Source organism: Schistocerca piceifrons, chromosome 1, assembly GCF_021461385.2.
Source record: "Schistocerca piceifrons isolate TAMUIC-IGC-003096 chromosome 1, iqSchPice1.1, whole genome shotgun sequence".
Taxonomy (NCBI): domain Eukaryota; kingdom Metazoa; phylum Arthropoda; class Insecta; order Orthoptera; family Acrididae; genus Schistocerca; species Schistocerca piceifrons.
In genome coordinates this window covers 841,580,434-841,724,612 of record NC_060138.1, presented here as the reverse complement: position 1 = coordinate 841,724,612, position 144,179 = coordinate 841,580,434, and the positions used below count along the sequence as shown (strand labels likewise).

At 40.1% G+C, this 144,179-nt stretch overlaps 1 protein-coding gene across 1 annotated transcript; it reads left to right on the top strand.

The window, feature by feature from the left end:
• The first annotated feature begins 45,314 nt into the window (after window positions 1–45,314).
• LOC124775606 (thymic stromal cotransporter protein-like) lies at window positions 45,315–137,886 on the top strand. The gene is made up of 8 exons (XM_047250438.1): window positions 45,315–45,526; window positions 51,239–51,425; window positions 73,526–73,670; window positions 73,753–73,854; window positions 94,098–94,235; window positions 106,100–106,183; window positions 127,337–127,493; window positions 137,559–137,886. The coding sequence occupies exons 1-8, from the start codon at window positions 45,315–45,317 to the stop codon at window positions 137,644–137,646; spliced, it is 1,113 nt and encodes a 370-aa protein (XP_047106394.1). The 3' UTR covers window positions 137,647–137,886.
• Window positions 137,887–144,179: the final 6,293 nt, after the last annotated feature.

Here is a 144,179-nt window from a genome sequence, read left to right as displayed (position 1 = left end):
AGGTAACAAAACAAGGAAAAAAATAATAGTACAATAGATGGAAATAGGAGGATATGCATTTCCGGCGTTACATGCTGGCCGCTGTCTTCTTTTACCCTCTTTTGTGGTGTAATAACAGAAGTCGCTAGTCCGTCTGAGAACTGCGGTGCTGTAGAGCAATCTTGATGTATATTTTCTACAGCGCATTCTGTTATGACTGATTTTCCTGGGTAAGAGTGGACGCAGACATCTCTTGGCATTGCTCAACCGTGAACGACTGAAAAGGTAATATACGAATTCGCGCGATATCTCCTAAGCGTTTTGTGTCCTGTTGTCCTTCAGAGACTGCAAGAGTTAGAAGATTTTCACAGAGATTTGGTGACTAGTTTACTACACGTCTCTTCTGGGGACGGGTACCTCCCTTATTGAACTACAGAATGACTGAGAGCAACTCCCTTGCTGCGCTTCTTGACAGTGATCTGTCCATGGGTGCTTTTGAAGACGGAGTGACAAATCTCTCACACCTTGTGGCTATTTCACTCGAATTCTCTCTTAAGTAATTCAGTTATTGTCACAGGTTATATTCCAAGCTCGATTTACTAGTCTATTCATAACTGTGAAACTACATGTTGGATGGAAGCAGCAGACTGAAAGCAGGAGACGAAATGTTATGTTCATTATTGAGCTACCTGTCAGACAAGAAGAAACGGTCAGTAGTTTGCAGAAGATTCAATGAAGATTTCTGAAAAGGTTTTTATAGGAGAAATGAGACCGAGTCATTATTTTGTAGTTTGATTTCATTAGTTGGTTGTCCCACTCTCACGCAAGGTAGTAGGACCGTGACTGAGAACATCTTTACAGACAGGGATCAAACATTTAAAGTGTACCGAGACAGAAATGGACTATCAGATCATGGTGCGCAACTGACGAAACTAAAGGATGCAGTAACTTACAAATCTGAAGCATGTTCATACAAAGTAGTGTGGCTTATTAATGGTACAAGGATACCATGTTTTAAGAATAGGGTAAATGAGATGTTATAGGACGAAATATATTTAGAAAGAAATGTAAAAAGTTAATTTGTGTCAGCAGATGAAATATTTTCAAAAACGTTATCCAGAAATGCCATTATTAAACCTGTAAGCCTTGGATGAGTGAGAGTATTACAATAACATGTAAGAGGAAAAGAAAAACTTTGTATTGACGAGAAAAAGTCAAGATCGGACGTTATTTGCATTCTGCAAAAAGTACCGTAACATTTTAAGACAAGTTTTGAAAATGTCCAGAAATATGCACATCATTACAGAAATTAATAATGGAGATTAGATTAAAACTATATGGGATATTGTGAAACGTGAGTCAGAACAGTTAGTCAGTGCATGAAATACTATCACAATTAAGGTGAATGACAATTTTGTTACGAGTATTTGTAAAGTTCCCTACTAAATGTAGTAACAAAAATATGATTCAATTATTCTGTTGAAGAAACAAGAGGATATATTAACAATGTCAGTACACAAAACCTTAAGCAGCCAGAAGCAGCACCTACATCTTTCACTGAAATTAACAGAATTTAAAAAGTTGTAAAATACAAAAGCTCATATGGTTTTGTTAGAATTTCAGACATAATTTTGAAAACTTGTCCTAACTTAATAAGTAATGTCATCAGTAATATATGTAATACATTAATAGCACAAAGAATCTTTCTAGACAGATTATAATATGCCACTGTGAAACCTCTTCATAAGAAAGGTGACAAGAATAGTTAGATAATTATCGTTCAGTTTCCTTACTGATGCCTTTTTCAAAACTATTCGAAAAGGTAATGTACATGAGAGCAGTCACATGGTCAAATGGAAACAATTTACGTAGCACATCACAGTTTTGAACAGAAGATTTATTCGACTGTTAATGCTGTTTATATATTCACCAAACAGTACAAGCCTTAAATAATTAACCATAACTAGTTGGTATTTTTGTCATCTTTCCAAAACATTTGATTGCATAGTTCATGCTATTCTCTTAGATCAGTTTTCTGGGATTGAGGGTTTCACAAAGAAAGGTGTGAATTACTCTCATCAAACAGAACGCAAAAGTTGTTTTGAATATTCCAAATAATGTTGGTATCAGAGTAAACTTTATTGGCTGAGAAGAAATGAAAAGGTTTAATTTTGAGTCCACTCTTATTCCTTGTACGTGTGAATGACCTTGATTTGGCTTAATACTCACCAAGTAGATTTGGTACTTTTTTCGGATGATATTATTGCTATGATAAATCTCACTAGAGACAAATCAACAAAAGAAATTACTAATGATGTTTTTCTGAAAGAATTATTGATTCATTCTCTGCAAATGGAGTGTCCTTTAATTATGAGAAAACATAGTATACTCAGTTCTCTACGACAAACATAGTCATACCAACAACTGATGTAGTACATGAACAGGAATCATTTAACAACGTAGAATTCTCCATACTTTTGGTGCACATTCTGATGAAAATTTGAACTGGAGGAAGCATATTACAGCATTGGTGAAACAAGGAAGTTCAGCTACTTCTACTTTTCGTATGATTGCTAGTCTTGGAAACAAACGAATTAACCAAGTAACATATTTTGCATACTTCCACTTGAAAGTGACTCAGAGAGTTAAATAAACTTACAACCTCGCATATGATTGTTACACAATGAAATGTTACACAACACAGGTACGTGGTCTGGAATATTTTAAGACTGGAATATTTTATTACCTGTTTCATCTCTGTAATTATTTTCTTGTTGCTCCAACCACCAATTACAGTTTGATCCAGAAATTGTTTATTAATTAGAAGCTAGATGAGGAAACATGCATACAATGGGGCCCACAATTCTTTGGTAGAGATCCAGATCCGCTGTCTTACGAAAACAGTGAACCACTCAGAAGACATAGTCGAATGTCAACGTATCTTCATACACGCGCACACTGTGGGCAGGTATGTAAATGATTAGAGTTGCAATTCTCCTTGATAGATAGAAAGGCCGCTAGAGTTCATTAGTGTAGTTCTGGTGCAATGTTGTTACCAGGCCTAGTAGGGTATATAAGGGGCGTGAACAGCGGCAGATGTTGAGTAATCACTGCAGAGGACTCTAGATGCGGTGTACTCGTGCAAGACAGTGTTATAAGCACCTGACTGTATTTGAAAGAGGGCTCATTGTGGGTCCCCGTTTGGCCGACTTGTCGACTCATATAACATCCAGATTTGAGGGGTATTTGGATGTGACAGTGGCCCGATGTTGGACTACATGGGAACCTCAGGGCATCCATTCTCCTCGCCAGGGTACGATTCGACTACGTCTGATCACCGTAAGAGAGGATCGCCGTATCGTCCACTAAGTACATCGTAACCCCTTCAAATCTGCGCCTGCTCTCTGAGAGCAAGTAATGGACTTCCTGCAGCAATCTGATCATACCGCACTATTGATGGGAGACTAGCAGCAGCCAGATAAGGAATTACATTCCCAGGTGCAGCCTGCCAGTAACACCACAATACAGACATTTGGAGTGGTACCGTGATCGGCAAAGATGTACCTCTTGTGCGACAGTATCGTTCTGCTATTTTCCAACAGGAAAATGTTCGTCCCATCATGACACATGCTCTACATCCTGCAGTACAGAGGTACGCCTGTGGACAAAAAGGTCTCCAGATCCGTCCTCAATAGAACATGTGTGGGGCCAGCTAGGACGTAAACTCTGTCGCAGGATATCGACGACGAGTTACAACACTTATGGGCCAGCTGACCTCAGGAGAGGATACAACGTCCCAAACGAATCACTTCATGCATCCATGCCAGAGGGGTACAGCGTCCTACGAATATGTGTTCTCATACTGCCAAGGTCTTTGTGGTCTAAATTTGACACTGGTTTGTGATCACTGAAATAACATCACATACTCTTTCAACACGTGAAGTTTAATTTCGTCTAATAACGTGGGCAATACTGTTCACAACTGGCTTGATCACACGAGAGATATAAATTGCCATTAGTACTTCTGCCATGTGGTCTACTTGCAGAATAATGCACATAGCTGCGTAGTTCCGGCTTTCGATTACTAGCACGCAGTCAAACAAAAATCACTGTTCACGTAGTTTTGATACTCGGCACAAATTTCCCATTAACGTTGATTTATTCTGATGATTCTACTAATGATTTTTACGACTGTGCGCGTAATCATTTCGCGGCACACTGGATGTTGAACTTTCGAAACGAACTGGGAGCAAAAGTGCTGCCACTCGTAACGATTAGCTACACATAAGTCTCCCTTAATTAGAATGATCGCTGTATTATGATCAAGCTCACGTTTGTTAGTTCCATAGAAGACATGAGTCGACCCCGACGACATGACAGACGCGGAAATTACACCTTTCATAATACTTCATTGATACTAACACTGTTGAAACTTTTTTAAGGGCTACACCAACATTTGACTGTTTATTTCCTGTGTACAATCTACATTTCAGCTTTCACGTCATTAAGAAGTACAATACTAAACACATTAATATGCAAATTGCAAAACAGTAAATAACTGATAAATTTTAAAAATTAAAAAAAAGTATTTGGTGTGAACTGATATTAAATTACGAGGTATGCACTTACATTTGAGACATTAACGTATTTTACTGTGTATTGTGCAGGAGACACATTATTTCACCCCATTATCGAGCACAAAGCTAAAAGCAAAACATGCAAATAATAGGCCATAAAGTAAAAAAAAAATTGATTTAAGGTGATATACAATTACGAGAGATGCACTTACTTGTGAGCCCATTAACATTTTTTCACTGTGTACTGTGCAGGACGACATATACACAGTACAACACATTTGCTTAGGGTGGCATAAATGGTACAGAATTAACACCTTGTTGGAATACAACACATTATCGTACAAGCACATCGTATCATGAAAAATCAGCCCGAACCATGTAAACACAAGACTAGCACATGCCTTAATACGTAACAATGAAAGTGATGTCAAAGAATGTATAGAAGACGTTAGACATTAAAACGTAGAAGTATCACAGATATAAGCTTACCAGTGTTAGGTGTTATCGCACCGTATGTGATTACCTTTGGAGGCGACATTGTGTATCATCATCTTTGCATTTACATGTGAACATCAGGTCGTTAATAATATGAAGTGAAATACGTTATGTAGCATGAAGAAACTAAAGTCTCTAAGGAACAGACGAAAGAAAATTCAAAAGCCAATGAATCACACATAACGATAGATTAAGCGCCAACAATAACATAAAAATATAACAATATATAATTGTTATAAAATTGTTATATATAACAATAAGAGTAAAAAAACAGGAGGGTAGCAGGGGCGTTAGGAGGAGGAGAAGCAGCAAAACATACATGGATGGATATTTGATTGAGTGTTGAAAATGGGCAGATTAGAACGGGTTGAGGAGGTGGGAGAAGGCTTGGGGATGGGAGCTAGAAACTACGACAGTCGGAGGGTTAAAGAAGGAAAAGGCTTGGGAGTGAGGGCACAAGAAACTACAACAGACGCAATGATAAACAATGAGATGAAGAAAGAGAGGAAGGAGAGTAATCCATTGTATTTGTTTAGTATAGTAATGATGGCAGTTGGAGGGAGATGATAGAAATGTGGGAAAGGGCATATGACAAACTGGCAGGCATGTATAGTGAAGTGTAAGGAGACATGGCAGACGTATATAATAAAATGTAAGGAGAGGCAGGAAAAAAGAAGACAGAGAAATGAAGTGGGTTAAGAAAAAGAGGAGTGGGACACATGTGTGGGATAGGTAGGAGGGGTAAACAAAGGGGAGGTGGAGGAAGAAATTGGGACTGCAGTCATAATGCAGCATCCATATGAAATATGATACAAGAATAGGAAAATACGTATTATCCACAATACACTTGTAGAAATGTAATAAAGAATTACAAATTATGTAACATGGGGTAATTGCACATTAGTAGGTAAAAGCACCAAAAGAAAAAAAACTTTGTTTCAACAAAGCCTAACCATCAATGTACATGTGTACTGTATGTTATTAACAACAGATACTACAAGGAAACTTACTAGGAGCAGATAATATTAAAAAATCTCAATCAGGTACAATGAAACGTAAATTATCATGGAGGCTACTTGTGTAAAAATTGCTACATGCTTCAGTTGTGAACAGTGCCGGAATTATTCATATCCAAGAAGATAATAAATTAAATGTAAAAATAGTGCCAAAATGAAGTCAGCAATAATTTAATACAGAAGTAGTAATAGCCCAGTTTGGATTGTCAGCTGGTAACCAAAATACATTGCTCAAACAGACTCATTTACAGAAACTTTTAAAGAAGTACGTTAATTCAGAAAACACATCTAATTGAGTTAGAAAATTTCTGAGCAACGCAGGATAAGTACCTCGAGATGTTTGTCACTGTGGCATGATAACATACGAGTTTACATATTACAGTAGTAAATAGGTATGCAACATTAAAAGCACAGAATATTATACATTTGTTGTGAGTTGAAGAAAACATATTGTACATAGTGTCTATGAGAGGGAGAATTTAAAAATATGTAAAATGCACTTTACAAATGTTCACAACTGAAGCATGTAAATATTTTTCCACAAGTAACCTAAGGCTCATTGTACTTGTTTGGATTTTGTTAGTTCCCAGCTCCTAATACACATCCTTATAGTATTTAGGATCTACACTGAAGAGGCAAAGAAACTGCTTTAGGCATACATATTCAAATACAGAGAGATGCAAACAGGCAGAATACGGTGCTGCGGTCGGCAACGCCTATGTAAGACAAGCGTCTGGCGCAGTTGTTAGAGCGGTTACTGCTGCTACAGTGGCAGGTTATCAAGATTTAAGTGAGTTTGACCGTGGTGCTATAGTGGGCGCACGAGCGATGGGACACAGCATCTCTGAGGCAGCGATGAAGTGGGGATTTTCCCGTAGCACCATTTCACGAATGTACCGTGAAAATCAGGAATCCGGTAAAACATCGCTGCGGCCGGAAAAAGATCCTGCAAGAACGGGACCAACGACGACTAAGAGAATCGTTCAACGTGACAGATGTGCAACCCTTCTGCAAACTGTTGCAGATTTCAATGCTGGGCCATCAAAAGTGTCAGCGGGCGAACGAGACATCATCGATATGGGCTTTCAGAGGCGAAGGCCCACTCGTGTCTCTTGATGATTGCACAACACAAAGCTTTATTGCTCGCCTGGGCCCGTCAACACCGACATCGCATTGTTGATGATTGGAGACATGTTGCCTGATCGGACGAGCCTGGTTTGAAATTGTATTGAGCGGATGGACGTGTACGGGTACAGGGAAAACCTCGTGAATCCATGGGCCTTGCATGTCAGCAGGGGACTGTTCAAGCTGGTGGAGGATCTGTAATGGTATGGGGAGTGTGCAAATAGAGTGATGTGGGACCCTTCATACGTCTAGATACGACTCTGACAGGTGATAGGTACGTAAACATTCTGTCTGGTCAACCTGCATCGATTCATGTCCATTGTGAATTCAGACTGGCTTGGGTAATTCCCGCTGGACAGTGAGACACTCCATACATCCAGAAATGCTACAGGGTGGCTCCTGGAACACCCTTCTGAGTTTAAACACTTCCGCTGGCCACCAAACTCCCCAGAAATGAACATTACTAAAGACATCTAGGATGCCTTGCAACGTGCTGTTCAAGACATCTTCACTCCGCCGTACTCTTAAGGAATTATGAACAGCCCTGCAGGATTTAAAGGGTCAGTTTCCTTCAGTACTACTTCAGACATTAGTCGAGTCCATGTCACGTCGTGTTGCAGCAGTTCTGCGTGCTCGCGGAGGCGCTACACGATAATAGGGTGTACCAGTTTCTTTGGCTCTTCAGTGTACATCTATTGTTAATAAGATATGGTGTACGTGTACACTGAAGTAATCATGCATTGTTGGAATAAAGTTATTTTCTTTAGGTCTTTTACATACTAAGGAGCAATCTCCGCATTGTAGATTTCAATAAGTATACGATGATTACTATATATTTTCCTATTCTTGTATCATATTTCATATACACACTTGAACACTAAAATGTGGCTCCACTCCCTTGATCTTCCTCTCCTCTTTCTTATTCCCCCCCCCCCCCACTCCATCCCGACCTCTGTCCCATTCCCATTTTTCTTTACCTACCCCATTTCTCTTTTCATTTTCTCCTTGCCCTCCTGAAACGTTACTATATATGTCTGCCATGTCTCTTTATACTTCATCGTACGTGCCTGCCAATTTGCCTTCATATCTACCTCCCCCCTGCCACCATTGCTATAAGAATTAAATCCAATGACTTACTCTCCTTCCTCCCTTTCTTCATCTCCTTGTTTATCATTGTGCCTGTTGTAGTTTGTCTCCTCACTCCCAAGTCTTTTGATTGTTTAATGCTCCGTCTGTCGTAGTTTCTTGCCCGCACCCCTAAGCCTTCTCCCACCTCCTCAACCCCTTCTAATCTGCCCACTTTCAACACTCAATCAAATATCCACCCATGTTTGTTTTGCTGCTTCTCCTTCTCCTAACACTCCTTCCACCCCACTCTCCTCCAACCGCACCTCGTATATACCTGCTTCCAACACTACAATTCCTTCTTATCCATTTAATTAACTGTCATCTACAGTTGGGGCCCCCTCCTTTTCCAGCCTCCCCCTCCTCTCTCATCCTTCCAGTCACACTTTTCACCTTTTTTTCTTAATCTTGTACGACCTTTGCATAATAATGTCTTCTCCCATTCTTCTCCCTCCCTCCTCCTGTTTTTTCTCTCTTATTGTTATATTTAGTGTTTTTATATCGTAATCGGCGCTTACTATTTCGTTTTGTGTCATTCATTGGTTTTTGTATTTTCTTTCGTCTGTTCCTTAGAGACTCTGGTATCTTCATGTATGTTCGTTTGCTTGATATTATTAACGATATTATTTACGACCTGTTGTTTACATGTAAATGCAAAGATGATGATTCACAATGTCGCGTCCAAAGGTAATCAGATACCATGCTCGAAAAAAAAAAAAAAAAAAAAAAAGAAAGGAGTTGTCATAAGGTAGCAAACGTGGAAGACAACGTCCGACATCTTAAGTAGCCCAAAACATTAGTTTCGCCGCATTCATTGTTCTTTATCTATATTAACGACATAGGAGTAGCCCTCTTCGATTGTTTGCAGATGATGCTGTCATTCACGGGATTGTAAAGTCATGAGATGTCCAAAACTAATTGCAAAATGATTTAGATGAGATATCTGTTAGATGCGAAAAGTGGCAATTGACCTTGAATAAAGAAAAATGTGAAATTATTCATATGAGTACTACAAGAAATCCGCTAAATTTCGATTACGCGATAAGTTGCGCAAATCTGAAGGCTGTAAATTCAACTAAATACTTAGGGATTACAATTACAAATAACTTAAATTGGAACGATCACATAGATAATATTGTGGGTAGAGCAAACCAAAGACTGCGATTCATGGCAGAACATTTAGATCTACTAAAGAGACTGCTTACACCATGCTTGTCGGCCCTATCATGGAGTATTGCTGTGGGGTGTTGGCTCCGCGTCAGGTGGAACTGATGGATGATATCGAAAAAGTTCAAAGAAGGACGGTCGCGAAAACATTCTGTTGGCACCCACCTACATAGGGAGAAATGATTATCACGATAAAATAAGAGAAATCAGGGATCGCACAGAAAAATTTAAGTCTCGTTTTTCCAGCGAGCGGTGAGAGTGGAACAGTAAAGAGACAGCTTGAAGGTGGTTCAGTGAACCTTCTGCTAGGCACTTTATTGTGAATGGCAGAGCAATCACGTCGATGTAGATGTAGATTCCTACCTCTATGGTTCACCTCAGATACTTCCCTGTGACGTCACTCCGATGTGCCCGTGCCCAGTTTCGTGTAGTTGTTTCATCAAAAATGCCAGCTTGAGTCCTTTATGGGTATACTAAACGACCCAATGGTAATCTAAAGGTTTTAGGAATCACATTTGATTCGTAAGTGGAGCCGCTCAAGCGATATTTTCTTACCTGAATTATTTTTGCACTGTTTACTTTCATTGTAGTGGTTCTGTTTCTGTCATTTGAATTTAGGTTTGCTTTACTTTACTCAGTGTCCGTTCTTTTTCTTCTTTCGCGTGTTTTTCATTGCCTTCCAAATCGCAAGCGCACCGACGTCAGAGCCACACTCTATCACCGGTCTCGTACCCTCACAACACACGGCTAAGTAACCGCGCTGATAGATGGAGCAGCATGTCATGCTCTAAATTCCTCCCGCCGATGGTTATTCATTGTTTACATTATTTACTCCCCTTTTAAAAAAGGTGCTGGCTAGAACACCCGGAGACAGCACTCATGTGTGTGTGTGTGTGTGTGTGTGTGTGTGTGTGTGTGTGTGATTGCCTGAATATGTGTGTATGCTTCGCTTCCTTTCTGAAGAAGGTTTCGGCTGAAAACTTATCTGAACACTCTTTTCGTCGTGCCTGCCTGCTGTTCGGTGTGTGAGTACCAATCTGTCCGTTTGTTCAAATGTGTTCAAATTTGTGTGAAATCTTATGGGACTTAACTGCTAAGGTCATCAGTCCCTAAGCTTACACACTACTTAACCTAAATTATCCTAAGGACAAACACAGACACCCATGCCCGAGGGAGGACTCGAACCTCCGCCGGGACCAGCCGCACAGCCCATGACCGCAGCGCCTTAGACCGCTCGGAATCTGTCGGTTTCACACTAAAGTTTCTTGTGAGTAATCCATTGCAGTACTAAGGGAATAATTATGTACGTAATTACAAAACCAGAAGAACCACGTCGCATTATGGTTTTCTGAAGCACAAACGGGGGTTCACAATCTTGCAACCATAAGTTTAGATCACTTACCCATTGAGATAAAATTCCTGAGAGCAGACAAAATAAAATTTGAAACTAAATTGAAAACGTTTCTCTTTGACAATTTCTCCTATTCCGCAAAAGACTGTCTATTAAAGTGTGAATCGTGATGGTTAGGTATTACTGACTAGCATCTGTATTTAATTAAAAAACATAAAAATTAATAAATGATCAGCAGGGAGGCATAGCTACAAAAAAAAATTATGTCAGTGTATAATAACCAGCTGGTTGCTGTCTTCTTCTTTGTAAGAATTAACCTACATTAATAGTACACAGCCACGATCTTACCATGTCGGTTTTAGACAAAATAGCATAATGACTCGTTCTACATCATTAGGATTTATCGGACAAAGGATACATGGAAAATGAAACTAAGTAATTAAGTAAGTAACTAATTATTGGTACATAACGAAGCATGGTATACACTTATACATTTTCAAAACATCAAAACGTAATTCAAAAGGAAAAACCAAGCAGATGATCGAAGTAGGCGAATATTCCAGTTGTGCTATGTTTGATTATTCCTGAAAAACTGACGGAGTTCTCGGCGAGAAATATTCGGGGAAAAGGAGCAAATAGGTTAGTGTTGGAAAGGTGGGGCTACAGGTCATGCTTTCATTTGTAAAAAAAATTACGTACATACATGTTAAAACAAAATATCCGGTTTCACGGTCTTAAGCGTTTGACACCATTCCCTTAATCACATTTATAGCATCCCACAATGCTGGAAGATGTTTAAAAATTATATCGTTTTCCTTTACCCTGTAAATTGCTATTATTGGCGACACACTGAATGACGCATCACAGGCAAGATTTTAAAGTGAGAAGATGTATAAACTACATTAAGCCTAATGCACTGACAGTCTAATAAAATAACAACTCTATTCTGCATGGAAGTATACCTCTACGCAGTTCTATTTCTTTGACATTTCAATAACCGTCCACTTCACTGGTATGCCTTGCTTCTTTGCTCATTGCACACGTTTATGGGCGAAAAAAGAAAACTTAGGTAAGTTTTTTTTTCCAAACGTGAGCATTAAAAATGTTGTGCATACGAGCTGAAAGCTGAAAATGCGACAAACAAGAAGCAGTACCAATAAGCAAACAAGAATTGGTTTCGGAGTTCCAGCTTCATTTGCTATAGATACAAATACGGTAAAAGCGGAATTTCATGGATTACGAAAGCGTCTTTTCACGTCATAACCTTCTCTTCTTCTTCGTTATTCGAAACATATAAAGAAAAACAATTACATTAAGGAGGCGAAATGAGTCGTATTAATAGAGCAAATACGCATTCAAGAAGAGAAAAAGTTCGAAATTGCCTTCCTGACGCTTTGTAATTCATGAAAGCACCTTTTTTTGCCTCCAAGTCAAATGCGGTCCTATGACCCCTAACGCTGATAATCTTATATCTGTGATACTTCTACATTTTAATGTGAATGGCATGGAAGGAAAAAAGGAAGGGAGATGGCACTATAGACTAGTGCTGTACATTGTTTTGAAGCCAGAGTGGACTGGGCCTGCCACCATCTTAAACAGCCCAAACACTGGCATTGCTTCTTGTTCATCATTTGTCGTGCTCGTGCAACAGCTGTTTTAAATACTAAAAATTACAGTGCTCACAAGAATATCATAGTGTTAGGAGGGTAATTTCGAACGTTTTTCTGTTCTTGAATGCGTAATTGCTCTAGTAACACGACACATTCGGCTTCCTTAATGTAACTTGTTTTTCTTTATGAATTTCGAATAAACAAGAAGAGAAGGTAATGATGTGAACACGAAGCTTTCGTAATCCATGAAATTCCACTTTTACCGTATTTTTATCGATAGCAAATGAAGTTGGAACTCTGAAATCAATGCTTGTTTGCTTACTGGTACTGCTTCTTGTTCGTTACATTTTCAGTTTTCAACTCGTATGCACAACATTTTTAATGTTCGCGTTCGCAATAATGTACCTACGAGTTTTTTGTTAACCCATAAACGTGTGCAATGAGGAAAGAAGCAAGTCATCTACCGTATCTTGTGCATGTCAGCAAAGTGAACGATTATTGAAATGTATTTTTTTATGAAACAAAACGTTTCCACACATTCAAAGCACCAGATGTTGTTTTGGATACGACCACGAAAATCTATAGTCGCTCCCAACGGTCGAAAGTGGGCACGGGCAAGTCAGAGTGACGTTACGGGGAAGTATCAGCGCGGTGAACCATGGAGGTACAAATGCGGTGAACCCCACACACACATACACACACACACACACACACACACACACACACACACACACTCACACACACATACACACACACGAACTTAAATAGTGGTAACTATTTATTCACAACCGATACAAAAGAGTTACATGTTTGCACCTATTACTGTCCTTCAAAGTAGTCACCAGCATTGTGTAGAACCCGTTACAAGCGATGTGGAAGACGTAGTATACCGTTAGCAGAGCCTGTTCTGTTGATGGTGCGAATGGAACGGTCTATTGCCTGTCGAATCTCTGGAACAGTTCTGAAGCGAATCTTCCATGTAAACTGATTGCACTTCCCCAGTATTCTACCAATAAATCGAAGTCTACCATCTGCTCATTCCATTTCATATTCCTACGGAATGCTACACCCAGGTATTTGTATGAGTTGGCCGACTCCAATAGTGACTCTTTGATGTTATAGTCATAGGTTATCACGTTTTTTTTCTTTTTTTTAAGTACATAATTCTACATTTCTGAATATTTAAAGCAAGTTGCCACCAACTTGAAATCTTATCAAGATCTAACTGAATATTTATGCAGTTTCAAATGGTTCAAATGACTCTGAGCACTATGGGACTTAACTTCTGAGGTCATCAGTCCCGTAGAACTTAGAACTACTTAAACCTAACTAACCTAAGGACATCACACACATCCATGCCCTAGGCAGGATTCGAACCTGCGACCGTAACGGTCACGCGGTTCCAGACTGTAGCGCCTAGAACCGCTCGGCCACTCCGGTCGGCTTTATGCAGTTTCTTGTAGATGGTAATTCATTATAGATAACTGCATCATCTGCAAAACTCCTGATGTTACGATTAATATTGTCTGAATGGTCAGTAACATCCAACAAGAACAGCAAAGGTCTCAACACACTTCCGAGGAGCATGCCTGAAGTAACTTCTACGTACGACGAAGACTCTCCATCCAAGATAACATGCTGCGTCCCCGTACCAAAAATTCCTCAATCCAGTCACAGATTTGACAATAAGCGTAGGTGTGGTACTGATTAAAATGCTTTTCAGAAATCGGGTAATATTGTATCTACCTGATTGCCTTTATCCAAAGCTTGGAGTATGTTACCTGAAGCGCAAATTGGGTTTCACATAATCAGTTTTTTCGGAATCCATGCTGGTTGTCATTAAAGAGGTCATTCTGTTCAAGATACTTCATTATGTTTGAGCTCACAATATGTTCTAAGATTCTACAACGAATCGATATCAAGGGCGGTAGTTTTGTGGGTCACTTCTACACCCTTCTTCTAGGCGGGTGTGACCTGTGTTTTTTTCCCAAGAACTGGGCACGGTTTTTCGTTCAAGGGATCTACGGTAGATTATAGCTAAAAGAGGGGCTAACTCAGCCGCAAATTCACTATAGAATCTGACACGGTTTCCATCAGACCCTGGAACTTCGTTCAGTTTTAACGATGCCAGCTGTTTCTCAACACCACTGACCCTAATACTTATTTCATTCAACCTTTCAATGTTACGTGGATTAAATTTGGGCAATACTCCTGGGTTTTCCTTTGTAAGGGAACATTAGAAAACAGAGTTAAGCATTTCAGATTTTGCTTTGTTACCCTCAATTTCTGTTACTGTCTCATTCGCCTAGGGACTGGATGATAACCTTGGTTCTACTAACAGCCTTTACAAACCCCGAGACTTTCTTTGGGTTTTGTGAAAGATTGTTTGACGCTATTTTGCTATAGTAGTCATTGAAGGCCGCACGCATCACTCTCGTGACACCCAAACGTATTTCACTCAAAATCTCTCTACCTACAGCCCTACGCTTTGTTTTATACCTATTATGCAATAATCTCTTTTCCTTTAGAAGTTTCTTTGCAGTGACTGTATGCCATTGAGGTTCCTTCCCATTATGAACTGTTCTACTAGATACATATCTATCCAGTGTGTGGTCAATCCGGCAGGCCGGGGTGGCCGAGCGGTGCTAGGCGCTACAGTCTGGAACCGCGCGACCGCTACGGTCGCAGGTTCGAATCCTGCCTCGGGCATGGATGTGTGTGATGTCCTTAGGTTAGTTAGGTTTGAGTAGTTCTACGTTCTAGGGGACTGATGACCTTAGGAGTTAAGTCCCATAGTGCTCAGAGCCATTTTGTGGTGAACCATCCTTTTAAATTTAAGCCATAGTTCCTCTACAGACTCCTTCTCTGTGTTGAAAGTTTAAAGTTCCTCATAGAGATTTGACACTACTAATTTTTTATGTAGTTTACTGAACATATATATCTTTCTGCTTGTTTTAGTTGTCTTTTGTACTTAAGTAATCATTATTGTCACAATTGCGTCATGGTCACTGATACAAATGTCGATGTGGACATCCTCAAAGAGGTAAAATCTATTTGTTGCCATTAGATCCAATATATTTCCATCATGAGTGGGGTTCATAAGTACCTGCTCTATGTAGTTTTCAGATAAGACTTTTAGTAATGTTTTACAGGATGTTTTAACCACGCCCACTACTAACAAGACTAATTTTCCCAATTTATTGTTGGATGATCAACGTCTCCACCAATGATTACAGTAAGATTAGGGATTTAACGTAGAAGTGAATTAAGGTTACATCAGGAGATGAGTCCGGTGGGCGATAGAAGGACCCAGTTACCATTTAATACTGACCCCTGATTCTGGGTCGTGCCCGAGCAGTATCAGATGCAGCTGCAATTTCTGTTTCGGTGGATTTGAGTTCCTTGTCTATTACGACAAATACACCACCTCCATTTCCCATATGCCTAACCTTTTGATGTACACTTAAATTTTATCCAAAAATCTTACTGATGTCCATTTCAGGTCTCAAACAGCTTTCTGTACTTAGTATTATGTGAGCTTCACCGCTTTTCAGGAGCGCTTCAAACTCTGCCACTTTGTTACGAATGCTTCGGCAGTTAACCTTTAGGATTTTGATACTCTCACCTTTGGGAGACATTTCTTTCGATCTTTCACTGATGCTTCTAGGTTTCCTACAGCTATCCTTTTTTGGTTTGGGTGGAGGGTCGCCTAATCTAAAAAACACTTGTGTGCACCGCACTCACTGTCAGCTACCTGAGTACCGGCCTCTGATGTGTAGTGCACACCTTACTCATTTAGTGACGTCCTACATCTCTCAACAGTGCGACCCAAGTCCATGAATTCGCAGCCTATCTTTTCACAGAATCTTCTAAGTCTCTACATCTACATCTACCTTTATATTCCGCAAGCCATCCAACGGTGTGTGGCGGAGGGCACTTTACGTGCCACTGTCATTACCTCCCTTTCTTGGTCCAGTCGCAGATGGTTCGCGGGAAGAACGACTGCCGGAAAGCCTCCGTCCGCGCTCGAATCTCTCTAATTTTACATTCGTGATCTCCTCGGGAGGTATAAGTAGGGGGAAGCAATATATTCGATACCTCATCCAGAAAAGCACCCTCTCGAAACCTGGACAGCAAGCTACACCGCGATGCAGAGCGCCTCTCTTGCAGAGTCTGCCACTTGAGTTTGCTAAACATCTCCGTAACGCTATCACGCTTACCAAATAACCCTGTGACGAAACGCGCCGCTCTTCTTTGGATCTTCTCTGTCTCCTCCACCAACCCGATCTGGTACGGATCCCACACTGATGAGTAATACTCAACTATAGGTCGAACGAGTGTTTTGTAAGCCTCCTCCTTTGTTGATGGACTACATTTTCTAAGGACTCTCCCAATGAATCTCAACCTGGTACCCGCCTTAACAACAATTAATTTTATATGATCATTCCACTTCAAATCGTTCCGCGCGCATACTCCCAGATATTTTACAGAAGTAACTGCTACCAGTGTTTGTTCCGCTATCATATAATCATAACAATAAAGGATCCTTCTTTCTACGTATTCACAATACATTACATTTGTCTTTGTTAAGGGTCAGTTGCCACTCCCTGCACCAAGTGCCTATCCGCTGCAGATCTTCCTGCATTTCGCTGCAGTTTTCTAATGCTGCAACTTCTCTGTATACTACAGCATCATCTGCGAAAAGCCGCATGGAACTTCCGACACTATTTACTAGGTCATTTATCCCAATAGACTCAGACCCAAGGGATATCGATCAGTTCTGGGGACAATGCTGCAAATTGTGAGCTTTGTTGAAACTCCATGCACAAGGCTGGTCTTCTCAACCATCTCTGCCAGTCGCTGGAAAGACACATATATTACCTCGGAGCCCAGAAAACAGGCATCATTTTTTACGTGCGCCACAATCTGCAGTTGGTTGCACCCTATGCCTTCGATGGTTGCTGGAATAACCTCTACAACATACTGACTGAGGCACCCAGGCATACGCATTGAGGGCACCTGGTGTTATTTCCTGTACCTTGCTGCCATTTCCATACGGGATATCAACATTCGCCGAACGTTTGAACTGCCGACGATTAATAGACCCCTACCCTTCTGCGGCTGCCTCCTCCTAACACCGGGCAAAACAGGTTTCCCCAAAACAGGTGAAGTGAGTCCCACTGGTTCAGTTTCAGAGAAAGACAGCATCCCAAGGTCTCGGTTTGGGGATCGGTACAACACCCTGAGCCCTCCCTGGTACCCGTCCACCATGTACAGGATGTCTAGATCTACCATTGACACGCCATTCGCAGTCAAGAGGACGGGTAATGGCAGATCCTGTACTTTCTGCAGCGGGGACAGGATAGTACTTCAGGTACCTCTGGTACATGTATCACAGGTACACGACTCTCCGGAGCTCCTCCAACACACCGATTCGAAGCAGCTACCAATCCTTTGACAGTAGTCAGGGCGATTTCCAGCTACTTACGAATGCCAACCAACTCATCCCGTGTTCGAGAACAGCATCACAGTGGAGCTGCATTTTGGCTTGTGTTATGTGCTATAAGGCAGTGAACAAATAACTTTAAATGATGCCTACTGATTACCTCTCAGTCTATTGAGCTAAAAAATTCCTAATTCCCTATAAGAATTGAAGCAAATACACAAAACGATATTTCCATTAAGGCAACACAAAAACCTGTAGTAAAAAATACTTGTTTCCTAAAACGTTTTGGGGTTAATTATAGTTGTTAGCAAACTCAAAAACAGAGTTAATTCAGGCTAAAAACAGGTAATATATAGGGCTTCTCGTTTTAAGAAAAAACTAGATCTAACACAACATGTTAGTTAGAAAATCTGTTACAGTAACTAAATCACAAAAGCCGATTTACTACAAATTGCTCACAGATTGTACAAAGGACAATGGTAGCTTCCGAAAATTCTCAGAATCGCACCTATATTTGCGTAGATATACAATGAAATTCAAGAGTATGTATTCTTTGACAGAACTATGAACTGAAATCGCTGATTTGCTACGAAATAAATTACGTATCCAAAACACTTTTACCGGCAACTTACGAAAGTATAGTTTTATAAGCGTCTCAAAATTCCCAAATAACCTATTTCTCACGTAATTGTACAACGAAATCAGGGAACGATTGTTTTGAATGAGGATAGGACTACTGGACTACTGGATTACTGGGTCGGCAATGTTTAACTGTTGTCAGGTATCGTGAAGCGATCTTGGGACCTCATGTGCGGTTGTTGTGAGGTGTTGTGGGCCCAGACTTCGTATTGGTGGACGACAATGCAGGAGGAACGGGCGTTATTGCGTCAACATGAGATTGATGTCATCATTCACAGCATGCCCCGTCATTGTCACGCCTGTATTGCTGCCAGAGGTGGTCGCACCACATACTAAGCACATTAATCAGTTGTCAGAATGTGTGTGCAAGTCCGTTAAGTTGGAAACAAGAAGAACATTTTTGTCTATCGTTATGCATGTTGCAGTTGTTTACATTTCTCTATTCTTTACATTGCTTCTATTTTGCTATCACCTCTGTTTTGCGGCAAAATAAGTGCAACAAAGCAAAATTTCCGTTTGTTGCTTTAATTTTGGACACCAGTGTATTTCAAAAGTAACCTCATACATTTTGCCATGAAGGCCCTGACCATCTTGTCTCACAGTGGAGAAAATGTATTAACAGCCATGGCGATTACTTCTGAAGTAGAAAACAGTTTACTTACTTTATTCCACAAGTACTGTTTACATACGACTACCCCTTATCCACCACATCCACTGCCTTTCCATGACATTTTGCCACTCAGTGTATAGCCTATTACCCAGGAATTTACTGATGAAGGTGTCCTGTAATAGACACTGTAACGAACCTATCATCCTCTTTCCTATTCGGAAAATACGACCTTCTACGATCGTCGTATGTTACGAGTTTTTGATGGTGTCTGCAAAGCACCTTCAGCTTGACAAGACCATGGCTATCTTTTGTAACTTATAACTTTCGACTTGCAATTAAACCAACAATATAAACACTTTGACCACTACTTTTCCGTAATCTGGAGACTCTTGTTAGAGGGCGAACGTTAATAAAATACGCAAACTACAGGAACGGATTCCTGACTGGAAATGGAGAAAAATGGTCCTATGAACATGTGACTGGAATGCATCGTTGCCACAATGGATGGCGCTGACGAATGAAAGTTACTCTGACTATGTGCCATGTGTTCCTTGTGTGTTGCAGGCTATGACTGACGCAGCACATTGTAAGCAACAGAATGATCCGGTATTCACGTAGGGAGCAAAACAACATCGTGTGCGTGTACGGTCAAGAGATGGATACGGTCGAGTGGCACGGTTATACCAGAACAGATACTCTCTTATACACCAACCATATCACACACCATTTCAAGCTCATTTTGGGCGTTTGTGTGATCATAGGTTCTTTCAGACATACGAACGTGCATTCACCAGATTTGGAGGATTGGGTTCTACAGGATGTTGAGTTGAATCATAGTACAAGTGCCAGGAAAGTGACACGCCAACATGGTGTAAGCCAAAGTATGGTTATGTGTATCCCGCATGGCACCGCATTCCATGGAGGCCACTTTGAAATCTACAGGGCATCCCACTCAAACCTCCCTGATTTCAAAGACACAGGAAAAAAAAAAAAACAGTAGATATGACAGTGAAAAGTGCACCACAAATCTCAAAGAATTTATTTATCATCAATACACCTGTACGTGTGAACCATTTGCATCACGAAGAATATCGAGTCTATATTCAATTTGTTGCCGAGTTATCTGTAACATTTCCTCTGTTATTGTTGCAATCGCATTAGTGATACGATATCGCAACATAGGAATATCGTCCACTTTGGTCGCATACACGTGGTCCTTCACGAATCCTCACATGAAGAAATAAAGCGGCGTAATGTCGGGTGAACGTGGTGGCCAGGCAAGGGTCCTCCGCATCCGATCCAACGATTGGGAAATTTCCTATCCAGGAACTTGCGAACAGCCATTGACCAATGCGGCGGAGCTCCATCTTGTTGAAAAATGATGTTGGGTTGCAAGTCTTGCATCTGAGGGTACACAAACTGCTTCAATATGTCCAGGTACACTGGCCCATTCACTGTTTGTTCTGCAATGAAGAACTGTCCAACAATCCGGTCCTGCATTATCCCGCACCAGACGTTTAATTTAGTGCTATCACGAACATGTTCAATGACAATGTGCGGATTTTGCGAACCCCAAATCCGAACATTATGCCTGTTAAACCTTCCTAATAGATGAAAGGTTGCCTCATCTGAGAATAAACATCTTTCCAGGGAGCTGGCATCCATATCAATGCGCTGCAGCATACCCGCAATGCCGGCCGGTGTGGCCGAGCGGTTCGAGGCACTTCAGTCTGGAACCGCGCGACCGCTACAGTCGCAGGTTCGAATCCTGCCTCAGGCATGGATGTGTGTGATGTCCTTAGGTTAGTTAGATTTAAGTAGTTCTAAGTTCTAGGATACCGATGACCTCAGATGTTAAGTCCCATAGTGCTCAGAGCCATTTTGAACCATACCCGCAACAAATTGTTGTCAACGTGGTTTGTTGTTAGGCGGCAGATGTTGCAGAATTTACACTTTGTACACACACATACGAAGACGCTGGTGAACTACCCGATGCAGTGCTGATCGAGGTACATCAGGTTGCCTAGATGCTTGACGAATTGACTTATGTGGGCTTCTGAGAAACGTTTGTCTGATGTCCTCCACTGTCTCTTCTGAAATGTGCACCACCACAATGTTTCAGAACACTTCCTGTTGCCAGAAACGTCCTATACTATTCCTTGATTGCTTTCACATCAGGTGGACCACATTCATATACACGACGATAATTTCTTTGCACAGTAATCGGCGATTTTGTTTCTGCAAATCACACTACTGCTTTAGCACACTGCTGTGGAGTCGCCATTTTCACTTCATGTGACCATGCTGCACTCTGGCGACGATACTTGGCACTTCTGACGCGGGAATACAAATTCTTTGAGATGCTCTACAATGTGGTGCATTTTTCATTGTCTGTCTCATCTGTGGTTTTTCTCTCTTGGGTTCTTGAAATCAGGGATGTTTGAGTGGGACACCCTGTATTGTGACGTGGATGCGATACAGCTCTGTACTGTGTTCTGGGACTGTTTGTTGTCGTTACACACACACTGCCCGTTTCTGGACACATCTTCATAAGACCTTTTTTCCCCCATTTTCAGTCAGGAACTCGCCGCTACAGTTTGTTTTATAGATGTTCACCCTGTATAGTCAACTGCGTTTTTACCTGTTTGAAAAATTAACGAGGCAATCTTATTTCATCCGAAGCTTTTAGTGAACAAACTAGAGGGTCGTTATGAAACAAAGTAACCTATTTAACTTCTCACATTTGTATGTCATTGTGATAAAGAGCAGTGACAGCGCACAATGTTAGGCCAGGATCAGTGTTCTCTCACCTTCTGAACAATCCTCTTGAAAAACAATTTAGTAGTTGTTATGAACAGTCGCTACATTTTGAAGGGAGGAATTATGGAAAAAAACAGATTGTTCGTTCAGCTTCGAGCAGTAACTGAACTTGTTGTTTCATGAATGAGATTAATGTTTGTTGTACCAGAATGAAAGCGACGGACAGATTACTTTGTATTCGAGTAATACTTTAAAATACTTGTGAACAAAACTGGAGTTAGCACTGGTCTTCATTTAATCTAGGAATGAATTTAAGCCGATGGAAGCCAAGTACAGACCGAAAAACCCGAACCATCAAAGCCGTGAAACTCCCTTTTTTCTTTTCTTTTCTTTTTTTTTTTTTTACACACATCACACTATTGCTTTCAGTGGTGCAACGTTCCAACCAGAAATCATTAACTTTAAGATAGGATTTAAGGAAAGTTAAATAGGTAGGTAAAATGTTAAAGTACCACTCGTTATATATCGCTGTCAACGTATTAGCCCAAAATCAATTTTTAGACAGTTTCAACTAGCCTGAGTCTAGCTCTCCTACACAGTACTAGAGAATAAAGTGCCCGTAGTTCGCCTTGAGGATGTGCTGTTAAGATACTCCTGCATATTCTTCACATCTCTAATAAATTGCTTAGACCGAAGTACCATAATGTCTACCCTTGAGCAGCATACTTGATAATGCATGGAAAGATGTTGCATCCAGAGCTACAATATAATTATTATTGGTTGTTGCAATCAGTTGTACGAAAGTTAGCATAAATACTCAGTGTCTATCAGAGTGCAAGGCTACGCTCTATATTCCAGTCTATCTGCCATGTACCTAATACTAGAAAAAAGGCGTTCCCCAAACGGAAAACAGCAAGGCACACCTACAATCCTATCTCGATGATGTCCTCCGGGTCAACCTACTGCGGATTCTTCATGTAGAAATTGTGATTCCAGAGCGGAACGACAAGCGGAAAAATTTGGCCGTCCACAGACCTAACGTCTGCCGATGAGCTCAGACCATTTAAATTTCGTGTTCATTTACGAGGGCGTGCTGAAAGCTAACGCCTCAGAATTTCTGATGTGAAAACTCCGTAGCTTTTTAAATAAAACAAACTTTATTAGCATTCTACATCTTTATTCTTCATGTCTTCATATTTATTGCTCAACATAGTCACCATGGTGATGAACACATTTCTCACAGCGAGAGACCAGTTTCTTGTTACGGTCACTGTAGAATGTTTCACTTCATTAACGGAGCCACAACCTTGCCTCTGTTTGCACCGCTTCATCACTATCAAAGTGAAGTCCTCGAAGGTGTTCTTTAAGTTTTGGAAACAAATGAACTGTATGGAGGATGATACATGACACTGAAACCCAGGTGTCAGATTGTTGCAGATGTAGCAGAGCTCGTGTGTGGCCTGTGATTGTCATGCTGAAGGAGAAGGTGCACCATGTGCGGACAAACTCTTCGAATTCGAAACCCGATTACAGCACGCTCTTTCTGACGCATCGGCATAGTTACGTTACACACCTCAATGCTACACTCCATAATTCGGAGCCCTCTAGCGGCAGAGGGCTGCAGATATACTGTAAGACAAAGAGCAACAGCTTCTCAGTATCAGCAAGTTAATAAGGCATTGGTCCACCTCTGGCCCTTACGTAAGCAATTTTTCGGTTTGGCAATGGGGTCCTCCTGAGGGATATAGTGCCAAATTCTGTTTGATTGTCAAAATCGCGAGCCTGTTGAAATGCCTTGTTCATAATGCTCCAAATGTTCTCAACTGAAGAGAGATCCGCTGACTCTGCTGGCCAAGGTATGGTTTTGCAAGCACGAGCACAAGGAGTAGAAAGTCTCACCAATTGTGGATGGGCATTATCTCGCTGAAATATGAGTCCAGGATGGTTTGCCACGAAGGGCAAGAAAACAGGGCGTAGAATATCTTCGATGTACCGCTGTGCTGTAAGGTGCCACGGACGATACTCAAGGGAGTCCTGCTATGAAATGAAATGGCACCCCAAACCATCCTTCCTGGCTGTCAGCCCGTAAGCGGGGCTATATAGTCTGTTTGTAAACTCAAGAGCGAGCAGCGCTTTTGGTGGGGGAAGTGGTCTTTCCCGGAAGAACCCTGCCACCGGCCTACAGGGCAACCCAAAATCAGTTTCCCGTTACCTATCTTGCGGTGTAGTTCCACGTGCAGTGATATACGTCGTTTCTGTTCGTGGGATCTTAGTTGCCAATCTCAGTCAGTTGACTTTGTGTACTCACTGATATACTTCAGTATCCGGAAGTGATGGGTAATCGCCCTGCATTGCAAGAAACTGTGCAGAATACGAAGAAGATATATGCGCAGAACGAGCCTTCGATCGTCTCTAACGTTATTACATCTTGTGTTAAAGAGGCTACACAAAAAGAACTGTTGGCTAATATTACCAGTCCCAATCAAAGGGCTGCAGTTTATGTAAACGTCAGCCTCGCCAAAATAGGACGCATAAGGAAGGAACGCGAAAACAAGGCGCATGGTTTACTGGAATCGCCGCGAAGGAAAACTAATAATTTAGGGAGGAAACCCATCGTTATTGACAGTTTCACAAAATCGGTCATTCGACAAATGATGGAGGACTTTTACATAAACCAAAAAAATAATGCCCACATTACGGAAATTACTCACTGGCGTGAAACAAAAAATACATTTTCGTTGCAGAAAAATATTTTACACAAGACATTGAGTGAAATGGGATTTACCTGGAAATATTTTCAGACATGTTTACGAAGACAATGACAAAAAAAGCAGTGCGAATTGAACTAATACAGCACACGTAATTATAATTATCTGGTTACTTTTTGAACACTCTTCGTGTTGCAAGAATTGTTAAGTTTTAATGCAGCCTTTCAAAGAAAACTTCTACCTTTTAGTAGAAATACAAAGTAAGAGCAAGCCTTACATTCTTCAGACTGATTGCACTAAATCTGGTTCGTCTTACGAATAGAGGAACATACATTCATATGAATAGGCATTCGGTTCTATGTTTGTAGTAGAATCCTGATTTCCGTTCTTATGTTAATATTATTTACTCTATAATGTTTTGTTTCGAAGAAGCTATCCTCTTTTGTTTTCCTTATACTCTTAACGCATTTGTCTAAAAATAAACGCGGACGGGACGTATCTGAACACAGCGTCGCCACAGATTTAAAACGCGCGCCGCGGCAGGGCCGGTACTACGTTGTGGAACAGCCTGTAGAAGCGCCCTGTGACGTAGCAAGGTAGGCAGAGTGGGGACTCGCTCGCTCGCTCTTCAGTTTACCGACAGACTATAGTGATGTTGGTATCTCACCGCTGTCTTGGGCATTTCCAGACACGTCTTCGGGTTGAAACCTCATTGACTGGAGTAGAAATGTCTTCAGTGATCCGTCTCGCTTCGAACTCAGCCTGCCGGCCGGTGTGGCCGTACAGTTAAAGGCGCTTCAGTCTGGAACCGCGTGACCGCTACGGTCGCAGGTTCGAATCCTGCCTCGGGCATGGATGTGTGTGATGTCCTTAGGTTAGTTAGGTTTAATTAGTTCTAAGTTCTAGGCGACTGATGACCTCAGAAGTTGAGTCGCATAGTGCTCAGAGTCACTTTTGAACTGAGCCTCTATGACCAATGGAGCCGTGACTGGAGGCGCCCTGGCAGCACTGGGACACCAATCTGAATGTGGCCCACAGTACGACCCAACAGCCAGGAGCGACGGTACGTCGTGGCACTTCATTTCATAGCAGAACTCGTTTGGTTGTCATACCGGTACATTGGCGATATTCTACACCCCATTTTGTTACCCTTCATGGCATGACATCCTGGGTTTACATATCAGCAACATAAAGTTCGCCAGCACACGGTGAGGGTTTCTATACTGTTTGTCTCGTACTTTCCAAACCGTTCCTTGGCCAGCAAGGTCTTCGTATCTCTCCACAGTTGCGAACTTTCGATGCACTATGGGCGACGCCCTCCAACACACTCGGGATTTTGATGATCTGACAGAACTTGGTACGATATCTCTCAGGAGGAGAGACAACTCTATCAATCAATCAGTGCCAAGCAGAATAACTGCTTGCATAAGGGCCAGAAGTGGCCCAACGCGTTCAATTTGTGAAGCACTTTCTTTCGAATAAATCATCTAATTTCTCTGAAATTGTAATCTATGTATGCGGTGTTTGTTATTGCGGACATGTCCGAAGGAACAGACGCCGTTTTCCGATCAAACAGCCATTGTGAATTGAGAGACAAAGGAATTCCAGCTGCGAGTGGGCATTGATTGATTCAAATTTCCCCGTCGACTTTAGTCAGTGCCCCCAAGCAATCAGTGTCTGTAATCCCTCTGTGTCGAAATTGTAATCTTTTTTTCTGTACATCATATCCGCCGATTTTCGGCACATTCGGATTATTTCTTCGTCGTGCGCCGATTATTTTGTCTTAGAATGTATGCAGACATGATAAAAATGTAGAATGTTAATAACGTTTGTTTCATGTAAAATTTTTTAAGAGTTTTTGTATAAAGAATTCGGACACATTTCTTTTCAGCACGCCCTCGTATATATTTAAGACTAGAACAGTACTTAAATACACGATATTAAATCATCTCACAGTTTCACATGCCTCTCTATATGAGCATCGATAAATATTCATAAATCAATGAAATCATATTTTTATAACTCACTACTTGCAATGTGAAGTAACGCTCCCCTCAATAACACGAGATAACGAATCGCTTTGGAGAGCAACCGGAAAAACAGTATTTTACTCGTATTCATATGCACTGCTTCGCACTTATTTCGATTTAACAAAAACTGTTTTTGAATAGAACAAGCGGATATGTAGTCTTATGTTCCCTTAAGGGGGGTAGGACGTCAAACGAGCTGACTTGAAGCAGGAGAGGCACCAGAGGACATTTTAATTTCCACAGTCTATAATTTTACAAGTAAATTCATAAAACTTTGTCAGCATGACCAGGAAGGATTCAGGATTCGCACTCGTAGCAGCATAAGTTCAAAAACGTAACAAAATAATTTTTTTTACATGTGAAATTTCATCATTTTTTCACTTACTATTGGCTGCATTTGTTGCTATAGGAACAATTTTCTTCATAAGTAAGAAAGACTGTTCCATGAATTTTGCACAGCATACGAACCATATTTACAGGTGTCTGAAACTCAAGAATCTATTTAATTTATGAAAAAATGAATGAGCTGTTACGTTTTAAACTTTATGTTTAGAAAAAAATGAATTTTTGTAGTTAGATTTGGAAAATTCCAGAGTTTCATACACCTGTAAGTATGGTTTGTATGCTGTGGAAAGTTCATCAAAGAATCTCTCTTACTTCTGAAGAAGAATGTACCTATAGCAACAAATGCAGCCAACAGTAAGTGAAAAAATGATGAAATTTCATATCTAAAAAAAAAATTATTTTGTTATGTTTTTGCACTTCCACTGCTATGAGTGTGAATCCTGAATCCTTCCTGGTCATGCTGACAAAGTTTTATGAATTTATTTGTAAAAGTATAGACAATAGAAAATAAAATGTCCTGTGGTGCCTCTCCTGCTCCAAGTCGGCCCATTTGACGTCCTACCCCCTTAAAGTAGACAGAAATTTGATTTGTGCACTTTCCCAGCACATATTTCCATTCTAACGCAGATTTCGAGTGGCTTTTCTTTCCCTTGGTTTCAGCGATATGCTGGGGGTACCGACCGACGGTGGAGCCGATGGTGCTGGTGTTCATGTTCTCGTTCGTGCTGGCATACTCGGTGCTAGGCGGGCTGTTCCTGGAGCGCGTGTGCCGAACCAGCGACATTGCCAGCTGCACCTCGGAGGAGCGCGCCTACTCCAGCCGGCTCGTCATGTACAAGACCATCATAGAGGCTATCGTGCCCGCCATCGTCTCGCTCTTCCTGGGGCCCTGGAGCGACAAGTACGGCCGCAAGCCCATCTTCATCTGGTGTTTCTCAGGTAGGAGCCTTTCATCATAGTACAAACTACAAAGGTCACGTCGTACGGTGCTGACCGCTCGGAGTACCCGAGATGTTGTTCGGCTACCCAAAAAAATTTCTTCTTCACTCACAGTGGTACTTCTAGAAGCCGAGCGGAGCGCTCGCGCGGTTAGAGGCGCAATGTCACGGATTGCGCGGTCCCTCCCGCCGGAGGTTCGTGTCCTCCCTCGGACATGGGTGTGTGCATAAGTTAGTTTAAGTAGTGTGTAAGTTTAGGGACCGATTGTTCAAATGGTTCAAATGGCTCTGAGCACTATGGGACTTAACATCTTAGGTCAGCAGTCCCCTAGAACTACTTAAACCTAACTAACCTAAGGACATCACACACATCCATGCCCAAGGCAGTAATCGAACCTGCGACCGTAGCAGTCCCGCGGTTCCGGACTGTAGCGCCTAGAACCGTGCGGCCACCGCGGCCGGATAGGGACCGATGACTTCAGCAGTTTGGTCCCTTGGGAATTCACACACATTTGAACATTTTTTGAACTTCTAGAACTGTGAGTGCTGTGCCTTTGTATCTGTTTAGTGTACGGGGGACATTCAATAACTGAAGAGACAACCCGATGTAGAAATGAAACAGTTTGTAAGAGTTTTGTACTTTCATGAGTTTGGGTTGGTATCACTGGCTTGAGGTGTGAACAGTTGACGATAAAAACTGTTTTGTTTATAGTCTCACAAGGGGAGGCCGCCAATTGTGAAATTCAGATTCGATTCATACTGCGCATAATAAAAGCTCATGGCCAGAGGTGTAATGTGGCAAAGCACCAAGATGCACTTCTCAGCCGTTGTCGAGAAAATCGAGTTAAAAGAAAGCGTTGCGGGGAAATACTCTCTACGATTAATATTCTTATATAGTGTCGTGGCGCAGCGGTAAGCGCTCAGGCTTGTAATCCGAAGGTCGCCGGATCGAATCGCCCTATGCAACCTATTTTTTTTTTTAGTATTTGTTTTTCATAATTCAAATATATATATACATATATATATAATTCCCGGCAATCAGTTGCAACAATTATGCATATAATAAGTTGTTGAAAGTCGTTTGTCGTGGAAAAACTGGCGACTTCGAACATCATTATGTTTTCCGCAAACAAAGTTGTATTTCACAAATGTTATTAATTGTCTTCATAATGTTAACCACGTATAGTTAACGGAAGACGTAGAAACGATATTCCGAAACGAATACGTATAGCGTAAGTCAAACGTTCGAATTAGAATAGAGACCCCACGAACACAAATTTGCTGTGGCAGGTATGAAATATCAACTCCGTTACTTGCTCGTTACACTTGAATGACAGATGTTGAATGGGCCGAAACGAGCCGCCGCATAACAGCGTAGTTGTCTGCTAACTTCGAAAGAAGGTAGATGCGGTCCCTAGCTCATAACATTGTCGAAAATCAGTGCGGACGGGAGAGCATTGGTACACCCTGTTAAAAAAGACGGAAAAATGGAGGCGGTACAATTGGAGACCGATCCGCCTTCACCAACATGCATAAGCAGTTCATTAATACTTTATATATATATATATATATATATATATATATATATATATATATATATATATATATATATATGAATTACAAAAAACTAATAATAAAAAAAATTGCATGGCACGAGATTCGATCCAGCGACCTTCGGATTACGAACCCGAGCGCTTACCGCTGCGCCACGACGCTATTGAAAGTTATTAATCGTCGAGAGTATTTCACCGCAACGCTTTCTTTTAACTCGATTTTCTCGACAACGGCTGAGAAGTGCATCTTGGTGCTTTGCCACATTACACCTCTGGCCATGAGCTTTTATTATGCGCAGTATGAATCGAATCTGAATTTCACAATTGGCGGCCTCCCCTTGTCAGTATTGTATTTAACAATGGCGGGTCCGCTTGAAGTTTCCGCATTAGATGAACAAAGTTCAGTGATCCGTGTTTTTCTTTCCGAAGTTGAAAAACCAGCAAAAATCTTTTTTTGAGTGACTTTACACTATATTGAAAATCGCACGAACCACGAATGTTTTTATAAGTGGGTAGAGCAGGTCAAAACTGGTCGATACTCAGTGACTTACGAGCAAGGTCCTGGCCGACGGGTTGGAGTGTCAGTTCCTTCGCTTGAAAACCGTGTAGACAAAGTTTATTCACAGAGACCGACGTGTGACAGTTGCAGTAAGTGTTGGCGCAATTCATAATGTTATCAGTAACAAGCTCAAGTACAGCAAGCCAAGTGCAATATGGGTCCCGAAAAGTTAACGCAACAATACAAGGAAACAAGACTCAAAATGTATACAGACTTGAAAGAACGTTATGAAATGGGAAGTGACTCTTTGCGGAACAAGATTTTAACGCTTATGAAACTTGGATTCATCACTTTCAACCAGAGTCCAAATGACACATCATGGAATGGAAGCATACGAGATCACCTTGCCGAAAGAAATTCAGAACGCAAGCAACAGCGAGAAAAGTCATACTGACCGTCTTTTGGGGCGCCAAAAGTTTCGTCTACTGTGATTGTTTGGAAGACCAGCCTATAATAAATAGTGAATATTGCTCAGACAAGTTCATGAACAAATGAAACCTAGCAATGAGAGGAAAACGTCGCGGACCTCAAAGGAAAGGCGTGATATTGTTACATGGCAATGCTCATCCTCACACCGCCCAGCTGATCCAATAAATCATTAAAAAATGGGTTAGGAGATACTACCTCGTCCACTTTACAGTCCAGATTTGGCTTCCTCGGATATTCATTTGTTTGGTCCACTCGAGGAGGTATTACGTGTACTTTTCTTTTCTTTCTTTCGGGTCGTGTCCCCACGGCCACCTCAATATTAGAATGTCAACTATGACGATGCGAACGTAAAGACAACACAACAAGACAGAGGGTAGTTAAACCTTCTGACCGAACACGCTGAGCTACCGTGCCGGCTCCTCGGTGACCGTGCAGCTACCGAGGCAGACTGGAGGTAAGGTCGGCAACAACGATGACGTCGAAGACTTTGTGGGGGAAAATGACCCAAACAACAAGACAAAGACTTATTCCCAGTGCTGGCACGGAGCCTACTCTCCACAAAAAGTATAAAGGGGGCATCCGAGCATTGAAAATTTCTTCCGCCAGTAGGATTCGAAGCGAGTCGAATGCACCACACAACTGTGCTTCAACGATTTCATCTATCACAAGATCTCAGGCTACATTTGTGCTTTGTTTTGAGCTCTGTTGATGTTACCTGTGACTCTAAGAAGGAATATACAGGTACTTTCGCTAAAGCGAAATGTCAGCGGTTGGCGAAAGGGGAAAGGTTGTAGGGGAGAGAGGGCGTTCAATAATGTTTAGGGGATGTAACACACACTATGCTATCTCTCACCTTTTTTTGTTGGACATTTGTGATTTACATAGCATCACCTCTGGAGTCCAACTTCATAGATAGAGAACGACGGTTAAAATCCACTTCCGGCCATCCTGATTTAGGCTTACCATGAGTTACTTAAATCGATTTTGCCAAATACGTGACTGGTTCCATTATAAAGGGCATGGCCAATTTCCTTCCCCAAACTTTTGTAGTCCGAGCTTGTGCTCCGTCTCTGATGGCCTCGTGGTCGACGGTCGGTTAAACCCTAGTCCTTCTTCCTCTTTTTCTTCGTAGATGGAGAGTTTGCAGAATTTTACAATGCTACCATAATACCACGTCGCTTTGAAGGCAATGTACGCATAATTCCGAGCATGCTTATTTCAAACTGTAGATATAATTGACTTTACATGCTGGGGGATGATGGCCGTCCAATACAAATTTTAGACACTGCTCTGTTCAAGATTACTTTAATTTAGAGTAGTTTACTTATCTAAACCGTTCTGCGAATCGTTTTCGTTGTATCTCGTTACAATATGGGGGATATTCATTGTTTGACAAATCTAATGCATTGTCGCACTAAATTACGGCTGTTTGCTGAATATTTACGTTATTGGCTGCCTTATTAATCTCTACATTTAAATTTAGCAATTGGATCGGTTTAACAAATCATCTACAAGCTAGAAGTTGTCCAGAAACTATTATTTGAATTAATTTTTAATATTATTTTTATTGTCCTTCACAAAGGATAAAAAATCAAATAAAAACAGTATCGATCGCGTTTTCAGATTTTTTTTGTTTGTTAACAACCGGTTTCAGCCCTTTCCTCAGACCATCTTCAGTATTTTCCCCGCTTTAGGAGTGCTGGTGACGGCAGATGAAGAGAGATCCGTTGAAGCAAGGTTGTCACTGCGCAGCCACCAGTAGCCTTAATGGCGTGGAAAAGCCTGAAGATGGTCTGAGGAAAGGACCGAAACCGACTGCTCGCAAATAAAAAAAATTTATGCTGCTTGCACCGTCTGTAGGGATAATTATTTGTGCTCTATCAATATGAAAGTGGAGGTCATTCATATTGTAAGAGTAGACCCAGACACAATATTGAACACTGTGGAACACTAAATGCGATTTGTTCCTAACCAGAAGATGCTTTATCGCGGTAACTAACTGCGCAACTCATCAGATATCTGTACGGTGGCTGAAAGCAAGGGGAAACTACAGCCATAATTGTTCCCGAGGGCATGCAGCTTTACTGTATGGTTAAATGATAATGGCGTCCTTTTGGGTAAAATATTCCGGAGGTAAAATAGTCCCCCATTCGGATCTCCGGGCGGGGCTACTAAGGAGGACGTCGTTATCAGGAGAAAGAAAACTGGCGTTCTACGGATCGGAGCGTGGAATGTCAGATCCCTTAATTGGGCAGGAAGGTTAGAAAATTTAAAAAGGGAAATGGATAGGTTAAAGTTAGATATAGTGGGAATTAGTGAAGTTCGGTGGCAGGAGGAACAAGACTTTTGGTCAGGAGAATACAGGGTTATAAATACAAAATCAAATAGGGGTAATGCAGGAGTAGGTTTAATAATGAATAAAAATATAGGAGTGCGTGTAAGCTACTACAAACAGCATAATGAACGCATTATTGTAGCCAAGATAGACACGAAGCCCACGCCTACTACAGTAGTACAAGTTTATATGCCAACTAGCTCTGCAGATGATGAAGAAATTGTTGAAATGTATGATGAGATAAAAGAAATCATTCAGGTAGTGAAGGGAGACGAAACTTTAATAGTCATGGGTGACTGGAATTCAAAAGTAGGAAAAGGCAGAGAAGGAAACGTAGTAGGTGAATATGGATTAGGGCTAAGAAATGAAAGAGGAAGCTGCCTGATTGAATTTTGCACAGAGCATAAGTTAATCATAGCTAACACTTGGTTCAAGAATCATGAAAGAAGGTTGTATATATGGAAGAACCCTGGAGTTACTAGAAGGTATCAGACAGATTATATAATGGTAAGACAGAGGTTTAGAAAGTAGTTTTTAAATTGTAAGACATTTCCAGGGGCAGATGTGGGCTCTGACCACAATCTGTTGGTTATGAACTGTAGATTAAAACAAAAGAAACTGCAAAAAGTTGCGAATTTAAGGAGATGGGACCTGGATAAACTGAAAGAACCAGAGGTTGTACAGAGTTTCAGGGAGAGCATAAGGGAACACTTGGCAGGAATGGGGGAAAGAAATACAGTAGAAGAAGAATGGGTAGTTTTGAGGGATGAAATAGTGAAGGCAGCAGACGATAAAGTAGGTAAAAAGACGAGAGCTAGTAGAAATCCTTGGGTAACAGAAGAGACACTGCATTTAATGGATGAAAGGAGAAAATACAAAAATGCAGTAAATGAAGCTGGCAAAAAGGAATACAAATGTCTCAAAAATGAGATCGACAGGAAGTGCAAAATGGCTAAGCAGGGATGGCTAGAGGATAAATGTAAGGATGTAGAGGCTTATCTCACAAGGGGTAAGATAGATACTGCCTACAGGAAAATTAAAGAGACCTTTGGAGAAAAGAGAAACACTTGCATGAATATCAAGAGCTCAGATGGAAACCCAGTGCTAAGCAAAGAAGGGAAAGCAGAATGGTGGAAGGAGTATATAGAGGGTCTACACAAGGGCGATGTACTTGAGGACAATATTATGGAAATGGAAGAGGATGTAGATGAAGATGAAATGGGAGATATGATACTGCGTGAAGAGTTTGACAGAGCACTGAAAGACCTAAGTCGAAACAAGGCCCCGGGAGTAGACAACAATCCATTAGAACTACTGACAACCTTGGGAAAACCAGTCCAGACAAAACTCTATCATCTGGTGAGCAGTATGTCTGAGACAGGCGAAATTCCCTCAGACTTCAAGAAGATTATAATAATTCCAATCCCAAAGAAGGCAGGTGTTGACAGATGTGAAAATTACCGAACTATCAGTTTAATAAGTCACAGCTGCAAAATACTAACGCGAATTCTTTCCAAACGAATGGAAAAACTGGTAGAAGCCACCTCGGGGAAGATCTGTTTGGATTCCGTAGAAATGTTGGAACACGTGAGGCAATACTGACCCTACGACTTATCTTAGAAGAAAGATTAAGGAAAGGTAAACCTACGTTTCTAGCATTTGTAGACTTAGAGAAAGCTTTTGACAATGTTGACTGGAATACTCTCTTTAAAGTTCTAAAGGTGGCAGGGGTAAAATACAGGGTGCGAAAGGCTATTTACAATTTGTACAGAAACCAGATGGCATTTGTAAGAGTCGAGGGACATGAAAGGGAAGCAGTGGTTGGGAAAGGAGTGAGACAGGGTTGTAGCTTCTCCCCGATGCTGTTCAATCTGTATATTGAGCAAGCAGTAAAGGAAACGAAAGAAAAGTTCGGAGTAGGTATTAAAATCCATGGAGAAGAAGTAAAAACTTTGAGGGTCGCCGATGACATTGTAATTCTGTCACGACAGCAAAGGGCTTGGAAGAGCAGTTGAACAGAATGGACAGTGTCGTGAATGGAGGATATAAGAAGAACATCAACAAAAGCAAAACGAGGATAATGGGATGTAGCCTAATTAAGTCGGGTGATGCTGAGGGAATTAGATTAGGAAATGAGACACTTAAAGTAGTAAAGGAGTTTTGCTATTTGGGGAGCAAAATAACTGATGATGGTCGAAGTAGAGAGGATGTAAAATGTAGACTGGCAATGGCAAGGAAATCGTTTCTGAAGAAGAGAAATTTGTTAACATCGAGTATAGATTTAAGTTTAGGAAGTCGTTTCTGAAAGTATTTGTATGGAGTGTAGCCATGTATGGAAGTGAAACATGGACGATAAATAGTTTAGACAAGGAGAGAATAGAAGCTTTCGAAATGTGGTGCTACAGAAGAATGCTGAAGTTTAGATGGGTAGATCACATAACTAATTGAACAGAATTGGGGAGCAGAGGAGTTTGTGGCACAAGTTGACTAGAAGAAGGGATCGGTTGGTAGGATATGTTCTGAGGCATCAAGGGGTCACCAATTTAGTAATGGAGGGCAGCGTGGAGGGTAAAAATCGTAGAGGGAGACGAAGAGATGAATACGCTAAGCAAATTCTGAGCGATGTAGACTGCAGTAGATACTGGGAGATAAAGAAGCTTGCACAGGAGAGAGTAGCATGGAGAGCTGCATCAAACCAGTCTCAGGACTGAAGACAAAAACAACAACATCTGTATGATTCATCAATCACAATAATTGTTTTAGTTCTTGCGGTTTTTGGCTTTACAGACGGACACGACTTACCCTCGCTAGTATACTGGTTGAACTGTTTTCAGTGAGACAGAAATGTTCTTTCAGCAGCAGACTCGATTCCTAGTGAAAATAATTATTTGTCTGACTTCGCGGCAACTAGTTTTGAATGAAGGGGAGAAACAACTTCTGCTAATGAATTACCCGACTAAAAATATTTTTGTTAGTTTCTGGTTCAGTGTGTACACCCCTGAGGGACAGTCAGCTCCTGTTCTGCGAAGCTACTGACTTGCTGCAGTTACTGTCTTATGGTGGGCACTAATGATGCTTTATATACAGGACGACTTTCTTCTGTATACGGAAACGTCGCCTGCAGATGGTGTGGACTATTTGGTAGGCGAAAATCCCTCATCTTCTTATTTTATTTGTCCATTGGTTTTGTCAATAATTAAGTTCATAGCTCCATGCTCGCAAGGACGAACTTTGGAAACCAGCTGTACCCAGAACAGCTGTACGGATGTCCGAAGAGACACGCGAAAATCTCGCAAAAATGAAAAGTATCGCCAAGCCTAGAGCAAGAACGGGCTTCGAAATTTACTTCCACGACGAGACGTTTCGCACATTTTGCAGCTGATGTCATGCGTTTATAAAAAGTAACTCTATGATATCTTGATAAAGCGTTCATTTTACATATGGCTTAGTTAGTTTTATGTCCGACTTGTCATTTGTGATCTATAATAAAATTAGTGATGGCTTCGTAAGTAGGATAGCATTGCAGGTTAGAGCAACGAGGATAGGCAACCTTCACGTCTGGTGATATAATAACGCTATAACTGATAAGCAGTGGGTTATCAGTGGTCACTGATAACGTACGGGGGGGGGGGGGGGGGAGGGAGACTTCAGCTTACACTTCTATTGTCAGGCTAGAGATATGTGCAATATACAGGGTGATTCTTCCACCATGTACAGACTCTATGGGTTGATGAATGAGAGGATATAGAACAAAAAAGCCTAATGAACTTATGTCCGGAAATGCATGGTTTCCATGCTAGAGACCGTTTATTCAATCATACTTTGTTGCAGAGACTGCGGTCTAATTCGCGCAGTATCATGTAGCCACAGTAACAGCATGCATGTTTTCCTCCTATAGGGTGGGACTGTTCCTCCTATGTCATGTTCTAGTGCCCTCTCCTGCCATAGTAACTGATAATGTTGTGTCCGATTCACCTCTCTTGCTGACTCACGTTGTAAATGGAAATGTCGTGTGGCTAGGGCCTCTTGTTGGGTAGACTGTTTGCCTTGTGCAAGTCTTTTGAGTAGACGCCACTTCTGTGACTTGCGTGTCGATGGCGATGAGATGATGATGATTAGGACAACACAACACCCAGTCCCTGAGCGGAGAAAATCTGCGACCCAGCCTGGAATCGAACCCGGGCCCCTTGGCATGACATTCCGTCACGCTGACTTCTCAGCTACTGGGGCGGACAACTCACCTTGTAGTAGATGTGCTACAGCGTTGTACGCAATGGCTCCGTATTCGAATCGAGAGCTTGCCGACACTGTGTTTATTTACGGAAAGGCAAATGGCAACGGGTGGCGAGCAACAAGACTGTATCAGGAGACCTATCCCCGCCGTCAACAACCACAGCATTCAGTGTTTGCAATAGTGTTTCGCCGTTTGTCTGAGACAGGGTCATTTCAGGAAGGAGAAAATCGTAGAGGACGTTCCCGATATGTTCGGACACCAGACTTAGAGGAAAATGTTATTAACAATGTGGAAAGCGACCGCCGTGTCTGTACGGCCCGCCGGTATATGCTGAGGCAGACGACCGTGTAGAACATTCTTACACTTACAGCGTGTGCAGACCTTACTAGCGACAGACTTTCCACATAGGGGGTAGTTTTGTCATTGTTCACCAGCCAACCACGATTTCAGGATTTGTGTCATCCATCCTATTCACATATGATGACATCTTTACGCGTAGTGATATCTTCAACTTTCACAACTGTCATCTACGCGACAGTACGCAGAACTTCCATGGTATGGTGACAGCGAATCATCAGCACCGGTGCTGCCAGAATGGGCGGGCCGGGACAATTGGCGTTTCTTGTGAGTGACTTTGCCTCCCCTACTGTAAGAAGTGCTTTGTGGTTCGAGGGGTTACGTGATGGCTCTCCAGCCCACTTCAGCGTTAACGTCAGGACGCATCTCAATCGTGTCTTCCCTGCTCAATGGATCAAATGAGGGGTCCAATTGCATGGCCTGCTCGTTCGGCGGATCTCAACCGGTGTGATCTCTGATTATGGGGCCTCTCAAAAATATGGTGTATGTAGAGCCCATTCCAGATGTAGAGACAATGGGGCAGCGTATTCATGCCACCTTTGACACTGTTCAGATGCAGCCTGGCCGATGTGAATGTGTGAGACAGAACATGCTACGGCACGTACATGCATGCATTCAAGCACATGGAAACCATTTTCAACGCATACTGTAACTGTGGCTGCATGGTACAGCGCGTATTCTATCACAAACTCTGTAACGATGTAGATTGAATAAACGGTCTCTAAAATGGAAACCATGCATTTCTGGACATAAGTTCATTAGACCTTTTTTTCCGTATCCTCTCATCGATCAATCCCTAGAGTTTGTACACGCTGGAAAAAATCACTCTGTATATTCATACAGGTCCGAAGCTCGTGGTCTTGCGGTAGCGTTGTCGCTTCCCGCGCACGGGGTCCCGGGTTCGATTCCCGGCGGGGTCAGGGATTTTTCCCTGCCTCGAGATGACTAGGTGCTGTTGTGTTGTCTTCATCATCACCATTCATCCCCATTACGGTCGGAGGAAGGCAATGGCAAACCACCTCCACTACGACCTTGCCTAGTCGGCGGTGCGGGTCTCCTGCATCGTTCCCCACGCGGAGTATGGGAACTCAACATCATCATATTCATACAGGCAAGGAACCAGGGTCGCTACGCTTTCAACTACCTAATATCAACTACTTTTCAGTGTCACCCAACTACTCACTTACATCATCCCAAAGACACACACGTAGATCATAGGATGTAGGAGATTTAAGAATTTTGGTCAGATTAGCAAATAACAACAAACATTCTCGTTCAAAAGCTTTTATTAGTTTTGTGTACATTTCCACACAAAAACCAATTCTTTTTTTTACTTTTGTTTGGTGTTGTTTTAATAACGTCCGCTTAATTTTTAACTTATAACTTTAATCCACATCATAATCATCTATTTCTTTCTCCAATCAGCAAAGAAAGTACTTTCTCGAACTCTAATACATATAAAATTTTCGTTCTGTCAAATATCATTTTTATGGGTTTAAAAGTTAGCTCTCTTCCTTCTTGCATTTCTTCTAACTTTAATGCTGCAAGCATTTAGGGATTTTAACTTTGCCTCGTATTTCCAAAATAACACAACAAGCGCTCCACACCTTTCTGTAAATAAGCTAACAGCTTCTACACATTCTTGCGGAATTTCTGTATGGAACTTAAGGTTTACAACTTTTGCAATCCCTGCCTTTTAAACGAAAGCAATGGGCTTGATCTTGTTGTTGGATACAAATCAAAAGTGTGACATTTTCAATTGAAGTTATATGTTTTCTAATTTTTAGCACTGAAGATGACTGTGTAATAGTTGAAATCTAGATCTGCTGTAATAAAACGACAGATTTCACGATTGACTGCTGTTCTTTTCTTCGTTATCAATATTATGGTAGTTAAAAGCTACAACCAAGAGGATTGGCAAGAATAATTATAAAACAGATAGTCTGTGACGCTAAAGAAGGAGATGGTGTGGGTCACTTAATTGTCATCTATGTAGTAAATTCTCCAAGTTCTTCACTGTGAGACATCTCCTGTACGGGAGAGATAATGCGACAGCAATAGGAATACTGGGAAAAATCGGCAAGGAAGGAATGAAAACCTATTCGAAAAAATATAAAAGGCCTGTGGCCTGGAATACTGCAGCAGTTTCGGGTAGACGACTAATACTTTTCGATTAGGACAACGCAATATTTTGCCGGGATATTTAACAAAGTAGGGATGTGCGACTACCTAATATCATACCGGTGACTTCTGCGTGGAAGGAGACTGCGAGGTGAACAGTAATGTGACTGTGGACGATGGTACGACATTTTGGATTGACTGTTTAGCGCGGATGGACTCCAATTGTAAAGATATGCGACATAATTATATTCGAATCACAATCCCAGCCGGCCGCGGTGGCTGAGCGGTTCTAGGCGCTTCAGTCTGGAACCGCGCGACTGCTACGGTCGCAGGTTCGAATCCTGCCTCGGGCATGGATATGTGTGATGTCCTTAGGTTAGTTAGGTTTAAGTAGTTCTAAGTTCTAGGGGACTGATGACCTCAGATGTTGAGTCCCATAGTGCTCAGAGCCATTTGAACCACAATCCCAGGAATAAACAAAGTTATCGGTAACCACGTTACAGATTTTGTAAAGTGTCCAGACACGCGATTATGAGAAACTTTTACGTCATTCTTGGCTAAGGAACATGGTACTACCACGACGGAGACTAAAATATACAATTACAGAGTAGATCATATGTCTGACCCTGTGCAAGACTGTCAAACTAAATTAAACATTGAGAAACCGTACTTAAAACGTGTTCCACTATACTCCATGCCAATCGCTTCCACGCAATGTCAGTTAACGAATAACTTACAGAACAGCACATGTGTGGGGTTTAACAGTGTTCTTCAGTTTGTCTACTAGGGTAATAAGAAAACCCAAAAATTGGCTAGTGTACAACTAAGTCATGCATACACTCAAGACCAAGAGAAACTTGTTAGTTACGTTCTGTCTGCAACAGTTTTAATTATCTACCTGTAAACTGTGTGAAGATTCTAAACAGTGGCTCTAACAAAGATGATATAAGTGCCATACATTTTTCTCAATCTAGGACACTACACTCCACGACAAAATCAAATATAGATTAGCCAGTTAGGTCTGGTCGCCACAAACAATGTAATTCCACAAGTCTTAAGAAAAAGAACCTATGATCGAACATATTTAAACCATTCCCTATTAAGGAAACTACGCCCCTAATACAGTTAATGTGTTTTGCGTACGAAATAGAAAACGTAATTGAAGACATCGAAGTCAAGAATCAAAAACTAAAGCATATGGCAACGGCAACTGCCACAAATGAAGAGTATAAACTGCAACTGAAAAAAGAATAAACTATTGGAGATGTGCTTTAAGTACAGATGTTGCTTTAAGTACAGAGGAGACCTGGCTATGACTAAATAATATAAAATATATACATTTACAGTAAGTAGCAATGGAAATTGCTCACGTGTTGGAGTACTGGCCGAAATCAAGAAATCGATAATGTTAACAACATTACAGGACACAGGAAAATGTTCTAAGAAACCTGCATTCCCATTTGGATTGACTTAAAAAGGATGGTTGTATTCCATCTAAATATGGCAGTGTGGAGTTGGCAGCTAGAACAGAACAGCGATTTTCGGGGTTTAAAAGTGTTGGAATAACTAAATTTAATGGACATTCGTTGCAAAAGTTGTAAAATTTTAGCTCTGGACAGAAATTCCGCTAGAATTTGTAGGAGTTGTTAGTTCACATACAGGAAGATGTGGAGCGCTTGTATAATAGCGTCAAAGCTGAAAAAAGAGGCAAAGTTAAAATTCCCTGAACGCTTACTACATGAAGCCTAGAAGAACTGCAAGACGGAACAGAAGTAATTGGTTCAAATGGCTCTGAGCACTATGGGACTCAACATCTTAGATCATAAGTCCCCTAGAACTTAGAACTACTTAAACCTAACTAACCTAAGGACATCACACACACCCATGCCCGAGGCAGGATTCGAACCTGCGACCGTAGCAGTCCCGCGGTTCCGGACTGCAGCGCCAGAACAGAGGTAATTGTTAAAGCAATAAAACAGATCTTTTGCAGGAAGCAGATTAGATATATATTAGAATCCGAAAATGTACCCTCTTTGTAATTGTCAAGTTACTGGCTGGAGAAGGAAATAGGTGATTGTGATGCGGATTTAATTTATAAATTAAAATTCAGCTGGATGTCATTAAAACTATACCAAATAAAAAGAAAGAAAGAGTTTTTTCTGTGTGTAAATGTATATGCAGAATTAATAAAAGCCTTTGTACTAGAATATTTGCAGTTATTTGTTATCCTGGCAAAAATACTATGATCTGCATGTATGTCTTTGGGATGAGGGAAGAGGGTAGCTGGGTGACCTTGAAAACTAACTGGGACTAGGTAGTTCAGAGTGTAGCGATCCCTGTTTCTTATCTATATGAATTATGAATATATAGCACAAGTGTGTAATCCGACACCGGAAGCATAACTTGAAATCACTTGTCTTTAGTAACTTTGATCTAACGCCCACTCTAGCTAGAGTGACCATTGATAATTTACTCACTGGGCGTGTGGGTTGCCTGTCTCCCTTGCTCCCGGCTTGAACCAGCAGTGCCATCCTACTTCTGTAAATATTTTTTGTGTCAAAATTGCACATTACTTTTCGATTCCTTTCAACGTTACCTGCAAGCCGTTTGATTTCCTGTATGTATCCAAAGCTATATTTACACAGACCATAAAAATCGCATATTGCCAACAATACAGCCTGGCAATGTTCTTGGCAGCCACATGGTCACCAACACTTCTTACCACTTTTGCCCGGCAATGTTTGTAGAAGTACATTTCAGGCTCAGAAGTGTTTACACGGGTCACAGTATTGCAGCAAAATGGAAAAAAGCGAGCTAATGTAAGCGAGTGTGATTAGCCTTCATTTGCATTCCACGTGGTACGAAGTTAGTAAGCAATAGAAAAGTAGGATTAGGTCGATATGTTCTTCTTTAAGTAAGTGAACCACTTACGAAATCTTAACACGTGAACAAAAGTTAGGTGTATACCTTATCCAGAATGCTGAAACACAATTTTGAATACATGGTGAAAGCAATTCGTCCAAGGCTTGGTATATTTAATGCCAATATGAAAGACTATATACCAGTACAACCAACCTCTACTAATAATAGTTTCATGTTCCTCTTTAAAGTTCACTGTTATTGACATGCTTTTTGGTAAAGGCGATTGTCACACTGTGGTGGAAGGACTGAAAGAATTCATTAAAATAATCTGAAATAACAGTCAATGTTATTATGGTTTACCAGTAGATTGGCAGAACTAATAATTTCATAAATGCAATGCATCAACTACCAGAGTTGTTGGATGTGAGTAGTGTATACAAAGACTGCAATAAAAACCTACAATCTGTAGCTTACTGCCTATAAACGAGGAAGCAGACATGATGGAGCTGCAAAAAAGTTTAAAAGTCTTCAGAACCTATGTAGGATAAATTATGGTTAACTACTGCAATGGTAGTAGCGAGAATGTCCTGTTCACAAATACCTCTGAAGTTTCAGAAGAGAACTACGAAAAACTACAAGACATACAGAAATTAGACACATATCACTGGATAGAACATCTCTCCAAGTTTCCCGCTCATATTACTGTACAGGTGCTCCCAGTTTCTAAGTCACGTTACTGTACAGGCACTGAATGAGGACGCCGTTTGTGACGCGACAGACGTAATTTGTGTGTGCAGTTCATTGAAGTCTCTGCTGCAACTTCCGTGGCAGCCTGCTTTGGAAATCTGATCAGTGGGTTGTTTACTTGCAGGTACGATCCAATCCAGTGCGACAATTCGGAGAGTATAGTTTGTCGACATGTTCTGACGTGTCTGCCGTTATTGGTGCATTCTGAAAGTACGCCACGGCGCGTATTACGAATCGAAATTTGGATAGATGCTCAGTCTAATGATACATGTTTCTCTGAGTGTCTTTCAGTTTTCGAGAGTCGTCCTCTGAAACACTGGAAGTATTCACTAATAACCCTGTATTACTTTCCATGTGCCATAGCTGTGGTCGTCGATGTACGATCACTTTTACAGAACACGTAGTTGTCTTGTTTGCTCACTTTTGTTTCTCTGCAGACAGTGAACAAATCGAGTGCCTCACCGTATGCGCGCTATCTTCCGAACTGAATAATATTATTTCATCACTCAGATTGCATGACTTGTGCACTGTAGCGCTGTTGGTAATAGCCTGCAACAGCGCGCTCCATGGGCGGTTGCCCAGCTACACCACAGTATTGCTGCGTACTGCAGTCAGATGGCAGCAATATTAACTGTAATACTATTGCGGCCACATATTATCGTAAAGTAGGGCCAATATAAACACATCTTAAAAGTCACCTTGCATGTGGCATGGCAGAAAGACCCATGTGACACATACTGGGTGATCAAGGTGCCCCTGCCGCTGTCGTTTTATACAACCCTCGATGTTAATACTGGCCATCAGAAATCACGTACAAGATTTTCATATTCTCTCGCTCACTACGAGCAAATTATTAGTCCCATGGGAAAATGAACAGGACTTTTTTGCAGGAAATTTAATGTACTCAAATTTTGCACTGGGATACGTTTTCGCCAGAGGCCGTAGTTTTCGAGATATTCAAGAAAAATGTATAAAAGTGGCCAAATCAACTCCACCTCTGCACTCATCCCTCAGCAGTCAGGATTTCTAGTATGTTGTTCGTGGCACTACCTCTTACCACTGTACAAATATTTGTGACTGTAAATTCGACCTTTTTAGGTATTCATTGACTGGCCTGATTACGACATTGGCTTACAGCTAGTCGAGCACTTACAGATTGTAAAACTGACTTTTGTGTAAATTTTACCTAATAATGTGGTAAATTTTAAAAGCATAAAATAAAAAATTACATCGTTGTATTCGTCAGGTCTTCTGACTACGAAACGCACTGCGGTTGTAAGGGCTAAGTTAGGATCGAGTTGTCAAAATAATTAGATTAAGCGTAACGCATACAAAAGTCTTTTCCGTTCATTACTCTCACGAGTAGGTTTAAATTAACAATGTTAACGAAGCAGCCGAGTGTGCTGGTGGCGCAATAGCCCAGTCCATGAAGACCGGAAAAGGTCGTATGTCGGGAATAGTTCTTGTAGTCGGAAATCTTTGTACATTAATAGGAAGGAGTGCCACGAACAACATACTAGAAATCCTAACTGGTGAGGGATGAGTGTTGGGGTGTAGGTGCGTTTGAAGGTCACTTTTGTATGTGTTTCTTTAATAACTCGAAAACCGCGTCCCTCCGGTGAGAACGTTGTTGTTGTTGTGGTCTTCAGTCCTGAGACTGGTTTGATGCAGCTCTCCATGCTACTCTATCCTGTGCAAGCTTCTTCATCTCCCAGTACCTACTGCAACCTACATCCTTCTGAATCTGCTTAGTGTATTCACTTCTTGGTCTCCCTTGGTCTCTCTTGGTGAGAACGTATCCCAGTGAAATGTTTGACTACATTAAATTTCTTACAAAAAGGTCCTTTTCAGTTTTTGTGTAGGACGAATAGTTCACGCGCAGCGAGCGAGAGAGTATGAAAATCTCTCGTATGGTTTATGATGGCCAGCTATAACATTGTGGGTTGCATAAAACGACATGGTTAGGGGCACTCTGTAAGATACGAAGTTGAAAATGAGATCATGTTACCACTCCCCGAACTAAGTGAAAGGTGACGTACAGCAAAATTTTAAACAATACTGTGGATGGAGCTTTTTGTCGAGTTCTAATACATCGTGTTTTACACACTGACGTTGGCTGTAACTATTCAGAATGTCGAAGTATCGTAAGACGTGAAAACCAATACTGGTTAGTATAGCGAGAGATGTTCCTTTGTAATGGGGCTGCGACAGGCGACGTGGCGACTGGTTGCAGGCAACTTCATCTCGTACGGGCTGTACTGCGGCCTGTCGCTGATTCCGGAGCTGGAGGCAGAGTGGCTGCTGCTGCCGTCCATCGTCAACACGTTCAGCGGCGGCATGCTCAACCTCATGGCCATCGCCAACGTCTACATCGTCGACGTCAGCAGTCCAGAGGAGAAGGAAATCCGGTACGTGTACTTCCGAATCTTCAGCGCTAAAGTTACTACCGCTATTCACAAATATCTAACATATTTGCCCTTAGGGAGTTTTTCAGCAAATAATGTAACTCAAATGTGTTCGGAAACAGCATCGTCACTCGCTCGAGAATGGTGTAAGGGTTGACATGACCATATGTCCTACATGTCTTGGAAAACAATAAGAAACAACTACACCATTCGTTGTCGAATATTTAAGATGGGTGTTGGGACAAATGACGACTACGCCGACAGATTGAAACAGTAATCCTCAACGTGGACGAGTTGCGGATAAAAAAAAGACTGAGACCTGTATTGGAAGCACTATCTTGCGATGTTAATATTTCATCCAACGCTACAGCCACACCTTGCAGTGCGTACTTGCCGTACGCTCTTCCCTGTTGCATATGCAATCGGTGCATGGGAAGAGTGACCATCGATAAACCTCCGTATGAGCTCTTCTCTCACTTTTTCGTCGCGGTCGACGTATACGGGAGAAAGTAATATGTTATCCAACTCTTTTTCCCATTCCATTCACGTACGGAATGCTGGAAGAATGACTGTTTAAATGTCTCTGTGCGTGCTGTAATTAATGTAATCTTGTCCTCACGATCGCTATAGGAACCATAAGTAAGGGGCTGTATTATATTCCTAGAGTCACTGTTTTAAAAGCCGGTTCTTGAATTTTTGTTAGTAGACTTTCTCAGGATAGTTTCTGTCTATCTTCAAGAGTCTGTCAGTTCAGTTCTTTCAACATCTCTGTGACACTCTCCCGCGTGTCAAAAACAGTTGTGACCTTTCGTACAGCCCTTCACTGCATACGATCAGCATTTCCTGTCAGATCTATTTGGTATGTGTCCCACAAACTTGAACAGTATTTTAGGATGGGTCCCACGAGTGATTTGTAAGGAATCTCCTTTGTAGGCTCACTGCACTTCCCTAGTTTTCTACCAATAAACCGAAGTCTGCTGTCTGCTTTCCCCTTTATTCAGCCTATCTGATCGTGTCATTTCATGTCCATACGAAGTGTTACACCCAGGTATTTGCATGAATTTTCCGATTCCATCTATAATCCACAGATAGTAAATTCATAGGATATTATGTTTTTCATTCTGTGATGTGCATAAGTTTTATATTTCTGAATATTTAAACCAAGTTACCAATCTTTGCAACAATTTGAAATCTCATCAATGTCTGACTGAATATTTGGGCAGTTGATTTCAGATTGTAGGAGTACTTCACTGAATACAACTGCATTATCTGCGAAATGTCTGAAGTTACTATTAATATTGTCCCCAAGGTCCTTAAAAAATAATGGTACAACCGAAGACACTGCTATATCTGTCGATGACTCTCCGACCAAGATTAAATGTTGCGTCCTCCCTACCAAAAACTTCAATTCAATCACAAATTTCACCTGATACCCGATTCGATCGTACTTTTGATAATAAGCGTAGGTGCGGCAATGAGTCAAATGCTTTTCGTAAATTGAGAAATACTAAAGGCCTTCATGCAGAGCTTCCAGGATGTCATGTGAGAAACTTGCGAGCAGCGTTTCAGTTGATCACTGTTTTCGAAACCCATTCTAGATGGCATGGAGGAGGTCGTTTGTTCGATATACCTCATTATATTTGAGCTCAGAATATGTTCTAACGTTGTACAGCAACTGGATGTCACGAATATTTTGACGGTAACTTTGCGGATCATTTCTGCTATCCTTCTTGTAGACAAGTGTGACCTGGGCTCTCTTCCAGTTACTGGACGCAATTTTTTGTTCGAGGGATCTACGGTAGATTATAGTTAACAGGAGAGCTAACTCGGCCGCAAATTGGGCATAGGATCCGATAAGGATTCTACCGGGTCCTAGGGCTTTGTTCAATTTTAACGATTTCAGCTGTATCTCAACGCCACTGGCATTAATATTTATTTCACTCATCTCTTTCTTCGTACGAGGATTAAACTGAGGCTTCTCTCAATTTCAGTTCCTATCTTGTGCATTGTAGACTGGACACTAACTTAGGTGCTACTAACAGCCTTTGGGTTTTCTGAAAGATCTGTCGGCAATGTTCTGCTACAGTAGTCACTGAAGACTTCACTCATTGCTCTCTTGACTGCCAAAGGCGTTTCATTCAGCATGTGTCTGTGCTTTGCTTTGTTTTATATCTACAATGCAGTAGTCTCTGTTTCTCCAGAAAGCTCTTTACAGTGACTGCATACCATGGAGGTCCTGTCCGTAGTTTGCTGTTCTCTTGGAAGCGTATCTATCTGGAGTATGTTCAGCTATTCTTTTAAACTTGAGCCGCAATTCTTCTACATGCCCCTGTCTTGAGCTAAAAGTTGCAAGTTGCTCAGTGGGATATGCCACTGCTACTTCTTTCACTAGTTTGCTGAACATGTAAATCTTTCTACTTGTTTTAGTTGCCCTTTTTACTTTGGTATTCATTGTTGTTATTAACTGCCTGCTTCATGGGCACTAATACCAGTTTTGATGTGGACATCCTCAAAGAGATCAGATCTGTTTGTTGCCATTAGATCTAATATATTTCCATCACGAATGTATTTCCGAAATATCTGCTCTAGGTAGTTTTCAGAGAAGGCGTATGGTACTGTTTAACAGGATGTCTTGTCACGCCCACCATTAACAAAATTACAATCATCATTGATGGATGATGAAAGTCTCCTCCAATGATTGCAGTATGATTAGGGAACTTAGATACAGATGAACTGAGTTGTAGGTAGTTTCCACAGTAGGTTAGAAATTACTTCATTATTCACTTCACAACAACAAGCGAACTATTATGACTGCATAACAATAACTATGAAACGGCTACTACATTGCTCTGGGACCTACACTGTATTATTATTATTATTTTAGTAGTAGTAGTAGCAGTAGTAATATTAGTAGTCAGACACGAAGTATTGGCATCCAGACGTCTTCAAATTTCTGCCAGGTCAGAAGTTATCAAACGAGTTACAGACAGCAGACCCAAGTATAGCTTACATATTTTAATTTGAATTATATTAAATAGGGGTGCAGGATGAGGCTAAAGCGAGTGCCTCTAAGGCGAGGACTGGTGCAGAGAAGTCATGTTTTGCATCAACAGACTGCCCTCTATGTGGATAGTTGGCTTTCTTCTCTAAGAAGTAGTTTGAGGTAACACAAGGCACTGGAAGTGCTTCATCATTCTGTGAAAGGGTTATTACAAATAAGCTGTACCGATTGTCTCATTGACTCATTAGCTCGAGGTTTAGCAAAACTCCTACAAAAACTAAATATAATATATCTTTTATCATTTCAAAATGAAAATATTAGAAGAAAATTATTTTTTATTCTATAGTTTAATTAGGTGCTATCGTTGATGATAGTAGGTTCAGGCAAAGCTAATATGTGATTGAACTCAGGGTAATGGTCTCAGATAGGTTGGGAACCACTGCTATACACAGCACCTTAACAGAGAGGAGAGCAGAACACTGCCTCTAGAACATCAACTCTATTATTACTTACCCAAAAATTGGAAATAAAATAATATAAAATGTGGAAGGAAAGTACGAGGGGCGGTCAATAAGTAATGCAACAATTTTTTTCAAAAAATGTTCAAACGTGTGTGAAATCTTATTGGACTTAACTGCTAAGGTCAAAGCTTACACACTACTTAACCTAAATTATCCTAACGACAAACACACACACCCATGCCCGAGGGTGGACTCGAACCTCCGCCGGGATCAGCCGTACAGTCCATGACTGCAGCACCCTAGACCGCTTGGCTAATCCCGCGCGGCAACATTTTTTTTCTGAAGACGTTTTGGTTCTATTCAGAATTCCAGTATACCATATTATTCCCCACTGTTTTGGCTACAAAACCCCATTTTCAAATATAGTCTCCTGTCAATGCGATGGCCTTACGCCACCTTACTGGGAGGGCCTGTATGACCGCATGGTATGACTCTACTGACCGACGTCGGAGCCAGCGTCTTGCTGCATCAGTGACCTCCCCATCGTCGACGTACTGCTTCCTGCGGGGTGCGTCCTTCATTGGACCAAACAGATGGAAGCTCTTTATGGTCTTCTGTTAGGCATTGAGGCACACACCTTCGAGTACCCGAACTGGTGGACGAAGGTGTCAGCACTACCATCAGAGGCGCCCAGCTCAGCAGCGAGGTCTTTGTGATCAATCAATCACCTGGAATGAGAGTGTCCGCCCGTTCCAAAACTGCAGGAGTCACAGCTGAGTGCGGCCGGCTGGCAAGCGGGAGTTTGGACAGGTTTGCGAGACCTTGTTGCCATAATGGCAAATGCCTTACCCAACGACTAGCCTTGCTTTGTTCGCTGCCAGGTTTCTGTAATCCGTAATTCAGCTAGCATCTATGAATATCCACGATGCTATGGTTTTCCGTCAAAAGAAACACGGTGGAACTCTCTGCTAGACACCATTTGAACAGTTACGTGTAGCTATCGGAACTGCATGAAACTATAGGTGCTGAAGAAGGAATATTTCACGAAGCCCATACAAATTCTGCATGTTTTCAACAGAAATTGGTCGAGAAAAAATGTGATGCACTACTTTTTACCGACCCTCATATGATTGGCTGTATTACATTTCATAATTCTAAATTGACAATATTGAAACCTTACTTATGTGTCTTCTCGTAGCCGGTTATACGATGGGCTTCATAGTGACGGAGCGATTTCATTGGTCCCTTCTCCCTTCCCCTCCACCCCCAGCCTGTTGCCGCGCCTTTACCGTTGTGTCCCACCCTCTTTCCGTCTCCACACCCTCTGTCTCCTTTCCCAATGTAACTTCCACCATCTACGCCTCCCGGATGATGAGCTTCGCCCTGACATCTACCCTTCCTACCAACTCCAACCCCATCTTCCTCCTGCCTCCTCCTCAAGGCTCCCTCTCCTCTCCCTCCCTTCTCCTGAGCGGCTTTCCCCTCCTGCTCCCCCTCTATCTGTTGTGCTCCCCTTCAGTGTCTCTGCCTCCTTTCTTGTCTTCTCTCTTCATCTCCTGCCCCACCTTTCTCCTGCCTCTTGGTGCACCCGCTGACGCCCCTATTCTTTTAATCCCACCCCACCCCTGCTACACCTTGCTCTGCCCTCCTATCCTATCCTCTCTGGCCTCTCCCTCGGCAGGTCCCACCTGGCAGTTTTCTTCATCATCATGTGTGCTCCAAGTGGGTTTAAAGTGGGTTGTTATGGAGTGTTTTTGACACTGTGGCCAACTATTAACCTGTGCAAGTGACTTCAATGTCTTTTTCTTGTTCTACGAATCACCCACTGTGTTTTTTTAACTTTATGTCGACTTTTTTAATTGTCCTCCCATGAACATCTCCATGTCAGTGTATTTTCACCTCCATTATCTTCCCTTACTCTGTTTTATGTCCCCATTTTTATCGTCTTTATGTGTAACATTTTCTTCTTGTATTAGCCGTCATGTCACTCGGCTGAAGAGCGACGGATTGTGCCGCTGACAGCCCTCCCCTGCCCATATGGAGCAGGGGAATGAAATCACAATAAAGGAAAGAAAAATTGGTCTGACATATGACGGGCACCAGAGCGAGGGCATGTTCTCGATCGTACATCGTATGAGGGGTCTTAGCGCCAGATGATTAGTCATAAACGTCAGATCTAAGGTAAGAGACCTTGCCCACTTGTGCAGGACATGAAAAGAGTGAGACGAGAAAGGTGGTGGTGTGCGGTTGCAGGCTAGGCGTGCTGGACGCGTCGCAGTACCTGTCGCTGATGCTGGGTGCGGGGCTGGCATCGCCGCTGTTTGGTGCCATGTCGTACGCCGGCGTCTTCGGCGTCGCTGTGGGCTGCATGGCCTTCTGCCTGCTGTACACGCTGCTCTACCTGCCGGAGTCCCGCCCGCGAGCGCCGCAGACGGAGAAGGTAGGCTACATCACACAGCTGCAGATGCGGCTGCAATCTCAATACATTCAGAATGATGATGCAACCACACTCTTAAAAAAAAAGGAAGCAAAACGAACTGTGGAAGGGTTAGCAAACTGGTCACAAACTGATATTCAGGCATGTATCGACGAAAAATGTAAAACTTAAACTTTATCAGCTGACTGATAAATATGTAAGGCTGCAGGGCAGTTCCACACACAGCTGGCAAGGATAGTAAGCGGGTGACGTGTCGATACCAGGGTGTAAAGTCTCTGCGAAATTAATCCTGTGTACTCAGTTGGACTGTTATTATGCCTCGCAGACAGACGCGTGAACAACATACACCGATGGCAGCATTTGAGAGAGGACGTGTAGTTGGGCACAAAGGCACCAACCAGTTGGAGTAGTCGCCCGACATGTGAACAGGAACGATGCCACTATTCGACAATGTTGGCAGAAATTGATCAATCATGGTCAGACACAATGTCAAGAAGGAGCGACTGACTTAGAGAGATGACAGAACATGAGGACCGAGCAGTTGTCATAGAGGCACAGAGCCACAGATCCACCATATCATCGATCCAACGTGCAACCGGTCCTTTGTATTGTATGTTAACCAGGGACCTAGACACGACGGAGAGGCTCCATCCTAGCCGCAGCCGCAGTGGTCCATAACCCCACGACGACTACCACAGTCCACTTCACCCCTCTGCCGCCCCACACCGAACCCAGGGTTATTGTGCAGCTCGGTCCCCGGTTGACCCCCCCCCCCCCCCCCCGGGGAATGTCTCACACTAGACGAGTGTAACCCCTATGTTTGTGTGGTAGAGTAATGGTGGTGTACGCATATGTGGAGAACTTGTTTGCACAGCAATCGCTGACATAGTGTAACTGAGGCGGAATAAGGGGAATCAGCCCACATTCGCCGAGGCAGATGGAAAACCGCCTAAAAACCATCCACAGACTGGCCGGTTCACCGGACCTCGACACAAATCCGCCGGGCAGATTCGTGCCAGGGACCAGGCGCTCCTTCCCACCCAGAAAGCCGTGCGTTAAATCACATGGCCAACCGGGCGGGCAACCGGTGCTTTAGTGACAACAAGGTCCATTAGCCATGGAAAGGGGATAGAGCTTCTGGCGCCCCTTGTGCCGACTACAATTGACCTCTCTACACCAACAAGACCATTTGCAGAGGTGTCCGCCATATCGCCACATTGAGCCTGGAATCCCATTCAATGAAACAGAAGTGTCTTCATTGATGAGTCCCGCTTCGAATTTAGCCCTGATGCCCAGTGAAGATGTTTCTGGAGGCACCCTGAGCAGCAGTGGGATACCTACCTGGCTATCACTTGCTGTATGGCTCGACAACTAGGAGTGATGGTCTGGGAGTACCACTTCATATCAGGAACCCTTTGGTTGTCGTCTGCAGCACCCTTACAGCACAGCGGTACGTCGACGATATTATACGCCACGTTTTGTTGCTCTTCATGGCAAGCTATCCTAGGCTTACATTCAGCAAGATGATGCCCGCCCGCACACGGCGAGAGGTTCTACTGCTTGTCTTCGTGCTTGCCAAACCCTACCTTGGCCATCAAGATCGCCAGATTTCTCCCCACCGGAGAACGTTTGGAGAACTATGGGCAGGGCCTCCAACTAGCTCCGAATTTTGACCATCTAATGCGCCAATTGGACAGAATTTGGCATGATATCCCTCAGCAGGACATCCAACAACTCTAATGCCAAACCTAATAACTGCTTTCATAAGGGTCAGTAGAGGTCCAATTATTGACTTGCTCATATTTCAGAAGCTCTTTCTCTTGAATAAATCATCCAGTTTTTCTGAAATTGTAATCAGCTGTTTGTCTGTACATGAACATCGCATCTACCTATTTCTGGCCCCTTCAGGTAATGCCTTCGTAGTGCGTCATTTTGTGATAGAGTGTATATTGGAGCATTTTTCAAATTCTGTATGCCCCATGGAATGCAGTGCCCTCGCAGGTGTATCTGTTCAATTGAAGCACTGTCGTTATGGGCTATTGTGTGATATAGCAACTTCTTCTGCAACAAATTACTCTGAATCTCATTTGCGGGGATTCCGTTCCGTCCCATTCCCTTCCATTCCATTCCCTCCTTGCTTGATTAAACGTGATTGGTCATGGGCAACAATATTGAAAGTATAGTTGCAGTTATCGGTCCAAACACACAAAAATAATGTTTGTAGAAGAAAACGATCTACTGGCATACAGTACAAATTCCGAAAATATCGTTCTTGTGAAACACACTACCTCTTCATTCTCATGAAGTAATGAGTGCTACCGACAAGGGGTCTGAAATTGATTCTATAATCTTGTATTACTACAAGGTGTACAACATTGCTTCCGCCGTTTTCTCCCCAACATTTGAGGCTTTAATGAAACAAATTGGTTACACATGTATCATTCAAAGTATTTTCCATCGCTGGCCACTACTTTCTCCCATCTTTCGGGCAGTGCACGAATCCCGCGTCGAAAAAACTGTTCATCTTTTGAAGTGATCCACGAATCGATCCAATTTGTGACTTCTTCGTGAGATCGGAAGTGTTGGTCAGCCAGGCCATGCGCCATTGATCTAAACAGGTGATAGTCAGAGGAGGCAATGCCTGGAGAATACGGCGGGTGGTGTAGGACTTTCCATTTTAACGTTTCCAAATACGTTTTGACCTCTTTTGCAACGTGGGGTCGAGCGTTGTCGTGCTGCAAAATCACTTAATCGTGCCTCTCACTGTATTGCGGCCGGTTGTCTTTTAATGCTCTGCTCAAACGCATTAATTGCATTCGATAACGAGCACCTGTGATTGTTTCTCTTGGTTTTAACACATCATAGTAAACAACGCCGAGCTGGTCCCACCAAATGCAGAGCATGATCATGGAGCCGTGAATATTCGGTTTGGCCGTCGACGTGGAAGCATGGCCGGGATATCACCATCATTTTTTGCGTTTAGGGTTATCGTAACTAACCCATTTTTCGTCCCCGATCACAATGGGATGCAGAAACCTCTTCCGTTTTTGCCTCTGAAGCAACTGTTCACACCGAGCGAGGTGGCGCAGTGGTTAGTACACTGGACTCGCATTCGGGAGGACGATGGTTCAACCCCGCGTCCGGTCATCCTGATTTAGGTTTTCCGTGATTTCCCTAAATCGCTCCAGGCAAATGCCGGGATGGTTCCTTTGGAAGGACACGGCCGACTTCCTTCCCCGTCCTTCCCTAATCCAATGAGACCGATGACCTCGCTGTTTGGTCTCTTCCCCCAGCCAATCCAATCCAATCCAACTGTTCACAAACACACAAACGCCGTTCAACGTCTCTTGATTTCAGCTCACACGGGACCCAAGTTCCCTCTTTTTGAATCCTGTCCATAGCTTTGAGATGTTTTGAAATGGCTTGCTGTGTCTCTCCCACTAATCGCACCAATTCTTCTTGAGGTTGACGCGAGTTGACTCAGCACTGTCTTCAATTTTGCATCTTCGAAAACGTTCTCCCTTCCACCACTATGCTGGTCTACGACGTTAAAAATTACCGTTCTTGAAGCGTTGAAACCACTCACGACACGTTCTTTCACTAATAGCGTCCTTACCATACGTATTTGAGAGCATTCGATGAGACTCGGCCAGCCGGCCACGGTGGCCGTGCGGTTCTAGGCGCTGCAGTCCGGAACCGCGGGACTGCTACGGTCGCAGGTTCGAATCCTGCCCCGGGCATGGATGTGTGTGGTGTCCTTAGGTTAGCTAGGTTTAAGTAGTTCTAAGTTCTAGGGGACTGATGACCTAAGATGTTAAGTCCCATAGTGCTCAGAGCCATTTGAACCATTTGAGACTCGGCCGCTGTTTTCCGCATACTGAAACAAAACAGCAACACCTCCCGTAAATGACGAGAATTAGGCTCGTAAACTGACATTTTCAATCAAGAACAACTTTATGATGCCGACACAAATCGACTAATGTTTGAATGAGGTTATGTTGACCGAGATTCAAGCTAACTGCCTGACGTCTGCGATCTGTTCCTTTCGGCCGCTACTTACTGTTGTCGCCACCTATCGGCAAACGGCGGAAGCAGAGTTGTACACGTTGTAGATGGCTTTTGATACAGTTTCTCACAAGGAGCGTATAATCAAATTGCATGCTATGGGATACCTATCATCTCGGTCCTGCAATTCAATTCGCGATTTCCTATCAGAAAGGTTGTGAGGCGGCGGGTGAATTTTATACAAATGAACATAATATTCGCCGCCGTATCCGCAAGAGCCTGAAAAACTACGATATTTTTTGCGGTCAGGCAGAAAGTGATGGAAAACATACTGACCATAATTTCCAGTCTGTAAGCCCACATTCTTCTTGTACTCACCGAATGAAAATGTTCTTACTCATCAGGATAAGAAATTATGACTATAAATAAAAGTTTAGCGTTATAACCGATTAAAATATTCAATGAAAGTTCACACGCACAAACATAATAATATTCCTGATAACAATAACAATAATGTTCCTATCATAAACAGCAGCATTAGCAGTTCAGAAGCGACCTCTGCGTTAAGTTTCAAGTAAAATAGTCTAGAGCCCTGACCTCTACTAGTCAAAGTTACCTGCTCGCCACAAAAGTCGAAAATAATCTCACCACTGGCCAGTGCGGTTTTGCCAACATTACAGGGGGCACACAGTTACTTCCGTGAAATCAAACCGGTCCAGGACGGTGTACAGTTCTCGCAAATTCACTTCCTACTTTTACCGAAAACATGCGTTCGGTGGATACCTAGCGCCGACGTAATCTGAGGCAGCGCTTATGCCGGCGTTTGACGAACGTGGACAGATTGACAGCTCGGTACGAAGTGTCTCTTTCACTGCGTCTCTGGCCGTACTTTTACTGTATATGGACACAGCGGAAGGCCGAACGGAGCCGGCACGGTAGCTCAGCGTGATCGGTCAGAGGGTTGTCTGTCCTCTGTAATAATAAAACTGAGTGAATGGATCAATGACGAACTTAAAACAGATGTCATGGGACAAATTCAACGAAAAATAACAAACAAAAAGAGATTAAAAAAGACGGAACATCTGCTGTCAACCGCTCAAGGCACAGTCGGCAGCATCAAACTGACCACTTTCTCAGACACGTACCATTTTATAACTGTCTCGTGAAACAATTTACAATACTCGAAATTTTTATATGATAGAGTTAAGTTGCCTTTAGTTACTAAAAATGTTTTAGCTCGACTGCATTTAAACTTTGCTAGCTAGAATTTTTAGAACGGAACCAACAGTAGAACATGACCTCTGAACTACTTCTTTAGGAGTGCTTTTATTGACTGTTATTTACACTTAAGTCTTGAAACTTGGTACTGATGTATAATTTAATGAATGTAATCGAATGCTGTAATTAGAACTTTTTATCATAAATTACGTAATCTATTGCGAACAAGGATGTTTCTGCCCCAAATTTGGTTTTTAGTAAATTACTTAAAACTATTAGCGTAACTTAATGGAGTTACATAGTTAATGTTTTTATATCAGACTGAGGCTAGATACGAATTTTCATCTTTCTGAGTCTAATATTTAGCGCCTTCGATTTTTCGTAAAAACTCCGATTTTGACCAAAATATTGCACCGATCAAATTGAGACTCGTAAATGTTGATTGTGACATACCTTTGCACATTCTGAACAATTTTTAACTTTCTAGCCGGCCGAAGTGGCCGCGCGGTTCGGGCGCTGCAGTCTGGAACCGCGAGACCGCTGCGGTCGCAGGTTCGAATCCTGCCTCGGGCATGGATGTGTGTGATGTCCTTAGGTTAGTTAGGTTTAAGTAGTTCTAAGTTCTAGGGGACTAATGACCTCAGCAGTTGAGTCCCATAGTGCTCAGACCCATTTGAACCATTTTTTAGCTTTCTAGCTGCATTATGTAGCACCAGTTATTTTTTCTTAAAATAACATATTTAGCGAAACATATTCATCTGATAGTCTGAGATTAACAGTTTTAATATCAATACTCTGACGCATATATTGACAAAGTTTGAAAAAAGTATCTTTAACTTTTGCATTCATTCTTAGATTATGGCGCAATACTTTGTGTGTTACGCACAGGCGCGTTATGATGACACGGGTCTAGTAGCAGTGAACTGGGGAAATCCCGACACATTTGCTCATCTCTGTATCTATTTCGCACCAGGTTCTCGTTCGTAGAACCTGACGGAAAGTCATCGAGTAAAACAGCAGTGATGTCTGAAATTCCCCAAGGAAGTGTTACAGACCCTCTGCTGTTCCTAACGTATATAGCCGAGTTAGGAGACTATCTGGGGACCCCTGCTAGATTGTTTGCAGATGGTGCTATCATTTACTGTTTCGTAAAGTCATCACAAGATCAAAACGAATTGCAAAATGACTTAGACAAGATACCCGTGTGGTGCGAAAAGTGGCAGTTGATTCTAATAATGAAAAGTGTTTGGCCATTCACTTGAGTGCTTAAGGGAACCCGTTAAATTTCATCAGACAAATGTAAAGCTGCCAGTTCGGCTAAATAACTAGGAATTACAATTACGAACAACTTAAATTGGAACGATCGCACAGATAACGTTGTGGAGAAAGCGAAGCAAAGACTCCATTTCACTGGCAGAACGCTTAGGTCTGTTAAAGAGACTGCCTACATGACGCTTGTCCATCCTCTTCTACAGTACTGCTGCGCGTTATGAGGTCCGCATCAGATAGGGTTGATGGAGGGCATCGAAAAAGTTCAATGGTCTGCTCGTTTTGTACTGACATGCAATAAGAGAAAGAGAGAGCCACGGATATGACACGCGAGTTGAGGGTACTTGCTCACTCTTACTCTCCTGGCCCCACAAACCGCAGTCGGTTTTTGGCCTCTTCAACAGTATTCTGTCTTCGGCATCTTCTTTTCTTGCTCCTAGTACCTGGATATCCTTGACAACCTGGTCTCACCATCCAATTTTCGGCCTGCATAGAGGTCTTCGCCCATCCGGTTTATTCTCTGAGACTTCTCTCAGTGAAGATCCCTGTTCACTTCCATAAATGTGGCCAGCCCATTTTAGTCTTCTTGTCTTGGCTTCCACAACCATATCTGGTTCATTGTATAGCTCCCTGAGCTTCCTGTTCTTTCTCCTTCGCCATTCTCCTCCCTCATAGATTGGTCCAAATGCCTTTCGCAGGATTTTATTTTCAGAAACTTTTATCTTTCTCTTCGTGTATTTATCTATTCTTCATGTTTCTGCCCCATATAGTAATAGTGGCCTGATTATGCTTTTATATATTCTTACTTTGGTTCTTGTTGAAAAATTTTAAGGTGGCAATCCTTTCTTGAGTGTGTATGATGCTTGAGGTTAGCTATCATCAAAACAAAGGCGTTTTGCGTTGTAGTTGGGTCATTTCACAGAATGCCTATCACCATCCTTTTTCTCTGAATGGGAGAAATGGTTAAATGGCTCTGAGCGCTATGGGACTTAACTTCTGAGGTCATCAGTCCCCTAGAACTTAGAACTACTTAAACCTAACTAACCTAAGGACATCACACACATCCATCCCCGAGGTAGGATTCAAACCTGCGACCGTAGCGGTCGGCGGTTCCAGACTGTAGCGCCTAGAACCGCTCGGCCACTCAGGCCGGTTCTGAATGCGAAAATATTTTGTTGCTCTGTTCGAGGGTGGAACGATAGAGAAATAGCTTGAAGGTGATTCGATATGTACCCTCTACCAGGCACTTAATTGCGAATTGAAGAGAAGTGTGCCGGCCGAAGTGGCCGTGCGGTTAAAGGCGCTGCAGTCTGGAACCGCAAGACCACTACGGTCGCAGGTTCGAATCCTGCCTCGGGCATGGATGTTTGTGATGTCCTTAGGTTAGTTAGGTTTAACTAGTTCTAAGTTCTAGGGGACTAATGACCTCAGCAGTTGAGTCCCATAGTGCTCAGAGTCATTTGAACCATTTGAAGAGAAGTGATGTAGACGTCGGTGTTGATTTTTCTGGCATCAGCAGGCCTTTTGAGAGGCAGGGCAGGTCTTGGCAGGTCTCGAGGTAGGTCTCACCAGACCCTCTGACTTGACTACAAAGAGTGCTCCATACATGAGCTTATTGTTTTGGAAGTCTGTAAGAGAGCTCTGAAACAATAATTTCGTCAAAGAAGCTTTGTTTTATAGAATATTACTATATATGAGTGTATCAGTACTTGCTCAGCAAACAAACTCTAGAAAAGCATGTAGAATGATATAACGATGAATAGTTCCCCAATTGTTGTAACACACACCAGGCCAAGGAGAAAAAGGAAACCCCGCAGTCGAATCCTGAAGATCTCGCTTTAGTCGACCGAATGCATACTGCGGTACAATATTATAAATTAGCTATATAAGCGATGAAAAGTTAATTTCAAGAAATAGCGTTTCTTAATTTTATTGGCAGATGCAGGGTGTCCCAGAAGGAATGGTCAATATTCAGGCATATGACAGGAATAATTATTCGAAGCAAAAAGTCTAGTAAACATGGGCTTTAAAATGCATACCTTGCAAGCTATGAGCACTTGTTCAGTAGAAAAGATGTGTTTCACATTAACGAAGGTGAACAAATGGTCATAGCTCTTGAGGTATTCACTTTAGAGCCCATGTTTCCTGAACGTTTTTTTCTTGGTTTGGTCCATACTATCACTTCTTAAGATTAGATTAGATTAGATTAGATTAGATTAATACTAGTTCCATGGATCATGAATACGATATTTCGTAATGATGTGGAACGAGTCGAATTTTCCAATACATGATATAATTAGGTTAATTTAACAACATACTTAAGTTAATATAACAACTTTATTTTTTTGTGTTTTTTGTTTTTCTTTATTTTTTTATTTTTTTTATTTTTTTAAATATTTTTGGTTTTTTTCTTTTATTTTCTTAATTTATATCTAAAATTCCTCTATGGAGTAGAAGGAGTTGTCATTCAGAAATTCTTTTAATTCCTTCTTAAATACTTGTTGGTTATCTGTCAGACCTTTGATACTATTTGGTAAGTGACCAAAGACTTTAGTGCCAGTATAATTCACCCCTTTCTGTGCCAAAGTTAGATTTAATCTTGAATAGTGAAGATCGTCCTTTCTCCTAGTATTGTAGTTATGCACACTGCTATTACATTTGAATTGGGTTTGGTTGTTAATAACAAATTTCATAAGAGAGTATATATACTGAGAAGCTACTGTGAATATCCCTAGATCCTTAAATAAATGTCTGCAGGATGATCTTGGGTGGACTCCAGCTATTATTCTGATTACACGCTTTTGTGCAATAAATACTTTATTCCTCAGTGATGAATTACCCCAAAATATGATGCCATATGAAAGCAATGAGTGAAAATAGGCGTAGTAAGCTAATTTACTAAGATGTTTATCACCAAAATTTGCAATGACCCTTATTGCATAAGTAGCTGAACTCAAACTTTTCAGCAGATCATCAATGTGTTTCTTCCAATTTAATCTCTCATCAATGGACATACCTAAAAGTTTGGAATATTCTACCTTAGCTATATGCTTCTGATTAAGGTCTATATTTATTAATGGCGTCATACCATTCACTGTACGGAACTGTATGAACTGTGTCTTATCAAAATTCAGTGAGAGTCCGTTTACAAGGAACCACTTAGTAATTTTCTGAAAGACAGTATTGACAATTTCCTCAGTTAATTCTTGTTTCTCAGGTGTGATTACTATACTTGTATCATCAGCGAAGAGAACTAACTTTGCCTCTTCATGAATATAGAATGGCAAGTCATTAATATATAATAAGAACAACAAAGGACCCAAGACTGACCCTTGTGGAACCCCATTCTTGATAGTTCCCCAGTTTGAGGAATGTGCTGATCTTTGCATGTTACGAGAACTACTTATTTCAACTTTCTGCACTCTTCCAGTTAGGTACGAATTAAACCATTTGTGCACTGTCCCACTCATGCCACAATACTTGAGCTTGTCTAGCAGAATTTCATGATTTACACAACCAAAAGCCTTTGAGAGATCACAAAAAATCCCAATGGGTGGTGTTCGCTTATTCAGATCATTCAAAATTTGACTGATGAAAGCATATATGGCATTTTCTGTTGAAAAACCTTTCTGGAAACCAAACTGACATTTTGTTAGTACTTCATTTTTACAGATATGTGAAGCTACTCTTGAATACATTACTTTCTCAAAAATTTTGGATAAAGCTGTTAGAAGGGAGATTGGACGGTAATTGTTGACATCAGATCTATCCCCCTTTTTATGCAAAGGTATAACAATAGCATATTTCAGTCTATCAGGGAAAATGCCCTGTTCCAGAGAGCTATTACACAGGTGGCTGAGAATCTTACTTATCTGTTGAGAACAAGCTTTTAGTATTTTGCTGGAAATGCCATCAATTCCATGTGAGTTTTTGCTTCTAAGCAAGTTTATTATTTTCCTAATTTCAGAGGGAGAAGTGGGTGAGACTTCAATTGTATCAAATTGCATAGGTATGGCCTCTTCCATTAACAGCCTAGCATCTTCTAATGAACACCTGGATCCTACTATATCCACAACATTTAGAAAATGATTATTAAAAATATTTTCAACTTCTGACTTTTTGTTCGTGAAGTTTTCATTCAATTTGATGGTACTACTGTCTTCCTCTGCTCTTGGTTGACCTGTTTCTCTTTTAATAATATTCCAAATTGTTTTAATTTTATTATCAGAGTTGCTGATTTCAGACATGATACACATACTCCTGGATTTTTTAATAACTTTTCTTAATATAACACAGTAGTTTTTATAATTTTTGATAGTTTCTGGGTCACTACTCTTTCTTGCTGCCAGATACAGTTCCCTTTTCCGGTTACAAGATATTTTTATACCCTTAGTAAGCCATGGTTTGTTACAAGGTTTCTTACGAGTATATTTAACTATTTTCTTGGGGAAGCAGTTTTCAAATGCATTTACAAAAATGTCATGAAATAAATTATATTTTAAATTGGCATAAGGAAAGCAAAGAGCATGCAGTAGAAGAGGTTTGTCTCGCAGTATTGAAGATAGAGAAGTGCTCATAGCTCTTACAGACCCGTTTTAAATTTCATGTTTACTGTGTAGACCTTTTGGTACGAATGATCGTTCCCGTCATATCTCTGAACATTGGCCATTCCTCCTGGAACACCCTGTACCACTAAAGTTTAATTGATGATCCAAAGTAGGTTCCACAACAAGTATTTCGAAACCTGCTAATCCTTTCTGCGTCAGTGGAAAACGTAGGACATTCTTCACGTCTTCATGGATGTTTTAATGTACTAAACGGTCTTTCAGTATTTGCTAGAGATACTAGCAGGGATCAAATTATTGGGTATTGCGACGAAATGTGTTAATTTTAATGGGGTACAGTGTGGGGGGGGGGGGGGTCTCATTCAAAGCGATGAGTCAGGAAGTTCGTTTACCACATGAGATCAGCACCAACAATGCGTTGGCCGAAGGAGCAACTCGCACTCGTCGTAGAAGCCTTCTTTTCTGTCAGTCATTGTCATTGGCAAGCGCCCGAAAACCTCAAACCACACACACACGCATCCCGTGTACGCTTCCATACTCCCGCCCAAAGTCCTGTTACTGGCCGGCAGTCTATTGTTTCATTGATAGATACCCCAGGGCAACCGGAAATATGTAAAGAAGAAGAATGTGGCTGCTGCGGTCCATGAGCCACAGTAAAACATGGAAGTAGTGAGACAGAAGTCCTCGCCGCTCGGCACGCTATCTTTCAGCTGCCCTTTGACTTTCGGATCTTCCTTTGAGACGAATTCTCTATTTTCATACATACAGGTAGTGGTGGAGGAACTGGGCGAAAGTGGTTATGTTGCTCAGCAAAATGCACGCGAAGAGATGATTGAAAAGTTGCTTATCGACGCGATAGCGTTCTTTAGTGACTTCCATCTGTTTGTGTGTGTTATCGGAACGTTAACTGTTCAAGAGAACTTAATGAGGGGCCCTTCATTAAGCTAGTGTAGCTGTTGGGGAGAACTGTCGAGAGCTGAGGTCATTATTCCGTATTTTTTTAAGGAAACGGACGTGCAGTAACTCTGAATCGGCAGTTCTCAATATGATCGAGATCTTCAACAAGATGATTGTTGGATGTGTTATTTCAGGAAGCAGCGCCACGACACAGAAATCAAATTGCGGGCGCCTACTTTTGGGAGATGATCTTACGTAGCTTGCAACGGGCCCAGTTTCCCTCGTGACGTTGTGACTTCTTTATTGGGAATATCTGAAATCCATTGTTTACGTCATACAAGGGCCCTTGCATACTTGAAGGAGAATATTCATCGAGCAATAGCCGACATATTTATCGCGGCCGGCCGTAGTGGCCGTGCGGTTCTAGGCGCTACAGTCTGGAACCGAGCGACCGCTACGGTCACAGGTTCGAATCTTGCCTCGGGCATGGATGTGTGTGATGTCCTTAGGTTAGTTAGGTTTAATTAGTTCTAAGTTCTAGGCGACTGATGACCTCAGAAGTTAAGTCGCATAGTGCTCAGACCCATTTGAACCATTTGAACTCGAACCATACTTATCGCTATGTTCGAAAGAGCCGACCGAAACTTCAGAATTTTAGTAAATTCATGTACTGACAATATATAGCGTCACTTGCCAGATATATTTATTTGTTGAAACAATCAGCAACCTTTCTGCATAAAAGAAATTTTGATCTACAGCACCTAGTGCCCTTCTTCAGAAGATTATAATCATCGCATTATTTGCGAATGTCAAGAATAAGATGTATCATGTGGTTCATAGCGGCTGTACAAAAATGGCGTAAGGAAACCAACCAACAAGTGCAGACATCATGCCAGTGCCATTTTTATACAGGTTTAATGAACCACATGTCGACAGCAGTATGCTACATACGTCTTAATTTTGACGCTCACAAATAATGCGATGATTATAACCTTCTGAAGAAGGGCAATGGGTGCCTGAAACCGGTACAAGAGCAGTATTTCTTTTGTGCAGCTGGTTGGTGATTATTTCAACAAGTAGAAATACAGTTGCTGAAGTTTGATGAAGTACTAGATGTCACTATGCACTCTTAATTTTAAATTTCCAGCTAAGCAATAACACAGAAAGGAACTAAAATTATTTTGGTCTTTCAGATGAGTAAGTTTCATTACCGCATCCTATATTTACTTATAGCTACGTCCACACCGAAAGCGTCACAAATGCGCAGCGCAGATTAAAGCAGAACGACGCACACGAGGACAGAACTGCACAGAACGGAGCAGTGTATGCGTCAATGCTCCACTGTGCGCGCGCGCTCGTTGATAAAAATGGAAAACGGGAGACAGCGTCCTAACAGAGCCGCGCACGAGCGATCCATTTCCTGTGAAGTACAGACACTTCGCGGAATTTGTTGTTGCGCAGAGCGGCGCGCTTTGATGTTGCCACGTCGCGCCGCGCTACGTTGAACTGCTTTCCTTATTTTGCGCCGGCCGCGGTGGCCGTGCGGTTCTAGGCGCTCCAGTCCGGAGCCGCGCTGCTGCTACGGTCGCAGGTTCGAATCCTGCCTCGGGCATGGGTGTGTGTGATGTCCTTAGGTTAGTTAGGTTTAAGTAGTTCTAAGTTCTAGGGGACTGATGACCACAGCAGTTGAGTCCTATAGTGCTCAGAGCCATTTGAACCATTTGAACCTTATTTTGCGCAGCGCGGTGCGGCCTGATCGCTGTGGCAGGAATGGGAAAAACCGATCAGTTAAAACCGATACCAGTATTTCAGTTCTGAGTAACCGGTATTTGTTTGATCTTGGTTATAAAACGTGTTTGTTTTTATTTTTCTAATAACGGAATAAAAAAGGCGAAATATCAATTAGTCGTAACAACAGTGCCAATTTTTTCGTTTTTAAATAAATATTTTTTAAGAAAGAAATAATTTTTACGCGAAAAATTTGTATTAGTTTGAAATACTGTATTATTATAGAAAATGGGAGAAACGATCAGTGCTATGTTAATGACAATGACCTTCCCTGAGTTCAAAAGTGGGAGTGGAGCATTTATTAGTAAAAGTTTGACATGTTAGCTTGCTAATTTCTACATCACTAAGTTCGTTATTTTTCTAGTTATGTTCTCATCAGTATGTAAACGAATGAACTTTGAAAATTCTGCGCTGTTAATGAGTTGCTATTGGTATTTCCGACAAATAGAAAACAGATTTGCAGCTAGACGTTCGACAACATGATGACGGCTCTAGATTCCCGAGTCTAGGAGAGTGTGGTCGTACAGTAAAACCGAAAGGCGCGAGAACGCGCAAGGAAGGAGCATTGACACTTAAAAGACCTTTAGAGAAATTCACGACACCCTATCACAAGCAATTTAGGTCCTCAGTACACCTGTAGTGATGTTGGAGTGATGTAAAAGTAACTGGATGCCGTTAGTATTATTAATAACAGATGAAAGAGTTGACAATATGTAGCATATGGATAGGAAAAAAAAATCGAATTTTCACGTGGCTACAGATAGAAACGAGGAGAAAGCTAAAATGTTTTCAGAAACAGGGGCTCTTCCTTCTGGCAGAAGAAGGGATAGAACTGAGAAAAAGCGGCTGGTGAAGCTAAATGGTTAAAAAAAATGATTCAAAATGCTCTGAGCACTATGGGACTTAACATCTGAGGTCATCAGTCCCATAGAGCTGCTTAAACCTAACTAATCTATGGACATCACACACGTCCATGCCCGAGGCAGGATGCGAACCTGCGACCGTAGCGGTCGCGTGGTCCCAGACTGAAGCGCCTAGAACCGCTCGGCCACACCGTCCGGCGAAGTTAAATGATACAGGATAAGTAACACAGAAGTTACTCAATGACGCTGAATCTACGAAGGCATATCTTTGCCTTTCGTACCGTGTGGTAGTTCTCTAATGACCTGAGGCCCAGGGTGAGTTTCCCTATATCTTTTATCCTCATCTTCGATCCCTTCCTTCTTGTCAGAAAAAGGAGTTAACAATTTTACAGCAATTTTCATCAGTCACCAGTTAAAGAGTAGAGTTTTCGCTGTCCAGCTTACAACTACCGGTAAAGTTTTAAAAAGATTAACACAAATTGCCTATCTCTCAAGAATGGAAACACAAAGCTTTTGCCACGCAGGATTAGCCGAGCGGTCTCCGGCACTACAGTTACAGACTGTGCGGCTGGTCGCGGCGGAGGTTCGAGTCCTCCCTCGGGCATGGGTGTGTGTGTTTGTCCTTCGGATAATTTACGTTAGGAAGTGTGTAAGCTTAGGGACTGATGACCTTAGCAGTTAAGTCCCATAAGATTTCACACGCATTTTTTGAACAAAGCTTTTATTCAGATTTGTAATGACTACCTCCTATCAAAACGTTGCTCGAAATCCCTGTTTGTACTGCTAGTCCTCTCTGTATGGCTCTGTTTTTAGTTATGATAGTAATTTTCTTATGGAGACTATATATAATTACATACATTTCAGAACCTAAAACAATTCAGGCATCTGCCGTCATCCAGAAGGTGCGGTACTTCGTCAAGCCAACTTCTTGCCGTCTTCAGTTGTTCCTGCTGACTGTCTTTCGCAAGGCGACCCACTGCCACTCCATCTGTTTGTTCCTAATAATTTGCATTGAATAGAAAGTAAGTAAACGTAAGGACGTATTCAAACAGTTTCATTAGTACTTTTCCCCTGTAAGACGTAGGAAGTCTGTTAGAGGTATCCTTGTAAAAGAGGCATCACGTCGAAGCTCACTATGAGGTCTCCTTTGCCCAGGCGAGCAAACATAAAGAGTTCTGATGGGCTACCCACTGTCACCAGTAGTGGCCAATATGTTTATGGAGGCACGTGGAAACACGGCCCTGGAGTCGGCAGTCTGTAAAATCTCGTGCTTTTTTTCGATATGTAGGTGATACGTTCGTAATGTGGCCACATAGACGACTGCAAGACTGCTTGCAGCAACTGAATTCATTGCACCAGAACATCAAATTATGCTGGTGATAGAAGAAAATAATGAAATCCATTTCTGGATGTGCTCGTCAAGTGAAGATCACATGGCACACGAGGACACGGTGTCTACCATAAACCGATGCACGCAGATTGTACTTGCATGCCTCCAACTGGGATCCCCCTTCACAATAGAAGACGTCATTAGTACAGTAGTGCACAGAGTCCGTGAAACGCGGAGCCAAGACAGTCTAGCAGCTGACGTGCAGCACCTACAGACCATGTTCTGTACAAATGATTACAACAGTCGCCAGATACAGTGTGCCATGAGACTAAAGAAGCTGAGGTCACAGCTTGCTGAGGATGAAGTTGCAGGTTAGATTAGGTTAGTTTTTAGTTCCATAGATCTGTGCTGAGAAGATCCTCGTGGATGTGGAACACGTCAATACTAATAGTATGGATATATACAATACATCATTTGTTTCTATTAAAAAATTCGTCAATGGAGTAGAAGGAGTTGGCCACTAGTAAGTCTTTCAGGCTCCTTTTAAACTGTGTAACTAAATTTTTTATGTTTGCTGGCAAATTATTGAAGATGGGTGTTCCTGAGTAGTGGACCCCTTTTTGAACTGCAGTAAGTGCTTTTAAGTCCTTGTGCAGATCATTTTTGTTCCTGGTATTGTATGTATGAACTGAGCAGTTTGTTGAAAAAAGAGATATGTTATTTAGGACAAATTTCATTAAGGAGTAAATATACTGAGAGGCAGTAGTTAGTATATCCAGTTCTTTGAAGAGGTTTCTACAGGACGTCCGTGAATTTACTCCACAAATAATACGTATTACAGGCTTTTGGACTCTGAAAACTTTTGTTTGACTTGAAGAGTTACCCCAAAATATTATACCATATGACATTATGGAATGAAAGTAGGCAAAGTATGCAAGCTTTTTCATTTTTATGTCGCCTATGTCTGCTAACACTCGAATTGCAAATACAGATTTGTTAAGGCGTTTCTGCAGTTCTGTGGCGTGCTCCTCCCAACTGAATTTATTATCAAGTTGTAATCCCAGGAATTTAAGACTGTCAACCTCTTGTATCTGCTCTTCTTCATACTTTATGCATATGCTGGATGGAAATCTCTTGCAGGTTCTGAATTGCGTATAGTGAGTTTTTTCGAAGTTTAATGTCAGTGAGTTGGCTTTAAACCATATTAATATCCATGAAAATATCATTATCAGATCTTTCTAGAACTACACTCGACATACTATTTATTGCAATACTTGTCTCATCTGCATGCGATGGCGATTATGCCATATGTCGAAAAAACATCGCTGAAAATTGGAAGAATACTCAGGAAACATAACTGCAAGGGTATGTCCAGCCCACAAGGCAAGATGAAAGCCTTGTTTGGGTCAGTCAAGAGGGCCTAGGATTCTGGAAACTGTGAGTCTATCATATCCCTTGCCAATGTGAGGAAATGTATGTAGGCCAGAGTATCTGATCTGGACAGTACAGGAGAGATGCTTGGAGCGTAATGGCTGCACAGACAATGAAGAGCCAACAAAGTTCGTCATAGTAAAGCATCTAAATCTACGCGGATACTCTGCAAATCACATTTAAATGCCTGGAAGAGGGTTTATCGAACAACCTTCACAATTCTCTATTACTCCAATCTCGTATAGCGCGCGGAAATAATATCTTTCCGTGCGCCCTCTGATTTCTCTTGCTTTGTTATGTTGATAGTTTCTCCCTATGTAGGTTGGCGTCGACAAAATATTTTCGAATTCAGAGGAGAAAGTTGGTGATTGAAATTTCGTGAGAATATTCCGCCGCAACGAGAAACGCCTTTGTTTTAATGATGTCCACCTCAAATACTGTATCGTTTCAGTAACACTCGCTCCCCTATTTCGCGATAATACAAAACGTGCTGCTCTTCTGTGAACTTTTTCGATGTACTCCGTCAGTCCTATCTGGTAAGGATCCCACACCGCGCACCAGTATTCTAAAAGAGGACGGACTAGCGTAGTGTAGGCAGTCTCTTTAGCAGATTTGTTACATTTTCTAAGTGTCCTGCCAATAAAACGCAGTCTTTGGTTAGTCTTACTCATAACATTTTCTACGTGTTCTTTCCAATTTAAGTTGTTCGTAATTGTAATTCCTAGATATTTAGTTAAGTTTACGGCCTTTTGCGTCGCCGTGCAGCAAGCTGATTTCCAGCTTCGCAAGACGACGGTAGACATTTCGCTGCTACCACGGGAGTGCAAATTCGGCCTCCCACTCTTTTCTCCGCCATGATGAATCTCGAGCTGTGACGTCACCTGGCAGCTACTGCAGTTTGTATACAACGGTGTCGATTTGACTGATTTATCGTGTAACCGAAGTTTAACGGATTCCTTTTAGCACTCATGTGGATGACCTCACACTTTTCGTTATTTAGGGTCGACTGCCAATTTTCGCACCGAACAGATATCTTTTCTAAATCGTTGTGCAGTTTGTTCTGATCCTCTAATGACCTTACCGGCCAATAAACGACTGTGTCATCTGCAAACAACCTGCATCTCCCATGGACATGTCAAGATTTATGATGGCACCAACTTTTTGCAACAGTCCAACACCTTCTGGGTTGTATTCTAAAAGAGACTGCAGAAATCTGACTACATAACGAACTACGGTAATAAACAGACAGCAGTTTTCTATAAAGCAAGGCCTGAGAGCCAGCCTTGAGCATGGTCAAAGCACATAGGTAGTCTGCATGGAAATCCATTCCCATCATGGCAGCTGAAGAGGACAAGGACGTGTCGCCACCGCGCCCAGAGTCTCGTGCCTGTTGCTGATGGCAAAGGGACTGAAGATAACAGATCGTGCCCCGTAGGTGTGCTTCCCCCACCATTGCGCCAGGTCCACACCCAGAGACGACCGACTAGAGACCAGTGACAGGAAGCAGGGGCTATAAGGGCAGCGCCCGTCAGAAGACAATCAGTCATCAGAAAAGCCTGAAGACTGTAAGAAGTCTGCTTGCCAAAATATCGCACCTTCTAGTCGATGATACTCAGCTTAATACCCGAGAAACATTCCTAATCTTTCTAAACCTGAAAAATGTAATATCTCATACAAAAACAAGTCTCTCTGTCCTCTTATTCAAAAACAAGTCTCATTTGGCATCGATTTCAATAAACAACTCAGTTGTAATAACCGTTAATAACATCTTTTGATATAACGATATTCTTGAAATGACCAATGAGGAGACACTTGCAAATAATAAAAGCCTGACCTTTCTAAAACACCATCAGATGGAGAGGATTAGCAACGAAGGTAATCCTTTTAATAGTTGATTATGAAAATTTTAAATAGATTAACAAGACATTCTCACTTACACTTGGTTTATTCTACAGTGTGATGAATGGCAGCTTGCTCTAAATGTGGAAAATTGTAAGCTAATGCAGACGAGTAGGAGAAACAATCTTGTAATGTTCAAATACGGCATTAGCAATGAAGCCTATTCCTGAACACTGCCACTTTGATTAAATAGCTAGGCATACTCTAGTAAAGCAACATGGAATCGATTGAGTATGTCATGTCGGTTGTAGGGAAGGTGAGAATGGTCGACTTAAGTTTATTGGGAAAATTTTAGGAAACTGTAGATCATCTAGAATGAAGAACGCATACAGAATACACATGCAACACGTTTTTGAATTATGCTTAAGTGTTTGGGAGCCACACTAGGTCAGATTAAAGGCAGACATCGCTGCACTTGAGATTCGTTACTAGCACGTTCAGTTAAATGCGAGTATTACGGAAATGTTACATTAATTTAGGCAGAGTCGAGGGTAGGAAAAAGATGTTCTTTTTGCAAAAAGCTGTTGAGATAATTTAGAATACCAGCAGACAGACTGCAGAATGATCTTACTATCACCAAATCCTACAGTACCAACACACAAGGCGTGTTTTTTTTTAAGTAAGGTCCGTTTGAACATGAGTACTTCAGAAAGTACATACTTCACTCTATTATTCGACATAGTTGCCAAGTTCGTTCAAACACGTATCATACCTCTCAACCAATTTTAAAATGCCCTCTTCATAAAAACTTGCCACCTGCTCCAATAACCAAGAGTTCACTGCTGTTTTCACGTCATCGTCATCACTGTAACAGTTGCCACTGAGGTGTTGTTTGAGGTGGAGGAACAGATGTTAATCGCTTGGCACAAGATCAGGACTGTAGGGTGGGTGGTCTAAAACTTCCCAGCCACAACTGTCCAATAAATCGCGGGTCTGACCTGCAGTGTGAGGTCTTGCATTGTCATGCAGAAGGACAATTCTCTTTGTCAGCATACCGCGTCTTTTGTTTTGAATCATTCTGGGTTGGCAGTATGTTTCTGCATTGGTAGTGGTTCCTCGTTGCATGAAGTCGACCAACAAAACATCATGTCTATCCCAAACCACCGATGCCATGATTTTGTGCTGGGACAGAGTCTTTTTGGCCTTCACCGTTACAGGCGAGTGTGTGCGTCTCCATTCCATGCTCTGTTGCTTCGATTTGAGCATTATATGCGAAACCCATGTATCGTCTCCAGTTACGATCTCACTCAAGAAGCCATCACCTTCTTCGTGATAACGAGTCAACAACTTCATCGCACACTCAAATCATTGGTTTTTGAGATCCTCTGTTAGGAGTGCACCCAATGGGAGCAAAGTGTCCTAAACTTTAGGTGTCCAAAAACAATGTTGTAAAGCACTGATCTCAACACATCAGGAAATTCGTTTGAGAGACCTGTTATTGTGAAGCGTCTGTTCTCACAAATCCACGCTTCAACTGAAGCCACCAAATCGTCTGTAATCAAAGAAGGGCGACCGGGGCAGTCCTCATCATGGACGTTGTCACGGCCATCTTTGAATTCTCGTACCCATGTACGCACTTTGCTTTCATTCATAACAATAACACTGTACACTTCGCAAATCTGTCCTTGCTGACAAAAACCGTATCACTGAGTGAACCTCACACACGGCGGGCGAGTTGATGGTATTAAACATTTTGAAAGCACAGAACAGAATCGTACAGGTCAGCTACAGAGCTGAAACTGAGCACAGTTGTTCCCGAGGCATGCTGATACACGAGGCACGCGCTCGTTGCGGTATGCGCGCGATCTACTAGTGCCTATAACAAAACGGACCTTACTTAAAAAAAAAAAACACGCCCCGCACTTCCCGCACATGGGCTACAAAGACAAGAAACAATAACCTATGCTTGTATAGAAATACAGACAGTCCTTTTTTCCCTTAATTCATTTGTGAGCGGAACAGGAAAGTGAATAACTAGCAGTAGTACAAGTTAGCCTACTTTTCATCATGGACTGTATAATGCCTTGGGGAGTATGTAATGAGTTGCAAAACTCCGTCAGCAAATTCTGGCCTCTGTGTTGGTGAATGTACTGCAATGTAATTAACGTGTATATGGGCAACCGATGGACTGAAAATAAGAAAGATGTTGACATTGTATCAACATTGAGGGAAGGAGCACTTCCTGAGCTCAGCTAATTTGCATAAAGAAACTAGCCACTGTCTTCCTAAGGGAACCTCTTGACATTCCCCTTACAATAATACAAAACGCAAATCTTGCTGATCAGATGGAAGTTTGAACTATGTTTCTCCAAATGCATGTACATCAACAAATATACTCTGCAAACAACTGTTCAGTGCATGATGGAGGTTACTTTGCATCAAAATCATTTATTCGCCACTATTCTATTTATGTGATGTGAGAGGGAAATGAGACTGAATAGTTGCTTCTGTACATGCTGTTTGGTTATATCTATTCTGAATATCCACATGCGAGATACCTCATGCAATGGAGGAAGTAGAATGGTTGTGCAGTATACTTCAGATACCGCTACTAGTAATTTGCGCTTACCAAACAGAATTTTACAAGAACAATGTCGCCTTCTTCGAGAAATTCCAACTTAACTTCCGTGAACACCTCTGTTACACTTCCTTTTGGGCTACACTGACCTTGTATGATTCTTGAGACAAATCACTCAGTTCTTTTGTCTTTTTCTGTCAGAGTCATAGCATTAATATACTTTCACATCTTTGGCAGACTTTGTTTTTAATTGCTAATCAGTTGTCAAAACATCAGATCTCTTGCTACCCGAAACTGCCATGTGCTTGTTGTTCTCACAGAGTGAAGGCTGTTGCGGTGGTGTGTTTGAGTTGGATTTGGTGCGTGAGGCCTTGCAGTCGTGTCTCAGGAGGAGGCCTTACTATGGACGCACCGTCATCATCATCGTCGTCTTTGTCATCGTGAGCAACATCATCATACTGATTGGTACGGTAATGTCATCCTTTCTTAGCAAACTAGCTGTGTGTTGATAAAATATTAGTCTTTGGCTGTATTTGCTTTGTTGCAGGTGAGGCAAATGTCATGTTCCTGTTTCTCAACCAAAAATTCCATTGGACCATTCAGGATGCACAGCTGTTCCAGTTCTACAATAGCGGCGTGACAGCTATAGGTGAGGTGCAACACACAATGTTTCAATGAGTTCTTACATTTCATTATTTCACAATCATTTGGGGCATTTAAGAACGAGGTGATTGCGGAAGGATGGGACTGTTCTCTTGGTTATGAAACAACAAAAAAGATCAAAGGTGATAATAGTTAGCGGAAAATAAGAAGAGTAATGTTACTGTGTAGCAATATACTCATCGTAGTATCATGAACACACACTTGATGACGCATTTGAAGCACGACCAAAAATTAATATCTAAGCTGCATGTGTATTTAAGGATGGGAAAATAAATTTTAAAATATTAAAGTGCACTCCGAAACTTTTCAAGCAGCTCCCCTAAGTTAGCTTCATACTTACAGGCGGCCCTAGGAAGAACCAAACTGATAACTCAGTGTGTTCTATTTGTGTTCAATAAATGACATTCTGGAACGTAGTGAGGTGCACTGAGATTCAGACCCTAATCCTTGTCTCCTTATGCTCTTCAACCAGACACACCTCACATGCTGCCTCAAGGCTGCAATACGCCAGTATCAATTTCCCAGAGCGCACACTGTGGCAATCAATACAGACGTCAGGCCACACATGCACTATCTGAGCAGAAGTATATGGATGTCTATTAGTGGACATTAATATAGGATGTGTCCACTCTTTGCCTTAGTGACAGGTTGAAGTCTGCTGGGGACTCTTTCAGTGAGATGTCTGAATGTCTGTGGATGAGTGGCAGCCAATTCTTCCTCAAGAACTGAAAGATGTTCCACTGGGTTCAGTTCAGAACTCCAGTTAGGCTACTCCATTCCATTACTGTCCACAAACCATATCCTCTTAGGCAAGGATGGATTGTCATGCTAATACAAACAGTCTTCATTTCCATATTGTTCTGCTACTATACATAGTTCACAATGCTGTAAAATGTGTCCAAATCTTTCCTCATTTAGCGTTTTCTTAAACAATAAGCACAAAACACATCCTTATACATAATACCACCTCCTCTGTACTTCACTGTTAGGTCATTCCATGCCAAGTGGTCTAGGGGTTCCCACATGACCATAATTGATTTTGATGAACTTTTATCAACCACATGTATTTCCAATGAATACTGCTAAAGATCCATAACCATTAATTCAATACTTCCAGAGATTGGTTGGTTACTTCCGAGATTGGATGGTTGGTTGGTTAATTTGGGGGAGGGGTTCAACCAGCGAGGTCATCGGTCCCATCAGATTTGGGAAGGATGGGTAAGGAAGTTGGCCCTGCACTTTCAATGGAACCATCCCGGCATTTGGCTGAAGCGATTTAGCGACGTCATGGAGAACCTATATCAGGATGGCCGGATGCAGGTATGAACCATCGTCCTCCCAGTCCAGTGTGCTAACCACTGGGCCACTTTGTTGGTACTTCTGGAGACATAATCATTTGTTTGACCCAATAATGCAGCTATCAACAGTACGCCTGTGAGTCTTTGTCAACTTTGAGACATAATATTTCCGGCAATAGATCATCTTGTACAACGTTTTGCGCTCTCCTAAGCGAAATAATAAAAAAAAGATTTTGTTGCTGTTTTGCATATGGATAATTTGGAACAAAGTGGGCCAAATAATTGATGCTCGAAAAAATGTGAAGTATTAATTTCTCCGGACGTGATTGCAGGATCCACCTGAAACTTCGCACATAATAATTTAACAATGCAAGGTCGTAGAATATAAAAATTCATTCACCTACTGCTTTCCAGAATTTTACAAACTGAGGGCAAAGTTGACGATTTTTCTAAAGCACCAGTAATGGCTATTTTTGACCCACTATCACAAAAAAGAGTCTTCTGGAAACTCTTTTAAACTATTTTTGTTTGAAAGAACATTGTCTAAACCACCCACGAAAACTACATTTGGTTTTGCAATGAAGAACGACAAGGTGATGCTAGGTGACGCTGGAAAAAATGTGAAGTTTAGCTTTTTCTATTTCCGGAAGAAATTGCGGGAAAAACGTGAAACTTTGCACATGTTAACTCACCAACACAAGGTATTAGAATATAAAATTTTATTCCCCTATTGCTTTCCAGTAGTTTACAAATAGAGGGCAAAGTTGAATCTGAAAAGTCAAAATATGGCTATTTTCTGCGCACTTTTACAAAATGTTTCCTGCAAACTATTTTAAACGTTTCCATTAGAGAGACTCTGTTCGAAACCACTTGCTATATCAGACGTCTTGATGACTAGGAAGTGAGATACAGTCTAACAAACTCGAAAAACTTCATAAAAAAGTGTGTCTTTTGTCAGGACTCATCGTGACATACGAGGGGGGACCCAAAGGTAACATACGAGGGGGGACCCAAAAGAAACCGGACTCAGAGAGGGCGATACCACTCGTAGACGTAGTGCAGGGTTCTCACGCTAGATGGTGTTAGTAGAGACCTTCATGAAACAGCTGTGCAGACGGCGTCAGTGTAGAGCTGAACGTGCAAGTGTGGTATTGTGTTTCTTCGACTGTTGGCGGGTTACCTCTGCGAAGTCGTTATGGCAACTTTAAAAGAACAAACAGTGTGTGTGAAATTTTGTTTCCTGCTTAAAAAAACTGCAACGGAGACACACCAAATGCTTCAGGAAGCTTTCCAGGAGGACGCTATGAGCCGCACACAGGTTTTCGTGTGGTTTGGGCGCTTTAAACGTGGTGAGATGTGTGTTGAAGACCAAGCTCGTTCTGGACGCCCTTCAACATCGCGAAATGAGGAGAACATTAAAAAGGTCCGCCAGAAAGATCAATGAGGATCGTCGCCAAACGATCGACCAAATTTCAGCAGAGACAGGAATCAGCTGGAGCTCATGCCAGTGGATTTTGAGTGAGGATTTGTACCTGAGACGTGCTGCTGCTAAATTTGTTCCGCGCCTTCTCATACAGGAGCAAAAAACCATCTGCAAAAATGTGTGTCAGGACTTGAAAACAGAGATTGCACGTGATCCAAACTTCTTGAACAAAGTCATTACAGGGGATGAGAGTTGGTGTTACAGGTATGACCCAGAAACCACTCAAGTGTCAAGCCAGTGGAGGACTCCCAACTCTCCCAGACCAAAAAAAGCAAGGCAAGTGAGGTCAAATGTGAAGACGATCATCTTTGTCTTTTTTGATGTTCGTGGAATTGTGCATCAGGAATTCGTACCCCCTGGCCAGACTATTAACCAGCACTTTTACTTGGATTTGGACGTTTTAAGGTGTCTGCGAGAGGATGTGAGGAGGAAACGCCCGGAACTTTGGCGATCAGGTGACTGGTTTCTGCATCACGACAACGCTCCAGCACACACGGCCTTACAAGTGACCCAGTATTTGGCATCTCAGAGGTGGTCCGTCGTTCCCCACGCTCCGTATTCGCCGGACCTAGCCCCGTGCGACTTTTTCCTATTTCCACAAATGAAAAAAACGTTAAAAGGGGAGCATTATAACGATGTGGAGGTGGTAAAAACAGTTTCGCAAAGGGTACTGGACAACATCAAACTTGAAGAGTTCCAAACATGCTTCCAACAGTGGGAAAATAGACATGACAAGTGCATCGCATGTAATGGAGAGTATTTTGAAGGTGACTGAAGTAATTTTGTAAAAAGGTTCATCAATAAATTTTTTATGACAATCCTGTTTCTTTTAGGTCCCTCCTTGTATTTCAATCTGTTATAACTACAAATAAAACTGGTTACAAACGTAACAAACCAACTGTCTATTACACAGGCAGGAGAGATCATGATAGTAAACTGTTGCATAACAACTGCAGCACACATCGTATACCGTATTAGCCTGAAGGTTACATGTTGTGTAAATAATGCCTAAGTTCACAGCAGTCTTCTTGACAGTTTTTGGAATTTATTCCTGCCATAGATAATTATTAGTACATCATTTTATTGTGTAATGCTACTGATGTGCTAGTTTAATTCTGGTTTAAGGTATGGTGCACTTGTGTTAGCATAGTTTGCAGTTAATGTGGAACGTTCGTGTACATATGAAACATTGTATAAGTGTTTTGTTATGGTTCATGCTTTCTTAAAAATGCTGGATCCTTTTGAAGTGAGAAAACCAGCATCTTCATTGCCTTTGGAACCATGCCCAACAGCTGTGCGACAGCAGCCATGGGTGAAACTTTCTTCACCACATGTTCCCAAACCTGACAAAGGTTCCTTTACACTTCACCCCAAACTGATGATACATTTATACAGGCCTAAGAGACAGAGGCCAAAGCTAGAAGAGGTCTCATTTAGGATCTTAAGCTTATGTTTACTTCAAGCTACTTGAATGTTTTTCAGCATTCACTAATTTGCTGTAGGATGTCACGAGGAAATCAATAGTCTCGGCCAGATGATGTCACTGATGGCAAGAAATTTTGATAAGACAGAACCCAAAAAACTACTGTTAAAATGTGATTACCTCAAATTATTAGAACCGCAAAAAAGAGAAACTATTCTTTTTACGGAATTTCCATTCCATTCCATTTTTTATAAAAAGAATTTTGTAGAGGTGAATGCCAAGGGCGTACCCAGGATCTGAACTGTTGGAGGGGGAGGGGGGGGGGGGGGCAGGTCATACTAGTCTCAGGAAACAAGGACTCGAGACAACATACAGCATTTCTTATTAAATAAAACAGTAAACTAGTGAAAAACTGCGAATATCTTACAGGGGGGGGGGGGGGGGGGGCAGCTGCCCCCCCCCCACCTTGCCCCTCGCTGGGTACGCCCATGGTGAATGCTGTAGAGGTGTCTAGAAAACAAAAAAGACTACGGTACTTACTTGCAATTTTTCAAACTCGAGTTCATTTCCTAGTCATCGGGACTTTTAATATTATCTTCCACAGAGCATACTAAACAATTGCAGAACATAATAAGAAAACATTAGATTTAATTTGAGTACCGGTACCAGCACAATATGGGCGCACTTCTCTGCATCTCCACCTTGTTTTCTCTTGTAGGACCTTACATGCTCGCATTACAAAACTAAAAATTGTGTCTTAGTTAGTTTAGAATACGGTCTTTCTGGTGAAAATGAGTTGAAAGAGATCGCAGAAAACTTTTTTTGTGAATTTGGTCTAAAAACGGCCATTTTTCGAATTTTTAGAAAAATCGTCATGTTTGCCTTCAGTATACAAATTGTTATAAAGCAGTAAGAGAATAAAATTTTATATTCTAAGACTTTGTGTCGGTGAGTTATTACGGGCAAAGTTTCAAGTTTATCCCACAGTTATTGTCGGAGTTAGAAGAAGCTAAACATCACATCTCTTTCTAGGGTCTACTTTTTTTGTACGACTTCGTTTCACATTCTTATTTTTTAGAGCCTTTTAAGCTTGCATTACAAAACTAAATATAGTTTTAGGTGGTTTAGAATAGGGTGCTTCTAATCAAAACAGATTAGATGAGTTTACAGAAGACTCTTTTTTGTAATAGTGGGCCAAAAATAGCAATTTCTAGCGTTTGTAGAAAAATCATCAACTTCAATCACAATTTGTAAACTACTGGAAAGCGGTAGCAGAATGACATTTTATATTCTGAGATCTTATATTAATAAGTTATTATACGCATAGTTTTAGGTGGACCCCGTAATTAGTTCCGGAGATATTTAAAGCTAAACTGCACATTTTTTCGAGTGTCTATTTTTTTGGCCCACTTTGCTTCAAGTCGTCTACACGCAAAACGCCCAGGTAATCTCTTTTTATTATTTCGCTGAAGAGAGCGCAAAAAGTTGTACAAGATGACCCAGTTTTGTTACTTTCAAGAAAATATTACCGGAGATATTATGCCTGAAAATGACCGAAGACTCACGAGTGCCCTGTTGATAGCTGCGCCATGGGGTCAAACAAATGATTAAGTCTCTGGAAGTATTGAATTGATGATCATGAAATTTCAATCATGTTCATTGGGTACATATACAAAATTTCATCAATATCTGTGATGGTCATGTGGGAAATTTTGCCAAAATTATAGTACTTGGAATGGAATGGCCCTGTTGGCACTGCACATGGTGACAGGTTATGTTCTCCAGGCTTTGGCCAAACCAAAACCCTTCCACCAGGTTGCCACAGGGTATAGTGTGATTCATCACTAAAAATTACTTGTTTTTCAGACATCCACTGTCCAGTGGCACCACTTTTTTACACAACTTCAACTGTCACTTAGCATTAACTAAAGACATGTGTAGCTCATGCGATTTTTTATGGTCACCATCTATAATGCTCGATGGTACCTGTCTACCAGTACATGAGATATGCCTGGTCTTGATTCAGCTGTGGTTATCCCTTTGCGTTTCCACTTCACAGTCACATCACCAACAGTCGGCTAGGACAGCTTTAGAAGGGCTGAAATTCCCCCGATGGATTTGTTACTCAAGTGACATGAAATGGTTAGACCACATTCAAAGTCTGTGAGCTCTCATGACTACTCATTCTGCTGTTACTGCATCTCTGCTGACTGCACCATAATCCCCACCTCCTTTCACACCAACAGGTCTGCCGCTCATGGTGTCTAGAGGTGAGTTCCACACTGTACAGAGATGTATGGTTACTTCTGATCAGATAGTGAATTGTCTTAGTCACTTGTATTCAAAAACGCTTCTGAGCCATGATGTAGATGCTCAACAGATTGTAAGACATTCATACTTAAAGACGTCTGTGGACTACCCAATCCCAGTCCCTTGGATGTGGCGTACTCTGAGGTGGGCTGTAGACATAATGTACAGGTGCACTTGGTAGTGATTCCTGAGATGGAGTGAGAGAAGCTTCACAAACATGAACACGGCAGTACTGTCGATATATCATGTACCAGTCATTTGAGGTATCAGTACTTGATAGAATCAAAGCTCCATTCACATCCTCAATGAAGCCCTTGGACTGACAACATGGCCTTTACTCCAATAATTGTCTGTGGATTACACAGGTCTTCATGTGCTGGTAACAGGAATACATTGGCAGCAGAAATATGTAGCAGAGGTAAACATTAGTTTTCTTGGCAGCCATTTGCCAAACACAGGGGTGTAATAGCACAAACACAAATACTCAAGTACCATTTCTACAAGTTCCATGGGAAATGACCAGGAAACTAGGGTGATCTGATCTTGACAGCGGGCAGATCTTGCCTGTCCAGAACTTGCATCCATATTCACTGTACATGCATTGGAAACAGCACCTGTATGTAGTTCTCATGGGGTCTGCTTAGAGGATTCACTGCAGACTGCTGGCTAAAGGTGCTCCCCTTCAAGGAGTGCAGTTTTTTAATAGGATATCTGCAATAATAGATTCGGCAAAGCTAATGCCTGCTGGTTGAGTATGCAGTGCATGTCCAAGTATGTCCAATATATTTCTTTTCAATAGTCTATTTTTTGTCCTTGTATTTTCTTCTGCTCTTAGAAAGAACTCACTGCATTTAGTGGCCAGTGATTTCAATATAACATCATCTGTCTCATAGCTAATGTCACGTGCAAGTTTGATAGCATTTGCCTTATTGAAATTACTCATTTAATGCCTAATGATTTTCCAAATCCCCTTCGCTTTTATTTCTGAACTTTTAAATTCTCTGTAGATAATACATAGGTTTTGCTTTTTTTATGACAAACTGAAAAATTTTGCAGTATCACTTGTAGTGTACTGCTAAGTCTTGATTACAACTAGTCCTCTGATTTAAGTAAAGCTCTCTATTCCTGGCACAAGATACTGTACTTTGATCTCAGATGTTAGCCATCCTTTCTCGTAGTTTCTGCTACAACTATCCCTTATGCAAGGTAAAGAGAAACTGGATTCATTGTGTTTTGGAATGAATTAAATTTCTACACTGTGAACTTACTAAACTTTTTCCCATTATGTTTGCAGTAAACTCTTTCTCAACATTTTTGTGACTAAATGAATTATAATTTTGAAATATTGGTGTCCTGCTTCTGGAATGGTTTCTGAGAGAGGCCATGTTTTAAAGTTTGATTGTTGTTTATAGTTCTATATTTGTTTTATATGGGATGTATATGTCCCGCTGGAGAAGAAATAAATGACTCCCTAAATTTATTCTTCCTTGAATCCAATGAGACATGTACATCCCATTTAAAATGACAATTTTACTAGGAATTGGGATATTTAAACAAAAGAGAGTAAGAACCAGTATTGTATCAAACAAATTCCAAGATAATAAGCTATTTATAATTTTGTCAACTGCTCACCACTGGAAAGTTGTACAATTCATCACAAGAAAAAGCTAGAGATGGTACAACATCAGCTATATCCTGCCATGTATTCACAGCAGAATACACAGCTGTAATGGGAGCTGTAGACTGGGTTGACCAGCAGAGAGAAATCTATGCTATTGGCAATAGATCACTCAAACAGTGGCATTGTCTTTCTTTTGGATGTTGCTATAGTAAACAGTTTCATTATGTGGGACTGTAATAACAGAGGAATGTGACCAACTTTCTTTTCACCTTGCTTTTGCAAGGCAGCTCTCAACTGGGAGAAATATAAAGAAATTTATGTACACTCCTGGAAATTGAAATAAGAACACCGTGAATTCATTGTCCCAGGAAGGGGAAACTTTATTGACACATTCCTGGGGTCAGATACATCACATGATCACACTGACAGAACCACAGGCACATAGACACAGGCAACAGAGCATGCACAATGTCGGCACTAGTACAGTGTATATCCACCTTTCGCAGCAATGCAGGCTGCTATTCTCCCATGGAGACGATCGTAGAGATGCTGGATGTAGTCCTGTGGAACGGCTTGCCATGCCATTTCCATCTGGCGCCTCAGTTGGACCAGCGTTCGTGCTGGACGTGCAGACCGCGTGAGACGACGCTTCATCCAGTCCCAAACATGTTCAATGGGGGACAGATCCGGAGATCTTGCTGGCCAGGGTAGTTGACTTACACCTTCTAGAGCACGTTGGGTGGCACGGGATACATGCGGACGTGCATTGTCCTGTTGGAACAGCAAGTTCCCTTGCCGGTCTAGGAATGGTAGAACGATGGGTTCGATGACGGTTTAGATGTACCGTGCACTATTCAGTGTCCCCTCGACGATCACCAGTGGTGTACGGCCAGTGTAGGAGATCGCTCCCCACACCTTGATGCCGGGTGTTGGCCCTGTGTGCCTCGGTCGTATGCAGTCCTGATTGTGGCGCTCACCTGCACGGCGCCAAACACGCATACGACCATCATTGGCACCAAGGCAGAAGCGACTCTCATCGCTGAAGACGACACGTCTCCATTCATCCCTCCATTCATGCCTGTCGCGACACCACTGGAGGCGGGCTGCACGATGTTGGGGCGTGAGCGGAAGACGGCCTAACGGTGTGCGGGACCGTAGCCCAGCTTCATGGAGATGGTTGCGAATGGTCCTCGCCGATACCCCAGGAGCAACAGTGTCCCTAATTTGCTGGGAAGTGGCGGTGCGGTCCCCTACGGCACTGCGTAGGATCCTACGGTCTTGGCGTGCATCCGTGCGTCCCTGTGGTCCGGTCCCAGCTCGACGGGCACGTGCACCTTCCGCCGACCACTGGCGACAACATCGATGTACTGTGGAGACCTCACGCCCCACGTGTTGAGCAATTCGGCGGAACGTCCACCCGGCCTCCCGCATGCCCACTATACGCCCTCGCTCAAAGTCCGTCAACTGCACATACGGTTCACGTCCACGCTGTCGCGGCATGCTACCAGTGTTAAAGACTGCGATGGAGCTCCGTATGCCATGGCAAACTGGCTGACACTGACGGCGGCGGTGCACAAATGCTGCGCAGCTAGCGCCATTCGACGGCCAACACCGCGGTTCCTGGTGTGTCCGCTGTGCCATGCGTGTGATCATTGCTTGTACAGCCCTCTCGCAGTGTCCGGAGCAAGTATGGTGGGTCTGACACACCGGTGTCAATGTGTTCTTTTTTCCATTTCCAGGAGTGTATTTTATTTATTTCATGTTCCGTAGATCTCATATTGTGAGCACGTCACATGAGATGTGGAACGGGTCAAACATACAAAACAACAAACATACAAAAAGATACAAAACAGTCTTCATTAAATATATAAAAAATGTTCTACATAACTGCATATAGTTAATACAAAGTTTAGAGGAAAAGCAGATATTGTACATATAACAGCAGATTTCTTTGAGTGTTAATACAAAATTTCATGTTTTAATTTGGAGAAAAATTGCAAGCACATTTCTATGATAACAAGATGGATAATTCTATCTAAATGCTATTTCCCCTTTTGCATCATAAAACTCTTCTAATGTATAAACAGAGATATTTAACAAATATTTCTTTAGTTTTGCTTTAAAAAGAGATTAATTTTCTCTTAAACATTTTATCTGGTCAGGGAGATGCTTAAACATTTTTGTTCCTGACCATTTGACACCTCTCTGAACAACTGTCAGGTTCTTAAGTTCACAATGAGGATTTTATTTCCCTCTTGTATTATATTTGTGATAGTTCTTATTTGATCGAAATTGTGCAGGGTCCTTAATTACTGAACACATCAGCAAATATATGTACTGGGACACAGTGGTCATTATTTGCAGCTTTTCGAAAAGGTTATGGTATGATGTCCTAGGGGGTACTCTGCACATAATTCTAATAGCCCTTTTCTGGGCCACAAAAATTTTCTTTGACAAAGCTAAATTTCCCCAGAAGATAACTCCGTAACACATAACGGAGTGAAAATACCCGTAGTATTCGGACTTCATAGTGGTTAAATCTCCAATGGAAGACATCATTCTGATAGCATACATAGCCAAGCTCAATTTTTTTTAGGGTCTGTTGCATATGGAAGGAGCAGATAAAATTTGTCTTACTTGAGTTTAGAGAGAGACCATTAACACTGAACCAGTTAATCACTTCAGAGAGTATGTTGTTAATTGACTCCTCAAAATTAACATCTGATTTTCCACTTATGAAGATGGTGGTATCGTCAGCAAAAAGAGTAAATTTGCAGGCAGGCTTGCACACAATAGTAAATCATTTATAAACATCAAAAACAACAGTGGCCCCAGAATTGAGCCTTGAGGCACACCACAACTAATAGAAGTCCATTCAGACTGAGTGGAGGTATCCCTTGACTCATCTTAGCTGTTTAAAATTACTTTCTGTTTTCTTTCCTGAAGATAAGATTGCAGCAAGTTACCTGCGACACCCCTTATTCCAAGTAGTTTGGCTTTCTTCATGAGAATGTGGTGATCTACACAATCAAATGCCTTTGATAAGTCACAGAAAACACCAATTCCTATCATTTTTTTATTTAGACATTCAAGTACTTCATTTGTAAGTGCATACACTGCATCCTCAGTTGAACAGCCCCTTTGAAAGCCAAACTGGCTCCTGTTGATAAGTCTGTTCATTTTCTAGAATTTTAGAGAAGGCTGTTAACAGTGAAATAGGGCGGTAGTTAGTGAACTCAACTCTATCACCCTTCTTGTGTAGGGGCTTCACAATGGCATACTTGAGTCTTTCAGGAAAAGTGCCTTGTTGAAATGAAGCATCAAAAATATGGCACAGAATATCACTAATCCATTAACATGAAAATTTTAATAAATTATTGGATACATTATCTACTCCTGCAGAGTTCTTCCACTTTAAAGACCAGATCACTGTTTGAATTTCCTCTACAATGATAGCATTAATGTACATTTCTGGTAATATGTTGGAGTATGCATCCTGACATAAAGTCATAGCTTCCTCAACAGAGGGCCTACAGCCAATTTGTTGGGTTACTGACAGGAAATGTTTGTTAAAAATTTCAGCCAAACTTTTTTGATTTTCTCTTAAGTTACCCCCATGCCTGCTTTTTAGGTCATCTGTGTCGCTTGTTTTTGTCTTTGTCTCACTTTTTATAATGATCCAAATTGTTTCCATTTTATTATTAGATTTATCTATTTCCTCCTTATAGAAAAGGGCTTTTGACTTCTGCATTGCTTTCTTTAAAATTTTGCAGTACAATCTATAATGATTCCATTTTTGTGTATTTTTAGTTGTTCTGATTTTAGCATAAATTTCTCTCTTAGTTTTGCATGACTGTTTAATATCTTCTGTGATCCAAGGCTTACTTACGGAATTTGGATTAATATTTTTGACCCATTTCTTTGGAAAAGATTCTTCGAAAAGGACAGAAAAATCATTTATAAAATAGTTAAATTTGTCATTAACATTATCAATGTTGTAAATAAAGGACCAGTCTATTAGCTGCAACTTACAGTTGAAGGATTCTTTTGCCTCTTTGTTCATTATTCTTATACATTTCCACTGGGGAGATAGTTTAACAAGAGGGTTAACACTGTAAAGAGTGATTAATTGACCATCATGGTCTGTGAGACCATTTATAACCTGGTTTACATTAATGTTCTGGTGTCTACTTACATTTAAAAATACATTGTCTATCATAGTTTGGGAATCTGGTGTGATTCTAGTGGGAAAATTGATTACTGAATTCAGATTATAAGTGGACATCACATTCTGGAAGTTACTTCTATTGCTATTATCAGTCAGACAGTCTACATTAAAATCACATAAGGCTACAAAATCCTTTGTTTTTGAAAATAAAACTGACAATACCTGGTCCATGAGACTAAAAAACATTTTTATATTTCCTGATGTTGACCTGTAAACAGCCAGGACTATTAATGAATTGAGATTAGTTTTTATTTCAGTAAAACATCCATCAAAATGGGAAGGCAACCATTCATTACAAAAGATCCATAAGTTTGTGTAGTTTTCCATTTCATATCAAACCAAGGGAAATAAAATAAGATTATAGCATCAAATAACATAAGTAAATGTATAAATCTAGGCACAAATATGAACAAAAGGTACAACTAGAACTTCTTTGTATACATTGACAATAAATCAAAACCACTATATGATTGTAAAAGTGTTTTATAAATAAATATGTGTACAAACATATATATTTCTAGCAAACATTGTAAGAAAGACAATAAATATCTTTAATGGGCTGAACTATAGTAGACACAAAAAAATACATAAGACCACGAAAACAAAATGCACACAATGCATAACTTAAAGAATTAAGTGATGTCTCATGCATTAGGCACCAAACAATGAGCCTTTTGGCTCCAAACAGTTGATACATTCAACACTAATCACACCACCACACAGGTGGTACTTTCATATACCTGTAAACTCAAGGAAATGAATTTACATGTGAAGAATATATGTCCCACTGGTCACAGAAGGGATAATAGTGTGATGGAAAGAGCATTTATTGTTTTATGAACTTGACATCCACATCTACCTACATACTACAAAATCACCATACAGTGCATAGTAATGGTGTGGGATACCTTATACTGCAAATTGTCATTCCCTTTCCTGTTCCACTAGTAACTGAACAGAGGAACAAACAGTAGTTTATATGGCTCTGTACAAGCCCCAATTTCTCTACCTTTACTTCATAGACCTTACATTAAATTTTCATTGTTTGTAGTAGAATCAATCTACAGTAATAAGTAATACACATGAATGACATTTTATCTCCCCTTTTAAATAGATCTATTGTAGTAATCCTTTTCATATCCTTGGCACTTTAATATACAATTTTACTTTCTGGTGAAAATATTGTTTTGAGTAGTTTGTTTGTTTTTCTTTAGTAACTGCAAGTTCAAGCTGCCTGTTGTTCCATGATTGTGTATAAAACTATTAGTGAAATACTTGCAATTTGATATGCACAGCAGATTGCTAAATGTAGCTAATTACTTGGCACAGTAAGGATACACAGTTTTTTAAAATAGTTCTTTACATTGTGCCTCACAACTATTTTTGGTTATTATTCTAATGATCCTTTTCTGCAGTTTGAAAACTGCATCAATGTTTTGTGCCTCTTCTCCAAAGAAAAGGATCCCATAGCTAAGAAGTGAGTAAACATAAGAATACTTCAGCTATTACAAACTTATGATAGATCTCTAAGGGCATAAATGCTGATGACATTCAATTTGCCAGCATCTTTGTGGGTTGACTCCATGTTAATTGACAATCAGTGTACATTCCTAAAAGTTTTATGTTTGTCACACAATCTATATGTTTATTATATTATCTGTGCTTAATGTGATAAGAGTTGTTTTCTCTCTCTTTTTATGAAGTGTCTTCTATTTGTTTTTGTTCAAAGTTAATTTATTGCCTATTGCTCAATTGTAAACATCTTTGAGAGTTTCATTTGCCTTTTTTATTAACAGTTCTTATGTTTTATACATGACTCATCAACAAAGAGAACTTTTTCTCCATTTGTTATACTATCTGGAAACTCAGATCAGAATTGGACCTAATACATTATTTCAAGGCACCCCTATATTTTTATATGTTTCTTGTCTGACAATTGTTTTACTAGAAAATTATCATCCACACACAAGTGAAATATCTCTCTCTCTCTCTCTCTCTCTCTCTCTCTCTCTCTCTCTCTCTCTCTTCTGTACCCTAAGGTAATACTCAAATCACTCATTTGCTATTCCTCTTATGCCTGGTGTTCTACTTTGTTTAGTTGTGTTTTATGGTCAACAGTATCAAAAGCCTTGTACAAGTCTAATAACATGTTTGTAATATGGACATCTATGTCAAGAGTTTCAAATACCCCTTTTGTTAACTCTTGTTATGGCTGATATTGAATTTCTCCCACTCTGAAAACCAAAATGTTCTTCACTAAAAAGTTTTTTTTCTTAATAATGTAACACATTGTTCTATCGTTCATGATTGATTCAATTATTTTTGAGAATTCTGACAGTAGTAAAGCTGATATGTAATATTATACACTTTCTGCATTACCTTTCTTTAGTAAGTGCACAACTCTTGCATGCCTTAGGTAATCTGGAAAAATACTTTAACTAAATGAGTCATATATAATGTTTGTTAAGGGGATTTGTGTGCTGTCTATGCAGAGTCTGGAACATTAACTATGCCTACTTAGTTCTTATATTTTAGTTTCTATAGTGTTTTCCTGACTTCAAGCTCTGTTGTGGGAAACAGCATAATTGTGCTGGCAGTTTAATTCATTGAGGATTTTTGAGGGATTTTGTCACAATTTTCTTGCATTACCATAGAAATAGTCATTAAAAAAAATTCCTGTTCCTGAGGATTTGCTGTTACTCTACCAGACCTTTTGTCCTTGACCTTTTTTTCCCAGCAAGCAGTACCATCCTATATAGCTTTTCATATCTGTGATAGTGATATAGGAACTGTGAACTAGTGTAATGCTTTTGCAATGAACAGAAATTTAAATGTTTGGGAGGACTTCCTAATATCTGCTGCAGTTACTGATGTATTTTCCTTAGCTGCTACTGCGGAGGTGGGTTGTTTTTGAAAGTGTCTCCTCAAAAATCAATTTAAACAGTGTGCAGAATTTAGAGAATAGGTGAATTTCCATTGTTTTCCATACACACTTCATCCCACATTTGTTTTGCAAATATCATAGAAAAAAATGTGTAATTTATGCTCCTGGGTGAACTATTTGTAGGCTAACAGTTTTGCAGATTTTACTGAGTCTGTCTTTGGCTTTATTATCTGACTGTCATGATCAGAGAGGCAAAGTTTTGTTTTTAAATACTTTACAATATCCCACATCGGTATTTGTAAGCACATGCTGCTGCTGAACTTTTTGAAACTCTCGTAACAGTGTTTACCATTTCTGTCCTGTCAAAATTAGTATCCATATCTCCACATATTATTGTGTGAGATGGTTCTGGGTGGAAAAATTGTGAAAAAAGCAGTCTTGAAGTACATTTAGCATGCTACTCATTGGCTATTCTTCTTAACTTTTGAAATGACCTTCAGCTTGAGTATAAGACACCCTGTAATATGAAATGTACAATGTGTTGTCAGTGTGAAAGTAGTCTTAATACTCTCTAAAAATGATATGAAAGTATTTAATGAAATGTTAATTTTATTGTTGACAAACATTCTTCAGTGAAGAGTTAACGTTACCTTTCCTGAGGCTCTCCTTCGGCATTGTGTATGGTGTTCGAAGCTTCACTGTGTACGTGTTGTGACAGAAAGGCATTGGCTGGTGTACTCCAATTGGTGCACACCACCCAAAGAGTGCCTCAGACAAATAATAATATAACACAAACAAATATCTGCACTAGCACATAATACAACATGTAAAAAAAATACATCCCTGTGAATTATTTGAAACATACCCTTTACCATAACATTGATAAATGACATCTTTGCTCACTTATAGATGATGAGAGAATGGAAAGCTTCACATCTCTGACTCTTGAGGGATAAATCCCAAATTTAGCCACATGAAATTCTGTACCTCTCATATGTTAGTGTTGGATGCTGAAACTCATTATTTTAGAGCTTCAGTTAATTTGTTGAAGAAAGTATCCACATTTCCACTAGGTGAACAGTACACACACAGAATTATTAACTGTTTATGGATACCTAGCTATGTTAGTTCAGCAGCATTTTATCTGCACTAATTAGGGTCCCAACTTCTCTAGCTGTAAAATCTGTGCCATTTATGATATAAATACGTGATTTCCCAACCCTTTAAGATACCCTCCAGTCGGAACTTGTGGTAACACTATTAGCTGTATTTCATCATATCTGCACCAGTGCTCTTTAATGCACACTGCTGTGCTGTTCAAAGACTGTAATTTAACTTCAAGCTGGTGTCCTTTATTTTTAATAGATTGTGTACTGTGATGAAGGAAAGATAATTCTGAACAAATTTCTGTGATTTTTGTCCATACAATTTCTTTTTCTCTCTCATAATCAATGAATGTGGACATAAAACTGAACTATGTCATCAAATCCGTGTGTCCAGGAATGTTGACATATGGCATCATTCTGTTGCATGATAATGCCTGTCCACATATTGTCAAGGTTGGTTCAATTACACTGCAGAAGTTTTGATGAGAAGGCTTTACATATTCTTCATACAGCCCTGATCTCCCTCCGATCAATTTTTCTATTCTTGGAGCCTTCTAAAATACATTGGTTGCTGCCAATTTGCTTTAGACAAAGAGATGCATACCTGGATTCAGTTATGGTTCCATAGGGAACTGCAAACATTTTTCTGTGAAGGCACTGAACATCATGTCTGACAATGGGCTAAATGTATTAAAAATTATAGTAATTACTTTTGACATAATATACAATTTACTCACTTTTCCCATCTGTATTGTTTCCATTTGACTGCCCCATATAAAACTATATGAATATTATAAGATGTATTACCTCCAGAATATTTTATACAAGAGGATGCCATTATTATTAAGCCATGTAGTAGAACTGCATGACCTCAGGAAATGTAACAGCTGTAGTTTCCCCTTGTTTTCAACCATTCACAGTATCAGCATAGCGAGGCTATGTCGGCTAATGTTTTAAAGGCACTTCAATGAATCTTACAGGATATCATCCACTCAACTTCTGGAAAGGCTGCTGCCCATTTTCAGGAAGCATATGCTGCCTTCCCCACAGATACCCCTCTGATGAGGCTGCATCTAGGGAATGGCTGTCTGTATTACAGAGACATGCAAACCACCCCACTTCAGTTAGGTCTGTGGTTCATGGGAGTGTTGCATTACATTTTTGTACAAATGCCTTTCAATTTTTCAATTTTCTATCAATTTTCAGTTTTCTACCTGCTCTTTCTTATTTAACAAGCTCTTTATGGTTTGATGAAGAGTCCAGATGTATTTTATATGATTACCTTTGGCGTTGACTCAGCTCCCATTTCTTTATTTCTGTGCTGTTTGTTGTAGCTGTGTCAACAGTTATTTGGTAGCTCTGTCTTTCAGAAAGAAAAAATTTTTAAAAAAAAGGTCTAGTGAAAGTATTGGAAACCAAATCACAGGAATAGACAGACAGTTCTCTGGTTACACTAAATTCTTGTTAAAGTGTACTTTAAATGTTCAGAAATGCAAAATTGTACCCTTCAGAAAATGAAAAAAAAAAACATAGTATTCTATGACTATAACATCAACTCATATGAATACCTGGGTTTATCACTTTGTAGAGATACAAAATGGAATCATCACATAGGCTCATCTTGGATAAAGCAGATGGCAGCGATCAGTTCATTGGTAGAATGCTGGGGAAATGAAATCAGTCTACAAAGGAGACTGCTTACAAATCACTCATGCAACTTGTCCTAGAATATTGCTCAAGTGTGTGGGACCCATACCAAATAGGATAACAGGGAATATTGAATGTACACAGAGAATGGCAGTACCAATGATCACAGGTTTGTTTGGCCCATAAGAGAAAAAAGTCATTTGCCCACCATATCTAGGGTAGCTTTTCATCACCCTCCCAATCTCCACAATATTCTTGTCAGACCCTATCCTCCTTCTGCACCATCTCCCTACCCTATGACTCCTACACTCCTACCCCTGTGACCATTCCTGCTGCAAGACCTGCCGTATGCACCCTCCTAGCACCACTTATTCCAGCCATGTAACTGGCAAAACATATACTATCAATGGCAGAGCCCCTTGTGTAATGACATATGTCATATACCAGCTATTACGTAAACCTGTTCGGCCTTTTACATCGGCATGACTACCACCCAGTTATCAGTCAGGATGAATGGGGCATAGGCAGAGGGTGTATACAGCCAACACACAATATCCTGTCACAGAGCATGCTGTACAACATGACAGTCATGATCTTGGTGTCTGTTTCACCTCATGTGCCATCTGGATTCCTTCCCCATACACCAGTTTCTCAGAACTTCGCAGGTTCTCACCACCTGCCTGGCCTTAATTTATGTTAATTCCTTCTGTCTCAGCATTTCTTCACAGTAAGTAATCCTTTCCTCACTTCATTTTAGTTTTCTACGTCTTTTATTTTCTGACATATCTATTTTTTGCTGTCCCCCATCCCACGTCTGTTACATACAATGCACTTAGCTTTTCACTCTTATTCACTCATGCATGATGTTTTAGTAGTAATCTCTGTCTTGCATCTTACCTTATCTTCCACCTTTAAGCTCTCAGGTTTTCAAATCTTGCCCAGTACAGACCCCAAATCAATCTTTTCTTCTCGTTCCGTCCGGTAAGTCTCCCTTGACCTGGGCTTCTGGGTGGCTTTTCTGAACTTCAACCCTTTCCATAAACCTCTCCAGTCATTTTCCTTCCCTTCTCTTCCTTCCCCTTTAACTCTTCTACAAGAAGAAGAAGCCATTCACCCCAAAAGCTTGTAAAAGTTAAATCCTTTTGTGTGTGTGTGTGTTCCCCTGCCTCTTCTTGGTGAGTAGACTTTTTATCTATCCATTTACATTAGATTCATAACTTTGTAACATAAGCTTGTTTTGTATTGTTTTATTTATTATGTGTCCCTTCTATCTTACACAGGATCCCTTGTAGAAAATGCATCTCTCTCACTTATATTCTACTCAGCTTTGTCCAGGTCCAACATCCCATTCAGCAGGTCAAAATTGGTAGATAATATGATTTTTGTATTATCATCTTTAATTTGGAAAGTATTTTCAATTCCTAATCATGTCTGATACACAATAATAAAATTTTGAGCAACTTTCTGTCCTCTTCCTTGATGATTCCTTTTCTGCCTAGCTAATTTCCTAGATATTTAAAAGCATCTGCTTCTTTAATAAGTATTTCCTTACAACTTACATCTTTCATTATTTTCATTTGCCCTGCTAATTTCCATTACCTTACTTTTATTTAAACTTCTGCTTCAGACTACAAGTAGTAGAGTACTGGTGGTGGTGGTTAGTGTTTAACGTCCCGTCGACAACGAGGTCATTAGAGACGGAGCGCAAGCTCGGGTTAGGGAAGGATTGGGAAGGAAATCGGCCGTGCCCTTTCAAAGGAACCATCTCGGCATTTGCCTGAAACGATTTAGGGAAATCACAGAAAACCTAAATCAGGATGGCCGGAGACGGGATTGAACCGTCGTTCTCCCGAATGCGAGTCCAGTGTGCTAACCACTGCACCACCTCGCTCGGTAGTAGAGTACTGTTTGTATTAAGTGAATGTCAAGAGTATCAAACGTAAAGCTGAAGTTCTAATTTATAGAGATTAACAGTTATAATCTGATATTGTAGTGCACATTTATAAATTGTAATGAATGCATTTGTAAGAATTTTTACTGCTTCATCATGAATTCACATTCACTGGTATTTTTTTGACAGCTATGGTTTATTCATGTGATGCCTTGTTTATGTGAGCATCATGGCAATTATTTTTATTGACAGTGAAATACAATGAAAATTTTGAACTTGCACATATTAAGTAGATGCTCTCAAGTTCAATCATACATATTCTCCTTCCTACATTGCAGGTACCCTGCTGGGGGTGATGTTGTTCGTGCGAATGCTGAAGTTGTCCGATGGTTGTGTAGCACTCATTACTTTTGGCTGCAAGATCGCTGGCTACCTGGTGCATGCCTGGTCCCCAGAGTCCTGGTACATGTATCTGGGTGAGTACATCACTCCTCCTTTACCTCACAGTCCTTAGATGGCCTTTATGATATTATAAGACACATGGAAAGTAAGCCAGTATTGCGTTTTTATCATCAGCTTGTTCAGTAACAAACTGTTTCACTGCTGAAAATGTTGCAGAATAAGCTGTCATCAGAATAACTCATTTACTGAATAAACCATTCTCTAAATAATTAAACATTTAATTCTTTTTGTTATGTCCTACAACTCATTTCATACTGTTCTCCAGATTCTGCATTACAGTTTCTACCATATTCTGCAGTTCCCCTCTCCATTCCCCCCATTGCATATATCTTTGTTCTAGATTAACTAGTCCAGAATGTCAGTGTATGAATCACTCCAATCTGTTCCACCTCCTAGTAAGAATCACTCTTATACATCTTTCCCCGCCTATTCATTATATCATTACTTTCCATACATTACATCTTCTTGTACCCCCACTTTACAGTTACATCTAATTTTTTACAGTCCGCATTTCGCTTCAGTACCATTATATATAAAATTAAGGAAAGTCAACCATTCTCCTATAACAGATTGATGCGCAGAACACTTAACAGAAAACAACATTCACACTGATCAAAGAGTTCACAGGTGTACTACCAGTTCATTGTGCCCAAAAAGCATAATATTTCAGAAATCAGACATGTTGTTACGGTCAGGTGTGCTGATGAACTGAGCTTCTGAGGGTGTGCAGCCAACTTATGTCAGCTTCCCCTGTCAGCCATTATCTATATAGTCCATGCCCAGAGTCATGCACTGGTGGTCACGGAGACACTAGCGTCACCATCTGTGGTAGTACTGATGTTGTAGTTCTGTTCCACCATTGACACCAGATCATTTCTGTGGCCTCTATAATGGCATTGTCCCAGTAGTTGGAAGTCTATGCCAAGATCCTGGTATGTTGATGCTCCATCAAGTGATTCTTGGACAAACAGTGCTTTGCGATCCCCCACTTGTTGGGACAGGTCAGTCAAGTATACCTGCGATGTTCTCAGCAATGATATTTGAAGGTGCATACTGTCTGTCCATTAAAAGTCTTTCCACATTGACATGAAATCTGGTATACACTGGCCTTCTACAACCTGAGATCATCTTTGATGCTTCACAGTAATGCTCGTATTTTATTCAATGGGCAGAAGAGTTTTTACTTGGTGCTTCCTCAGTAAGTGCCCAATTTTTCCTGATGGTGCACCACTGTGTGGTATAAACGCAGTAGCTGCCTCTTCCTCTGTGACTTCTCCCATCCCCAGGAATGGTAAGGAAGAGCCAACCACTGCCTTTATACCATACACTGGTGCGCTATTGGGAAAAATTAGACACATATTCAAGAAACACTGAGTAAAAAGTGTCTTTTTCCTCCCCAATAAAACATGACCATTATTGAGAAGCATCAAAGATGTCTTGGTTTGCAGATGGCTGGCATGTATTACATTCTGTGTCAATGTCAAAAGATGTATATTTGACAGTCAGTGCACACTGTCGAAGATCATTTCCAAGAATATAACAGGTACAGTTGACTGGCCTATCCCAACAAGTCAGCAGTTGCAGAGCATTGTTTGTCTGAGAATCACTTGATGGAATACCAATGTACCAGGATCTTGGGACGAACTTCCAAATACTTGGACGCTGTCATTAGAGAGGCCATAGAAATTCACATCAGAGACAATCTCATCAACTGATATTGCGGCTATAATCTTAGCAAGGCTTGGGAACCAGCACTGAGTTTAATTAAGAAGACTCTCAACAAACAAACTGATCTGGTGACCAGGGCAGATAGAGCATCTACATCAACACCACCAAGGACACTGATGCTATCATTTCTGTGACTACTGTGGGTGCAGACCATGGATGTAATGGTTCACGGGGTGAAGTCAGCCGCATGCCCTCAGAATCTCAGTTTGTCAGCGCACCTGATGATGGTAACATGTCTGATCACCAAAACATTGTGCCTGTTGCACACTGTGAGTGGGCAATACTTCTGTGGACTATTCAATCAACAAATACACCAGGAGAAACTGAATAATCACAACATTTACACTGACTTTTGAGCACTAGCTTGTTTTACAGCAATAGTAAGTATACACATTACATGAAATATATTCACAGTTGCGAATATGGACAACCACCAGCAGTATAATGGAGTGAAAACAATTAAAATTTGTGCCAGACTGGAGCTCAAACCTGGATTTATTGTGAGCGGTCACCTTACTATTAGGATATCTGAGCACACTTCATGGCAGACCCAAACGTCCATATGTCATCACTGTTTCACTTTTACATCCATTATGTATATTACCATGCAAGGGAGAGATTTTAATTTAAAGTCACCTGCCTGGTGTTGGTGGATAAATACAATATTACAGTGCTTGTGTTGTTCAGAATTACGATCATTGTTCCTTCAGACATGCTTGCTTATCTGGAACAGGCACTGCAGTGACTACAGTCATTATGAATAAATTAAATGCATACACAGCTGTGAATATGGACAACCATCAGCTGCGTAACGGAATGACGACAATGAAAATTCCTGATAAGCGGGCAATTCGGGTTGCAGTTCCACGCAGCACAAATTTTCATTATTGTTGTTCCATTATACAGCTGTTGGTTGTCCATATTTGCAACTGTATATACATTTCATGTATTTCATAATGGCTGTATTAATCACAGTGCCTATTTCTTCAGACATGCATGCATGTCTGAAGGTACATTCCATTGAATTTCCAAACAACACAGGTAATGCAGTATCGTAGTACAAACATTCAAATAGACAACCACACAGGTACCCAAACACACACTCTTGTGGCCATGGTAAAACTGGAGTCTTACTGTGGCCACGGGAGTGTGCGTTTGGGTGTCTGCATGGTTGTGTGTGTGAATGTATGTGTTCTGTTGCTAGAAAAAGAGCTAGTGCTCAAAAGCTTGTGTGAATGCTGCTTTCTGTTATGTGTTTATGTGCTCCATGCATTGATGCACTATGGGTGATTGGTTGCCTTTCCTTAATTTTATGTATTGCAACAGCTAGGAATTATCTTCATTGAAATACCACTCCATGCTCCACAGTTCCAGTACACTATTCCTTAATTCTGAATCACTGTTACATAACATTAAATTTCATCTGCCATCTTTGCTTCAGTCATCTAGTGTAATTTTGCCTACTAGGTATCAAAATCTTTCATCTCTTCTTTAGTATCCTACCCACTTCAAGATATTTAATTGTTTCTTGTTTACAATTATTGTTATTATCCTCAGTATTATTGCTTTTGAGCTGTACTAAACATCATCATATCCAGAATTTTTTCTGATTTTTCCTTGCTTTTTACCCAGAAAATTACTCGCTTGGAAGATGCCCACAATTTGCTGTTGTTGATAGTCTGCTCAGTATGCAATCACTAAAATAAACATGTATCACATCAGAGTCCTTCGTTCAAAACCCCTTAATGAAAATACTTATTTCTGCAGATGATGGACTAGAACATTATCCATTCAAAAGAGAGGGGTCAGATAAGAGGGGTTGTGGGAGAGGGGGGGGGGGGGGGGGGGTTGTTTGGGGAAGGAGACCAGACAGCGAGGTCATCGGTCTCATTGGATTAGGGAAGGACAGGGAAGGAAGTCGGCCATGCCCTTTGAAAAGAACCATCCCAGCATTTGCCTGGAGCGATTTAAGGAAATCACGGAAAACTTAAATCGGGATGGCCGGATGGGGATTGAACCATCGTCCTCCCGAATGTGAGTCCAGTGTCTAACCACTGTGCCACCTCACTCGGTCATTCAAAACAAACTAACAACTAGATATTATGTTACTGCAGATGTTGATAGTGTAATCTGTTAACCAGTACCACAGATTGTTTGGTGACAACTTCTACACTAGTGTGCCAGAGATGAAAATCATGGGGCACAACAAAACATGTCTTCCAGTTGGGGCAACTGACATTGCAGACTCCTGCCACAAAGGACATCAGTTGAATTATTAGCACAATCCTATAGAGTATAGCACCTGTTTTAATAACTGTCAGCAGTTACATGTAACGAACAGACTCCAAAAGAGCACCATGCTGATCTGTGATTCCTAAACAACTGCCAGCAACTCATGAAGACTGTTAAGAACTGAATTCAACAGATGACAAGGGGTACCCAAAAGAAACCACACTTCATTTTCAAATTTATTTATTTACTTTTTGAACAAGAAACCTCCAGTTTCCTTCGAAGTCTCTACTGGCACTAATACACTTGTCTAACTTTTTTTATTTCATTATTTGAAACATTTTCAAAGTCTTATTCTGTGATGCCTGATTTATTCTGTGATGCCTGATAGTGCCTCGCAGTGCCACTCAAGCATTTCCTCATAGGACATTTGTGATATTTTAAGAGTTCCTGTACCAGTTTTTCTGAGCATGAAACTGAACCATGCGCTGTTCGTAAGAATGAGCCATTACAAAAATGACTTGCACTCAAAGTAACTGTCACTAAAATGGTTATAATTTCAATTTCAGTTTATTGCTCATAACACATAATTTTACAAGCATGTGCATTTTCAGCTAAGTATAAAGTTTTTACAATTACAATTTTTTTAGTTTACATTATTTTGTATTACATTACAGTTCATGAGAAATTCAAGTAATGAGGGCATTTTTGGATAAGCCACAGACAGAGAAAAATTTTTTAGAGTACAGAAGCGTATAATAAGAGTAATGAGTAGTGTAAATCCAAGAACATCATGTCGAAACCTATTCAAAGGATTGGGCATATTAACCACAGCTTCTCAGTATATTTATTCCTTAATGAAGTTTGTTGTAAATGATACATCTCTTTTTCCAACTAACTGCTTAGTACACAGTATCAATACTAGGAATAAGAACAATATACATAAAGATTTAAAATCACTTACTCTTGCCCAGAAAGGAGTCCAGTATTCAGCAACGCATATTTTCAATAAGTTACCAGCAACCATAAAGAATTTTTGGTGGCCAACTTCTTCTATTCCATCCATGAGTTTTTCTACAAGTGCAGTAGACCATTTTAAAGAAAATTTATTGTACTTTAATTTTTGACAATACTTTGTTGTAACAGCCAAGTAACTACCTACTGTGTAAATGATGGATGTATGGAAAGCAGATGTAAGTCTTAAGTCTATAAATAGTGGAAGTTTAATTTTAAATCTTGTACATAATCTGACTGTTCTTAACTGAGGATCACTGAAATGAATAGTTTACTTTAATTTTTGACAACACTTGGTTGTAATAGCCAAGAAACTAGCAAATGTCTGAATGATGGATTTAATGAAAACAGATGTAAGTATTAAACCTGTAAATATTAGAAATTTAAATTTAATTTATGTACATAATTTTACTGTTTATTGACTGAGGATCATTAAAATTAATGAAACTCAAGTTTTTCTAATTACATTTTTGTAATGTGTTTATCTGACATGTTCCACACCCAGGAGGATTCCCTCTTTTATGGGTCTATGGAATGAATAATTAATCTAATGTAATCTTGACTCACTATTTAAAATCATCCCCTGTCAACATCTCAACTTTGTTCAGTAATAACATGTTTAAAAAAAGAGAGCTTTCTGCTGTTAAAGTGAATCTTCTGTTAACCTATGAAAGTCTTTTCTACGCCTTTTTTCCTAGTTGTGAACATCCATGTTTCTTTTTGTGATCTTAGTTTCTTCTTTCACTAGCATAATAGTTTCTAGTACATACATGGTATAAACTGTGAGAATATTGTGTCTAATGAATAAAGGTTTGCAAGAAGTTCCTGATTTTACTCTTGCTACGATCCTCAAAGTTCACTTCACCCTTTTCGTGTTAGTTTGGCATGTCCAACGCCACAGTACTATTCCATAAGATAAGAAAGGGTACACTAATCCATAATATGGTCCTTGGGTTTCATAATTAAGATATGGTGATAATGTTCTTAATATGTATAGACTGCGTGTTATTTTTTTACAGACATAATCAGCTTAGTGCTTCAATGAAAGTCGATCATCTACATGTAAACCCAAGGATTTACAATCTGTACAGGTTTTTGGTAGAATTTCATCAATCATGGTATTTTGTCTGTTTGGACCACTTGATTTAAAATTTATAATATTAGTTTTTCTATGTTTACTTTTAGGTTGTCTCTTTCCAAGTGAGCTCTTGCTTTTTCAATAAAGTTATATGTCTCTTCAGCTAGGCACAGCAGGCACCAGATGTATCATCTGCATGCATAGTGATCAACTGCTTATTGTCAAGAGAACTTGGAAAATCATTTACACAGCATAAATAAGATTGGACCTAAAGTGGAGCTTTGAGGAACACTAAAATGTATATTTCTAAAACTTGACCTTCTACTCTCCAGTGTTTCTCCATTAGAGTATACAATCTCTGTGCACTACCGTCTACCATTTAAATATGGTTCTAGCAGTTGAATGAGTTTTCCAGTGACACCACTCTTTGCAATTTTTGATAAGAGCATGTCATGATGTACTCTGTCAAAAGCCCTTGAGAGGTCTGGGACTACTCCTGCTGCTTGGGATTTTTCATTTATTTTTTGAAGTACATGATGGACAAATTGTATTGCTTATGAGGTGGTACTTCAACCTCTTCTGAAACCATGCTGTAAATCACCTAATATGTCAGTATTGTTGTGATGTTCCAAGATTTTTTTAATATTGTTTTCTCTATCAGTTTGCTGAAAGCTGATGTTAGAACAAAGGATCTGTAGTTCTTTAGACGCTTTATTTCCTACTTTTTGCATATTGGTTTAACTACAGCCAGTTTTGACTAGTCAGGGAACACACTGTCTTCAAGAACACAGTTTATTAGATGAACTAGTGGTTTCATTGGTCCATATTTGCATTTCTTCAATAGATATGGAGAAATTGCATCTAATACAGCTGATTTTCTGTTTCTGAGGTTATGAGTAAGCTGCAGAATGTCATATGTGCTTACTGTGGGTAGTATATTGCAGTTCTGTTTGTTACTGGACTGAAATGTGTGCTGTATATCCTGTTTCATAGAGACATCATTTTTGACAGTACATATGAAGTAATCGTTAAAAATATCAGTGTTTCACTGATCTAACATTTTGTGGTTGATTCTCCCAAGTATTTGTTATTTTTGTGCTTGAGAAGGATGGTGTCTGTAGCAAAACACTGTACATTCAATTTGCTGTCTACTACTTTTTGGATCTGTTTTATAACTAAGTCCTTCCCTAGTCCATTAAGATGTAAGCCATGGGATGTGTGGAATCTTCTTCATATGTCCACAAATGTAACATTTTTTGATCTTGTGCATATATGAGGGTTGGAACTTTAATAGTGGCAACTATTTATTTACAGCTCGTACAAAACAGATATGTGTTTCAAAGTTTTACTGAACTTCAAAGTAGTCACCAGCATTGTGTATACCCCGTTGCCAGCAATGTGGAAGTCGTAGGATACTTTTAGCAGTGCCAGTTGTGTTGACAGTTCAAGCAGCACGGTCTATTGCCCAAACAATTTGTAACAGTTCTGAAGTGAATGCCTTGAAGTGTTTCCTTCAATTTAGAAATCGAGTTGAACTTACAAGGCCTTAAGTCAGGGTAGTGCAGTATGTGGTATAGCACTTAGCAGCCCCATCAGTCAAACAAATCAGTAACAGCTTGCACTGTGCATGCTTGAGCATTGTCCTCCAAAATGATGGTCAGGTCGTACAGAAAGTGTCATCACTTCTGTCTCTATGCTGTTAATTTTTGGAACACAACCTATGACTAGATTAGAGACAGAAGTGATGACACTTTCTGACCATCATTTTGCAGGACAATGCTCAAGCATGTACAGTGCAAGCTATTTAATTTGTTTGACTGATGGGGCTGCTAAGTGCTATATCACCTACTCCGCTGACTTAAGCCCTCATGAGTTCAACTCAGTTTCTAAACTGAAGGAAACACTTCATGGTACTTACTTCAGAACTGCTACAAATTCGTTGGGAAATAGACCGTGCCACTCAAACTGTTAACACAACTGGCACTGCTAAGAGTATCCTAAAATTCCCACATCACTGGCAATGAGTTGTACACAATGCTGGTGACTACTTTGAAGGTCAGTGAAACTTTGAAACACATATCTATTTTGTACGAGCTGTAAGTAAATACCGTATTTACTCGAATCTAAGCCGCACTTTTTTTCCAGTTTTTGTAATCCAAAAAACCGCCTGCGGCTTAGAATCGAGTGCAAAGCAAGTGGAAGTTCTGAAAAATGTTGGTAGGTGCCGCCACAACTAACTTCTGCTGTCGAATATATGTAGCGCTACACAGGCATGCTTTGTAGGCTCAAAGATAAATACTGGCGCCAAAACCTCTGAGTCAGTAAATAAATTAAAAAAAAAAAGGTGGAAGACGAGCTTTTTTTTCTCTGCCCCGAGTTTCGACCACTGCATTTTCATACATTATCCAACGAAGTAAATACAAATTCCGTATTGTTCATCTTCGAATGTAGTAGAATTTCAATGTACTACGAAAATCCGACTGGCAAGACTGTTTGGGATGTTTTTCAATATGGCCAACTCTACGTTCTGAATTTCTTCCTACCTGTGAGAAGAGATGGTTGCTAATAGTAACCTGATGAAATGTGAATCACAAGCAGTATTCTCTTCACCATTCACCATAAGAATAATACGAATATAAACATTTTGCCATGTGTTCTTCCGTGTTTGTTGCTATCTCATTTAAATCCTGTCTGCCTAATAAACTACGAAACCAGAGTGAGACAACAGCAAACGCGGAAGAATACACTTATCGTGTCATGTTTATATTCGTATTATTCTTAGCCTAATAGTGATACAGTCAGAAATGAACCATGGCAACTGACTAGATTTTTAAATCTAAGATGACTCTAATTTCTGTGCAGAATTTGATGTACTAAAGAAGCGGCCGCAAAGATTTTCAAATGGAGAAAATTTTTCGCCTAACTCTCGTTCAGAACATGTTCTATCATATGCAGCCTATTATTTGGTTCTTGTTGATCATTATCAAAGAAAGCAGCAGTGTAAGTAACAACAAATAGCAGTCTCTTGACATTGCTTCGCTAATGAGACGATTCGCCTCTTTTTAGTTGTAAGCGGAGGTAGCGCGCACAAAAGCAAGCCATGTGGCGAACGGCAACAGGCCGTAAACACGCACTATCAGAATGCGACAAACAATGCATGACACAGTACAGTGATGCATTTTCAGCTTAGAGTGATGTAAACACCTATAACAGAGAAAACGGCACTTATCAGATCAAACAAAATAAGCAATCGATTCAAACCAAACGAAGCACGTGAAAAAGGAAGGGTACCCATATAAATACAGACGGAGCGCCTGACACATAGCAATGGCTACCTGGTAAAGCTTACGACTCGAACCAAACTACTGTAGCTGTATCGTCATTCATTTGACCTAAATTGTGTCCCGTATTACTATGGACCAACTTTGTTTCGATTTGGAGGTGGGGCCTAAAACTTTTCTCTCCCCTTGAATTTCGAGTCTCAAATTTCAGGTGCGGCTTAGATTCGGGAAATTTTTTTTTTTTCCTTTGTTTCGAGTCTCATTTTTCAGGTGCGGCTTAGATTCGAGTGCGGCTTAGATTCGGGTAAATACGGTAGTTGCCACTATTAAAGTTCCAACCCTCATATTTAGGATCTGTTTATTTGAGCTTCACATTTCTTCATGTACACATGTCCAGATTGGCAAGTCATGTTGATGTGGAACAGAGAAGATGATCATGTTTGGGCTTCTCAGCTCATGTAGCCTTCTTTCAAGTGAGATCACTAGATAAAAGCAGCATTAAGACTTCTTCAGCAATAACAGTTGACTTACTAACTTAGGAATGGTAACTATGTTAGTAACATCAGAACTACAAAAGCTTTGCCCATTACATTACTTCTTTGGATGGAGGGGGGATTGCCCTCTCGAATATTTATCTATATGATATTCCAGCTGTGCTCAGTGGGGCTGACATCACTGAGCTCCAGGGCATTATGAGTTTCATCGTGGTAGTGAAGTGTAGGTCTCATGACTGGTGGGCTGGTGGTGGAGTGGGCCATTGAGTGTTCAATAAAGGCAATGCTTTTTATCTTCTGTACGACTGTCCTTGACAGAGATACCAGTGCGGATGGAGATGTTGCCTCATAAGCTGAGTCATTGCTGGGGTGCTCCCAGTGGAAAGCAGAAGCAATGTTATTCAGAAATGGTGATCCTAAGATATGTTAAACAAAGTTATTTGTTTATGGATTGATTTCAACTCAATTTGGCACAGAAACAACAAACAACAGGACTTGCAAGTATCAATACTGTGGAGTATATAACCTCCTAGCTCCAATAGGAACAGAGATAGGGGTAAAAACAAGTTTCTTCCAGCCCCGAGCATATAGGCTGTCTTGCGCAATATGCATGTTGTGTGGAAACAACATCAGCCTGACAAATCAACCAGCTTTGCTAGGCACCCTACATGTCAGGGATGAGAAACAATTTTCCAGGCCCCTACATGTAGGCTGTGTTAAATAACAGACAAGTTGTATTGGAATAGTAACTACCTGCTTTATCTACCTGCTTTGCATGGAGACTTGTACACTGAAGGCAAATAAATAGTTTTCAGGCCCCTGATGTATAGCCTGCCCTGCATGACAGGAGTTTTGTGGGAGTAGTATTTATTGAACTGTATTGCAGGGGCTACACATGCTGATAACCTTGGCTGGGGCAAGCTGAGATGGATAGAGGAGGGAATGGACAGATTGAGAGGGAGGAGTAAATGGACAGAGAGAGGGAATGAAGGGAAGATGCAGGAGGCAGGTGGAAGGTGCAGAGGTGTGGTGTATAGGTGGATAAGGAAGAGGGAGAGGCAGAGAGATGGGAAGTGAGAGGGGGAGGAGGATATGGTTACAGGGGCTGTGGAAGAAGATATGTCCTATAGCACAACATTAAAGTAAAACTTTGCTACTGTCTTATCTCATGGACCATATACGAATGTTCTTCTCACTTCTCCCTTCTGCCCATGATCAGTTCCATTTCCTAGCATTCTCCAGTGACCTACTGCTCCCACCAATGAGGACTTGAGATAATCTCAATGCTTCAACTTAAATAAATACATTTGAATCTAGTTCCCACATGCTTACAACAAAACAACAACTTTTTTGTTAAATTAAATGAAATAATCAACATAAAAATGCCATACTGTTCGTTTTCTTGTTTGAATATGGAGGACTCTTCTGGTGTGAAACATGTACATAATAAAATGCTTAAAAACTACTCAATATGCAAGCACTCAAGAATGTATTGTAATTTTGGTTCTTGAAATAATAGCTATGGTGCTATGTTGTTATCCAGCACATGACTGATCATGCTTGACTACACTGTTTAATAATTAATATTAGAAATATTTGTTTTAATATTAGGAATATTAGAAATGAGTCTTTGCCAGTAGAACTCCCAGCCACCATACTAACCTGAAAGCTCCTCCCTCCAGAACACTACTTATGTCTAACTTTGAAAAATTTTTGTCTGCCTGTGATGTAGCCAGAAAACATATCAAGTTATAAGCTGCTCATATCCCAGACTCCCCACTGTGTGCTTTCTGTCAAAGATGATAGTGTTACAGCATAGTGAGATAGTCATTGTGGAGTTTGAAAGACAACAGGAAGAGTCTGTGGCAAACTGAAGCTTTGTCTATGAAATGTGCTCAATTGATGTAAATGGCAATGTACAGACTGTGGCACACAAATTAAACTTGTCATACATCATGAGAGTAGCACATACCCTGCATAGAATAAAGGATATCTTTCTCAATTTCTGTATTGATAAAAACTACCATTTTTAGTCATTCAAACTGTGTTTGTAGGTGGGGCTATTGCAGCTCTTGGTGGAATGGTGTGGGTGTTAGCCAGAACAATGATAGCCAGGATGGTCCCCAAAGACGAAATTGGTAAGTCTCTTCATGTTTTGTTGTTATTCTTCATTTTGTTGCTCATGGCAGTTTAACATCATTCTTAATGAAATGATCTCACAAAATTTGTCTTCCGTGTTACTGAACACTTTCTTTGTTACTAACTGATTTCTCATATATTTTAAATTAATCTTGTGCAGTGAGAAATCTATGGCCATTGCAGCCCACATCCATTACAGTAACACTTTTAAAGTACAGTATTACATAATTTTGACAGTATTCATTCTCTGCATTATTTTCTTGTTTCAAGAATAATTTTAGTAAGAGTTACAAAATTCATATATTTTTATAATACCAGAGGTTATAAAACTCTAATTTTTTGTAAATCAAAAGGAGTACTGCACAATTACTGTACTGGTCACTAAATTAGAAACCACCAGCTGCTAAACCAGTGACTTTATTTGACACATTTCGGGTAGTACCTATCTTCATATTGTGACGTGAGCAGCTGAGTAGCAGCATGGAAGGTCATGAGTTCAAAACTCACCTGGACTGTACAATTTTAATTTCTATATTCTGCTCCAGTACATTCTAGAAGTATCCACAAATGTCAAGAATCATTGTACTGGAATGTTCTATAGCTGTATATATACCATACATGTTCTGGCCGGAGGCAGTTCACTCTGCGCTCTTGTATGTGCAAGTGCTGAATAAACATTTGTCAAGTGAAGTTAATGTTCATCATTCATCTAATTACACCTTCTTCTAACGTGACATTATTCTAGTGGAGGTGCTGGGTACTGGAACTTATGATAGTGCACATTATTGACGACACAGCAGCTCCCATCAGGTCACAAATAGTCACCATTTACATGGCGAGAAACCAGAATTCCAGCCATATTCAACACATCGCAACCTACCGGAGACAGAAGAAGAAGAGGATGTTACTATGACAGCAACTGTGTGCCACCACATTAGACATCCTTCCAGGTTCTCTGGTGACGATGGCCAAAATCCAAACAAGTGGCTGAAGGTATATGAGTGTATAGCCAAATTTAAGAAATGGGATGACACCAAGTGTTTGGCTAACATATTTTTCTACATGGAGGGCACTGCCACGCAATGGTATGAGAACAGTGAGGAGAAGTTCACAAGCTGGGAAGTATTCCAGGTGGAACTGCACAAGTATTTCGACGACACACAACAGAAGCGTAAGGCTGAAGATAAATTAAAGTGCGGGGCACAGCGTCCAGGAGAAACTACAGCATCCTACATTCAATACATCTTGGAGTTGTGTAAAATAGTGGATCCTAGAATGAAGGAGGAAGATAAGGTTGCACATCTCATGAAGGGTGTTGCTGAGGACATATATCAAGCCCTACTCCTGAAGGAGGTTTCGACAGCAGACAACTTCATAAAATGGTACAAGTATATCGAGACAATGCATCAAAAAAGAATTACATGCAAGAAGCTTGAATGGCTTCCAAATGTCATATCATGGTCTGTTATGGAGGAAGCAATTGATTTCACAAGTATTCTTCATCAGATAGTGAGAGAGGAAGTTCAGAAGGCACTTGGATTGCACGGCGAGCAAGAAACCGAGACACTTCAAGAGGTCATAAGGGAGGAAGTGGAACAGACATTGAACCCAATCTCTCATCCTTCATTTCTCTTTAAAATGGTAAAAAAGTCAACACTCAGGCGGAGTTATGTTCCTACAATGCCACATGAGGAACCTGCTTCGGCACCAAGGAAGACTGATGCCTGGAGGACCCAAGATAACCAACCAGTATGTTTCCACTGTGGACGACCGGGACATGTGGTGTGCTATTGTCGAGAAAGGTGGTGGATATTTGATGATGCCCTTGCCAGAAGACAGCAGACTGATCTTAGCCAATGCCAATTCCGAGGCAATGAAGATGAACAAGAAGATGTGGGTGCAGGACGACGTAGGTCACCATCGCCACAAGCTAGTCGCTGGGGAGGACGCTCCTCAACACGCCAATCAAGGTCTCCATCTCTGTTTAGAAGCTCCAGCCAATCACCAAGCTGCTGGAACCTGGAAAACTAAAGGGTGCGACGTTCCTTGGAGGTGAAGCTGCAAAAGCGAAAAATCCTCCACCGTTGATCACTACAAAAATGATAGGAAACTACATCAATATCCTCATGGATGGCCAACCAGCCCAAGCTCTTTTGGACTTTGGAGCATCATATTCAGTCATTTTAGAGAAGTACCATCGCCAGTTGCAGAAAACCATATTCATAAACGACGAAACATCTCTGTTGTAGATGGCTGATAGGAGTATGTAAAACCTACAGGAAGATGCGTCATTCGTGTGGGTATAAGTGGCCAAACACAGCCCTTAGAATTCATCATCTTACAAGAGTGTAGTCATTACATCATTCTCGGATGGGACTTTTTGAAGCTTCTCAGGCAATTATAGATTGTGGTTGCTCAAAGATTTTGCTAGACAAGTTGAGATACTGTGGACAGGAAGGTGCACATCTGCATGTGTGGAGACTGTGTGTGCTGAATGAAGTGATCATTCCTGCATTCAGCACTAGAAAAATAGCTGTCATGTGTCATGCCATGCATCAACCCATGGATCTTGTAGTGGAATGTAAGGGAAGCATACCACTGAAGAATAACTTGGTCATCCCAGGCTCTGTCGTCTCGTTTAAGAACAGATTCAGTGAATTGTGGAGAGTTAACTGTTGCTGAGAACTGCAGATCCTTCCAAGATGCATGTGCATAGCAAACGTTGAGCCATTAATTGAAGAACAGCTAAGCGTCATAGAAACCTCCCATGCCGAGTCTGTGGGCGAAATTAGTGCTACCACTATGAGACAAGATCTTCTAGCTTGACTATCACCATATCTCACTAAGGAACAACAGAAGAAGCTACTTGCCATTCTTCAAGAGTTCTCTGAATGCTTCAATCCACAGGTGAAGAGCAAATTAGACAAATCGACGGTGAAGCACTGGATTAGCACTGGAGACCATCAACCAATAAGCTAGAGAGCATACTATGTGTCAGCAACGGAACGTCAAATAATTTGTGAGGAGGTAGAGAAAATGATGAAGAATGACATCATTCAGCCTTCACAGAGCCCATGGTCATCACCAGATCACCAGTGGTCCTCGTCAGGGAGAAGGATGGCAGTTGGCGCTTTTATGTTGATTACAGGAAGCTTAATCAGATAACTAAAATGGACATTTACCCTCTTCCACAAATTGACAATTCACTAGATTGTCTGAAGGGGGCTAAGTTTTTGCCAACCATGGACATGTACCCAGGGTACTGACAAATCAAAGTATATGATCGTGAGAAAACTTCATTCGTCATCCCTGAGGGTCTGTATGAGTTTAAGATAATGCCATTTGGTTTGTGTAATGCACCAGCAACTTTAGAATGGATGACGGATTATCTTGTACATCACCTGAAGTGGACGATGTGTCTTTGTTATTTAGATGACATTATAGTGTTTTCAGAGACATTTGATGAACATATAAAAAGACTGAGGGCCGTTCCTAAGTGTCTCCAATGAGGTCGACTGAAACTTAATCCGAGAAGGTGTCTCTTTGGAGAAAAAGAAATCAAAGTACGTGGACACCTTATGTCAAACAAAGGTGTTCAGCCAGACCCATAAAAGGCAAGATCTATAATGGAATCTCCTATTCCTAAGAGTATTAGAGATGTGAAAAGCTTCCTCAGATTATGTTCTTATTACCGTCATTTTATCAAAGACATTTAATCACAGACAGGCCACTCCAAGAGTTGTTAAATGCTGATGCTAAATTTATCTGGGGTGGTTCTCAACAAGATTCTTTCAATGTGCTGCGAAAAGCTCTGACAACTGACCCTGTACTTGGTCGGTATGATGAGAGAGCGCTGACAGAACTACACACAGATGCCAGTGGGTATAGGATTGGTGCTGTTCTGGTGCAAAGTTCGGATGGAAAAGAGAAGGTTATAGCTTATGCTTCAAGGACACTTACAAAAGCTGAGAGAAACTACCCAACTACAGAAAGAGAATGTCTTGCTGTGATCTGGGCCATGTGCAAATTTCCACAGTATCTCTATGAAGGGCCATTCACAGTTGTTACAGACCATCATTCACTTTGTTGGCTGACAGGTCTTAAGGATCCAACAGGATGACTTGCCAGGTGGGCACTACATATTCAAGAGTATGACATTACCATAGTGCGCAAAAATGGAAGAAAACACCAAGATGCCGACTGTCTCTCAAGAAACCCTGTGCAAGACCATCAAGACTTCAATGAAGATAGTGACTGTCTCACTGCACTCCAGGATCTCTCTGCTGAGCATAAGAAGGACGCCAAGATATCTCAAATTATGCTTGCCTTAAATCGGTCAGAGGATGTTAAAGGACAATTTAAGGTAGCTAATGGATTACTTTGCAAGAAAAACTTTGATCCATTTGGAAAGAGGTGGCTACCAGTGATTCCTAAACACATGCACCTGAGGCCAGACATTTAGGATTTACTAAGCCCTGTGATAGAATCCGCAAGAGAATTTCCTGGCCAGGTTTATTTAAGAGTGTCCGTCACTATGTGTCGCACTGTAGAGACTGCCAGAAGAGAAAGGCAGTTCCTCAGAAGCCACCTGGCCGACTCATACCAATTCCACTAGCTGAAATGCCTTTCCACAATGTTGGGATTGACTTCCTCAGACGATTTCCAGCATCTGCGAGTGGTAATAGATGGATTATTGTTTGCACTAATTATCTGACACACTATGCCATTACAAAAGCCGTGAAAACAGTTAAAGCATCTGAGGTAGCCAAATTCATCGTGGAAGATATTGTATTCAAACGCGGTGGCCCAAGGTCATTAATTACAGATTGAGGGAAAGTTTTCAATAGAATCTTGTGACAGAAATAAACTGTCAGTGCAACATTACTCATCACATGACAACTGCCTACAATCTGCAAACCAATGGGCTTACTAAATGCTTAATAAGACCTTGGTTGACATGCTATCAGTGTTCATCAGTGTTGAGCAGAGCAACTGGGGTGAGGTGCTACCTTTTGTGACATTTGCCTACAACACCGCCAAACAAGATACCACAGGATTTACGCCATTTTTCCTGGTGCATGGGCGTGAGGTGACTACTATGATGGACATTTTATTTCCTTTACATCCTGATGACTTGGACGACAATTACATTGACCAGGTGTTAACCAGAGCTGAGGAAGCTCGGCTGTTAGTTTGACTCCCCATGCTGCAAGCTCAAGAAAATGATCGCTGAAGGTATGACACAAGCCACTGCTCTGTTGTCTGCCAGCTCGATGACCTCGTCTGGATCTTCATTCCTGTTTGGAAGGTTGGTCTCTCTGAGAAGCTCCTCAGGCACTACTTTGGATCTTACAAGGTTGTAAAACAGTTGTCTGATGTTACTTATGAAGTTGAAGACCTCAACCCCAACACAAGACAACAAAAGATCAGAGATACAGTCCACATCCTTTGTATGAAGCCCTACAAGGATCCTGCCACCCAGGGTAAATTCTGAGCTCCAGCGACAGGCAACAAGCGAAAAGGTGACGAAGAGCATAGTGGCAAAAGAAGTTCTAGGAAGATCACCGCCAGGGCAAGCATCAGTCATCGGGAGTTGGAGTATGCCGGACCGATGACTCGTTCTCGGACTAGGAGGACATAATGCTGAGATGCTGTTCTCTTAAGGAGGGAGCACTGTTGTATAGCAGAAGCTGAGTAGCACCATGGTGTAGTGGTTATGGTACTAAACTGTTGCATGGAGAATCATGAGATCGAAACTCACCTGGACTGTACAATTTTAATATCTATATTCGGTTTGAGTACATTCTAGAAGTATCCACAAATGTCAAGAAGCATTGTACTGGAATGTTCTGTAGCTGTACCGGGTGATCAAAAAGTCAGTATAAATTTGAAAACTGAATAAATCACGGAATAATGTAGATAGAGAGGTGCAAATTGACACACATGCTTGGAATGACGTGGGGTTTTATTAGAACCAAAAAAATACAAAAGTTCAAAAAATGGCGCTTCATCTGATGTGAATAGCAGTAATTAGCATAACAAAGTAAGACAAAGCAAAGATGATGTTCTTTACAGGAAATGCTCAATATATCCACCATCATAGTCACCATCATAGTCAAGGAATAATGTTGTGAACAGCACTGTAAAGCATGTCTGGAGTTATGGTGAGGCATTGACGTCGGATGTTGTCTTTCGGCATCCCTAGAGATGTCGGTCGATCACAATACACTTGCGACTTCAGGTAACCCCAAAGCCAATAATCACACAGACTGAGGTCTGGGGACCTGGGAGGCCAAGCATGACGAAAGTGGTGGTTGAGCACACGATCATCACCAAATGATGCGCGCAAGAGAGCTTTCACACGTCTAGCGATATGGGTTGGTTCTAATAAAACCCCATGTCATTCCAAGCATGTGTGTCAATTTTTACCTCTCTGTCTACATTATTCTGTGGTTTATTAAGTTTTCAAATTTATACTGACTTTTTGATCACCCGGTATATATACCATACGTGTTCTGGCTGGGGGCAGTTCACTCTACGCTCTTGTATGTGCAAGTGCTGGATAAACCTTTGTTAAGTGAAGTTAGTGTTCATCATTCATCTAATTACACCTTCTTATGTGTGACAATAGTGTCATGAACATCTTGGTGATCATATATATAACAACAGTATGTAACGTGCAAAGCTGTCATGGCATGGCATGCTAGTCTACCATGACAGCTTTGTTTGTTACATAGTGTCTTTATATATCTGGTCACCTAGATCTTCACGGCAATCTGAAGAGGTATTCTACAAGAAATATGTCAAATAAAGTCATTGATTTATCTAGCTTCTTATTTAGTAACCAATACAATAATTGCACAGTAGTCCTGTTGGTTTGCCATATGGTAACATTCGTCCTGTGTGACTTAATGTCACAGTTGCAAGTAATTTTTTGTAAACACCATTAAAGCCATCAAGCAGTGCAATGAAATCGCTTGAGGATAGCTTTTCTATTTCTGTTGATTATATGAGTTCACCAATTCCAACAAATTCCAATTCCAACCTGGCTTGACGAATCCTATTGCACTCACACTAAATACTTATTTTAGTGATAAGAGATTGTCATCAATGGCTCTGCAGAAACAATATGGTATGTCAGTGATTCACATTTCTGGAAACACTTAGACCATTAACATACATATTGGTAAATAATAAGTAACAGACTTTTGCTTTTGCATTTACGAACTCAGTATTAAGCACTGCTGGAGTTTTATTAACAAGTATGACTAAGCAATTCAGTACTCTTTTTTCTTTTTACCCCTCCAGAGGTATATCTGATGAACACTGTTTCTGTATGTTTTATATTGGATATTAAGACAAAGCAACATTGTCACTGCAGTCATAGAGAACTTCAAAACTATCTTTCAGAAGAGTATGTGATAAGAACATAGTCACAAAGTTGATCTTCACAGTCCCATAAAACATGCACACCATGCAAGTATTACCAACCTTAAAGTAACCATCTTGATGAATAACTTTGTGTAAAAGCAAATATGAATGGGTTGATCACAAACCCAAACAGCACTGGTGCTGCTGCTCACAGTTGACTGAGACAGCAGTCATGTGTGTGAGTTGCATTTGCATGAGTGTGTGGGTGTGTGTGTGAGTTGCATTTGTTTATGTGTGTGTGTGTGTGTGTGTGTGTGTGTGTGTGTGTGTGTGTGTCTCTGCATGTCTGTCGTCTATTTTTGACAAAGGCCTTACTGGCCAGAAGCTTTATTTGTGACAGTCTTTTAGTTGCACCTATCTGCAACTCAGCATCTCCACTATATGGTGAGTAGCAACTTTCCTTTTCATAATATTGTTGCATTCCATGCTGGATTTTCCATTGTTCAATCCATACTTAAGATGACTGTTAACAGTTACAATCTTAAACCCCAGAATCCTTCCTCTGATGTGAAGTTGTACATTGTCTTCTACATGGATTTCTTGGAGTAAGATGATATCAATTTAATGTACTTCCAGTGTTCTGGATAAACATTTGATCTTTGATCTGCTTATGCTTTCTATGTTCCATTGGTAAATTGATATTGAAGGTCCAATCTTATGAACTTGAGGGTCCTGAGAAGGGCCCTTTTGGTTGCCTCTCATTTGTCAGTTCTACCTGAGAGGTCATTTAAGAGAGTTCAGCATCATTTTGATAGCTTTTGCTCATTTAGTACCACTCAGGGAACATGTGCAGGTTAATAGAGAGGTAATACCTGCAGGTGTGAGCAACAGTGGTCATTATAATCAGGAACATAAATATAAACCACTGAAATGTAAGTCTCAAAGAGATTTTACACAAACATCAATTTTAAATATTCCTGTACGTAGGATATATTACATGTGCATATGCATTAGGTGTAGAATAAGAAAGTGAAAACATTTTATTATACTTTTTGGGGGCAGAAAATATAACAAGTGAATCAGATTCCAAATTGCTATGTTTTGTGGTGCATGTTCCAACAAATGTGGCATGTTAGATGCTGCAGTATGCGTAAATATAGTGCAAACATGCATGGGATTAGCAAGTAATGACACCAAGAATCACTGAACTGCAGCAGCACAAGAAACTAGTGTTCTCATTCTAACTGACAAACATGGCAGAAACTAAGCATGCATTTTAAATGAGTTATCACAAGACACACTCTCTTTAATGTCCTTTTATAAACCAGATGCACTGTTTGATTAAGTTACTATTGATAGTCATAATAAAGTCTAACACCTGCAAAAAGAATATGCACTAATAGTGTCTGCTGGAGCACATGACAATATAAATCAGAATAAGACCTATACTTTCAAAAATGCTGTAAATGTGGAAATCGGAAACATAGAACACACTTGGGTGAAAATGTGTACAATTCCTTACTAGCCAGAGAGGGTACAGGCAGATTATGTCACATCTCAGCTGAAAAAGTATATTGTAAAAGCAAATGAATAACACAACCATGTGACAGTAGTTACTGTAAACAGATTCCTAAGACAGGATTTAATCTCAAGGAGTGGATACAAACAAAATAGGAAATTACACGCAATAACAACCAAATTGCAGACCACAGTAATGCAAAATAACACAGGAAAAACTATAGTGACAGAAGAAGACAAATCTCATACAAAGTCAAACAACCAGGAAGATGTGGTAACTGAACCATTACACTCAAAAAAGAGAAAGATCACAGTGATTCTACAACAGAAGAAGCAGATGCAACATTAACTGTAATATTGGAAGCCTCACACTGTGTGTGTGTGTGTGTGTGTGTGTGTGTGTGTGTGTTTAAAAAATAAATAAATAAAAAAGAAGAAGACAAAGGAAATCACAATGTGTCAACAGAAGAGCCAGCTTGTGCAGCATTAAATGTAATAATTTAACCATCAAGCACAACACCACAAAAATAATATGAAATACACAAAATTATGAGAAAGGAGCAATCAGCATTTTTAAAAATTGCATAAATTGAAATGAAATCAACATGAACTTTGCAGAGTATGAGCAATTCCCCACTACTTAGCAAAATATTTTTTATCCAACAGTAAATGAAAGAGAAGGGAGACAAGATAAATAATAATGAATATAATGTGGTCTCATTTCATTATCCAACTACAACAGAGACCGAGCGAGGTGGTGCAGTGGTTAGCACACTGGACTCACATTCAGAAGGACGACCGTTCAAACCTGCATCCAGCCATCCTGATTTAGGTATTCGGTGATTTCCCTAAATTGCTTCAGGCAAATGCCAGGATGATTCCTCTGAAAGGGCACAGATGACTTCCTGGTCATCATTCCCCGCCCCCCCCCCCCCCCCCCCCCCAAAAAAAATGAAAGAAAAAAATAAAAAACTACACACAACAGATTTTCAACAACTCAGGAGTCATGAAAAAGAAACTACCATTAAAGTCTTGTACCAAAACATTCAGACCAGTTCAATAAAAAAACTAGAAGTAGACTCAGATGTATTGTGCCTTAGTGAGCATGGACTAAATGTAGAGGCACTTTGCAATCCATTATTATGAGACTATGATTTGATTAATTATTTCTGTAGATCAAAACATAAAGGCGGTGGTGTTGCTATATACAAGAAGAAAATTGATGATCTACAAGGTACTGGATACTCTAAATGTATTAACTTTCCAGCATGCGTTGAAAAAGATTCTGAAATTACTGGCATAATGAGAAAAGATTTAAGAATTTTCTGTTTATACAGGTCTCCATGTGGCAATATTGCAACATTCCTGAAAGGACTAGTAAAATTATTACTGATGTTTAAAATCAAGGATGTTGTAATACGTGGAGGCTACAACATAGATATGGGTAAAGAATCAAAACCAAAACAAGAATTGAAAGGAACATTATTATAGTGTAATACAAAAATAATAATAAATGCACCTATGAGAGTGACTGATCAGAGTCAGACATCACTGAAAATACTATCACTAATGCTTAAACAGTGAATGCAAAGCAAGAGTTCTGTAAAGAGTGAATGGGTGAATATTTTGTATCTACAAAAATGAGAGCTCAAACAAATGGAAAATCCAGGACGGAATGTAGCAATATCACAGAAGGAAAGTTGCCACTCACCATACAGTGGAGATGCTGAGTCGCAGATAGACACAACAAAAAGATTCCCACAATTATAGCTTTCAGCCATTAAGGCCTTTGTCAACAATAGACACCCATAACAAACACACACACACACACACACACACACACACACACACACACACACACACACACACTCGACTGCAATCTCAGGCAACTGAAACCACATTGTGAGCAGCAGCATCAGGGTAGTGGACAGAGAAGTGTTGCAGTTTGGAAAGTTCCCACCTGTGCAGTTCAGAAAAGCTGGTGTTGGTGGGAAGGATCCATATGGTACAGGCTGCGAAGCAGTCATTGAAATGAAGGATATCATGTTTGGCAGCGTGTTCAGCTACAGGGTGGTCCACTTGTTTCTTGGCCACAGTTTGTTGGTGGCCATTCATGTGGCCAGGCAGCTTGTTGGTAGTCATACCTACATAGAATGCAGCACAGTGGTTGCAGCTTAGCTTGTAAATCAAATGACTGGTTTCACAGATAGCCCTGCCTTTGATGGGATAGGTGATGTTAGTGATCAGCTACATGGTGGTCCACTTGTTTCTTGGCCACAGTTTGTCGGTGGCCACTCATGCGACCAGACAGCTTGTTGGTAGTCATGCCTACATAAAATGCAGCACAGTGGTTACAGCTTAGCTTGTAAATCAAATGACTGGTTTCACAGGTAGCCCTGCCTTTGATGGGATAGGTGATGTTAGTGACTGAACTGGAGTAGGTGGTGGTAGGCGGAAGTATGGGATGGGTCTTACATCTAGGTCTATTACGGGGGTATGAGCCTTGAGGTAAGGGATTGGGAGCAGCAGTTGTGTAAGGATGGACGAATATATCGTGTAAAGAGCTCACAAACAGAAATAAAGCAAGACAAGAGAGAAGTCAGATATATCAATACACAAAACATCAAAAAACATTGAGGAAAAAAGATGAAACTGAAACAATGCAAACACAAAGCACAAATGAAAAGTATGATACTTTGATTAATATCCTAATGCATCACTTTCATGCAGTCATCCCCAAAATGACCTGTCAGGAAAAGCAAGGTCACAGTAGGCAATGGATTATTATGGATGACCAAAGAAATAATTGAACTCAGAGCTAGAGTCATATAAACAGTGTCAGAAGTAGTACAGGCAATCAATAAGAGAAGAAAAAACCAGTTCAATAAAAGGAACTACAGAAAATTCAAAACATAAAAGTAAAAAAAGCATGGAACATAATCAACACTGAAAGATGTAGTCAAAAGAATGTAAGTAGCAGAAATTTTATAAAGTCAGTGAGAGCCAAGAACAAAATAGTTACATATGGAAAAAATTGTTCAGTGACAATTTTATAGATGCTGCGCAAAACTTAAATGGGAAAGAAATCATCAGGGATCAAAGCATCCTAGAGCACATGGGCAACCATCCCATTCAGTGTTCCTGGAGCCACCAACAAAAACTGAATTCATAAACATAATTCAGAAATTAAAATCCAAGAAGTCTGTAGGAGATGATTAAGTATCACATTATCTAATAAAGCATCTGAATGATGAAATAATAGAATCTCTTTTCAATATAGCAATCTGCCCATTCAGAAAGCAAAGTAGTACCAATATAAGAAAGGTGAGAAAGATGACCCTAATAATTCTGTCACACATGCCTCCATGTGCTGCTCTACACAAAATTTATGAATGTCTATGTTCGTAAACTTATGGCCATTCCTGATGAATGTGGTAGCTCCTCTTTTCTCCATTTGCTCTCCAGAAGTGATATACTCACTAAAATTTTGTAACAGTTAACATATCTACACCAGTGGTTGTATGACATTTGGGGAAACAGATTATGTCAAGTAGTTTTGACAGCTCCAATCCATCAATGCATATGGGTAGTATATTAAATTTTCTCCTCAGTCCTTGAATATTCTGACGCAATACAATCAGCTGGCACTTCACATTGACAGATAATATTATGTGAAAATAATGCTTCTAATGGTCACTTCTCAAACTGAAGGTTTGTTTCAATTATAACCTCTCTTAAATTGTTTCTTTCTATTCTACCTACCCTAAAAAGATGCTGCTTGAAATCACTGAAATTTCCCAATTGGCTGAAAAATGCCAAAGTTAAGCCTCTGTATAAGAATGGAGATAAAGAATTCCCATCAAACTTCCATCGAGTTTCCCTTTTCTCAGCATTCTCAAAACTTTTAGAAAATATGCTTTTTATTTATATTCTTTCTGCACGTAGTTACTGAATGATGGGTTTTGCAAACTTCATATTGTTACAAAGGTAAAGTATATATAATATTTATGTATACATGTTTAATACCTAACATATTTAACTACATAGGTTAACACATAATATATATAGTGTAGAACTATTTCAGGGACTACAAACATTTATTTACAAGAAAATTTTTTAATTTTGTTTTAAATGAATTCCCAGTATATTCTCATAATGAGTCTGGCAGTTTGTTGTACCAAATTGAGCCACTGAAACATGGACTGTGGTCTCTTACTTTTAATTGTGATATTTGTCCTAATAACTGTTCTTATTTTTGCGTTGTGGTTATATATGTATTTATATCATAGCATTTGGGTGCCTCCATAATGGCTTGCAAAAAATGTGAGAAGTCTGCATATTTACTGCAGGTACACAGAGAGAGATTTATTTTTGATAAGGGCATCACAACAGGTTTCACGGTATCCCCGACCATGTATTAGCCTAAGAGCTCTCTTTAGTAGCACCAATATTCTTTTCAAATGCACATGAGTGACACACTCCCACATCATTATCATATAACTTTCAACTTACAGCTATTTTTAGTGTTTTATGAATTACAATTTTGGACAGCAGGCTAAGAAAATGCAGTGCACTGCTTATTTTGCTGTGCAAATAGTTAACATGGTTTTCCCAACAAAGTTTGCCATCCAAGTGGAGACCACGGAATTTGCAGTCTTCATTGCTTGTGTACAGAATTCCACAAATATGTGTAGGGATACACATCTGTGGCATGAGTTGCTACTTTGAACTCCAGTAACTAAGACTGCATGGTATTTACTTTTAGGCCTTTGTTACTAAAATACTTAGTCACCTCAGATAAGTCAAATGTTGAAAATCCTCAGCTAACCAAAATGTTGAAAAATATTATTTGTCCTCCTCATTGTCACCATAAAACATTAGAGAGGTGTCATCAGCATAAATAATTATTTGGGAATTAGGAGGACATATATCATCATTCTCTCTCTCTCTCTCTCTCTCTCTCTCTTCTCTCTCTCTCTCTCTCTCTCTCTCTCTCTCTCTCTCTCTCTCTCTCGTTTTCACACACACACACACACACACACACACACACACACACACACACAAAAGAAAAGGAAATGGCCCCAATATTGATACCTGTGGGACATCTTGTTTTAGTTTTATAGGGAATGTTGATTTTCCTCGCCCTATATTGATATTTATATTTGTGTACTGTTTACAGTTTTTTAGGTAAATAGATATGCATTTAAGAGATGTGTGCACGATATTGCATGCCCTCAGATTCCACAAGAGAAGTGTATGGTTTGTGAGATCTAAAAATATGCCTATAGTATGCTTTCCTTCATCTAGATAGTTATGGGCCTTGGTTCAAAAATTCTGTGACATCTGGTCTGGTGTTGCAATCATTTCAAAATCCATGTTGAGTTTCTGCATGGAGCCAGCATAACTAATTCAAAATTGTCTTATTGGTCTGTAGTTTGACACTCCCTCCTTTGATCCTTTTGTATGTATTGGTCTGACAGTGCACCCTTTCAACACATTAGAAAACATACTGCCTTTGATATTACAATTGATGTGATGTGTAATTGCTTTAACAAAAATATTTTTGAAGTATTTTGCTGAAAATACTGTCCCAACCACTTGAGTGTTTGTTGTTTTTGCTGTAGAATTATTTTTCTTATATCTTGTTCTTTTCTTCCCCAAATTCAAAGACCTTATCTATTGTGTAGCAATGTATTGGTGTGTTGAGTAGATCTGTGTCTGGAAATATGGTGCCAGTTCAGGAGATGAAAATGTTTGTTGAGAATTTTACAGACGGTTTCTAGTCTTGTATCAGTTGACCTTTATGTCTGATATTTATTGCTTCTCATCTGTGTTCATAAATGTTTTACAATATTTGTTAATGAGGCTCCAGGAGGCATGGCTTATATTTCCTGATTGTACTATTGCTTCAGTGTGGACTTGTTTCCTAAGATTTAGGAGTTCTAATTTGCAAGTTTTCTTGGTACTGATTTAATTTTTTTTAAATGTTTGGTACAGGTGACTTGTACAGTATACAGAGGACATGGATATTCTTTCTAAGCTCAGCTAATCTGCCTAGTAGTTTTAATTTAACTCTTCTTTTCCCACTGATTTTTAATTGGATGACAGAATTCTATGGAATTCATCCCATTTATTATTTGATCTTTCTAAATGGTAGACATTGCCCAATTCTCTCTAACTAGTGTGTTTTTGGATCTGATTATGTTCGTAATAGTTGGGCTAAATTTCTGCTTAAATATTGTTGGAGTTTTTGGAAGGATGTATACACCCCAGGACAACCAGGATAATTGTGGGACTTTTTTCATCTGGGGTAAATCCAGGAATTTCTTAGAATTCCAGGATTTTTTAAAATTTTTTAGTTTTCAGTTAAATTTTTGTAATTTTGACTGATAAGGTAAGGACTGATACTCTAACAAAGATTTTACTTTTTCCCACTACTGCACCAATAAAACTACTTTAACAATAAAATAAAAATGAGAGAATAATACCAAAATAAAACTTCAGTTGCAAAGAAAATGTGTCATTTACAGCAATAAAGCACATTGGACACCTAAGTGTCTGTCAACAGCAAAATGTGTCAAAGGCTTTAGGACAAAGACTATGCAATATTTCATAACAGCAAACTGCTTTTGATGAGCATGACATCATGTTTGTTCATATTTCTAACAGGTCATGGGAAAATTTGCAAATGGTGGTTTGAGAAGCATTACTTTCAAAGCAAATTTCTTTTTATGCAAGATGAATTATATTACATGTGAGAACATGAAATGAATTTCTTAAATCATGGAACATTTGACTCTCATTCAAAACATAAGACATTGAGAACCAGCCACTTAGAAAATTTTAGGCCCCAAAGACCAGCCATGTATGCCATTATTTAAAATTTTACTGTCACATTTGTTTTTATGTATTAAAGCCCCACCATGAACTATGGACCTTGCTGTTGGTGGGGAGGCTTGCCTCAGTGATATAGACAGCCACACCACAATGGAGGGGTTCCTGTTGAGATGGCAGACAAACCCGTGGTTCCCGTGCTGGTACTGCAAACTACGGCTTTAGTTTTTCCCAAGAGCACGCAGCTCTATTGTATGGATAAATGACAATAGCATCCTCTTGGATAAAATATTCTGGATGAGACTGACAGGAAGTGCAAGATGGCTAAGCAGTTATTGCTAGAGGACAACTGTAGTGATTTAGAAGCATATATCACTAGGGAAAGTAGAGGCCACCTACAGGAAAATTAAAGAGACATTTGGAGAAAATAGAACTGCTTTTATGAATATCAGGCACTCAGATGGAAAACCAGCCCTAAGCAAAGAAGGGAAATCAGAAATGTGGCAGGCGTATGTAGAGGGTCTATACAAGGGAGATGTACTTGAGGGCAGTATTATGGAAATGGAAGAGGACATAGATGAAGATGATTGGGAGATATGATACTGCATTAAGAATTTGACAAAGCATTGAAAGGCCTAAGTTGATACAAGAACCTGGGAGTAGACAACATTCCATTAGAACTACCGATAGCCTTGGGAGAGCCAGCTGTGACAAAACTCTCCCATCTGGTGTGTAAGATGTATGAGGCAGCTGAAATACCCTCAGACTTTAAGAATAATATAAAAATTCCAATTCCAAAGTAAGCAGGTGCTGACAGATGTGAAAATTACCAAACTGTCAGTTTAATAAGTCAGTCACAGTTGCAAAATACTAACACCAATTCTTTCCAGAGGAATGGAAAAAACTGGTAGAAACCAACCTTGGGGAAGATCCGTTTGGATTCTGGAGAAATGAAAGAATATGAAAGGCAATACTGACCCTATGTTTTGTAACAGAATATAGGTTGAGGACAGGCAAACCTATGTTTATGTCATTTTTAGACTTAGAGAAAGATTTTGACAGTGTTGACTAGAATACTCTGTTTCAAATTCTAAAGGTGGCAGGAGTAAAATACTGGGAGCAAAAGGCTATTTACAATTTGTACAGAAACGAGATGGCAGTTATAAGAATCCAGGGGGGGGGGGGGGGGGGGGGGGGTATAAAAGGGAAGCAGTGGTTGAAAAGAGAGTGAGACAGGGTTGTAGACTATTCCTAATGCTACCCAATCTGTGTACTGAGCAAACAGCAAAGGAAACAAAAGAAAAATTTAGAGTAAGAATTAAAGTCCAGGGAGAAGAAATACAAATTTTAAGGTTTACCAGTGACATTGAAGTTCTGTCAGAGAGAGCAAAGGACTTGGAAGAGCAGTTGAGTGGAATAACTGATGATGATATATGAAGTAGAGAGGATATAAAATGTAGACTGAAAATGGTAAAAAATGCTTTTCTGGGGAAGAGAAATTTGTCAACATCAAGACTAAATTTAGGTGTCAGGAAGCCTTTTCTCAAAGTATTTGTATGGAATGTAGCCATGCATGGAAGTGAAACATGGATGATAAACAGCTTAGACAAGAAGAGAATAGAAGCTTTTGAAATGTGGTGCTACAGAAGAATGCTGAAGATTAAATGGGTAGATCACATAACTAACGAGGAGGTACTGAAAAGAAATTTGTGGCACAACCTGACTCAAAGAAGGAAGCGTTTGGTAGGACACATTCTGAGACATCAAGAGATCACCAATTTAGTACTGGAGGGAAGTGAAGGAGATAAAAGTCATAGGGGGAGACCAAGGGATGAATTCAGTAAGCAGATTCAGAAGGATGTAGGTTGCACTTTTCACTCAGAAATCAATAGGCTTGCACAAGATAGAGTATCATGGAGAGCTGCATCAAACCAGTCTTCGACTGAAGACCACAACAACATATATTAAAGGGTAACACAAGCTGAAAATGAACAACATTATATGTGAAAGATTAGCTTTTCTTGTAGCTATACTGTATGTAAATTAACTTAAATAATTAACTTTTCCTACTTATGTATTCGCACTACTTATCAGTGAGGTTGCTATTGACTGACTACATCACATATTCTATGCTCTGAATATCTACTGTCATTGGCTGGCGAGATCATATGATATGAGCACAGCACAATCTCAATTTCAGTGCTTTGAAAGTTAACATGTTGTATTTGGTGGAACTCATATTTATACTTTTGTAATACAAATATATGTAGTGTGCATGTTTCCGCACATCCTGGATCTTTCCAAAACATATAGTTTTTTACTGGGTTTTGTTTCTTAAAGTGCCAGGAAATTTTCCTCTGGTGTGTAAAACCTTTACCATTCACAGGATTGATTAGTTTTACAGCTACAAGGGGAAGTATATTGTCACCTAACTCAAAAATAAATGCACTGTCACCTGGAAAAAAGTATAAGTATTTTTAACTGGGAAATCCATAAAAAAACAGGATTTTTTTTTTCCTTGTCCACATATACACCCTGCTGGAGTATCCACATTTAAATAATCAGTTTGCTGGCAATAATGATGAGAGAAGTGAGGAATTCTATGTTCCTGAACTTAATCTTATCTGCGTCATATTCGCTAATTTTTGCACAATCTATCCTACTGGAGGCTAAATCTATTATTCTGATGCCTGAAGTTACCACATTTACTATATTACATGAATTCAATAAATCTGGTAATTTTAAGTTAAAAGAATTTCTATCCCGATAAAATTGTTTCACCCTGTACTGTGAGGTTATTGGGTCCAAGTTGACTAATTATCTTATTAAGGCTATTGAAGAAATGATCGAACTCTCCATTTGGTGGGTGATAGGCACCCGCTACTTTATGTTTCCATTGACTGTTCATGAATCCTTCAGAGATAAGATAAAAATGGCTTCTAAACCATCTGACTTCAAATAGTATGCCATCTGTGCCATAATATTTACAGTATAGATTTATACCAGTTTCTGACATTGAGAAGGCCATTTACATTACAGCAAGACTGTAATTAATTTGTGAAACAACTGCTACATAAGTTTGACAGTTATAAATTTTTGAGATTACAACTCAACAATAAATTTAATTCTGACGAGCATACCACAGAATTGCTGAAGGGTCTAAACAAATCTTCATTTTCAATGTGGATGTTGTCAGACATAGGTGATGTAAAATTATGTAATATGAGTTATCTGTGGTACAAACCCAAGAATGTCCTACTTCCTAGTTTACTTATTCCTTGACATTTTCCGGGTTGATGGGACACATATGTCCCACTAAAGTAACCTTATGTTTTGAGCATTGGGACATATCTGTCTAGTGCTGTCATGTAGCAGGATGTTTTTGGAACTTGGAGGAAAATACTGTGGATTATAGGGTGCATATATATAGAAGGTTGCTAGTGATCAAATGGAGTGACATGTGTTTATAGTGTGTCTGCGTCATGAAAATCAGATCAAATCACCATCTTCTCCATTCTAAGAATGTCTGAAGTAAACTAACTGTTTCTTATAGATCACAGACATTGATTTTGAAACCTTACTATACTCCTCAATAATTCTGCTGATCTGTACACAATTTGTATTTCGCAGCAGCTGTATACAAATTGCAGTAGTTTAAAAGAAAAATATCTGTAATTTCTGCACATTAAGTTTTTTATTTAATAAGAAAGTTATTTGGCTTATAAACAATGAATTAGATGCTGAACTGACACCCACTGAAGATGCCTTGTAAGTAAGGTGAAACACATCTGGGTGTAGAAGTTAATAGAAAACTTAACACCCAGCAAGCAAAAGGCATTTTTCTTTTAAACTACTGCAATTTCTACATAATGTGTATGCATTGGCACATATATGCCACAGAAAACTTCACAGAATGTATAAAACATTGGTGTGATACATCAAAGCCAACTTCACTGGTTATGTTGAAAACTTGTGTGAAATATTTCATTTTTTTCATTGTCAGGAGAATAAGTGTGTTTTGGTACTGATTTGTTATATTTTTTCCATAATTTCCATCGTGATAAAATTGTTCTAAATTAGATATTTCATTCTGAGAATCCTAGGTGCACATGAAAATATATATCTAGGTTGGTTCAGAGGTCACATGTGTCCCACTTCAGCAATTTTCAAAGGCAGTTGGCTTAAAATCTTTTTGGTAGTGAAATGGTATTTCTTATCACAAAGGTAGACAGGCTTTGATCTTTCATTTTTCAAATATATGATAAATAAATTTTATCCATGAAAGGGTTTATGAAATTTGTGATAAATAATATACTTCAAATGTTTTTTATTCCAGTCTTTGATCATAATATCAATTCTTTTGATGATCACCGGTTACAGTCAGTAACAACCATCCTCAGACCTAAAATATAAATGTGCATACACCTAGTGAGTCCTTCAACACAATACAGCTTTACATATCACAATATACTATCATACAACCATGGAAATGTACAGATAAAATACGGTAAAATGTACCTGTTCTACACTGTGTCCTAAAGTGATAAGGCCGTAATGGCATCATCAAAACATATAAATATCCTCAGCACAACATCGCCACATAGATCTAAAATAAGGTGTAGAATAGATCACATCGTCCACACAGTCATTTTTGCAACTGGCTACTGAAGTACAGTAGCTACCAGACATATGTTTGCCTACATCCTAAATAGATGTCACTACTATAGTCTTAGATGTAGTCATCATTTACATAAGAAACATAATCTGATAAAAACACATTAGGTACAATACATGTAACATATTTTTCAATATTGATAACTATTATAGAAACCAATTGTGATACAGTAAAAGATAAATACAGTTACCCATGCCGCAGCTAGTGAAAATAATATACTTCTTTTTCGGGTCAGGGAACCAATACTGGAAATAAGAATAGTCTTCACAAAGATTTAAAGTCACTTACTTTGATACAGAAAGGTGTCAATTATACTGGAACAAACATTTCCAACAACTTACTTCCAGCCATAAATAGTTTAACTACTAATTAATCTTAGTTTAAAGAATCCTAAATGATTTATTGGTGACCAGTTCCTTCTAAGTGCAGCTATGTGAGCAACATAAATAAGTATTGTAAACTGATTTCCTCTTCAATGATGTGTAGCTACAACAGCCTAAGATTTATCATATGCACCTCAGTGTATTGTACATTTGCATATTTTCTGACAAGTTGGCTATTACATCTTAAATGAAACTGTGTTTAAGAGTTTTTGACTTATTCCACATTCATAAAGATCGTTTCACTTAGTATCTCTGGAAGAAATATCACCATGCCTTTTTTATGACAAGTTCTACTTCTTTGAGGATCTCCTCATTATGGATCTATCAGACAAAAGAACATCTAATCTAATCACTCTATCTTCTGCCTGCAGGAAAAGTGTTTGCCATGTCAGTCACACTGGAGGCTGTGACACCTCTCATAGCAACACCAGTTTATACAGGATTTTTCAGTGTCACTATTGACACCTTTCCTGGAGCCTTCCATGTGCTTTCAGCCTCAGTCATGGTTGTGGATCTGATTCTCATCCTGTAAGTTGTGTTATGACTGAAACATAAGAGATTTATTATTATTATTATTATTATTATTATTATTATTAATGTTAATTGTTGCTACTGGAAATAATCCTCAGCTTGGAATGAATATTACTATATGATAACTGTTTTGAAAACTAACTGAACTTAGAAGCAATATATATATATATATACACACACACACACACACACACACACACACACACACACACGTGCAGGCTCAAAGGATATAAAATGGATATAAGGGCAGAAATGTCTACTGGTGGCTGAGGAAGGTGTACTGAACAGCGTCACTTGCAGACTAATAATTATAGCTATGCAGGTCACATGTTTTTAAGTTGGTTAGTACCTCCAAGTACATGTGGCAAGACCAAGCCATTAATGCTCGTATTCCTCTGGGCAGGTCAGGTGTTGAAGTGTAGACACATGGATGCAAAATGGTTAGTCTATACTGACAGTATAGTCCACTTAATGGTACAGTTAGGGCCATGCAGAAAACATCACATCACAAAGTTTGTGATGTGTTTGTGGAAAGACTGTTCAATGCAGATAAAAAACAACCAACACATTGACGTGTCACAAGCTGTGACATGGTCGTGGATTGCAATAGTAATCTAGGAAGGGTAGAATAAATTTCTTTTATTTCCATCAATGATAACAAACCTTTTGATTCTTAAAATACTGATTTCAGTCAGCAATGACCATCGTCAGCTTTGTCATAAAACAGATCAGAAAATAGTCATTGCTGACTGGCACCGGTAGTCTAAGGACCAAAAGTTTTTTGATCACCAATGGAAATGAAAGAAATTTTTCTACACTGATGTGTGTACACATTAAAGCATCACATATAAAAATATTTGTATAACTCTGCCACATTTTCAAGGTCATAAATACAACTAAAAATCAGGCAACCCAGAAGATTTTTAAGGCAAGATAGACCAACATTTGGATAATGCTTAGCTCCTAATAAGCATTTCACTCGAAAATAAATCATTAGACTATCACCAAACGGAAAGATATCTGATGATTTCGTGGTACAATGAAATACACTGCATGTCATAGAGTTTATAGTAACTTGCAGAATATAGATGTAGATTATACAGGGTGTTTCAAAAATGACCGGTATATTTGAAACGGCAATACAAACTAAACGAGCAGCAGTAGAAATACACCGTTTGTTGCAATATGCTTGGGACAACAGTATATTTTCAGGCAGACAAACTTTCGAAATTACAGTAGTTACAATTGTCAACAACAGATGGCGCTGCAGTCTGGGAAACTCTATATTACGATATTTTCCACATATCCACCATGCGTAGCAATAATATGGCGTAGTCTCTGAATGAAATTACCCGAAACCTTTGACAACGTGTCTGGCGGAATGGCTTCACATGCAGATGAGATGTACTGCTTCAGCTGTTCAATTGTTTCTGGATTCTGGCAGTACACCTGGTCTTTCACGTGTCCCCACAGAAAGAAGTCACAGGGGTTCATGTCTGGCGAATAGGGAGGCCAATCCACGCCGCCTCCTGTATGTTTCGGATAGCCCAAAGCAATCACACGATCATCGAAATATTCATTCAGGAAATTAAAGACGTCGGCTGTGCGATGTGGCCGGGCACCATCTTGCATAAACCACGAGGTGTTCGCAATGTCGTCTAAGGCAGTTTGTACCGCCACAAATTCACGAAGAATGTCCAGATAGCGAGATGCAGTAATCGTTTCGGATCTGAAAAATGGGCCAATGATTCCTTTGGAAGAAATGGCGGCCCAGACCAGTACTTTTTGAGGATGCAGGGACAATGGGACTGCAACATGGGGCTTTTCGGTTCCCCATATGCGCCAGTTCTGTTTATTGACGAAGCCGTCCAGGTAAAAATAAGCTTCGTCAGTAAACCAAATGCTGCCCACATGCATATCACCGTCATCAATCCTGTGCACTATATTGTTAGCGAATGTCTCTCGTGCAGCAATGGTAGCGGCGCTGAGGGGTTGCCACGTTTGAATTTTGTATGGATAGAGGTGTAAACTCTGGCGCATGAGACGATACGTGGACGTTGGCGTCATTTGGACCGCAGCTGCAACACGGCGAACGGAAACCCGAGGCCGCTGTTGGATCACCTGCTGCACTAGCTGCGCGTTGCCCTCTGTGGTTGCCGTACGCGGTCGCCCTACCTTTCCAGCACGTTCATCCGTCACGTTCCCAGTCCGTTGAAATTTTTCAAACAGATCCTTTATTGTATCGCTTTTCGGTCATTTGGTTACATTAAACCTCCGTTGAAAACTTCGTCTTGTTGCAACAACACTGTGTTCTAGGCGGTGGAATTCCAACACCAGAAAAGTCCTCTGTTCTAAGGAATAAACCATGTTGTCTACAGCACACTTGCATGTTGTGAACAGCACACGCTTACAGCAGAAAGACGACGTACAGAATGGCGCACCCACAGACTGCGTTGTCTTCTATATCTTTCACATCACTTGCAGCACCATCTGTTGTTGAAAATTGTAACTACTGTAATTTCGAAAGTTTGTCCACCTGAAAATGTACTGTTGTCCCAAGCATATTGCAACAAACGGTGTATTTCTATCGCTGCTCGTTTAGTTTTTATTGCCGTTTCAAATATACCGGTCATTTTTGAAACACCCTGTAGATACTTTAAATAGCAAGACTATTGTTGGAATAGAATGCAATTGAATAATATTTGAAGAAGCAACAGAATGTTCATAGCCAAAGCAAAACCTTGAAACAGGCTAGCCTCTGTAACCAAGGACACAAGAAATTTCAGCAAAAGTATTGTGAACTGCTGTGAGCATAAAACATTTTTCTTCAAATTCATAACAGGCTACAGCTAAAAACTCAAAGAACTGAGTAAAAGATCCCACTCAGAACTGTAAGTTAGTTGATGAATGAATTTCATTGAATAGCCAAAGAAACTGGTACAGCAGCCTAATACTGTGTAGGGCTCCCGTGAGCATGCAGAAGTAGCATGAAGTAGCATGGACTTGACTAATGTCTGAAGTAGTGCTGTAGGGAACTGACACTATTAATCATGCAGGGCTGTTCATAAATTCATAAGAGTACGAGAGGTTGAAAATCTCTTCTGAATAGCACATTGCAAGGCATACCAGATATGCTCAATAATGTTCATGTCTTAGAATTTTGGTGGCCAGCAAAAGTGTTTAAACTTGGAAGAGTGTTTCTGGAGCCACTCTGTAGCAGTTTGGGATGTGTGGGGTGTTGCACTGTCCTGCTGGAATTGCCCCGCTTCATCATTACCTAGGAGATGTTGTGGCCCATCGGTCGTGCACCGACTATAACACCTCTTTCAAACTCACTTAAATCTCAATAACCTGCCATTATAGCAGCAGTAACTGATCTAACAAGTGTGCCAGACACTTGTTGTCTTATACAGGCATTGCTGACTGCAGCTCTTTATTCTGCATGATTATATATGTCTATATTTGAATATGCATGTCTGTACCAGTTTCTTTGACACTTCAGTGTATGACCACAATAACTGAAATGTGTATAAATAAAATGATTTCAAAGTGTAAATTAAGTCAAACAGAAGCTGAAATAACTTCTGTCCAACCAAGTGATTGGGGGATGAGGCAGTCACAGATACTTGCAAAACTTACTGCAGTTGAAATCATCAGTGCCAACAATGACAAAAATGTTCTTTTACCTGTTATTGCATTATCTTCTTTCAGCCAAAGTCTTAGGTGACTTCTCCAATTTAACTGGCATCTGTTAATGATGCTTTTCCTCTACCTTCTACAACACTACAGCTTTTGTGACTATCTGTGCTTGCTTGTCCCTACTGCTGTGCGATAAATAGAAATTTCTGTGTCATAATTTCATTGAATTAAGACCAGCTTGATGACTGCAGGTGGTAAAGAATACAATCATAAGGACCAATATCTGAAACTTTATTGGTCTTTGCTCTAGCATCTGACTATCATTCACTTCTGGCAGTACTTTTGAACTGGAAAAAATTCAAGTTGTGCCATGATAATCTTTATGTTGACTTAGAACTAAGTAGACGATCTGCTTTTGAGGTCAGAGGAAGGCAAGGAAGTACTATAAAACATAAGGTTGTGCCTAGCAAATTGCTATAATGCTCAAAGAAGACTTGAACTAATGATTTTTTACTGTACTTATCTAACACAATTTTGTAATCAGGTGGTGGCAGAAATTTTTGTTATGGTAAACTACATTGGATTCCGCTTGACCTACAATAATGATATGGAGGTAGGATCAGTATTAATTGAGTATTATGTGTGTATGGTGTCATGAAGTACACACAGTGATCACTAAAATTAAGATCTCATAAATTTAGGACCAGTTTAATAATATAGTTTTGTGCCAATTTTTTCAAATTATTCTGGGAGTGGACATGTATAATGTCTACATGCATTGTTATCATGACAGGTGATATCAGTTCTGGAATAATGCAGTAGTTTCAAATTCACTATCAGGGAAGCCACAATCTCACTAGACAAGCTGTTAGCTACTCCCCTTAAAAGAAAACACTGGCCCTGCTAGAGCTCTGTAGATGACATAGATTGGTTCCAGGTGATCACGAAACCCTCCACCACTGATATAAAGTCATGGCAGTGAAGTGGTGCTTATGTGCCACTTGATTGTCTAGAATCAGCATAGTAAGAATGGTCATCATGGAGACCTGACAGGATGGCAGAAAGTATCTGTCATTTCTGGATGTACCCATGACTACACCATGAATGAAGTTGCCCAATTCTTTGGTGAAACAATGGGTGCCTATAAGGAATGGTGTACCACTTGCAGCCATGTAACATGGCATAAGAACAGTGATAGTAAAAAGATCCTAACTAACAGGGATCAGAGACTTGTGTCACACCTAATCAGAGACAGTTTGTTTCAAACCTCAACAGGAATTGTTGCTGTCAGGTGTATCTCACCCAGTTTCTTAGTGAACATTGTGAAGGGAGCTACATGCAAAGGGCATTTGGAGTTGGATGCTTCACAAAAGGTACCTCAGAGTGACAAATTATAAATGTGGATATCTTCAACGGTACCCGTGTAAGATGTAAGCAACACAAGCCACCATTTGGGGTACCAAGTGAGAGGGGCACCAGATGTGCTACAACTGTTAAGATTTCTATACGGGGTGTATCACAATTAGTTGTGGCTGCTTGGGACACCAACATGGAATGGGCATAGTGACACCCAATTACAAGATTTGTGTACATTGCATAACAGAATTAGTGACAAAAAGCTGCAGGGGTGAAAATGTATTTGGGAAAAGGGAGCAGGGGAAGGGTGTCAAATGGTAAGCTGCTTGTGTGGAAAAATGTTCTTGAACTTATCCTGGTCTTCAGTGGGTGAAACAACACAAAACTCAATAGTCCCTGACTGGATCCATGCAATGTGGTCAGACGACTCATGATGTTGCCTCTTTTCAAATGATACAAGGGGCTCAGTCCGTAACAGACCAATGAGACATTTGACCTGTAGTGTGTATGGGGTGCAATTAAAGCCAAAGATAATTCTGTGATGCTTTTTAGGGATTTTTTGTACCATTGCTTGGGCCTACTCATTTGGGCTACTCAGGGTGTTTATTTCAAGATTCTTTTTGACCATGTTCAATCTTTCTTCTACATCTTCATGATGAGAATGTTATGGAAACTTCATCTTCCAAGATGACAACAGCCATGTTCACATGACTGAATGTTTACATTCCTGGTTTGTTGAGCACTTAAGGACTTTATTGCACTTTGGCTGGCCTTCTTAATCTTAATCTCATGGGAAATGTCTGGAACTATTTGGAACAGATGGTGAAAAATAACCATCAACATCCCTGTAGTTTGGTAGCTCTAGATGATCTAATCATTGACAACTGACATCGGTTAGATATGGCAAACATGATGAAACTTGCGCATTCTCTTCCTTACTAAAGTGAGGCCATTATCAAGAATAGCTGTGGTGTTATAATTAAAATGTTCAATAACTTACCCAGTGACATAAAATGCCTGCCAAACAGAAAAAATTTGAAAACAAACTGAAAAAAGATTGTCCTTGAGAATTCCCCCTATTCCATATAAGAATTTTTGTTATTGTAATGTGCAAAAGGTGATTGATAAGAATAACATACTCACATGTGCACAACTAATTTTAAAAAACTTATAAATGTTCTGCATGTAACCATTTTTGCAAATTAATTTGCAACATGTATGATTCATTCAACATCATTACAATTGTGGGGCTGGCAGTACAAGTGGCACAAGTGCTTGCTGCAGCAAACTGAGTAAATGGCTGTTTAGAAATTATGTGAGTTACTATTGAAACATCAGATATTTCTTCCTAATGGTCAGTTACTTTGTGTATAGTTGTAGGTATGGTTAAAGATTGAAGTGCTACTGAATTATTTTTATAGTATATTAAAAATACTTTATACTCCTCGCATCTTAAAACTTCTTGGAGGGAAACTGGTACCAAGCAAAAACATTGTATTTATTGTTCTCATTTTGAAGACTTTTTGGTGCAACACACATGATATACATAGTACAACACAAATGTTGATTATAGAACAAGAATGTGTGAGTAATTAAAGTGAAATTAATATACAAAGTTAAAAACAATAGATAAACAGCAAATAAAAATAAAAAGACAATACTAAACAAAAATATATTTCTGTGGTTCCAATACATGCAACAGATTGTTCATAGTTTCTTTCTATAATCCCCTCAGTCAGTGTCTAGAGAATCATAATCATTTCCTTCTGTGGTATCTTAAAGAATAACTTCCTGTGCAACACACATGATGCTGTAGTATTGTGTTGTGCATTTTTCAGCCTTCCTCACCTCCTTCTTTGACCAAGTCTTTGTATGTCTCCACTCCCTCTTCTTACACAATGGTAAACTACTGTCTGAGAATGGGTTATACTATTATAGAACTCATGGTGAAGTGGAGGGATGTAGGTTTTCATCTCCTGAAGATTTTTCTGTCTCTGAAATTTTACTTCAAACTCATCTTGATGCATAGGCTGCAAAAAGAAGTATTGATGGGGGACCAATAATATGGCTCCTAAAACTCACTTCTTTAAACACAAGATCAGGGTTTACTGAATACTTGAAATGCATTTTTAGAGGGTTTTCTTTGCTGATTCAGATTCACCCAGTATTCCTCCATTGTACTTTGTTTCCTTCTATGTGCTTAGCAGCTTCATCCTTTGCTACAGCATCCATGGCTTTAATTGAAAGAAAGTTTTCTGTTTTCATTTCCACAACTGAAAACTTTCTGCTGACCTGCTTCACTGCTTCCATCCTGTCTCAGGGAACAAATGCATGCTCAGAGAGATCAAAATCATTAACATTTTGTGTATGTATAACCAGTTTCAAGGATATTATGATATGTTGGCTCAATATACTGATTTTGCCACAAGATATACAAGTGGTACTTCAAAAAATGGGCTATTTAAAAATGCGTTAAATATTGCTGTAAGTTCTCCTAAAATTATGTGTATTAGGCTTTTGCTGTACTTGTAGAAATATGCACACCTTAACCTTCATTAAAGATAACATCAGTTCTTGTTCTATCCACCATTTTACTTGTACTAGTTATATTCTAAACAGAATCCAGACATTGACTTAGAGTTTTAACTTTATGATCATGAAGTGTGGCACTATGCATGAAATTGCTTGCACTACTCTTACCCAGAAGAGATCCACACTCTAGCTTTCCAAATTTGCATTTAGATCATTTTCTTGTGAAATTGCCACTTGTACACTTGTGCTCTCAACCCCCCAGTTTATCTTGCAAATGATCCATGAATGTGAAACATAATAACTTCAGTATGATGCCATCTGGGGGTGCCTAATTTTTTGTCTGGTGTGCTCTACCTCCACATTTTTATTATTAACCATTCACTACATTAATAAATATCTGGTATTGGTCTGCTCTGTTGGCACAATATATACTAGGTTTCCTGATGCAAATGCAGATCAGCCCATTTTCTAGATGTTAATTTAATATCTCTGTATTTCATTTTCTTTGATTCATATCCCAAATAACCATTTGCCTCAAACATCCTTTTTTTATACAGAACATTAACATTTCCTTGATATCTTCATCACTGTCAGTGTCACCAACTTTAAATGAACATTTTGTATGTGCACGGGCTGTGAGCTGCTGAACACTTTTTGTAGTGCCTTTCTAACTGCAAACACAAGAAATCAGTCCTCATTATTCCACTCAATTTCATTTACAGTAACAACTATTTCAGCTTTGAAAGCCAAACTGACAAGGAGATCAGAAAATAGAACCTCAGAACAAATTGATATAAACAACTGTCTACCCTGGGAAGATTTAGGTTTGCTTATCTAGACTCATATGGATCCTAGTAAACTGGGTAATTCAGATTCCATCTCTGAACTCTGAAGATGGGTGTAATACTTCAATATACTTTCGGTTTATGTTACTCATTTTGCCATTATTTATATCAGTTTTCTCTGTCTCTCATTTTATCAGCACTATTTTGCAGGTCCCTTTCTCTCAATTCTGTCTTTGTCATGCCTTTCATTTTCTATCTTTCACTTTTTTCCAGTTTGTCTACTTATTATGTATTCTCATCTGTACTCTCTGATGTATTTCCAAATGTTGTTTCCTCATCTGTGGCCTTTTGATTATTAGCAAGTCACTAATACTCAAGAATTTAAATCTCAGTACTTAAAACAGTGCTTCTAATTTGTTTAATGGTAACTTCTCTTTCACAATGGGTCCAGGATCTGAATTGATCTTTATTAATATCTTTCATCTATTCATTTTATTTTTGCTATCCTATTTTCTATATGCCTTTTCTTCCTTGTGAAGAAAGTATAAGGGACAATCAAAAAGATTCCATTCAAAGGACATACAGTTCAGAATCAGTATGCCAATCAGGCAAAATTGCCATGAGCATTGAGGCAATCATTCTATTGATGTATGAGGCTGAAGACAGATGTTTGGTAAAACACTTCATACTGCTTGAAGGAGTCAGTAACTGCATGCTGCACATCCTTATCCAAGAGGAATCATTGACCCTTCAAGGCCTTTTCCTAGGGACTGAAGGCATGATCATTGCATGAGGAGAGATCAGGACTATAGTGCAGGTATGCATATGTCCCCCGTTTGAGTTGTTTAACTTATGCATTATGACATATCTAATATGGGGATGTTCTTTATCATGAAGCAGCAGCACCCCTTGGATGCAATGGCAATTTTTGACAGACATGCTGTCTCATACACATTCTTCATTCTCCAGTAGATGTCTACCAGTGTTTGTCCTTTGGCAGCCAAGAAAAGAATAACAGTACATTGCACCCCCCCCCCCCCCCCCTTTTTTTTTTTTTACTTGATTTGGTAATAACGTTGCTGTAGTTCACATTTCCTCACTTGCCACATGCATGTCAGAAACACACAAATGCCAGACTAATCCCTTGTCCACATGTCTGTGCATATAAACCCACATTGGAGTCATACCATGTTGCATATACACTGCAGCAACACCCTCAAATGAAAACTTTTTGATCAGCCGTTATATCTGAAGCCCAAAAACGTTTTCTTTTTTTGGTGTGTTTCAGCTGTCTAAGTGTTTCCCACTTTTCAGTCTCATTTACAAATAGACAGAGAAACTCCTTAAAAACATAATTTATCAAACTGAATAACAACAGATATGAAAGTAATGTATGTTGCAGTAGTACTTTTAGAGTTACAGCAAATACCAAGATGATTCAACACCCTAGTCAGTTTTCCTCCTGTCCTCACCCAACTAAGCTAGTTTTCCATTTCATTATGTTGATGATGACATGGTGTAACATCCTGTCCCCTCGCCCTTGTTTCCTGCTTCTGGACAACAAAAATCAAGATTTAATATATCTCAATAAGAAATGTTGTGCTACAAATTTTGGCAAACACAGATATTCTGCTAGTTGTGATGTATATTCACAATATTTGTAATGAACTTTTAGGTCTTTTATGCTGTAGTTTCTGTGCTCCACTTCTGCAGGACACCTATTTCTTCTAATGTACTTTAAATGTTGTAGGATCGCAGCATACCTTGGCCGTGGTGCTGCAAAGGAGGAAGCAGCAGCAAAGATACAACGAAAAGAAAAATCCTTGTCCCAAAGCTGAACGAGCGTACTGCCATTTGGTTGATTTACTCTCCTGCCTCTGTAACATGTCATGCACATTGCCTACCTGCCACCTGCAATAAGGCCTATGACAAATCGACACATTTGAAACAAAAGATTATTGTGCATGGACACATGCAAAATCAAAGACAGGCATTTGTGCACATACTTTTTTGTGGAAGCAAGTAACTATAGGATAATGTATATTACTGATATTTATTTTTTATTTATTTTTGTTGTGTGAAGAAGTCTTGGAAGAGAATCTCTGATGTATTTTATATATCAATGTAATTGCACTCTAGCAATCATAATAGCAGTCTAGTTGTCCATTGTTAAGAATATATAAAATACTATTGCAGCCTTTCATCTCATATACAAAAATTTTGCTTTCTAAGACAGCACAATGAATATTTTCATTATACATCTGAGACTTTTAAAATTAGATTTAAAATTTTTCTTACAATGTTTTTTATATTCTTCAAATTATGTGTGCAAAGACCATCACAGTATACTCTGATGAACTATGTTTGCATCTTTCAAATTACTGAAAGTGCTATATTTAATTATTTTCTCAATAAATGCTGAGTATTTACAAGAGCATGGAGTTAGGTACATTATTTGATACACTCCAAACTTTACTTTATCCCACAGTCAGTGTAAAATGTTCCCATTGATTTGATGAAAAGCACTGACAGTGTAATTCCAGAGTTATGGAGAGGAGCTAATGAAAAGGCACAAACATTGACTTTACACATGCCTAATAAAAGAAATGCAGGGGGTTAAATACTTGGTCAGTGAGCCCATAATTGTATTTACTCTTATTAAAATTACAGGTGGCAGAGATTTTTGTCCTTCTCGCTGAATTAGAACATGCAAAACAAGATAGGTTGAAGGGGGAAGATCACGTGAACTGGGTAAAGATAATACATAATGGTCAAAAGGGAACACCTCTTCAGTTTCTTCATCTACATTTGAGCTTACAGTATCAAATAAATTTGACTTGTTACCTGAAGTAGGAAAGGAAGAGCACTAATCCAGCTGTAGGTCACAGTAGGATGCAGCAGATTTCTAGGAAAGAAACTAAGTGTAGGTCAGCACCAAAATAGAATATAAAGAAAAGAGTATTGCTGCTAGAGGTAGTAGTCATGGAAAGGGTGTAGGTCAGATGGTACAGGACAAACTAGGAACAGGGTGACAGAGGACATATGAAATTTGTGCCAAGAATTTGACAAAAAAAGCTCATTTTATCATATTAGGGAGAGCAGGGAACAGCCTGGCTGGATACAGAAATTATAGTATTAAGGGTGACCAAGATGAAATAGGAGTAGCAAATACATACACAAATGTGAGTTTTGTGGAGGTCCTACAGCATCATGACCAGCCCTGAGATAAAACTTCTGTGAGCTGTCTGAACACAGAATTGAGCATGCTGCTGAAGACTGATACGAGATCGCATACAACTGTGGTGCCTGTTGCTACAATTGGGAGATGGGTATATACTAGATATGGTCTACACCAGAATAAGAGAGGGAAAGATAGGTTGGCTGAGTTTCTTGCAGAAAATGCATATGGCACCACTATTACACAAAGCAAGATCCTTGTGTCTGAGAGGTACCTTTCTTAGGTTACAATCAGGATTCAGGTACTATTTTATGAAATAAATTAAAATAACAGAAAAGCCCCACAAAACCCTTAACAATGCACAGAAAAGCAAGGTTAACTTATTTCATCAGAATATTAGAGGACTGGCTAATAAGGTAAAAAAGCTTCTTGCTTGGATAATTTAGAGGGCTCTGAAAAAACAGACATTCTGTGCCTCTCTGAGCACCACATAATCACAAGGTCAGGTAAGTTTCTTACAAAAAATTACGCTCTAGCTTCTTACTCATGACCGAGCGAGGTGGCGCAGTGGTTAGCACACTGGACTCGCATTTGGGAGGACGATGGTTCAATCCCGTCTCCGGACATCCTGATTTAGGTTTTCCGTGATTTCCCTAAATATTTTCAGGCAAATGCCGGGATGGTTCCTTTGAAAGGGCATGGCCGATTTCCTTCCCAATCCTTCCCTAACCCGAGCTTGCGCTCCGTCTCTAATGACCTCGTTGTCAACAGGACGTTAAACACTAACTACCACCACCACCATCTTACTCATGTAGATCATATATAAAGAGAGAACAAATAGTTTTTGCAGTGAGCAGCATATAGAAGTGCATGTGCGAGCGTGCATTGCATGTGTGTGTGTGTGTGTGTGTGTGTGTGTGTGTGTGTGTGTGTGTGTGTGTGTGTGTATGAATTAATACTATAAAATAGTTAATTTTGTTATTGTTGTATATAGATTATAGATCCCCTCTGGGAAATTTTGAACTGTTTATAAGGAATTTGGATTACTTACTACGTTATCTGTAGACATCAGCAAGCCATTAATAGTCTGTGGTGATTTCAGTCATATTTTCTAAAGGATTCTGAAGAAAATTAACTGCAAAACTTATTTGGATCCTACAGTTTGATCTCAGTATTAGCTCCCCAACACAGGTGGATAAAGACAGTTGGACCTTGATTGATTATGTTTTCTTTACTGAAGGTCAAAGTAAGAAAATAACTGTTTATCCAGTACCAAACACTCTCTTTAATTATGATACACAGTTAGTTAGGATAAATAAGGTAGTGCCTTACAGTAGTGATACTCCTCAGTGGATAAAAAGTTAAAGTAATTATTGACTACAGAACAAATGTTGAGAAGAATAGTTACAAAAGGTAACTTGAATGCAATTTATATTGAACCAAATGCTGCCATAAAATTTTATGTATTCCATAATGAATTCATATCATTATATGACAATAGCCTTTTGCATAAGCTAGTCAGAAAGTACATTAAACAGTAATGTAAAAAACTGTGGATCACTAGAGGGTCAAAGTACCTTGTGAAAAGAAAAGGGAAATGTATCTGTTAACAAGAACAAGTAGAGATCCTAAAGTAGTTGCCCACAAAAACTACTCAGAAATATTCTGAAACATTAATGAAAAATCAGGGTACATGCACTTTATGTCATAAACCAGTAATTATAAATATATACTTAAGGCTATATGGAGTGTAATGATACAACAGATGGAACAACCAGCCATAGAACATAATTCAATTCAGTTCAATTCAATTCAGTCTCTTTATTCATCTGTTAACAATATACATTGTATGAATGTAGTCAATTAAATATTGTTTCTTATATTTAATTTGTTTCAAAAACTTGGATAATAAATACAAATATTTTATATCAGTATATATAAATAACAATAAATATAATATAATAATAAACATAATATGGTAATAAATACAATAATAAATATATATAAATGATAATAAATCAGTATATATAAATAATATTCAGATATTCTTCAACATTATAAAAACTATGTGTTAGTAAAAATTGTATAAGATCTACCTTGAATTTGTGAAATTCTTTAATTTTCTTTATTGTAGAAGGCAATGCACTAAAAAGTATTTTGGGCTGGCAGTTTACACTTTTTTGGTAGAGTGCTCCTCTTTGGGTGTCTCTGTGAAAATCATCCCTGTTCTTTATTTCATGGTTAATAAATTTATTATTTAATGTTGAAAATTCCTGGTGAGTTTTCAAAAACCATACACATTCATAGATGTATAAGCTAAGAAGAGGGATTATTTTAAATTCTTTAAATATTTTCCTGCATGATACTCTGCAGGGAACCTCTTTCATTATTCTAATAGCTCTTTTTTGACGTTTGAAAGATTGTTTTGCCATACCTGTATTTCCCCAGAAGATCACACCATATCTAAGCAAACTGTTCATGTAAGCATAATCGGCACACAGCAATGATTCAATGTTGCAACATTCCTGAAGCATTCTTAGCACATAGCAGCATTTACTTAATTTTTTACTCAAAACTTCTAGATGCCTTTCCCACCTCAAGTGCTCATCCACCCATATACCTAGGAATTTTGTATATGGAGCTTGTGCAATAACATAGTTCCCTAACTCAGCTTTTACTCTTCTTCTAGCTTTACTTTTAATACTACTGAAATTCATCAATACCATTTTATCCTTATTTATGATCAAAGCATTATCACTAAACCATTTTCCTATCTCATTTATTGTCCTAGAGACCCTCTGATGTGGATTATCCTCAGTGTATCCTTTTATAAAAATGCTAGTGTCATCAGCAAACATCACCATTTCTGCAACTGTCTGATGGTTTGGCAAATCATTCGTGTACACCAAGAACAACAGAGGGGCGAACACGGAACCATGGGGCACTCCATAGATAGACTTTTTTTTTTTTTTTTTTTTCAAATCTGAAAGATACTCTTTGCATCCATGACATTAATATAAGACTTGAACCATTTGAAGGGAATAACATTACTATTGAATTGAGGGGAAGGGCTATAAATAATGAGTCATAGGTAGCAAATATATGTAATAATCATTTCTTAAAGGTAGTAGAAAGTATAGGGACAAACAGTTCAAGTGAAAAATCACAACAGTACGTTGAAGAAGCAACTCATAAAATTGAATCATATGAATGTATCACCAACTTCTCCTTCTGAAATAAAGAAAATTATATGATGGTGATTCCAATACAGCACTAAAGATGTGTTTTAGTATAATAAGCCCTGTCTTATCTGAAATATGTAATAAATCACTGACTCAAGGAATTTTTCCAGAAAAATTGAAATCTGCCATTGTTAAACCCCTCTATGAGAAGCACCATAGGTGAGATGCCAATAGCTACCAACCTGATTCACTATTTACATCATTTTCCAATATTTTCATGACAGTGATGTATTTTAGAATAGCATCTCATCTCAGCAGCAATAATATCTGCGGTAAATCACTGTTTAGATTTAACTGGAGTTTGCCACTTTACATGTTCACTCCCCAAACTTCATAAGCATTAAATAACAAAATAGTGCTGGTATATATTTTTGTTGGCTTATCTAAGGCATTTGATTATGTGAATCACATTACTCTACTAAATACTGAGGTTTTATGGCTGTGGTAGACTTAAATTTATCTTTAGGATGAGAAGACACTACAGAGCTTAATTGAGTAACCAAGTAATAAATGAAACCAATCCAAGTAACACAAATACAGCTGTATTTATAAACTTCTGTACAACAATGGAAATAAGCCTCTCATGACTCCACACATAACAAGACAAATGAATCATACAGAAGGTGCCATGTAAGCAATACGCAGAACAACTGACATGAGTGGAACAAACTAAATGATCACAGTAGGGATGAGTCAGCACTGCTCCAGGTGTATACAGGAGTGAGTTGCCAGTAAATGGCATGGCAGAGACCGTGCCATGGGCACAGTCCCTACAGGTGACCTGTACAAGGTGTCCCATGCTGATGCAGTTGCTGGTTGATTTAAGTACACACATGTAGCAGCACTACTTGGCGGACTCACACTCACATGCCTTAGTAGCAGGATACAGCATGCCTCTCCCTCATGTGAAGAGGAGACACTGGTGGCCCAACAAGAGACACATCCAATCCAGAACAACGGCAGCTAGTGCCAATGATAGTAGTGGGACAATGTGCCAGCTGGGCACTCGAGCATAGGTCGGAGGCTGGTGGGACTGAGCAGTGTCTGATGACAGCACTGGGGAAGAGGGTGCCATCACCATTTCTGCATCATCATCATAAGCAGGCAGCTATCAGTGCAGAAGACATGGGATTGGATTCATTGGTGGTGATAGCTGAGGCAATGATGGAAGGGGATGGAACAGATGGTCCAACCAGAACAGCAGGCTACGGCAGTGGACCCAAGGCTGGAGATGGATCAGTGCCCAGTGCTGCGAAGCTGGAACCCCAGCAACACTGTACATGTGAGGCAACCAATGGGATGAGGCACTTCCACAGCTGGTGACAATGGGCTCGAGGCAAAGGGTGGTGGGGTGGGCCTTGATGACAGTGCCACACCTGTGAGTTTCCAGCAGTGAGCAGAACCTGCAACTGATCAAAGTGGCACACCGCCAGCCTGTCGGCCATATGGCCATCACAAAGATGGCATCCCTGGTGCCAGACAACAGTGGCTGTATTCACTTGGGCTGCCAACTAAACTCTCGTGTCTGTGCTCCCCACCCTCCCACCCCTCAGCAAAACCGGTATACAGTAGCTGGACAAACACAATGACAGCAGGTTGGGTGCAGGCTGCAGAATGGGGAGGAGTATGCGAGGCTGCCAGTCAAGAACAAACTCAGCCAGGCTCCACACCCCCACAGACATGAAGTGATAGGTGCTCAGAAAATGGAGAAGGGTGTCATCCGGCAAAGAATTCACAACAGACTTTTTCATTTGGGACTTGAACCTGTGCACTAGTTGTTCCACCTATACATTTGATTGAAGATGGAATGGCACAGCCATAACATGATGAATGCCATCATGGAAACCAAACAATTGAAAGATGTTAGAAACGAACTAGTGTTCATTATCAGAAACTAAGGTACAAAGAAAAAATGCTCAAAAGCATAGGAAACGTGATCTCAGCCAACACT

Coding starts and splice junctions, on each gene's coding strand:
- LOC124775606 (XM_047250438.1), top strand. CDS start 45,315: ATGGGGCTGCGACAGGCGACGTGGCGACTGGTTGCAGGCAACTTCATC. Junction 45,527..51,238: donor CCAGAGGAGAAGGAAATCCG/GTACGTGTACTT, acceptor GTGCGGTTGCAG/GCTAGGCGTGCTGGACGCGT. Junction 127,494..137,558: donor GTGGATCTGATTCTCATCCT/GTAAGTTGTGTT, acceptor TAAATGTTGTAG/GATCGCAGCATACCTTGGCC.